General features: G+C 38.7%; 10 protein-coding genes, 1 long non-coding RNA gene and 1 pseudogene across 18 annotated transcripts in view; 6 read left to right on the plus strand and 6 right to left on the minus strand.

Annotated features, from left to right (window-relative positions):
* LOC112174657 (calmodulin-like protein 8) overlaps positions 1 to 2311 on the plus strand; it is a 2511-nt gene extending 200 nt beyond the window's left edge. Inside the window, exons 1-4 of the mRNA XM_024312456.2 lie at positions 1 to 6; positions 383 to 540; positions 634 to 711; positions 809 to 2311. The exon at positions 1 to 6 is cut by the window's left edge and continues 200 nt beyond it. Of these exons, the coding sequence (XP_024168224.1) occupies positions 1 to 6; positions 383 to 540; positions 634 to 711; positions 809 to 940 (374 nt within the window). The 3' untranslated portion in view covers positions 941 to 2311. The remainder of the gene's footprint in view (positions 7 to 382; positions 541 to 633; positions 712 to 808) is intronic.
* LOC112174655 lies at positions 1565 to 2311 on the plus strand. Its single transcript, XM_024312455.2, has one exon. It carries the CDS (start codon positions 1600 to 1602, stop codon positions 2212 to 2214), a length of 615 nt encoding a protein of 204 aa, XP_024168223.1. The 5' UTR covers positions 1565 to 1599; the 3' UTR covers positions 2215 to 2311.
* Positions 2312 to 6059: 3748 nt separating this feature from the next.
* LOC112174777 (calcium-transporting ATPase 12, plasma membrane-type) lies at positions 6060 to 10775 on the plus strand. 2 transcript variants are annotated; one of them, XM_024312588.2, is made up of 2 exons: positions 6060 to 8199; positions 8236 to 10775. In XM_024312588.2, the coding sequence occupies exons 1-2, from the start codon at positions 6576 to 6578 to the stop codon at positions 9867 to 9869; spliced, it is 3258 nt and encodes a 1085-aa protein (XP_024168356.1). In that variant the 5' UTR covers positions 6060 to 6575; the 3' UTR covers positions 9870 to 10775. The 2 variants fall into 2 exon arrangements, with proteins under 2 accessions (XP_024168356.1, XP_024168354.1); XM_024312586.2 differs by having other exon boundaries at positions 6061 to 10775.
* A 19765-nt stretch (positions 10776 to 30540) lies between these two features.
* Positions 30541 to 34278, minus strand: LOC112169078 (pentatricopeptide repeat-containing protein At3g63370, chloroplastic). The gene has a single exon (XM_040507581.1). It carries the CDS (start codon positions 34058 to 34060, stop codon positions 31193 to 31195), a length of 2868 nt encoding a protein of 955 aa, XP_040363515.1. The 5' UTR covers positions 34061 to 34278; the 3' UTR covers positions 30541 to 31192.
* A 182-nt stretch (positions 34279 to 34460) lies between these two features.
* On the minus strand, positions 34461 to 52393 carry LOC112174852 (protein SPIRRIG). 3 transcript variants are annotated; one of them, XM_024312671.2, is made up of 20 exons: positions 52250 to 52393; positions 51653 to 52151; positions 50528 to 50597; positions 49811 to 49896; positions 49106 to 49241; positions 48959 to 49015; positions 48507 to 48683; positions 47979 to 48170; positions 47782 to 47847; positions 47414 to 47528; positions 46070 to 47241; positions 45143 to 45842; positions 44954 to 45056; positions 43643 to 44751; positions 41847 to 43494; positions 38651 to 41701; positions 37961 to 38269; positions 37436 to 37742; positions 36887 to 37033; positions 34461 to 36358 (listed from the first exon to the last, which is right to left on the minus strand). In XM_024312671.2, exons 2-20 carry the CDS (start codon positions 51859 to 51861, stop codon positions 35189 to 35191), a joined length of 10824 nt encoding a protein of 3607 aa, XP_024168439.1. In that variant the 5' UTR covers positions 51862 to 52151; positions 52250 to 52393; the 3' UTR covers positions 34461 to 35188. The 3 variants fall into 3 exon arrangements, with proteins under 3 accessions (XP_024168439.1, XP_024168440.1, XP_024168442.1); XM_024312672.2 differs by having other exon boundaries at positions 51653 to 52167; positions 52250 to 52383; XM_024312674.2 differs by lacking the exons at positions 48959 to 49015; positions 49106 to 49241; positions 49811 to 49896; ... (1 more) ...; positions 51653 to 52151; positions 52250 to 52393 and having other exon boundaries at positions 48490 to 48617.
* A 13301-nt stretch (positions 52394 to 65694) lies between these two features.
* On the minus strand, positions 65695 to 67334 carry LOC112172062 (transmembrane emp24 domain-containing protein p24beta3). Its single transcript, XM_024309231.2, has 4 exons — positions 67031 to 67334; positions 66324 to 66510; positions 66124 to 66231; positions 65695 to 66033 (listed from the first exon to the last, which is right to left on the minus strand). The coding sequence occupies exons 1-4, from the start codon at positions 67253 to 67255 to the stop codon at positions 65900 to 65902; spliced, it is 654 nt and encodes a 217-aa protein (XP_024164999.1). The 5' UTR covers positions 67256 to 67334; the 3' UTR covers positions 65695 to 65899.
* A 115-nt stretch (positions 67335 to 67449) lies between these two features.
* LOC112172060 (bifunctional peptidase and (3S)-lysyl hydroxylase Jmjd7) lies at positions 67450 to 72921 on the plus strand. 2 transcript variants are annotated; one of them, XM_024309228.2, is made up of 15 exons: positions 67450 to 67608; positions 67706 to 67783; positions 68186 to 68269; positions 68368 to 68538; positions 68765 to 68833; positions 68938 to 69064; positions 69240 to 69312; positions 69496 to 69612; positions 69715 to 69834; positions 69953 to 69971; positions 70690 to 70774; positions 70934 to 71262; positions 71942 to 72057; positions 72136 to 72229; positions 72621 to 72921. In XM_024309228.2, the coding sequence occupies exons 1-15, from the start codon at positions 67519 to 67521 to the stop codon at positions 72684 to 72686; spliced, it is 1638 nt and encodes a 545-aa protein (XP_024164996.1). In that variant the 5' UTR covers positions 67450 to 67518; the 3' UTR covers positions 72687 to 72921. The 2 variants fall into 2 exon arrangements, with proteins under 2 accessions (XP_024164996.1, XP_040364728.1); XM_040508794.1 differs by lacking the exons at positions 71942 to 72057; positions 72136 to 72229; positions 72621 to 72921 and adding an exon at positions 71505 to 71920.
* Positions 72922 to 76662: 3741 nt separating this feature from the next.
* On the minus strand, positions 76663 to 80943 carry LOC112172061 (protein indeterminate-domain 12). The gene is made up of 3 exons (XM_024309229.2): positions 79959 to 80943; positions 79472 to 79871; positions 76663 to 77857 (listed from the first exon to the last, which is right to left on the minus strand). Exons 1-3 carry the CDS (start codon positions 80158 to 80160, stop codon positions 77086 to 77088), a joined length of 1374 nt encoding a protein of 457 aa, XP_024164997.1. The 5' UTR covers positions 80161 to 80943; the 3' UTR covers positions 76663 to 77085.
* A 6353-nt stretch (positions 80944 to 87296) lies between these two features.
* On the minus strand, positions 87297 to 94941 carry LOC121050084 (transmembrane emp24 domain-containing protein p24beta3-like). Of its 4 annotated transcripts, none has more exons than XR_005801719.1 (3): positions 94661 to 94941; positions 89543 to 89692; positions 87297 to 89440 (listed from the first exon to the last, which is right to left on the minus strand). XR_005801719.1 is itself a non-coding variant. In XM_040508795.1 (2 exons), the coding sequence occupies exons 1-2, from the start codon at positions 94883 to 94885 to the stop codon at positions 89558 to 89560; spliced, it is 360 nt and encodes a 119-aa protein (XP_040364729.1). In that variant the 5' UTR covers positions 94886 to 94941; the 3' UTR covers positions 87297 to 89557. The 4 variants fall into 4 exon arrangements, 2 of the variants coding, with proteins under 2 accessions (XP_040364729.1, XP_040364730.1); XR_005801720.1 differs by having other exon boundaries at positions 87297 to 89152; positions 89312 to 89692; XM_040508795.1 differs by having other exon boundaries at positions 87297 to 89692.
* Positions 92013 to 93006, plus strand: LOC121048963. The gene is made up of 3 exons (XR_005801721.1): positions 92013 to 92127; positions 92591 to 92752; positions 92849 to 93006. It is a non-coding gene; the product is annotated as an uncharacterized LOC121048963 (long non-coding RNA).
* A 376-nt stretch (positions 94942 to 95317) lies between the features above and the next one.
* On the plus strand, positions 95318 to 113182 carry LOC112171554 (annotated as a pseudogene).
* Positions 113183 to 125427: 12245 nt separating this feature from the next.
* LOC112171556 (protein indeterminate-domain 12) lies at positions 125428 to 133489 on the minus strand. The gene is given in 7 exon segments (XM_040508581.1): positions 125428 to 125739; positions 126453 to 126684; positions 126686 to 126784; positions 129924 to 130323; positions 130411 to 130479; positions 133333 to 133336; positions 133373 to 133489. Coding segments are annotated over 7 exon segments (1233 nt in total).
* Positions 133490 to 143690: the final 10201 nt, after the last annotated feature.

The following is a 143690-nucleotide window of genomic DNA, read 5'->3' on the forward strand; positions in this document are numbered from 1 at the left end:
CAGATGGTGAGTTCTCTCTGCTTTACTCCCCTGTTCATGTAGCCTTGTTCTTATTTTACTTGTATCAATTAGCATTCAACTATTAATTTGATGGATTTAATTGAAATGATTGATGGAAGTCATTCGGCTTTAGCTTGATATGTATTGTTAACGTATCCCCAAAAACTTAAGCCTTTTGGGGTCCGAACATGTTGTCGTGTTATTGTTAATGTCTTTGGTTGACTATTGAGTTTTGCTTCCTGGAAGAACCACGTATTTTGTTAACTAAGATGACATAATATCTTTGGTTGGTATATGATCGAATTAGTGAAAGCTCCGGTGCAGTATTATCATCAGGCCAATTTTATGTTCATTTTCTGAAGTCAGTGGCATTGATTTGTAGGGGTTATAACCTTGGAAGAACTAGCCTCGGTGATCCAATCGCTAGATGAACGTCCGACGAAAGAAGAAGTTCATGACATGATTCGTGAGATTAGTGCTGATGGAAATGGAACAATAGATTTTGAAGAGTTCTTGAATATCATGGCAAGGAAGATGCAGGTATACATTTCAACATCGTATTGTTATAATGAATTGAAATCTGTATGTCTTGAGCTGTTGGTGTAATCTTAGATGCTAAATCTTATGCTATAGGAAAACGTTGCTGAGGAGCTAAAAGAAGCATTCAAAGTATTTGACAGGGATCAAGACGGTTATATTTCAGCTTCTGAGGTTGTATACAAACATGGTCACCGCTGTATTTGGAATCAGCCTTTTTATATGTGTTTGTGCTAAAACATTATCACTGATTCTCTCTCTCTTTTGGCAGTTGAGACAGGTGATGATAAATTTGGGAGAAAGATTGAGCAATGAAGAGGCTGAGCAAATGATCAGAGAGGCTGATTTGGATGGTGACGGTCTAGTTAGCTATGAAGAATTTGCGAGGATGATGCTCAGCTAGCTGTTCTTAATTTTCTCTCCAAGTACTAATAGAAATAGGAAAAAAAAAATTGATAGTCTCTTTAAACCCCCATCATCTTGGAAAGTGCGTGTTTTGCAGAGTTTGTTGTAATATATATAGGGTCTCTCTTCCACATACAAGTTAAAATTTTAAAATTTATACTTACAGACGGTCCATGGTGACTTGTAGCTCTAGTGGTTAAGAGCATTATAATTAAGACTCCGAAAGCACATTTCTTCTCCATTCACTTTCTTTCTTTGTTTTTCAAATAACTTGTATATCTTTACCACATTTCCCTATGTCGGAAGGTTCGTGCCCGATTTAAACCCGAACCATTTCAGGCGAGCGTTAGAACAATCAACAATGGCTTTGCAGTAACACTATCCGGTAGGAAAAATTCCATTTCAAAGCATTAGAAGTTTGGAACAATGACTTTGCAAACTCGAATTGGGCATGAAAAACATGAAGAAGCCCAATATTCATATTTGGCCCAAGAAGCCCATTTTCACTTCGTCGTCTTCTTAAACCCTTAAACCCCAAACCAGCTCGCAGCTCTCAACTGAATCACAACCAATTCCAGAGACCTGGTTAAGCAATTCAATCCAATACTGAAAAACCCAAATCCCAATTCCCCCAGTTTTACCTTAAACCCTTTCAAAATGGTGACCCCGGAACCCAGCAACATCGACGAGGAGGAGCTCTCCGCCGCCTCCACGACCATCTTATTCGACCGCCCCGTCCCCTTGCTCCGCGGGCCGGTCCGGGCCGGCCCGCCCGACGACCCGTCGTCCGGCCCGTACGTGCTGGCATTCCGCGACGCGAAAACCTGGGCCAACGCCTACAGAGCGTGCGAGTCGAAGATCCTACACCAGTGCGAGACCGGGTCGAGAATCGGGTGCGCCCTCAGCGCATCGAGCAAGTGTAAGCCGCCGTGGTGGCGGTTTCTGATTGGGCAGAAAGCGCCGGAGTTGAAACAGAGGGCGGAGTGCGAGGAGAGAGAGACGGAGGGGTGTTTGGCTACGGCGAAGGAGAAGTGCGTTGGGTTTGCGAGAGACAAGTGCTTGGAGCCGTTTAGGGAGGCCAGGGTTTGTGGGGTGAGTAAGAAGCAGGCGGAGAAGATGGTGTGCTGGGCGAGTGTGATCGATAAAAGTAGTACGTGGGTGAGTTTGATTGGGTTGGAGAATTGTGGGTTTGGGGCGACGAATTGTAGGGCGGTTGAGCTGGTTGGGTATGCCGGTGAGGTTGATCGGGTTTTAGGTGGTGGCAGTGAGTGACTTTGAAGTTGTAAATGTATTGCTTTCGGAGTTGAGAATCGTTAAATTGTAAATTGTTTGATTTGCGAGCTAATCCAAAACCATTTCGTATTTTAAAGATTCGACACAATGTAATACTATAGATACTCCAAATTTGTAGATTCATCATGAAAAAGAAGCATTTTTATATGTACTGCAACAACTTTCATAGTATAACAATGGCTTCGATGTTGTTTTTCCAATTGGATAGGCATTTTGCACAGGTTAAGTTCATTACTTCCTGCATTTTATTGTTTTCCATGATTGAGTTATCTCGCTACACTAAGACTCGTGCATGTAGGAGGGCTGTCAATTCCGACACGACCCGATAACACGACTCAAAAGTCAAAACCCGTACTAAATAAAGCGGGTTGAACCAGCACGATTAAAAAGCGGGTCAGCCGTGGGTCAACCAGCCATGACCCATTTAATAAATGGGTCGGTCACGGGTCAACCCGCCAACACGAAGTGAACCCGTATAACCCAATTATGTTGTACTTCTTCTTGAAATTTTGAACGTTGGAAGTATTAATCTTATGTTTCAAAACAATTTGAAATATTTTGTTTTATAATTATTGGATTTAATTATTTATGAATTATATATAATTATTCATATTCTTTGTTTTGTGGAGTTTTAAACAAATTTAATCAATTTATATATATTTTTAGTTAAATGGGTGGCATAGTTAACCTTTAAATTGGTCATTTTGTCTAACACTACATGTCCTATTTATTAAATGAGTTAAGCGAGTTGGAAACGGGTAACCCGTTTAATAAATAGGTTGGGTTTGAGTTTAAATTTTTGACAGGATTATTACATGGGTTGGGTTTGGGTTTGTCTTTTGTGACACGACAAATACCTTAACCCGACACGACCCATTGACAGCTCTACGTGCATATAGAACTGAACAATCTTTATTGCTTTCTCTTGATTGGAGCCTGTGACTTGCAGAACTTTGAAATTTAGTTCACGGAGATTGAATACCCAATGTTGTCTACCCTATTCTGCTTTAAGGACATGGGCCTCGATGGGCCGAACGAGACCGTGAAATCCCCAAATTCTGGTGCAAACTTTGACTTGGGTTGAACATCCATATAAACCAAAGACTTTGGCCCCAAAGTATGAAACAGGAAAAATTCTTGCGTACGTCAGACGTACCAGACACGTGGTACGTTTGATTAATCAGACACCAGAAAATTTTCTCTTTATTGCGAAATTGCCTCTGCTTTTTAAAAGTGCAATATCCAAAATATCCCCCTGATGGACACTGATTGCTCAGCCACACTGCCACGTAGTACGGCTGCCCCTGGCAAGAATCTCTCATGAAACAAATATAGGTATCTTGCACCTCACATGTAATTGCAAGCACGACGGCGGAATGGCCTTGAAAGAATCATTCTTATTTATAAAATACACTCAATACATTATGCTGTATAAGACTTTCTGTTTATCCACTCTATACCTTAGTTTATGCAGATTGTTTCTTGAAAGCATCATTATCATTTATAAAATGATTAAAATCAATTAGCTACATTATGTAAGGAAGCACGTCCGTTGATGGCTCTTGTTTGCATACGTATCTAATCATTTATATATTGTGAGGGTTTTAGAATCTGCAGTCCAAGGATTTAGAATTTGCAGTCCCTATAAATTGAAGTGTTCGGCTTGGATCAGTGTTTATTACGAGCGTTTTAGACTCTCTCTCATCCTTAGGATTCTCAAACGTACCCTGTTGTTAAGGACCCCGGCATGGTGAAGACTTGGGTTGAATAATAGAATTGATCCCGGCTACGTCCTTGTCTGGTATAGTTGAGCAGAAAGTGATGTGATTGAACTTTTGCTGGGAAAAGTAGATTACTTGTACGTTGTACTGACCACCATGTTTGGTGGATATCACACATTCACATGCACCTTGGAAATTTTTGCAAGCTAGAATGAAATTTCTGCATCATTTCATTTCGGCCTCACCGTCTCAGTGATCAAATCAAATGATGTTTGTTGCGTATGGACTATTATACCAACTAAAATTCGATGCTTGCTTGTAGGCCGGTCATTGTTGAGTACGTAGGGCCAGTCGACCATCCACTAACATAATGGATGCTGCAGTCATCGTCCTTGTCAAGCAAGTTGATTTAAGCTAAACGATGAACTCTGGAAATTTCCAGGAAGTTGCATGGATAGCTATGTATTATGCTTAATCAATGTAATTGTGGTGTTTTGTTGACTGGTTGGCAATGTGTCCCACATTGTTTTCTTAGTCAATGAAAAGCTTTTTCAATAGGTTGGGGTTTGATAGGGAAACCACAAGGAAAAAGCATACAAAGTTGTACTGCTAAGAGATTTTCTTGATGGGATACGATGTGGAAATAAGATCAGATTACTGGAGATGGAGGAAAAGCTACAAAACTTCAGGAATCAATTGGCTGCCGCTTTTAAGGCTTTTTCTTTTCTTTCGGTTCGTGGGAAAAAAATAGTGAAAATGAAATTCTGATTGGTTAATGATTCTGGCCTTTGAATTTGCCGCCTGTTCATTTGAATTCTATGTCCAACGATGAAAAACATCCCACAGTTTGTAATATTTTGTATATTTTCGATTGTGGCCTTTGTGCTCACCCTTTAGAAATCATGACTAGCTACAAGACCAATCAAATTGAAAAAAAATTTAGTATTGGAAATGTATCAACAAATAAATTTTCGATCTTTTGGTTGATAAAAAGTGGTTACAAAGAAAAACCAATTTTGGTTGCTTTGATACAAAGAGAATTTTTCACCACATTACTCCATTACAATCCAAACTAGGAAAAAAATTTACATTAGATTATCCGGCCAACAGATTTGTCCGACTCACCAATAGAAAATTGTTATGTCTGAAAATTTTTTTTTTTAAAAAAAGTACAAGGTAATTCGGTGCTTTTGAATGAAAAACATGGAGTATTTGTTGCATAGAATCTTTTTATTTGCATATATGTTAGAACTTCATTAGAAGGTAGTAGATGTTTCGACATCTTCACTAAAGACTTTTCCCGAAACTATTAGCACTCTCATCAGCCACCAAAACAGCACTATAAAAGAACATTCTACTGTCCCAAGTAAAAAATAAACAAAAGCCAAAGACCGCTTGCATTCTGGATGAAGAATGATGTAATGATCGAGAATGTGTAATGTGTTTCGTTTGTTCAACTTCAAAGAATACATTATAGATGAAGGCAAAGAAGGTCCGGCTTGTCGGCACCAAAGACAAAAGATTGATTGTTATGGAGTTGGGGAGCTCGATTGTTACAAACTAGTCACAAACTGCAAAGGCTCGTCTCAAAACGATTAAGCTAAATCTAGCCTAACAAAATGAACTAGGGTTCAAACCATGCGTGCTTGTGGGTCCGCTTCAGGTAAATTAACTAAGCAAAACTGTACGACCTCGTACTAAAATGAAGCAATGAACACGAGAAAATAAGAACAAGAATATGTTTGAATGCATACGTTGGGTTAATGAAGGAAAAGATTGTCAAGATTGTAAAGTCTTGGAGGTAACCACAATGTAACACTGCGTTTGAGTTTGTTGGCCGATGCAGTCACGTAAGATCCGCAAGGATCGGAGGGTTCTGCAGGAGACACATTACGAAACTTTATTAGATCCGCAAGGAGTAGCCGTTTGGTTCTAATGGTTCCCCATCAAACTCAAACAGCCGACTTTGCACATAAAGAAAACAGGTCTTCATTGTCAGCAGAAGTATGAGAAAAGTCGAAGACGCGTTTCCCACATTTTGGGGTTTGGTAATTGGTAGTAAAGAAGTGAGAAATACCCTCCATTACGGACTTGAACCATATCTTCCTCATTTTCAAACAAAAATTGAAGAAAAACAAATCATCTGACCCATAATACTATGTCATTTCTCGACTTTTCTTTCTGAATCTGTCCGGAACAACCCCACAGTTCTTTAATCATATGGAAACATCCCAACAATTTCCCCCCCACCCACCAAGATTAAACAACTCGCCGATATTTCTAGTGAACCGTAGTCATCGTTTAATGGTCACTGTTCCCAGCCGTTTGTTGTTTTTCCTCCATACAGATGTAAAGTTGAATATTCAAAAGAATGCAGCGCTTTCCGTGCAGAAATTTATTGCAATCAAATGCTGGCAAGTATCTGTAAAAAAATTCACTGTAAACCTTGGTATTGACTCAACGAGGCAAATGAGAAAGCACAAAGTGGTTTTTGCAGCTTGGCAAGTCTATATAAGCGCATACAGGTGCACATTAGAATGAAGATCTTTCCTGGAAAAAATACATCTTTTGCTGCGAACTAGCTTTTTCTGAAGTTGAAGCTCTTCCTACCAATAAGACATGGTGAGCAGCAAGAATTCACCTTATGATTGTGGCCAGTTGATAGTTGACATCACCACTACCACTTTTACCAGAGCGAAGAAGAGGTGGCGCATGGCTTATGCAGCCTTGTATGCTGTAAGGGTGATGCTATCACTTCCCAAAGAGCTTATGTACAAGAGGAGCAACTACAAGGAATACTCAGAGATCTCGGAGTATGGATCTTTCGGTGGTTTCCAAGGTCTCAAAGAAAGCCAGCGGGAGAAGGGAGATTCGAACTCTGGTCTCGAGCATGAGGCTAAAAACTCTTCACCACTGGAGCTACAATCCCCTGCACATGATGAGTCTCGTTCTTACACTTCCCTGGAGGTGAAACCAAGCACTTCCCCTGATGAAACTGGTCACTATAGTTCTGTCCCCAACAACATTGACCATGCAGGGCTCGAAAAAATGGTGAAGGAAAAAGACTCGGCTGCTCTTGGAAAGTTTGGAGGAGTTACTGGCATAACCACTTCTCTTAAAACAAATCCTGAGTATGGGCTACCTGGCAACGACGCAGAAATCAACAAACGCCGTGAACTATTCGGCTCAAATACATACCCAAAGCCGCCTTCAAAAGGGCTCCTCTATTTTGTGCTGGACGCTCTGAAAGACATGACGATTCTGATTCTATGTGTCTGTGCAGCACTTTCTCTTGCATTTGGAATCAAAGAGTATGGAGTAGAGGAAGGCTGGTATGAAGGTGGAAGTATCTTTGTAGCTGTAATCATTGTCATTGTTGTCTCAGCTCTCAGTAACTTCAGACAGGAAATCCAATTCGACAAACTGTCTAAAATAAGCAGCAACATCAACGTTGAGGTATTTAGAGACAGACAAAGACGAGAAATCTCCATCTTTGATGTTGTGGTTGGAGATGTCATCTTCCTTAACATTGGAGATCAAATTCCTGCAGACGGGGTGTTCTTAGATGGCTATTCATTTCAAGTGGACGAGTCCAGCATGACCGGGGAGAGCGACTATGTAGAAGTTGATTCCAGAAGGCATCCCTTCCTCTTGTCTGGTGCAAAGGTGGCTGATGGTTATGGTAGAATGCTTGTCACATCAGTTGGGATGAACACTGCTTGGGGCGAAATGATGAGCTCAATTTCGCAGGAATCAAATGTAAGAACTCCATTACAAGCTCGGCTTGACAAACTTACCTCTTCTATTGGAAAGGTAGGCCTTGCAGTTGCTTTCTTAGTTCTTCTAGTTTTGTTGATTCGTTATTTTACTGGCAATACAAAAGATGAGAATGGCAATAAGGAGTATATTGGTAGCAAAACCAAAACAGATGATGTGTTGAATGCAGTAGTACGAATTGTATCTGCTGCAGTCACTATTGTGGTGGTGGCAATTCCTGAAGGCTTGCCACTGGCTGTCACACTAACACTTGCTTACTCTATGAAAAGAATGATGAAAGATCAGGCAATGGTTAGAAAACTATCGGCTTGTGAGACAATGGGGTCAGCAACCGTTATCTGTACTGACAAAACAGGAACTCTGACACTAAACCAAATGAAAGTAACTAAGTTTTGGGTAGGCCAAGAATCTATTGCAGAAGATAATTTATCCATCGCACCAAATGTTCGTGAGTTATTCTATCAAGGAGTTGCACCAAATGTTCGTGAGTTATTCCATCAAGGAGTTGGTTTGAACACAACTGGGAGTGTTTTCATGCCTCTTGCAGGATCCAAACCAGAAATCTCTGGCAGCCCAACAGAAAAAGCAATACTCTATTGGGCTGTTTTAGATTTGGGAATGGACATGCAAGAACTGAAGCCCAGGTATGATATTCTTCATGTTGAAACATTTAATTCAGACAAGAAACGAAGTGGGGTTCTTATAAAGAAAAAAGATGATAACACCATCCATGTGCACTGGAAAGGAGCTGCTGAGATGATAGTTGCAACATGCTCGAGTTATTATGATACCAATGGAACTGTAAAGCCCTTGGATGTAGATACAAGGTCTAAACTTGAGAAAATAATCCAAGGCATGGCAGCTAGTAGCCTCCGATGCATTGCTTTCGCTCATGCCCAAATTTCAGAGGAAGAAGTTGAATACAGTGATGATCACAAGACACACCAAAAGCTCAAAGAAGATGGGCTGATCTTGCTAGGGATAGTTGGCCTCAAAGATCCATGTCGACCAGGGGTCATCAATGCTGTGAGAATTTGCAAGGCTGCAGGTGTGGACATCAAAATGATAACTGGAGACAATATTTTCACAGCAAAAGCTATAGCTACAGAATGTGGAATACTAAAGAAAGAGAACGAGGTACAGGGCGGACAAGTTGTAGAAGGAGTAGAATTTCGAAACTACACTGACGCAGAGAGAAGGCAGAAGGTTGATAACATCCGTGTGATGGCAAGGTCCTCCCCATTTGACAAGCTTTTAATGGTACAGTGTTTGAAGGAGAAAGGTCATGTGGTTGCAGTCACTGGTGATGGTACGAATGATGCACCTGCATTGAAAGAAGCTGATATAGGACTTTCCATGGGCATCCAAGGAACTGAGGTGGCAAAAGAAAGCTCGGATATCATCATCTTGGATGACAACTTCAATTCTGTGGCCACAGTTTTGAGATGGGGGAGATGTGTTTATAACAATATACAGAAATTCATCCAATTTCAACTAACCGTTAATGTTGCAGCTCTAGTAATCAACTTTATTGCAGCAGTTTCAGCTGGTGAAGTTCCCCTAACAGCAGTTCAATTACTTTGGGTGAATCTCATCATGGACACGCTAGGTGCTCTGGCTCTTGCTACGGAGCGGCCAACTAATGAGCTAATGGAGAGGCAGCCTGTGGGTCGGACCGCTCCACTCATAACCAATATTATGTGGAGGAATCTTTTAGCTCAAGCTCTATATCAAATAGCAGTTCTTTTGATCTTGCAGTTCCAGGGTGAGTCTATATTCAATGTCACTGCTGCGGTGAATGATACTCTGATTTTCAACACCTTTGTATTATGCCAAGTTTTCAACGAGTTCAATTCAAGAAGCATGGAGAAGAAGAATGTATTCAAAGGTATCCTCAGGAACAGGCTGTTTATTGGGATTGTGGGGATAACTATTGTTCTTCAGGTTGTGATGGTGGAGTTTCTGAAGAAATTTGCAGATACAGAAAAGTTGAATGTTCAGCAATGGGTAGTTTGTATCGTGATTGCAGCTGTATCATGGCCAATTGGTTGGGTTGTGAAGTTCATACCGGTTTCAGAGGACCCATACTTCAGAATTATCAAAAGGTCACTCCACAGATTCAAAAACATTTTTTGAAGGTTTTGGGTTCAATTTGGGTTAGGGGTTGCAATCCAGAATTTTCTTGTTGATGCCGTGGCTGTCAACACACACACGCCACGATCCTTCCTTTTCGGGAGTAAGCAAGGCAGAGCTCACGGCCCGACCTCAAGGCTTCGGTCCAAATCTGGAATTCTGGGTCCATTGATTGTGGCCCGGGGTTATTTGGCACTCAAAGTCAGGAGATTGAAGCTTGGGGTAGAACCTCTGGTCGGAGTCTGGATCTCATGTCCAGCGTTTAGGGTTTGGGGTCAGTGCCTAGAGTTTGGAATCCTAAGCTTGAAGAATTAAATGCACATTCCATTATGTTGATGGAATGGCCACTAAGAGGTCAAGAGTGCTTATCCCAGCCGTACAAATTCACTGAAGTTTAGGGTTCCAAACTCTAGGCACTGGCCCCAAACCCCAAGCCGCGACAACCAAACACGCGGACCTGGATTTGACTCTTAATATGGCTCTCACATCCAAGTCCGAGTGTCCGGTGTTTGGGGCTCATGGACACCGCCATGAGCTTGAAGTTTTAAGCTTGAGTGAATTTGTAGGATTGGAACAAGTATACCTAACCTCTTACACCTGTTTTTGTTAGTTGGGGAAAGAGATCCAATTTATTGTAATGAACCAGAATAATACCTAGCATATGTATGATTGTAGAAAACAATTTGGTTTGAGAATGGTATTTCATCTGTGATGTAATACCATTATTCTAATTAGTACAGTTGCCTAACTTTGTACCCTTAATTTTTCTTTTAAGAGATGTGAAAGGAGTTCTTACTTCCAATACAATCACTGATCACTATTTTCTTAGTTCTTTCTTTTTCATATGTAAATTTTTATTCGCTGTTTTGAAGCGTATATAGTCAGAAGTAGATACAAAAGCTAATGCCATTCCAACAGACTCAGCTTTCAATTCCTTGATTATACAGTGAAGAAGAACATAACTTCTACTTAAGAATACCACGGGAAAATTGGAAAGGATCTAATATTGCTAAAGAAGAAGACTAGTCAGAGTAGCAAGGATCAAGTATATGAATTCTAATTCCAGAAAATCATCTTCTTCATAATTTCACTATTTAACATAGAAGTGTGATGGGAAGTGGGGAACTGAGGGTACGTTGTCAACCCTATTCAGCAAAATAAAATTCTATGATTCTATCTCTAACAAAGGTGCATGCATGCAGTTATTCAATCTCGACACGCAAAATCTCAATCACGCAGAGGAAATAGAACCCAAATTGTGCACACACAGCTATATACTATTGCAAGCAAACATTTGCATATTCATTGCGGTTTCAAGCATCGGAACGTATAACCTAAAATAGTAAAAGGAACTGGAGTTCACTCACATTGAACTTACGTCGAACACTTTGTGGGCATAAAAACAATCTCTTTCAAAATCCACAGCCGTCACCACATCGATCACTTTCCCTGCAACCAAATTTCCACACAGTTTTTGATACAAACAAAACCAAGGTCGTTCCTTTTCAACGAATAGTTGAGAAGAACAATCCATGGCACAAACCCAAATAAGCAATGAGCCGGGAGATCATGACAATCAACACCATCACCTGTTACAATAAGGAATAATAAAGAATCCGATTAGTGTAATAAACGAAACCCCATTTGCTTTTTTATTTGGGATGAAGAAACCCATCAAAGATGAAACAATAATCTGCATCAGGAAAGTGGTGGTTCTCGTTGAGATAAAATACAAAAATTCCTGTATTAATAGGCAGAAAAGAAAAATTAAAAAAAAAAATTTGGAGGGATTTGACAGTGGTTTTTGAAGAATGGAGGACTCACACGACACGACAGATTTTTATGTTCATACATACGATGGTGTTGCTTCGAGAGTTTGAGAGATCTGGCGCGAAATAAACAGACTGCAGTGGAAAAGGCAGGAGAAAGAAGCAGTCTTGGTTTTACCCTGGAACTTTATTAGGCTGACGTGGTAAAGACGCATACACATGTTTGTTTGTTTGCTTTTTTTTTCTTTTTTTTTGAGTTAAATCTTTTCTTTTCGGACCAAAAAAAAAAAAAACAAGAAGAGTTAAATCTTCTCTTTAAACTCTATTCGAGCAATTCCGTAGTTGGTGTACATAAGAGAAAGAAGAAGACAAACTTTAGTTACACTAACCAACCCTCCAAATCCTGCAACGCGTCAGTTAAGGCTCGCAGAGCCGGCAGAGATTTAACCAGCTAATGTATGATTTTTATAGTTCTTCACAATGATCGTCTAACTAATTAAGCTTCACTAATGACTAGAGGGTTGGCTCTTTTGGTGTTGATGAGAATCAGGGTAGTCCCTTGGGCAAGACAACCAAGGGAATTAGGACCGCCTTAGGCCTCTGACTCCATAGGGTCTCGTATATTTCTAATTCAGCATATATATTAATATGTAGTTCAACCTTAAAAATAAAAAATAAAAAAGAAGAAGAAGAAGAAGAAGAAGAAGGGTAGGGAAGAAAGCATGATAAAAATAAACTTGACAGTATGTATAGTCTTCCTAAGCTTTGCAAACTTATGCAGCAAAGTTTTCATCTATGTTGCTTTAGTTTTTGCCTAAAACTCAATAAATTGATATTAATAAAATCATCATTTGATTCTCTCTTCATACATCATACTCTCAAATTATAATCTCTATTAACTTTAGAAGGCCTCTTCTCGTTTCATATAGGGACAGCCTAATGAGAACCAAACTTGGTTGGCCACGTACAATTGCGGTCAAACCAAGTTATCAAGGCACCAACCCCTTGGGTTTATTTTTATTTTATTTTTTTATAAGTAAATAGATGATTATGCAATATTTATCTCATTCGTGATGGTCATTTAAGGAGGTCAAACGCCCAACCGCCCACTAATTCTTTGGATTATGCTACATATGTTTTATTGGCTTAATTCTATTTGAACCCTAAGTTTGCTGAATAGTTAGATTTACATCCCTCTTAGCCAATTCTAACACATTTTCATCTAAGTTACATTAACGTCTACACGGGGTGGCACTAATAATATATGAATATTTTGGACATTTCTAGTACTCAAGGTCGAACTTGATATAATGCGTAGTGCCTACCACTTTACATTGTCATTTTTTTTTTATCCTGTATGAATTATAATATGTGTATTTTCATCAACTTTAAGCGAGATAAGTATGGTATCGAGTTGGATTCTAACTTTAAATGATGAAATTAGTAATCAGTTAATCACATAATCAGCACGAGGGAACAATTTGAACTGAAAATGTTACAATTAACGAAGATATATGCTCTTGTAACACAAAAATTGATGTACATTAACAAATTAGAAGAATTCGAAGAATCTTTGGTCTCCCACATTGAATCTAATCAATTTGTGTTTCATGTCAAAGAAATATTATGAAATGAAAGAAACTTATCTTATTCATTCATGTGGTACTGCTTTATAGTTTATCTAGCTTATTGGAATAAATATGCATCAGATTCTTTGCACGAAAAGGATCAATGGAGGATTCGGATTCTTGAGACGGTTCGAGTAAGTACATGTTGGGGCATGCATGACCTAAGGATTGATCCAGGACTATTGACCTAGAAAGAGATTCTATATATTAATGGACAACCCTAAACCCTATTGGCTTATATAGAGAAAATTAGAAAAAAAATCCAAAAAATGAAGCTCCTATTAAGAAAAACTCATTCCTATATTTTCTTCTAATCTACACCCATTCACATAATTAAACCTTCCTTATAGGTTTTAAGTCTATAATTAAGTTTTTTCACGTTTATTTAGTTTGACTATTTTACCTTTCTGATTGAATAAGGAAAATATTTCTCAAATATAACCGTTTTTTTTTTTTTGAATTTAAATATGGCATCAGTTATAAACACAAATTAAAATTTAATACAATCAATTTATTTTCCCTTATTTAAAAACGATTAATTGCCTTAATTATTGTATATCTCTTCCTTTCTGATTTGATCTATATATTCGCCATTTTTTAGTAGATATGTTTGTGTAGATATTCTATTATTAGATATCTCAACGTGATTAATTAAGACGATTATAATATATAACTGATGCCATATTTTAGGAGATATGTTTGTGTAGATATTCCTTATTTAAAAAGATTAATTGCCTTCATTATTGTATATCTCTTCCTTTCAGATTTGATATATATATTTGCTATTTTTTAGTAAATATGTTTGTGTAGATATTCCTAGCTATTAGATTTCGTAGATTTCTCAACGTGATTAAACATCCTTTTGTAGAGATAGTCCTATTATTAGATAGCACCTAAACTCTAGGTGGGAGTATTCTTTAGCCATCAAGAACTTGTAGAAACAATAAGAGGAAAAAGAAACATGCAATCAAGAACTTGTAGAGTCTATTATACCTATTCAAAAGCATAAACCCTGAAAAATCACAAAACAAATACCTCTTCGTCAGGAAGACACACACCTATTGAATAGGTTGCAAACACAATGCTCATCAATCGTGCCAATCAGATTAAAGGGATATGCAGTTGAACAAAGGCAACCCACCAACCTCTGGTGGTGCAATCCAATTATATCACAATCACAATTTGAAATCAAAAACATAATCGCATGATTATGGAGAAGGTCACACCTAAGCTCTAGGTGGGAGTATTCTTTAGCCATCAAGAACTTGTAGAATCTATTGAGAAACAATAAGAGGAAAAAGAAACATGCAATCAAGAACTTGTAGAGTCTATTATACCTATGCAATAGCATAAACCCTGAAAAATTCACAAAACAAATACCTCTTCGTCAGGAAGATACACACCTATTGAATAGGTAGCAAACACAATGCTCATCAACCGTGCCAATCGGATTAAAGGGATATGCAGTTGAACAAAGGCAACCCGCCAACCTATGATTGTGCGATTGTGAATCACAATTTGAAATCAAAAACATAATCGCATGATTATGGAGATATTGATACCGGATTTGAATGTAGAAATTAGGCTTTTGAATGTGGAGATTACATAACCTCCAACCCAGAGGAGAGTTTTCAATTGTTGGAATCAAGGGTTGAGTAATTCCGGGCAACATCTATGGGCAGCTGTTTCATGACTTCCATGATTTTAATATTAATCCTATTTAATAGGTGAATGGAGAATTTGATAGTGGCAGCTTAGTAATTCTTAACAACATTGGGTTTTAATATTTATCCTATTTAATATGTTTTTTTATTTTGAATAAACCTAATTAATTGGTTTGGGTGTATATTAAAACACTCTTATGGATGAGTTTATTCTAAAAGGGGTGTATGAATTTGGGTGTAGAATCAAATTCTCCGCTTATATATTGTACAACCAAATCAGGAAGGTGTGGGAGGTCGGCAAAGGCCAGTAGTCTTCATTTGGGTAAATTGGTACAGAGATGTCATGATCCCCTGGTCAGCTACTGACCATGGATCATTTGGTCAGTCACAGTCCGATTTCAATCGGACGGCTGACAGATAAGTGATGAAATCTGGGATGAGTTCTGTCAGCCGTCCGATGAAATCGGACGGTGACTGACCAAATAATTCAATCGGACGGCTGACTGACCAAATAATCCCTGGTCAATAGCTGACCAAGGGAACGGGACTCTGGTACAGAGTTGGCTAAGAGCTTTTACATGAGTATATAAAGTGGCAATGGTGCAATGCTTGGTTAAATTTCATGAACATTGCAATAATTAATGGCGACATGTCAAGACTCATATTGAGGACAATTAGAATTTATAATGATATTTATGATATTTATACTTTTTCAGCGTATATATGATCACCAAACGAAGATAAATATATATTTTTTCTCTTGTGTATGAACTATGAAGGCATTGCCTAATTTGAATACGAAAGGTTTGACATCAATGTTTCTCTAGCTAGGTGAATTGACTTGCTTTAAGCTCTAGGGGATTAAAGATGTCTTCCATCCAAACTTTCTTTTTCTTTTTCTTTTGCTTATAAAAGAAAAGAAACACAACTAGAGGAAATAGTCCACGCCTACAACCATGATCAAGTAATTTGGCCAACGTTTAAAGCCCCAGAAGCCTAGGGCTATCATTATGGACCAAATCTTCGTATCTCATGTGTCATATATAGCATCTGCTATAGCAGTTGCTTCGTCGGAGCACATAATTCACTCTTGCTGCATCAAAATGTCAAGAAGCTTTTCATCCAAGCACAAAACTTAAGCTGATTTTCTGATCACTTACATATTTCGCAGGTATCAAAATCAAACTTTACATTACAAAAATTGCACAAGCACTTTGATTAGTATCCAAGGATCGATTAAACAAAGATATCTGGAGACCTATAAACCCACAACAAGAGACATGGTGGAACCATGGAAGCTAGCTTTATAGTAATGGACTGCATCCATGCACAAAGATTCAAGTACTTTCTCCCCTTGAGATCCATTCTTTAACGACACATGTCACTATTAAAGTGTTGTTTAACAGAACCAATACAATAAGATAAACAAAACTAATATAAATTGCACGACAGGGAATGTAATAATTAAAATTAATACAAAGGCTGTTAGTTATAAATGGGGATATTGAGCGGATAAGATATATAGAATCTGAAAAGAAGTAAACTAACCATGTTACGAGAAACAGAAGAAATTCTGTCACTCAAAACCCTAACACCTATGTATGATTCTTATACTTTAAGCCATGTGTCTTCTTAGCCAGCTAGATTCTCATCAAAGGCCTAGTTATTTTCTGTTAGACTTATCGAGGCTATCTGTATATTATATAAGCTTTGCAAAAATGAGACATGATATATACAGATCGAGTTACAACATCCGGTAAAAAATATTAACTTTAAGGCTAAATTTTACCACATAACTAGACGTCTAAGTGGAATCCTCCATATACAAGAAGCAAAACAATGCGAAAAGGGGAAAAACCGTTGACACTGGAACAGTAATTAATTAGCTGGTTGCTTGGTACCCAGAACTTCAGAAGTGAAAGAAACGAAGTAAAATAACCAAAATGATCGAGAAAACTAACTAATCAGGAGAAATAATGATGAACATAAAGAGTGCATGTAGGAGTACTCGTGAAGCCATCAACAGGTGAAGCTGCCACATGATCTGATCTTTCCTTGACTCGTATATAACCAGCCGGCCGAGAGGGAAGTTTAGATCATGCTGGCAGCTTCAACTGCTAGTGATCCACGACAATTCAGCTCAGAGAGAGAGAGGGAGAGAGAGGTTTCAGCTGTGTTTTCTTTAGCTCTGGGAAGTGTGAGTTGGGGAAGAGAAGAGACGGATATAAATAGAGTAGAGAGATCCCAAAGCTAGCTAGCCAAACTGCCAAAGATGCCTGCCTCCTGTTTCAGACTCTCTCTCTCTCTCTATGTATGTGTTAATGTTTTAGTAGTTAATTTGTTAATTGTTATTAAAATAGAGCATTAAGGGATTGAAAAGCTATGTTTGTGAGTGAATTGAGAAGAGATGACAGTGCATGTGGTCCAGACTAAAGTAAGACAAACTGAATATTATCATATGTGAACTCATGGCTTGATGACACCACCATGCAGACAAAGCTAGCTAGGTTAGTGATCGATTCGATCGCGAGAGAGAGAGAGGGAGCTCTTTTGTATAACAACTTTAATAATTAGGTGGGTTACAAAATATATACATAACCATAAAAGAGTTCAAAACACAATGAGTTTACCCGGGACCATCGGCACGCTTCTTAGCAATTTTAGGAGAAAAGGAAAGGAAGAAGCATCTCAACTCTCTCAACCAATCCAAAACAAATGCATGTGACATTGTGACATACTCAATCTCTCATTATCTTTTCTAATTTTAGCAAGAAGTGAACGGTACACAGTGACATACTCAATCTCTCATTATCTTTTCTAATTTTAGCAAGAAGTGAACGGTACACAGTGACAGGTCCAAAAATTTGATTTTATGAAAACTCAAATATTTCTTCTTAATCTTTAATTTAAAAATACTTTTTTTTAAGAGGATCAAAGGATTTCACTCCTACCCTCATGGTGACTCGAATCCAGAACCTGGATCCTAAGTAATGCACCCACTAATCACTGAGCTAATACTTAAGTAAGTATCCATTTATTTTTAACTAAAAAAAATCTACAAATAAGATTTTTGCATCTCGATGAGCATCACATATGTCAAATAATTAGACAATTTAAATTTTATATTAAAGAATGTTGAAAATATTTTAGTGTACTTAATACGTATGATTTATCCCTAAAACATTCATGATATTCGTTCTAGCTAGCTTAATGCACTCGAATGAATGAGAACAAAATTCACGCAGAAAGCTAAACTAAAAATATTGCTAATAGTATATTACCCTTTCCTCGTTATTAAATAACATCAGAAAAGAGACAACCTTTAACTAAATTGAATGCCCTTTGTCTAAAGGCTTTGATCCTAGCTAATGAACATAATCGGTGTCAGCTGCACATTAAAAGCAATGTTAAAAACGCCATTGCCATGAATTAAGTAATGCCTTGGAGTCTAACCTGTAAAGTGAATAATCTGAAACAAGCAAATAGGAAGAGGATGATCGATACGTATACATACACATATACATATAATGTATAATGATTCTGCTAAAGTTGGTTAGGATTTTGACGTTCTGTTGCTTTCAGTTTTGTTTTGATCCCTTTGGTAGGTTAGAGGCAGATGGAACCAATAGATGCATGCAGAGTCATATCCCCATACCAAAGTATCGAGAACAGGAAAACATATATATTCTAAAGGAAAAGCTCCCCAACTATTGGCTTGATTCGGCTACATAACCCATGATTAACTACTACCTCCAAAATCCAAAAGAAGTGGCTTTTCCATTGGTCTTAAAATTATTGGATATAATTGTTTGCTTTGTCGAAAGAGCTATTGGAACTACTGATTAATTAGTTCAGTCAAAGCTAGTTGAATGTCTTGGTTGGTTTAATAATCTCATTGGTTGTGATGAAAATATAATGCACCCCACTTTTTCTTTTTCCATTTTCCACTCAAAACGGAGAAATTGTTTACATGCATTAATGACTTGCATATAACTAAGGACTAAAGTTGAGAACTCCATTTTTTTTTTTCCGAGATCACGCGGTATCCTCAAATACTTCTTAGGCCTAGACAATATTTGGCGCGCAGGAGGGTCATGTTAAAACGCTTCCTCCTCCCGACCACCAAGAATAGATTGAGATTTAAACTTCAATTAGTGTCAGTGGAATTTGAACCCGAGTGTGGGAGTTCCACACATGCAGGCTCTTACCAACTCGACCCCTATAGTGGTTTGAGAACTCCTTTAAGTCCGACCTTGTGTACAGTACCATAATAATATATTTTCTTATTTATTTCGTGATAATCAATAGATTGTCATTGAAGTAAAACATACTCACACAACAACTTGTACCACAAATATGCATATATTGAGGCCCAAGATCTCTCTTTTTTATTTTTTGTCTGATTTAGATATATGATAACGCGAGAGTTATGTTGTTCTATATGAGATTTCAAAAGTCTGAAGCATGCACTAGCCTGAAAAATAAAACCTTTGGACAAAATGAAAAAATGGGGAACCAATTTGGACCTCTAACAATTTTGGATTTGCAACTACTTTGCTTTTGATAGCTAGCAGCGGCTTTACAAATTTTAGAATCCTATCATTAATGTTATATATAATGGGTTTGGTTTGAGTATGAATATAAAAAGTTGTTTAAGGCTATGATTCGAATTTATGAACCAAAATTTTTATCTTCTATATAACTCCTACGAGGGTTAGACATTGCACAAACTAAATTAGTACTTCTCCAAAATATGATAGGTGAGGTCGTAAATTATTCGAGTCCCAATTCAATAAAAAATAACTTAAATTATGTCCAAACATGTCAGTTAAGTTTCGACAGAGAATAAATATTTTTCTTTTGAACAAACAGTGCACAAATTATACACGTGCTTTCCTCTTCATTTCCAATGATACTATTTTCCACACTGATAAATCATCCTCTAAAAGGAAAACAGTCATATATATACAAATTTATAGTCCCAAATCCACATTTTGTAACAGTGATTGGCAGAAACCCTTATGCAGCGAATCTTGAAGCTACTGATGCTCTCAAAGAAAATCTTCCTCATGTGATAGACACATATATAGTACAATCAAGTTGAAGCTAAGAGGACCCTGCAGCTGCAGCAAAACAGTAATCATTTTAGTTATTTACTGCACAGACTTTTCGATCTGTACATGTCCAGATCTTCACTTAAAGATCATGTTCATTATCTTGTCACATGCATGAATCAAGCATAGAAATATACACAGATTCAACGACGAATAATCACAGGAGATTAAAGAACATATTCAAGTTTGGTTGGTCTGACTTTCATAGATTAATGAGGAGCTTATAATTAGTAAAAGAAAAGCAGTAAAGAGAAAAAAGCTGGGCGCAAAAAGAGAAAGTTAGAACGCATGCCAGGAATGACAAAGTGAAAACCAAGACCCGGGAATATACTATACACTTTATACTTACGGTGATATATCATACTAACTATTCTATATCTGCTTTGTTCTTTTGTTCAAACTTGGATGAGGATGTTATGCTTTACTGTGCTAGCTGAGCGTGGATTGGATAATGCATGGGGTCCCAAATAGGAAGGAGTGAGGCTGTCAGAGCATGACCTAGCTAGCGTTATTAGCGTATTCGATATCGATCTACATAATAACCAAAGCTAGATCATGCTGGCAGCTTCACTTTTTCCCTTGTGATCGATCAACTTGATTAAATCTCTTTCTGGAAGGACTAGGTCAACTCCGGCCCTCTCAAAACGATTGTGAGGACCTGCAAAACATGAATCTAAGAACAAACGGGTCGAGTACTATGACAGCTATACTCAGCTGCTACAAGAAAAAGAGAAAAGTAAAAGAGAGGAACTTAACAATTTTGAATGGATCCTTGCACATGCAATGTTTCCTATGTAAAATCATTAGGAGAAGAAGAAGAAAGAAGAAAAAATCAAAGTGTGAGGAGAGATGAAATGTAGGTTGCTAGGTCATCTAGAGAAAGAAGAGAAGAGTTTTGGTGCATATAAAGACTGGAGAAGAAGAGCATGCGATGGGATTTATATCAAAAGTTGAGGGATTATTGTGTCAATTTATAATAGAAATCTAGACAGATGTTAAAGAGGTAGCTAGAGAGGTTCATAACTCTAACCCCCCACTCTCAACCTCTTTCTCTTGAAATTAAAGAAGCATCATCATGTGGACAGCGCCAAGATCAGAAAAAAGGACAGAATCAAATTCACAATACACAACAGCTAAGCAGTTGAGCAGAGCTGTAGGCAATAGCTATCTGTATAATGTTTTAAGACAGTTGTTTAGGGTTACAGGTGGTGGAAACGTAGGGTGGCATATGCAGTGGCCAGAGCTAGCTAGGGTTACTCTGAGATCCTCAAAGGATTTCTTCTCTCTCTGAAACCCTAAACCCAAAAAGACAATGTAGGGAGGCAGGCCATAGACCACAGGGGTCGTACTATAATTGCCTATAGAGTCTGTGATGCAGTTCAAAAACAGAACTGTTGCTTCTCAGGAACACATGAAAGGGCACTGTAATGCAATTATTGGGTTGACAAAAAAGATTTAAAAAAAAAAAAAAATTGATGTAGAATTTCAATGCATTTTTTATGGGTTTTAGTGACTGAAAGAGCATCCTATAAATAATTTTAAGATGTCTCTCCCTTCGATGACAACTGAGTAGTCACTTCTCATTTCATTATATAAGAAACAGGCCATTTGTTTTGGCTGCAAGCGTGATCAGCCAACACAACATATGCAAATTTGAGTTTCTGTTATGTTTGATAGAACAAGTCACTCTTACATTTATGTACTACTTCTTTCACTACAATATACAAAGGTCATTAGTAGGGTTTTGTCATTTTACTTCCTTCTTGTTTTGGTTGGAAAAATGAAGTCTCTTGTACTCACTAATATCCTCAGGGTTGTGTCTATTCTGATAAATACTAACATCTCATCAGCCCAAATTTAACGGCGTGCAAGTAAAGTTGGTCAGTTCCACTCTCTGAACAAATTTAAATAAATTTTTAAAACTTGATCGAGAGTGCCACGTTGATCGTTTTATTATAGTGTATTTGATCCTAAACCCTAACTTTCTAGACATGCATACAATTTTGCATCACAGTTTAACAAGATTCCTAACAAATCAAACGAATCCAGAGAGTTTACTTCAGAGTAATGCAAAGTTGATTTTCTTGCTTTTGTGACCTTTCCTCAGGTTCAAGAAGAGTGCATTGAAACCATGCGGGTCAAAAGCTCTATGGTTGTTGTAGAGAATTGGATAATTATATTATATTCATCTCATCATGATGTTTATATAGGATTACATCGTGTATACAAAAGGCAATACATAATAGCTATACTAATCAATCGCACATTACAAGTATGTCAATCGCATATATTAAGCAATACCTATTGCATGAATAGTCATTATCATTTACAACACTCCCCCTGGATATTCCATGTCAATAGTGTTGCCTCTGCTATGCGCTTCTAAGTTGCCTCATCAAAAACCTTGCCAAGTAATAAAAACTCTGTGGGAAAAAACAACATTGGTCGAAGGAGAAAAAGAGCACAACGCGCGTGAATGTGGAGTAGTCGACATCCTTCCACACTCCCCCTTGTGCCGCTCAAACTCGGTGATGACGTTTTGATCGTTGCCTCACTAAAAACTTTGTCAGTTAACAAAAACCTTGTGGGACAAAAATAACCCTAGTCGAAGGGCAAAAAGAGCACAACACGTCCTTCACTCTTCGAGATCGAACATGTAGACATTATACCTCCCCCTGATGTCAAGGTCTCCCCCTGATTTCTACAATTATGGAAGTTCTGATAATTTTCTTAATCTGATGCTCTTCACATATTTCTCGAAGGTGGATTTAGGTAACAACTTGGTAAACAAGTCCGCTACATTATCCTCTAAACGGATTTGATTCACTTCAATATTTAGATGTGTTGGTTGTTGCTGATTGTAAAAGAACTTAGGCGATATATGTTTGGTGTTGTCGCCCTTGATGAAACCTAACTTCATTTGCTCAATACAAGCTGCATTATCTTCATAAATGCATGTAGGTTCATCTGTGGTAGAATTCAAACCACAAGTTCCTCGAATGTGTCTAACTACAGACCTTAGCCATAAGCATTCTCGCATGGCTTTATGTAGAGCGATAATCTCTGCATGATTTGAGGAAGTAGTAACAAGGGTCTGCTTTGTAGACCTCCAAGATATCGCAGTGCTTCCCATGGTAAAGACATAATCCGTTTGGGAGCGACCTTTGTGAGGGTCAGAGAGATACCCTGCATCAGCAAAACTCAACAAGACATCGTTGTTATTTTGATGGAAGGGAGGAGGAGCACGGAAGGTGGCGTTTTGCCTTGTGGAGTCCAATCCCACACTTCCGTTATTTCTTCTCTCTGTAGGGATAGAACAAGCTCATATCAATCGTACCTCTCAAGTATCGAAAGATTATCTTTATGCCAATCCAATGGCGGCATGTTGGCGCAGAACTGTGTCGAGCTAACAAGTTCACTGCGAATGAGATGTCCGGTCTTGTGCATTGAGCTAAATACAATAATGCGTCTATTGCACTTAGATAGGGCACTTCAGCCTCTAATAAGTCTTCGTCCTCATCCCTTGGACGAAACAGATCTTTTTCAGGCTCAAGATTACGACCGATCATGGGAGTACTCACAGGCTATGCTTTATCTTCATTAAAGTGCCTTAATAATTTTTTAGTATATGTTGACTGATGGATCATAATCCCATCCCTACGGTGCTCGAGTTCTAGTCCGAGGCAAAACCGTGTTTTCCCAAGATTTTTCATCTCAAATTCGGATTTCAAGTACTTAGCAGTTTCCTTTAACTCATCTAGAGTTCCAATTAGGTTCATGTCATCGACATAAACTGCTACAATTGCAAATCCGAAACTTGTCCTCTTTATAAACACGCATGGGCATATTTCATTGTTGACATATCCCTTCCCAATCAAGTAGTCACTTAGACGGTTATACCACATCCGTCCGGATTGTTTCAATCCATATAGTGAGCGTCTAAATCTTATTGAAAACGCGCTCCGTGGTTTAGAGCCACTTGACTTGGGTAATTGAAGTCCATATGGAACCTTCATATATATCTCTGAATCTAGATCCCCATAGAGATATGCTGTAACCACATCCATAAGCTGCATGTCAAGTTTTTCGGAAACTACCAAACTGACAAGGTAGCGGAACGTTATAACTTCCATTACGGGAGAATATGTCTTCTCGTAGTCGATTCCAGGGTGTTGTGAGAAACCTTGCGCCACAAGGCGGGCTTTGTATCTAACAACCTCATTTTTCTCATTACGCTTTCTAACAACCTCGTTTTTAACTTAAAGTTGATTCTTTTTTTAGCAATGCTAGTAAACTTATCTTCAATGTCTATGGGGGATTTCTTCTTGTTATAGTAACTGGTGATCAATTTCATAGTAGTACTTGTTAAGGTATGTTGCGAATTTCCCTTCTCTCATTATTTCATCAGATATTTTTTTTTTATAAAAATTTCTTAAACATCATTTACGGCGTGCACGAAATGTGTGCCGTAAATGTAACCCTCTTTTACGGAGCACTTTTGACTCATTTACGGCACACATTGTGACTCATTTACGGCATGCCCATTTACGGCCTGCATTTGTGGGCCGTAAAATGTCATTTACGGCGTGCATTATGGGCCGTAAAAGACCTTTTTTCGGGTAGTGTATGGCCAACAAGCTTTATACTTGGGGGTGTCAGCGTTATAGGCCCAAATACCTGTCTCTTTGTTAGTGAATCCAATTCAACTTGAATCGCATCTTTCCATTTAGGCTAGTCTGCTCTTCGTTGACATTCCTCAACGGAGCGAGGTTCGATATCATCGTGTTCTATAATTCCTTGAGCAATAGAATATGCAAACACATCTTCAAGGATAATAGAATCTCGATTCAACGTCTCATGTACACTAGTGTAATTCATGGAGATCTCCCTATTCCCTGGAATTGGTTCTAACATTGGAGCGTCCCCCAATGATGTCTCTTGGACATGACCATAATCTGGAATATCTTCATGAGACGGATTATTTATGTCAATGATTAATGGATCTTTCTGTGCCAAACTCGCTTTCTTTCTCGGGCGAGAATCTATCGAACCTTTGGGCCTCCCACTTTTCCTTGTTGGGAGCCCGGCCTGAGCCACATTGCCATCACTATTAGTGGTAGAGGCACCATGCCCAATACCCCTAGGGGTGGCTCCATGTCCATGATTTTAGGGGACATCAATCCTTGCAGGCACGTTTGCAGCAGGTATATGTGATCTTGTCACTTTAGCGATATCAGAAAACGCATCAGGCATAGAGTCTGCTACATTCTGAAGATCGAGAATTCTCCGCCCTTCAATTTCGGACTGTGCGGTTTGGGGATCAAGATGAGACAGTGGGGACAGACCACGACAATTCCTGTCGTTCTTGTTGAACATTATTGTTCCTATCTCCCCCCCCCTAACTATGGGAAGACTGTCTCATCAAAGTGACAATCCGCAAATCTAGGGGTAAATAGATCACCTGTCAAGGGTTCTAAGTAGCGGATAATGGTTGGAGAGTCATATCCAACATAAATGCCTAATCGTCTTTGAGGACCCATTTTGGTGCGCTGTGGCGGCGCAATTAGCACATAAACTGTACACCCAAATATGCGTAAGTGTGAGACATCAGGCTCATATCCAGTAACCATCTGGGACGCAGAAAAGGGTTGAGTGGCAGTAGGCCTCAGACGAATGAGCACAACTGCATGCAATATTGCATAGCTCCAAGCAGAAATAGGGAGATTGGTGAGCCTAACCAATGCTCTAGCGACCATTTGAAGTCTTTTAATGGCAGCTTCTGCGAGACCATTTTGGGTGTGAACATGAGGAACAGGGTGTTCAACCTCAATCCCAATGGACATGCAATAGTCATCAAACGTTTTTGATGTAAACTCTCCAGCATTGTCAAGATGAATTGACTTAATGGGATGATCAGGGTGGTGAGCCCTTAATTTAATGATTTGTGCTAGGAGTTTAGCAAATGCAGCATTTCTTGTGGATAATAGCATGACATGTGACCATCGTGTCGATGCATCAACCAACACCATAAAATATCTAAATGGTCGCAAGTTGGTTGAATAGGTCCACAAATATCACCTTGGATTCTTTGTAAGAATGGAATATTTTCTTTAGTGTCCTTTGCATAGGATGGTCTCGATCCTAATTTTGCTAAAGAGCAGGCTTTGCAAAATGAAATATGGTCTTTAGAAGCAACCAGGGAAGTATCCGGTTGAGCCATGAAGTCAGAATTGACTTTAGAAGTAGAAAAAGGAACAAAGGAGATATTGGTGGCGTCAATACCACTTTTGGGCCTCAGGGGGTAGGCGGCGCCAGCCCTACCTTGGATCGAATTTTGGTTATGACTTTTTTTCGTTTTGAAAAATGGATGTCCATGTGAAATCTTTAATATACGGATCATCATATCACGACCTGGGTGTCCCAAACGGTCATGCCAAAGCCTATATGTGTCAGAATCCCAAAAGTCATCTCTCATGACATGGTTGGATTCAATAATTTGAATAGTGGTTGCATACAACCCACTAGATCGACACATAAGTTTCTCTAATACTCGTTTATGTCCGTAGTCATTAGAAGTAATGCAAAGGAACTCTTGTCCATTCTCACAATGTGTTTCCACATGAAAACCATTGGCTCTTATATCTTTAAAACTCAATAGGGTCCTTCCAGCCCTAGGAGCATATAGAGCTTCGGTGACATTAATACTTGTGCCATTTGACAACATAAATTGAGCTGGTCCTTGACCATGAATCAATTGTGATGGTCCAGCCATCATAGTCACAGAAGATCGCTAGGCGTCATCCATAGAAATAGTTGCCTATGTCGCAATATAGTATGTGTGGTGTCACTATCAACAAGGCATTCCAACTCTCCAGGAAACATACTGAAAAATAATAAAGTTCGGATTTAAAATATGTCCATGACATCGAATAATAATACGATACTTTATTAATAAAGATAGCCAATGATTACATCAAAGGTCCCAAAAAGTCTAATCCAAAATAAAATCAAACTAAGACACATTGTAGTCACTCTATCTGTTTGGTAACTCCAATCAAATATGACCAGGAAAGTAGAGAGAGATGTTGGTGGAGCGAGGCTCTCTTAAGTACCATTAATCTCAATGACTTTCCTAGACATCATATTTCATTGGGTGCACCACATAAGAAAGAGTTTAATACAATTGTCATTTATTGACTAAGGCATATTGCCATTGCAAAAATTCTTGGAAAATAAAAAGACTAACCTAATCAAAGTCTGCGGCATCCTTGTGCACTTCATCGTCAGCTTTGAAGTCCTCTATGGTGAGATGGATGTCTCCACCATTTCTTCTTCTTCTGCAAGGTACACTTTTTGCTCCCTCAGGTCCCTGTATGCCCTGTATCTTAAAGCTAGTTGCTCGCTTGCCTTGCATTGCTTGAACCAATGCTCACTTGATCCACATCGATGACACATGTCATTGTGGTTGCCTCCGTTTAACTGAGGTGCACGTTGTGGGAGTTCCCTAGGAGGGTTGGTGCCACCACCACGACCCATGACGCCTCCACCACGACCCATGGCGCCACCACCAAGACCAGGGATACCACGACCACCTCTCCCACGTGTGGCATTGCCACCACGTGTATCCGCACCAAACCTGCGGTTTCCTTCCTTGTTAGGGCGGTTATATGGACCCATACGTCCCTCATATCCCTTATTCTTAGGGTTCCGCTCCTTGCGCCCTCTTTTGGGTGCATTATAATTCGCCTCATGAACGCTTTTAGTTCCAATGGGCCTTGAATTATAATTCCTCACGAGTATGTTATCGTGTTTCTCAGATACAGATATGAGATTGATAAGCTGATGAAACCTCGTGATCCGTCCAGCATTGACTTCAGTGCGGTATTGCTTTGATACCACAATGGCTAAAACGGGGAAGGTGGAGAGAGTTTTCTCAATTAGCTCTTGCTCTGTGACAGGTTGTCCACAAAACCTCAACATGGATTGTAGGCGAAGAGCTTCTGAATTATATTCAGCAACAGACTTGAAATCAGTAAAGCGCAGATTGTTCCATTGAACCTTCAAGTAAGGGAGGAAGGAATCTTGGACATTGCCAAAGCGCTCTTCTAGCGCTACCCATAGCTCTCTTGCATCCTTGATCGACATATACTCCAATCTGAGTGCCTTGTCCATATGGCGTTGCATCAAGATAACTGCTTGAGCATGCTTTGTAGGTGTTCGCACGAACACACGATCCGGGTTAGGTGCCTGGATTATGGGTAATATTCTCTTTGAAGTGAGGTGGTTCTCAACATCGGTTACCCAACTGTGGTAATCCGAGCTTGTTGAGTCAAGCATGGGAAAGTCGAGTCTAGGTTCATTCGACATCCTGAAAATAAGAAGAGAAGATATATTAGTTTCGGTGCTAAACTTCCACGAAAACTAAAATAATAAGATTTCCGAGCAATGCTACCAAGAAAACAATTTCCAGGAATTTCTTTTGGATTACACCAAACAATAATGTTTTAATATGGTCACAATTTGATGCTTACGGATGCTCTTAGTCCGAGCATTATGAACACTCTTAGTTCATACGAACACTCTTAGTTCGTTAAGCGTGAATCCCACAATTCCGCTTTATTAAATAATCAAACCCATGTTCGTATATTGAAAATCCTGCAGAAAATAAAGGAATTTAAAAGACAAGAAAGCAGAAACTTTAATCTTTAAAACTTACTTGTTGAAATTCGGAGCATATTCCCTTCTGAATAGCTCCCACTTCGAATGGTGTACAGATCTCAAAACGACTCCAATAGGGCTGAAATTTGAAGGTCAGATAGAAGAGACAGAGACGAACAACTTTTATGAAGGAAGGAGTTTGATCTGAGTTGCCGATAAAGACGTTTTGGGGAGTGAAAACAGGCTGATCTGCACAGGAACGAGCGTGCTGTTGTGCTGCAGGGGCAGCAGGCGTGCGACGATGCTGCAGGGGCAGTAGGAGGCACACGGGTGCTCAAGGGCTGTAGGAGCAGCGCGGGTGCTCAAGGGCTATAGGAGCAGCGCGCGGTATGGCTAGCCAGGGCTAGGAGCTTGCGGCAGTTTTTGGTGAAAGAAATTTCGGGTGTTAGGGTTTTTTTTCTGGCTAGGGCTTGGGTTAGAGTATCGTGCTGATAACGTGTTGTAGAGAATTGGATAATTGTATTGTATTCATCTCACCATGAGGTTTATATAGGGTTACATCATGTATACAAAAGGCAATACATAATAGCTATACTAATCAATCGCACATTACAAGTATGTCAATCGCATACATTACGAGTATGTCAATCGCATACATTAAGCAATACTTATTGCATGAATAGTCATTATCATTTACAACAATGGTAAAAAAATCCTAGCTAGGTGAATATGAGAGTCTGTTGTTACTGGCAAAGATTTATTTACAGCTGTAACATCATGTCGATCGGTTTAATTTTCTGGAGAGTGTTGGGTGGAGGATTAAATTAAGGGCGTGGATATCTATCTAGTAATAGTTGATGGATGAGTGCGTGTTTCGATGGAGACTAAATTAGCAGATGAACAAAGCTGATCCAGCTCTTTGCTTTGCTCAGACTACGGTCTCTCTAGGCATGCAGGAGTAGTCTTTGAAATTACGAGATTTATTATCCCCCAAGAAAATTACAATTTGGGCCAACTAATTAACAACCACGAAATGGTTTAGTCTAAGCCTTTGTATTACCTTATTTGAATATGAAAGTTTTGTAGTATTCTTGATCGGTATGATTGAATTTGGAACAGTTCCGGTACCTGGTATGGCCAGAATGAGGAGGAGTTTGACTGCTGGGATGCAAATCATGCAATTGGATCCTACTAGAAGCAGTCCACGAATAAGAGTCTTCGGGTTGAGGCAATAGAGATCTCTGGAGTTTCAATAGTGCTCTACACTGGAGCCGGGAGCCATTAGATTAATCATTCTTTGGAGTATCACTCACAATATGAGACAAAGAGAAACTAAAAAGAAATAAAAAAATCTCTCTAATTCTGTGCTTTTCAAGCTGAAATATGAAGTAAATGCAAGGGTTGGCTGTAAAGTGTGGGAGGATCTGGTGTAGGTATGGTGGTCCCTGTTAGCTTGCAGTGCAGTGCAGTGCAGTGGTGCAGGAATTGAAGACAGACAGACAGATAGATTTGTTTTTTTCTCTCTTGGTATGCTCAACTTACATTTACATTGCTGAACAAGATAAGCTAACTATCATTCACCATCAGCAGTCTTGAACTAGATCCAATGTTACAAATTAGTCTCAAATACATTAAAGCAAAACCAATTCAATTACTTCCTGCTCTGATATCTACCCTGCATGACAAGCAAGCAACATAATACATGTTGATTTCAATCAATTTGAAATGATCGAAAAGCCAACTCCGAATTCCTGGATTGCTGATTATTTTCAATATGAATCCCGATCAAAAGAATTTGTTTTCACACTGTTACGGAGACAGATGTAATGGGAAAAATTGGATTCATCTGTCAACTGTTGTTTGAATAGTGACTTGTATAGTTGTATGATACATAGAATGATAATGGAATAAGCAGGCTTCACTTGCATGTTTTGTACAAATTATAGTACATGCAATTAATATGAAGAAATTTACCAGCTATTATCATTTGCCAATTCTGTATGGTCCAGTTCAGTTGGCAAGTTGACTGTGCTCCTTAAGCAAGTTGAGGGACTTGAGGCAGAGGTCTCAAGTTCGAGCCTTGTGTATGGAAAAGACTATGCGGGGAGGGCAAGCCCACTTATTTGGTGTACTCGATGCCCGGAGGGGGGGTGTCGCTGCGTCTTTGGCGCGGCACTGTGCTGGATTTCGGGTAAAAAGGCCATTGCGTGCCTCCTTGTGGTCCTTCCCAGTACCTCCTTTTTAAAAAAAAAAAATAATAAAAAAAAAAAAAAGAAGAAAACAATCATATTCTTGATTCAACTGTGATTTATCCGTTTATGTGATGAAAATTTGAGCATTTACTGTTTCACAAACTCATCTCTCGCACTCTTCTGCTTGAATAGCAGCTGAAAAATAAAAACACTTCCAGCAGCTCTTTGGCATGCAATGATAACACCAGCAGGAATGAATCCAAGACCCCGATTGTCAAGACTGAAATATAATGTACAATCGTCACCAGAAATCGCCACAAGAACATTTTCCATCCTCGAAATGATGGAATCTATTAGCATCCCTAACTACAAGCACCCGCCTAAAAACTTTGGAAACTAGTTTAGTAAAAGTATGGCAATCCATACAAACCCGCAGGTTCTTTGTGATTCGAATAGGAGTTCCCTCAGGAATCTTAAGTAGACCATATGCAATGGCTAACCTTTCACTGTGTCCATAAAGCATCTGAACTTTCTCTTCTTCCTCTACATTCTGCAACACACATTTAGTTTGAGCCACATAGCCTGCTTCCCTTTCTAATGTCTCAGTTATTTGAGCTAACTTTTGGTAAATTTCATTGGACTGAGGATGAGACTTATCCCTAGCCGTGAATGTATGAACTTTTTTTCCTGCCTCAATCCAACTACATCCTGGATTTTTCTTCAACCCAATTACCTTCATTTTGATCCTCACTTTTTCTACATGTTCCCATCTTCCCCTAGCAGCAAAGATATTCGACACAAGCACATAATTTCCTGGATTCTTGGTGCCCAACTCTAAGATCTTCTTTGCAGCAATTTCTTCTAATCCTTTGTTAGAATGAACTCGGCAAGCCCCAAGAAGAGCACACCATACTTCAGCAGTAGGTTGACTCTCCATGCTATTGACAAAATGATACGCCTCTTCCAATCGATTGGCACGTCCAAGAAGATCAACCATGCAAGCAAAATGTTCTGGCCAGGGGTCTAATTGATACTCATGTATCATGATTTCAAATAGTCCTTTACCCTCATCAATCAAGCCTGAATGACTACAGGCATATAGAAGAGCCAAAAACGTAATATGATCAGGAACAATCTCTTGGTTTTGCATCCTTCTGAAGAAATCAATGGCTTCCTTGCCATGACCATGCATCCCATAAGCATTGATCATGGTAGTCCATAAAATTAGACTTTTGTTTCTAACACAGTTATATATGTTGTATGCATTCTTCAGATTTCCACAGCGGGCATACATATCAACAAGAGAGCTCGCAACAGATCCCTCCAAGATGAAGCCCTTCCTAGTAAGAAAACCGTGAATTTCTTTCCCTTTCATCAAAGCAGACAAACTAGCGGCAGCAGATAGTATACTTACAAGTGCTATGGCATCAGGTTCAACATTTGTTTCTTTCATGAAGTGACAAAGTTCAAGAGCCTCATTTGCAAGCCCATTATGAACATAACAAGATATCATACTCGTCCAAGACACAACATCTTTAGATTCAATCAACTTGAACATCCGATATGCGTAATCTATGTAACCACACTGGCCATATACATTGACAACTGCATTTTGCAAGACGAGATCAAATAAACCTCTCCTCATAGCGTAACCATGAACTTCTTTTACCAAAGAAACACATTTTAAAGATTCGCAAGCGAGTAAAATGCTTTCTACCATCATCGCATCCACTTCCAGCCCTAACATTTGCACCTTCTGGCACAGTTTTAAGGCCCTTATGTGACAATTGTTCTGAGCATAGCCAGCAATAATTGTTGTCCAAGAAATGAAGTCTTTATCTGGCATCTTGTCAAAAGCACGGCCCATCAAGTTCACACAACAACATTTAGCATACATATCTATCAGTGTGTTCCCAACCTGCAAATCAGAATCGAATCCATTTTTTATCGCATAAGCATGAGCTTCCATTCCTGACAACAAACTTCCTAACCGACCAGATGCTGCAAGGATATTCAACAACGAAACCTGGTCAGGTTTATGACCAATCCTCTGCATATCATGGAACAACAGCAGGGCTTCCTCATATAGTCCATTTTGGACAAAACCAGAGAGTAATGTATTCCATGAGACAATATCCTTGTCATCCAAGTCATTAAAAATCCTTGCAGCCTCATCCATTTTACCACACCTCACATACATTGCAAGCAGAGAATTCGCCACATAAATATCAAAACAATAATTCAGTTTCAACACAGCAGCATGAATCTCCATACCGAGTTTTCCACAAAAAGAATCCTCACACGCTTGAAGGGCAGCCACAAAAGTATACGTGTTCATGGCAAGTCCCACCTGCTGCATTTCTCGAAACAATCCCAACGCTTCAACGGACATCCCCTTTGCTGAATATGCTGAAATAATAGAATTCCATGACACAACATCCTCCTTTTCTTTCATACCATCAAACAATTTCCTCGCCGCACCAAGATCATTGCAGTTTGCATACATTGCAACTAGCGAGTTAACCACAAATGCTACATCATCATACCCACATTTGATAGCCAGGCCATGAATTTCTTCCCCACAACAGAGACTATTAATTGCAACACATGCTTTCAGTACACAAGGGAAAGTAAACGAATCAAGAGGAACCCCGAGAACCCGCATGTCACAGTACATCTCAAGAGCCTTTAGAGGCTCCCCGTTTGACGCACAAGCACCAATCATTGCGTTCCAAGTGAAAATCGTTCTGTGAGACATTTTATCAAACACCTTCTGTGCATTCATAACGGAGCCACATTTCCCGTACATGTAAACAAGCTTGGTACTCAGAAACGCGGAATCCCATACGGCACCGGATTTAATCAAGTGGGCATGGATTTGCTGCCCTTCTGATAGAGCCTTCCTCTTTGCACAGAGCTCAAGGAGCGGCGAGTAAGCTCCATCTAAAGAAAGCTCGAGTGAGTCTTGATGGGTTAGCAAATTGCCGAGTGATGTAAAAGCTTCCCTGAGGCTGCCTTCATCGCAAACCTGCTTCAAGGAAGGTAATAATTTGGTGGGCTTTTCGGAGAATTTGAAGAAATGGAGAGCTGGGTTTAGCTGGGCTTTGTTCAACATGGGTCGGAATTGGACGGCAGGAGTGGTGTAACTGTGTGGAGACGACGTAGCCATTACAGTGCTATAGGGTAGGCTGTGCCATGAACAGCGTCTAACTCTGTTTTGCTAACCAACTTGACCCGGTTGCTTTGTATCGATAACCAACTTGAACCAGTTACTTGTTCAAAATTACATGCAACCTCTTTGCTTTTAAAAGTTTAGTTAGATTTGATTGGAGAGTCGGATAAACTTAATATGGTAGACCACATGATCGAAAATCCACTCCAACCGAGGACCGAGGACAGCATTAGTCCGAAACAAAAGAACACCGTATGAAGCAATGAACAAAAATCGATTATGTGATTCCGCAAATTCATTTAGGAAACTGAGCATTCTCTAAGAGCTAAAAAAAACTTTTATAGATCCATGATAATGCGGATGCAATAATAAACGATGGCTGCATTCAATCTCAAACTGTAAACAAACAAGACCTCCTAAATATTTCTTTGATACAAGAAAAAATACCAAGTTCTTTCATTTCCCAATCAACAAAAGAACCAGCTTCCTTCCTAATAAACCTCGTAGGAATTAGGACAGAGAAGATTGTACAACTCACAAAAAAGAAAAGGCCATTAAGTGCCGCCCAATTGCACTGTTCAAAAAGAATTATAGCCTAAAGGCACATGTTCAACCAATTAATCGTCCCACATTCAAACAGGGGACGGTCATCACCACCCCACATGGTCCCATTCCTGACAAGCTTTTCTGCTATACAACTTCATTACACACTGTTAGTCCTAGTCCATCTATTTACATCAAAACAAAAGACCTGTAGAGACTTGATGTTCATCGGGTGAAACGGCAAACATCCTCCCATTCATGCAAAAGCACAGCCTATCATTCTGCCTTCTCGATCAGATGCTCGACCTGTTGGGGCAAACATCCTGTTGTATACTTGTGTGGCTTCAACATTAACATAAGCTTATGAGAATTCTAGTGTTTTCCTGTCAATCCTGTATAGTTTGGTCCTGCTTCTGTCCAGGCCAGCCCTGCAGTGGCACTTTCCCTCTTTCCATGCATTATGAAGTCACTTCCATTCTTTTCATTCATGAGGATGACTCATAAAACCCTTAAGGTCTCATTTAGAATCAATAGCTGTCCCGTGTAGTGAAGTTATGACACTTAAATGAGAACCTCTGATCATCACCCCTGAATAGCTTTCAAGCTCTCATCTTGCAGTGTCCATGAAAGCAAATGCCCGCCAGAATCACCACTTAGTAACTGCCTTAGGTCAACCGTAAGGTGAAGGGCAGTAACAGGATGCTTATGATACTTCAGTACCTTGTGGAGCACCAACTTGTACTCTGGAGCCTTATCACTGAGATTTAAACCAACCGTTCCATTGCTAGTTGACTTCTGTTGGTAACCCTCACGGTTAGAGTGGTGCACCATTTGCCACACCTTAACAGCCCCACTCTGATGACCCGTTACAAACCAGTTTGTATCCAGCCAATCAGAATATGAACTGCTTGTCACGGAAAGAATTGAATCAGAAGGCAGTTGGGACGTGTTAACCATTGCAAGGCAGTCCCCATTAATGCTCCAAACAGCAAGCAAAATCCCAGCTGCCGTCACAATATCCCCAGTCAAATCATTCACATAAATTGCAGATATCGGTGTTGGGAACTCAGGGAGCTGCCTAACAAAAACCAAGGAGCTGAGATCCCATATAACGACAGTGCAGTCATCTGATCCACTCACAATCAGCATGTAAGGCTGGCTAACATGAAGGCATGTGATTTTGGATGTGTGGGCACAAAGTGCCTTCTCCAGCTGTAAGCGTCTCATGACACGGGGACCATACTTGCTGATTCTCCAAACAGAAACTAGGCCATCATCAGCCCCAGTCACCAGAATCTGACCATCATGGCTCACACCAGTGCACTGAATCTGGTTTCCCCCATGAAGATTCTCATGTGTGGAGACCAGTCGATCTTGATCATAACTCATAATTCTCAAGCTACGATCAGGAAAACCCCATGCGACGTACTTGGTATATGTTCTTGGTTTTAGCAAACAATTTGTTCCTGCCACTAGGATTTTCTCATTGACAGTAACAATCTGAGTTATGGAAGACGTAGTCTTGCGGATCTCATGCGGAACAAGATGGTTCGAGTACTTGAGTGGATGAGGAAGCCTTCTGTCAACCTGCCTTTTGACATGGGGTTTGAGAAATAACTGTTTGGGTGTCTGCCCAAAATGATTAATTTGTGCTAGAATTGAGGCTTTCATGGCAGGATCTGTAACTGAGTCGATGTCCACACTGCCCTCATATGTGTAGTGATAAAAGACATTCACAGCTTCCTCAGCCGCCTGTAAGATAAGAATGAATTAGCACCAAAAGCAGGAATAAAAGGGAAAGAATTTAAGCGAAAGCTGTGGGATAGCAAAAACTGTGGAGTTAATTTGAAAACCAGAACCAAACATATTCTTTAAGGTAGCATTCCATAATGTCCACCTTAGTTTACTAAGTTGAACATTCAATGCCCATTTGACTGCCAAAAGCACATAAGGATTTCATTATACAAATAGTTTAGGTTAAGGCATCTCTTTTAAGATATAAAGGATAAATCATCTTTTCCTCATGATATCTTTCAGCTGGGGCATTCTCTGGATGAGGTTTAATATTGGGTTCAGAAAGATGAACCCAAAACGATGCCACATATTCTTAGAGAACTTCCTGGTACTTGTGCAATCTGCATGCCTTTTATCTGCTTTTTAAATTTATTACTTGGAACTTTAATGGACTCTTTCAAAAGATTGAGAATGAGTTGCAAAGTGCCAAATGCATAAAGGTAATGACTGAGAAACATATAGATCATGATGGATCTTGATACCGACCTTCCCTCTTTGTTTATATCCAAAGATGAGATCTATCCAATGATGCAAGTTTTCTGAAACATAATCAGATTCCAGTGCCTCCCTATGCTTTCTGATGAACTCCCTAACACTGCCTTTAGCCCAAGGAGGTAAACCAACATCACCAACCTGAAATAGAAAACAAAGACGCAATTCATAAACAACATGAAATAGAAAATGAAGACACAAACTGTATTATTCTATAGTATGTGAATGATCCTTGTTTTCAAACAGCAATTGCATGGGAGCACCCACTGGGACAGTAAGGAACACACACAGCAAAACCAGTTCCCCAACCTTGAACATGTACACAACCTCCCTCTACAATGTCCCACCACTTACAGTGTTGCATTTTCAAAATTATATATTCACACTCAAAGTATGAAGAAACATTAAGCATCCAGGGTTGTACAAATATTAAACACTACAATATCAGTATATACTTTGTCCCCTGCAAAAAATTTTGGTTCGGTAATAGACTGTAGAACATGAAACAGAATCAAATATCTAGTAAGCATCAAAAAATCTGACCTTCTCTCCCGACTGTTTCTCTCCCAAATCCAGATTGAAACGATTTTCTAGGAATTCTGGCATGTAGAAAAATTCTGGAATCAACTCTTTCACATCTGATGTGTTTCCCTTTCCAGCTGCACTTAACCAAGTATCTCCAACACTATTGAAAAGACGATCAGCATGATCAAATTGACCTCCCTGTAGCTTCTGATTCTCAGCACTGAATGGTGGTAGGCGGAGAAGATAGAAGAGAACAATCCCAGCACTTGAATAATGTGAACCATAATGAAATTTTGGTACCTCTGGATCATCCCAGCTCTCATATCTAAGTAGAAAAACAGAGAATAGGAAATAGAAATAAGAATCCAATACTAAGTAATAAGTAACATCCATATGAAAAATATAACAATGAAGTGGAAACCATAGAAGGGCAAAATCAATTATATAGAAATGCAACGAGAACTTCAATCAGTGAAAGTAAAAAAACAATAAGAACATAAAATGACTTAAAGAACAACTTCAAGTGTAAATGATGAAGGTGACCTTTTCCGGAATTCTTCTTCACCCTCTGGTGTTTGGCAACCCATCGGTTTTTCAAGTCTACGAAATGTTTTTGGATTCAATAAGTCCAGATTTTCACTCTCATAATCTGACAAAACCCATGGAAACACTGGATATTGGGTAAGATCACTGTATCCACGTCCTGCCAAGGTATTGAGATGCATGAGGTACTGAAAATTGCTTATTTCTCCATTTTGCCACCTTTTTGAAAAGGATTTAGCCACCGTCTTAAATAGACGGCTACCCTCGTTGCTTTCTTGTTTTGATGATCCTGAAATGGTTGTGTCCAACCTAATGCAAGGACGAGAATTACAAAGTCAAAAATTATGCATTTAAAAATTCAGAAGATGAAGAAAAAGTATTGGGCCGACAACTATCAATACTCAAGTTAAACAATAACATAGGTAAACCTGCCATTCATATCTGCCTTGTCTCATGCTATGCAGTGGCATCATAAAATCCCCAACAGACTCAGATAAAGAGAAAGCAGATGCACAAACACATTCAGAACTAACAGAACACACACACACACACGTCTAAAAAACTCAAGATTCATACAATATTTTATTAGAAAATGAAGAAAATGTCCAAAAGTTATGACAGCAACGAAATTTTGGGTTGCTTCTGAAAAAAGAGTGGAAAAAAAAAAAGTAGAGGCAATTGGAGACTTACATGCTATTCCTGGGAAGATTCATGGCCACTAGATTCTTAAAAACCTCCTCCCTCTCCTTTTTGTGGAACACCAGGAGATCATTACATCCATCCATGCTAAATATCTCAACAGCAACAGGACGCAGCTGGTAATCACGCTTCAACATTTCATGAACACTGTCAAGTTTCCACATGTGCCAAGGGTGAGGCAGGTTGCCACCAGTACACACTTTCTCCTTTCCCCATGCACCACCATTATAGGCCCATGCTCTTCCCCCAACCCAGGACTTAACAGCTGTGCCCCAAGATGAAGTTGACTTGGACTGGAAATCCATACTGCCAGTAACATCCTTCTTTACCCCCAGAGCCTGATCAATAATAGAGAGGTCATCTTCGAATTCCTTTTCACAAATGCACCCAGATTCATCAATGAAAAAATTCTCAATCACATACAGAGAGAGCTCGCCTATCAAAAATATGCCATCATGTTTGTCAAGGCCTACAACTCGTTCACAGTTATATCGAAATCGTATCCTTTCGAAAGGTTGCAGATAAGGTCTGATTAGGTATTCTCCATTGTCATGGAGTTCCTTGTCTGGTTTATCATCTGTAACTTTGACATCATCAGTTCTTGCAGAAGAGGATTGCCATGGAGATCCTAGGTCAGATCTTCCTTGTATACTCTCATCTATGGGAAGAGACCCTGAACTAGACTTACCACCAAACTCAAGTGCAGAGTGTAGACTTGCTTCATTTATACTACTAGTTCTATCATCACTCCACTCATTCCTAACAGAAGCAACCTCTTTGACATCATCTGGTTCTTTATAAAATGATTCATCATACAGCTCTCTGTCAAGACCATTCTGTTTGGCATTATCAGGAAAGAGTTGAAAGAACGGTTCAGAATCATTATCAGAAGAGCCTGGATCGTTCTCATTTCTGGCTTTGACAAGCTCTGCTTCAGCTACTTCAAATTGTCCATCAAGAATGTTTTGGATGGTATCAATTTTCAATTTGCACCGATCAAGCTTTTTCCGCATCCTGTATGGACCTTCAATTGGACAAAGTTGCCAGTCCGGATCCTCTGGAACAGAGGATTTTCGCATTGGGAATATTCCGCGCTCATGAACAAGTTGTTGAAGATGGGTTTGCCACTCACTCTCAGCATGCAGAACCCATCCATACTTGTCTTGACGGACAACTCTCAGCTCAGTAGACATTGCATCCCGTACCAATTCCAGAGCATATCTTCGTTCATTCACCTGCTCCCAGTGCTTTGAATCTAACTTTGATGTATCCTTTGATTTTCTCCCCATTTCTCTCTTACGACGACCTTCCATAGCTTTTATTCTCACGCCAGGAAATTTAGCAGATCCAGTAATATACTGTACCCACATAATGGAAGCACACTGCTCTAGTACTTTTTCCACAACCTGTTCAGAGTTTTGAAGCCACTCAAAGAAACCAGATAAACTTCCAGTCAATAACTTGTCAAACCCACCATGTAGTACATCAAGGTGCTGTCCTTGGTTTGGTTTAGAGACAAGCAAATCTTCTAGAGCTGACCTGCGATACACCAGGAGGTACTTGACAATATCAACTGCCATGTTCCGTACGCTCTGTCGTTGGTCTCGAAGAAGAGAGATCAAATTTACACAAAGACAACAGTTTATGTCGGTATCCATATTGCTGGGACAGAACATAATTCGCCTGTGAGCAACTAATAACTGCAGGACTGTGCAGATATCAATCCCTAAATTATCTCCCGAAGAGTTTGGGGATACTCTCTTCTTGGGTTCAATTAGCAAACCTACACTTGAAAGGAGATCATCTTCTCCAATTGCAGCCAAGAATGTTGGCAGAAAGCAATACAATATCATACGATTTGTATTTTTAAGAATTGAATATATATATGCATCAAGTTGCCGACTCCCTCTTCCAATAGATAAGAGACCCTTTCCACTAGGAGTAGCTTCTTCAATTCGGCCATCTTTATTTGCCAATTGTACCATAGACAATAAGAACTCGAGGGTCCTCAGCACAGCAGCTGGTTGAGGAAAAGCACCCATATATGCACGATCCACTATCATCCAGCATAATGAATCCAAATTTGAGGACCAACGACCTTTATCCAGCTTTTTCTCATCTTCTTCGTCATCACGCAAGAGACGTCTTTCCAGAAAGTTCATCAGTCTGCTCAGGCACAAACCCTGGAATACTAATACGGAATCTGCATCAACATATAGGGGGACACTTTCCAAGATGCCCTCTATAATCTGTGATGACTTTATTTGCTCAGTCACAAACTCGGAAAGAACTTCTGCAATAAAATCTAAAACAGCAGTTGCTCCGGCAGAACAAGGACCACCTCCATAACCAGAATCATCCATTTCAAGAAGCAGCTTTGGAGTAACTGCAAAAAAGGTATTTGCAATAGAAATCCCCTGAGAAGTGGTCTTCACCTCCGAAGATTGATCGAATTCAGTACTAGTCACAGAATAATCCACGGAAGGACTGGCGACTAAGGGAGATCTGGATTCATTATTGCCTGCACTTCCTAGCCACGATGTCAATGCTACAACCGGCGAAGGACTGATTGGAACTCTAGAGATGGACTTTTCGGATAAATTTGGAGAATCAAGCATGGTAAAAGAAGCAGAACTCTGCGAATCTGGTGGTTTAATGGGCTCGGGCCTGACTTTCTTGTTAAAGAAGCTAGATTCATCCATGCTGGAAGTAGCAGACATCTGGTCAGCATTGTCGCCATTTAAGCTCTGAACAGCTTGTGCATCATCTTGCACAAATTTGTTCAATTCCTCCTGAGATGTACAAACCTTCATCTCTGCTTTCTCATCAGTCACAGAATTCAGTCGGACAGCTGTATCTTCAGAACTTGTACTTACTTGAGCAGGAGGGAAGCTTCCAGCACTCATGGAGGTTTTGGCAGACTGATCCTGTTCATGAGGTAAGCTAGTGTTCTGTGAAATACAAGTATCATCAAAATCATTTGAGTTCTTCTCTTCTGTCTTTGAAGAAAGTTCCTTTGCCATCTTCACAGCATGAGCCGCTCTGCAAGACACCAGTTGAATGATAAGAAAATATCACAAAAAGTAACATCTTTAGTTGAACAGTACAGATAAGAATCACATGAAATTGGAATAACATGTCATCCTATATTACTATGGCAGAGTAAATTTTCTGTCCCATGACAAACCTGACACAAGAAAAATATAGGTCACCACAGCTTTCAAGAAACTCTGCTCGTTTGCAAATAGCAGTGAAAGGGGGGCACATTTTTGCCAAATCGACCATAAATCTCAAGACTGAAGTAGCAGCTGCAGGAGCTGATGCCTCCCCACCCATTAAGCGTGCCGCGTATGTTTTATGCATCAATGCTTCACCTTGAAGCTCTCCAGCCATGTCTGCATTTCCATTCACAAGTTCTGCCACAATGCCAGCAACCAGGGAAAGATTACCCGTTTGGTGGGCAAGCATTGACTGAAGGCTCAACCTATCAAAAGTAGATTTTGCCATAGTAATCACAGACTCCAACAACTCTATAAATTTCAATTCCACGGAACTTCCATCATTCGGCATAAGGGCATGAAAGTCTAGCATGCGAACTTCTGGCAATCTAGGATAAACAGGCTTGCCAAAAATCAGACAAAATAAAATATAATATATGTCTGGGGAATCATAGAAACTAGGAAGCACCCGGGACAAGCCTTGATAACCTCCACTCGAGCGAAATTTCAGTGCAAATGTAGGAGAGGAAGTAAGACAAACACCAAGCAGAGTCATGATCCATCTCATGCTTGTCGGGTGGACAGCCTCATCTAGAAAATATGTTATCAATTTGGATGAAACAATCTTGTGCCACTGCTCAAGCAACTCTTCTGATTTAATGGTTACTTGCAGATCAATCAGCATCTCCAGCAGCATATTTCGAACGATTACATGCTTCCCCATGGCCTCACGCATTATTGGATGTCTGGGTGTCAGTTCTGGAGGATCAAATGTCATAATGACAAACCTAACCACATGTTCCAGTTCAGAAGACAGAAAACCATCTTCTAGAATTACCCCAAGCAATACAACCAATTTCTCCAAAACAGGAACTTCAACATCACCACGTTGCAGAGTAACAAGTAAATGTTGAACAAGGTCTATACGGCGCAAAACAGTGAGGTTATGGTTTCTGTACCAGTGCATTGACACTAGATGCTCCAGAAAACCGAGGAGAGCAATTTGAATCGAAACTGAAGCTTTTACCCACAATGTCCAATCCAATAGGACATGCTCAACCATGTCTGCATTGGACAACACGATGCAATTTGAGGTCTCAGTTGGAATATCAACATTTTCTAGCTCTGATATATGACTAAATGAATCTTTCTGCGCAGAAAAATCATCCATGTCTCCTTGGGATCCAACTGATGAAAACTCCTCACGAAACCTTGACAGATTAAGTTCCTCAAAACTGGTTTCCTGCACAGTTGAGGCTGGTGACAAATTAGTCCGGGTATACTTCAACTTCCTTGGTTCAGAAAATGAAGCTTCACAGGCAGCAATCTGGAAAAATATCTCAAGAGATTGCATATCAAATAGTGACATTCGTGGACGCAAAAAGAGAGATAGCAGATGGTATCCCCGGCATTTCTGCATGTCTCTCACATTCTGAGGATTCTGATGAAGAGCACATGCCAATAAAGTGAGGGCCATGTGAAGCATGTCCCTAGTCTCAGCAGCCTCAACTAAGGCAAGGACAACAGTAATTCCACCAACTGGACAGATAGTATCACCAACTACACATTGCCTACATAGATAAATATCCCCATGAAGACGTCCAAAACGTGGAATACCTACACAAAACTAGAAATAAGAATACAGGATAAAAATTAAAAAGAAAAAAAATAAAGAAAAAAAGAGTTAATCCAACTGCTCCAGCTTTGTTGATATAAAGTAGCCACATTAAGATGTTATATGTGAGAGGCTTTGACTTAAACATACCCCCAATAGGAGAAGCTGCTGCAGACATTGGATCAACTAGATTGAGCATGTATAAAGCCCCAGATGCTCTATTAGCTTCTGTACAGGTACCATCAAACGCAAATATAAGCTTCCTTCCAGCAAGCTGCAGGGAGAGATTTGCTAGTCTCTCCATATCCCAAACAATTCCACTGCCATCTGCTTTTGTGTCTCCTTGCTTGTTTGCAGTGTCAAGCTTCTGTGAATTAGAGGCCAGGGTCAAGTCAGCATCTAGTGAATCTAAGATAGCCATGCTACCGCCACCACATGCCTGGTTAGGGACAAAACGAAGGAGATCTGTGTCTTGGAAGAGCCCCCTATATCCTCTACCAAGAATGTACATGAAACAGATACAACCTGAGGTGAGCACCTCTTCAAAAAGATAGCACGAGCGGACCTTCCAGGTCAACTCACTAACTTTTGCACAGGTAACAGGGGTCCCTACTGTTACCTGCAAAGGAATTCCAAAAGGTGATGGAGAATATCCTAGTTTCCCTGTGTGTCTCAGCTTTCCATCAAGATACACATAAGCAACACTAGCTTGGAATAGTCCAGCAAGAGCATTTGGTTTGTTATGTACAACTGCAAGGTGATGCCACCTGCCCTCCTCAAATTCCAAGCCTGAAAATGATAGGGAGCAAGAGTTGCTGGTTGCGAGGGTCAGAACACCATCCTCCTGAAGATATAGTTCTGCATAGAATGTAGTTTCATTATTTGCTGCACCCACAGAAAACATTCGTAGAATATGCCGCTCGTGATTTTGCCCACTAGGCCGCCTTTTCGAAGTACCAGCTTTGGAAGACTCTGTTTCCTTAACTTGTGACTTGAAAAGATTTTGAAACTGAAACCAACAAACAAATGAATAACCAGCAGCTGGAGGCCAAGATCTTTCTCCCAGGGAGACCTGAATGGAAGCATGCCCAATTTTGCTCATGTCCATCTCTACAAAGGGTGCAAGAGAAACACTGTCCGAGGCCATATCCTCCATAAGGATTAACCTTTCCATCATTCCAACAAGTATGCTACCTGATTTCATTTGCCTCATTTGCAACACATATCTAATGAGCATTCGAAGTTCTGATGCAGATAGCCTGTCAGCCATACATAATAAACCTTGTTATTCAAGTACACTTTAACCCACACCAACATTCTTAATTTCTGTAGAGATAACTAAATTTCCAAAATCCAAATTTAAATACACACGAAAATGAGATGAAAATAAATTGAAGTCGAACCACAATGCTGACTGGACAGACCAAATAAAATGGTTCCCAGAATTGTACAAAGTTATACCTGTATGCCCCAAGAACTTCTACAATCTCCAAAGCATATTTAAGTAATGGAGATGAGCCCGAAAGGAAAGGGTGGATGGTTTCCAGCAGAAGTTCTACGCAACCTAAATATATTACAGAAAGTAGAAGTGAGAACTGAGAATAGTAGTCATTAATTTAGAAACTAAACATTGAATTATTTGCTTCGCACCTACAGAGGTGAGGTTTTCCTGATTGAAGGGGCCAGCACGAGCAAGACTTTCAATAAGTTTCAGCACTTCAAGCTGCAGCTTAGGAGTAAAGAGCAGTAATGAACGAATGAGAACTCTAACAGCACCAGCATTGTACACCCTTTCCTTATTGGGATGAAATGAGCCTGATGTAGTCGTTAGTGAAAAACTTGACGCCCCACTATCAGGCACATCAGATGGTGTATGACTTTCTGGTGTCAAGAACGGTGGAAGCACAATTTCAAGAGCTAGTTCGAATAGTAACTGTATGACTTGCTTTTCACAGTCCACACAAAGTAAGCCAGACTCGGATATAAGATCGTAGAAAGTTTGGGATGTTATAATTGTGTGCAATTTTGTCCTATTAACTGCATTATCACACACTCCAGCAGTCACAACACGCAACAGGTATGTAAACACCTTAATGTAGACTTCCAAAGAAGATTGATCTGCATGCCCTCCATCACCTTGGAAACTATGCAGTGTGGTAAGCAGAAGAGAAAAGCCAGTAGCTTCACCGAAAACCCTCTGAGCTGAGTTATTAACTCCCAAAATGCGCCACAAAGCTCCCATAGTGTCACATTTTGCATCATTTTCAAGCCTGTATTGAGATCCCGAAACACTTGTAACCATTCCACTTTTTAGGATTTCAACAATTGCACCTAACTCTTCAGGATGTGCCTAGTGAAAATCAGATCAAAAGTTATTTGGATACTAATAGACATAATTAAAGTTTAACTCATGTATTAATGTATTATGGTTTCTGCACAACAGCTTTTATAACATTCAGACGTGCAAAAATTTGATATTTTGAACGTCCAGGATTTGGATTGCTAGTTAAATTGTATTCAAAAATAAATAAAAAATGCAAATGTACTGGAGTAACAATAGAAAATTAATTCACAAACCTGGCTACCATCTTCAATGATCAAACATGACAAGACCCTTAGGACACCCGAGCGATGTATATCAGACACAAGAAATGGGAGAACAGCAGTTACCCCATCAGCCAAACGAAAAGATGACTGATTTGTTTCAGTTTTCTTTAGTAAAGATACCATGCAATCCCATGCAACGGAAATTGTACCATCAACTTCAAATATAGGAAGCTTCCCTGAACCAGATTCCATTAGCCTGGGTGATGAAATAATCACATCCTTATTGTCCAAGTGTGGTTTGAAGCTGCTTGATCCCGATTTTTTCTCCAGCAGATTAGTATTACTATGGTCTGCACCCAAAAGGAACTTGTGCTGCTTGAGGTCATCCAACAAAACCTCCAAGACACCAACTTCTCGGAGGACTTTCTTGTACTGCTGGTCAAATGATAGAAGCTTAACAAAGAAGGAAAGTATAGTGTGCTTTAAATCTGATGCTATTGGTTGCTGCAACAAGCAGCAAAGTGAAAGTAATTCTTGCTCAGGAATGCAATTCACCACAGTGACAGCATACTCGAGAATTTTTAAAATTATCTCGCGCAAGGAAGGAGGAAAACCGTCCATATTTAGGATTAAAAGTGGAACAGTCCGTAACTGTTGGCACAACTTGTAGTTTTCAAGATGACTTGAGAATATTTTAAACATCCGATTAAGAACTTCTGCTTGCAACTCCCTATTATCCGCTTTGAGAAAAATGTCCTGCAACATCTGAACTGCTTCAAGGTCTTTAACTTTATTATTGTCCTTTTCCCACACGTCATCAGCCAAGCGATCGGAAGATGCTGTGAGACTCCTGTTATGACCAGTAGACCTCATATGGGAAGATTTGGAACCTTTGACTCCAGAAGTTCCAGCAGACTCAGTTGGGCCAGTTTGAGCTAGATTAACAAGAACATCAAGCAACCTAGAGAGTGTAGGAGAAAGTTGTTGGGTTAAGGACTCCTTTTCTCCCATGATATCCTGCATGTCTGCAACATTAGATGCATTGGGACCATCTAAAGCAGAACTTTGGTCTGAAGATCTAGAATAAACAGCATGAAACCCCTGATTTTTTGACATGGATGAAAGTGCCAATGCGAACCGAACGAGGAACTGATACCCATGGGCATTATGAATATCCTCCCTGAGCCTAACACCGCCAGCCTCTACAGGCCAAAATAACATCAAATTAGAGCCAACATGTTAATTAAATTGCAGAAAATCACAATGACAGACGTACAGCATAAGGAAAAAATATTTAGATTGATAACAAAAAATCATCCATCTCATCGAGTTAATATGATTCGATCAAAAAAAGAAAATTGATAAGGCAATTACCAGGCCTATATGACAACTCTACACATTCAAGCAACAAATCTACAATTCCCATAGTGTATGCAGAATCACCACAATCAGGATTGAAATCCTTAACTGCCATCAAAAGAACTTTTATCTGCATATGGGAGCAGAATATCAGAATCTGAGAAAATATATAGAATGACAACAAGAAAACCATGACTGTAAGATATGAAAATAATGAACCAAAGTCGGCACAGTATTTTTAGCCAACATCCACCTTGTTAAACTATACATTCATCCCAACCTGATCTAGAGGGGTACATAGAAAGCATACATGAGTGTAGGAAAGCATTTAGTGTATTTAACCATGCACAAACAGTAAGAGTGCATATTTAATTTGACCATACCAGATGATGCTTGCGAATATATCGTGCAGTGCTCCCATTGTCATTGACCAAAAGAAGACCAAGAATCTGGAAAAATAACCATATGTTAACACAAGCAAGATAAAAATTAGCATGTTAGAGAGCTGATTAAATATGGCTAATATTGCTACACAGCTATGTCACTGCAATAATGGAAGGCAATATCTGCTATGATCTACCTGCATAGCATGTCTATGAAGTTGTATGATGTGCAGCAGAACTAGTCCCTCCTTATATCGAGAGAAGACAGTCAACGACCCATTTGCAACCATCTGAAAGAGCAACTGTAGCGAATCATCCTCAATCAAACTCTGCGCTGCCAAAGGATGGTTTGCCAATGCTTTCATAACATGCACAACACTTCCCTCTACCTGCATAATTATAGGTTAGAAAGGCGGTAACAAGATATAGTCAAAATGCACGAGAAATTGTTTGGTTGTTTTATTTATGCTAATTATTAGAGCACTATTCTGCTTGATATGTTCCAACTACGTGAAATTTACGCCTTATAGGAAAACAAGACAGGCCTATTCAAGAATCTTCATGCTTTAAAATGTAAAAGTCTCTAGCAAACAGAGACAAAACAACAATCAAGCCTATACAATTATTTTTCCAACAAAGAGTTTCAGGGGTGTCCGTGCGTATACATGCATTGATTCATAATTCATAAGCATGCATGGTGTTGTGTACCATTAAGCAAAAGCTACCTCAAGCCGACGGACTTGACCAGCTTCACCATTGTAATCTTTCTCAGATATAAATGGTTCTTCATGACCAGCAGCCTTTTGGTGTTGAATGGCTTCATCAGGAACCAGAAGGGCATTAAGAATATGAATGAGACAGCATAATATTCCCGAATCAAGGAGAGATTGCTTATCAATAGGCTGCATACAACAGTAATAAAGAGAAGAAAAGCAGATTAATAAATTCCATAGCTTTGACAGAATCGATGCATATAAGTTTCAAAGATAGTCTCAAGATAGGTTACACCAAAATAATAAAAATAATAATAATAAGAATAAGAGTAATAATAAATATAATAATAATAATTATTATTATTATTATTATATAAAATAAAATAGAAAATCACTCGACAGTCACAACAAAGAAGTATAGCAATATAGAGAAATCAATAAAAAAATAAAATTAAAAAAATTACCCCTGAAACAAGGACTTCTATGGCTGTCAACATATTTGAACCAGGACTGATGCCATCCTGCAAACAATAAGCAAGGATATGACTTTGAATAGCCAATGAAGAGAAAAACAACAATAAGAATCAAGCTGAAATGTCTAAAAGCCCAACCTTTGTGATTTCTGAAAAAAACTTCAATACTTTTGCTATATCCAAACATCTTGTTTTGCTGCTGATTTTTAACTTTTCAATATCTGTTACAAATGCTCTTCCCACCACAAACGAGAATATATGTGTTTCAACTAACCTGTGATTCATCAAAACTTGCAGTGTTAGTCTAAAAGCTCATGATTTGCTTTCTGATTTCCACAAGACTAGGTAGATGCATTACAACTAATTGACAGTTGTTCAGTGGAAAATTTGCCTTGTTTACCAAAATAAGCAAAAGTCCCGTTTAAGTAAAAACGCTTTTGGATTAACACAAAACCATATGTATCTAGTAAATCAAAGTCTAAATCAAATAAAATTGATTGATGATAAATTGTTAGGTATAGAGGAGTAGCCACTTGTCCATTCCCAACTTCTGCAACATAAAGTTGTGATTGCTGGAACTAATCCATTTTGATTTGCAGTGGTACCAGGAATCAATTAAAGTACACACGTAAAGAATAACATATGTGACTGACCAGTAATCAAGAATCCATTCATTAAAAAGCAAAAGCTCAGTATAATTTCCATCTCTATTACACAGGAAAATTGACCAAGAGCAAAGGTATACTTACTGCAACAATCATTATATTACATCATTTTTTTTTTCACTGTAAACAAATAGGTCATAATATTCAGCAGGTAAGATAGGGAGGAGAGTATTCATACATAGTAACTAACTGAGCTACGTTTGCATGCTGCTTCACTAATCTACAGAAAACATCTACAGTTAAATTTAAGGCCGCTTCTTTTTCCTGCATGTACCCCAAAAAAAAAAAAAAAATTAGAAACTGAGAATAGTACGTGACAATAGATTTTAAGAATAAAAATAGCTTCATGCATACTAGCCTAGTGCGTGTCATTTAGCCTTTTGTTTTTGAAAATTTGTGAAAAAAAGAAAGAAAAAAAACTGGAAAATAAAGAAGAAAAGAAATGAATAGTGAGTAGTTATTTTCAGTGGTAGTGGGTAGTTATTTTCAGTTTTATAGCTAATATCAGTTTTACCCTCTGTAAATGTTGTTCTTCTGCATATTAATAAACTATGGGCGTAGCAGGAAGTTCAAAAATTTAACCATACAAAGGAGAATTGGGTTAATTATATAAGATATATATATATATATATGAGAAATCATTAACCCAAGAACAAAACATTCTAGATAGAAATTCTTAATCCCAAGAATGATTTCAGTAGTCTAGGATGTTTATTATGACATTCTGGACTATCCTGGCAAATATATAATACTGCTCTCTAGGGACAGGAATTGACTTAGTTGACTAAGATGTGTGGAATCCAAGACTCGATCTTATTTTTCCTCCTCTCTCCCTATTGGTTCTGCATCACGGTAAGAAAGAAGAGCAAAAAAAAAAAACTAGTTAAGAACAAACCTTTTCAGAGCTGGATGACCGGAACTCTTCCCAAAACCTCTTGAAGTCCAATTCCAATTCATGTTTGTCTCTGATTTCACAGGCATGTATGTTAATAATCCTCCAAAAGAGAACACCACTGAAATATAATCTACAAACACCTGATACCTTGACATATACTTTCTGGTTGAGGTTTAAAAATGTACTTTTACAAGCAACGATTAAAAACCCACCCAAAACAATAATCCAATTATTTCTGGGAGAAGAACCTGGGGAAGTGCTATATTAACTTCCCCACTTTTTGGTTCTTATGCTCTCCAGTCACCAGCCGTGTTTCAAGAGTCAGCCACAAATTAACTCCTCTATGGAATTAGAGAAACTGTATACAGGCACATAGGTATGTATCTGTACATACCTACCTCACTACCATCATCTTCAACAGACAGCACACTACCAGCTGCTTTATTTTACAAGGCTTTTATCACATCGTCAAACATAATCTATTACCCTTTCCTTTATAAGGCCATATATTATGTCATTGGTATGCAAAATTATCAACCAATGACATGCAATCCAAAGCAACAAGAGCTTCAGACATAAAATCTAACTTCAACCACAGTGTGATTGAATCAGAAACTTTTCTGAGGATCAAGAACATTAGCAGATCATGTGTCTAAAACATAACGGAAACCTACAGAGGCAGAGGAATCCATTGCTTAGTGCCATGAATTAGATGTCAACAACTCCAATTCGGCAACAGCTACCAGGGCCTACACTAAAGAACTGAGAAAGAAACTTCCTACAGAAACCACTCCTGCACCACTAAAACTAATCATCATGTCATCTACTAACACCGCAACTATGTCATCAAAATTAAAAAAGTCTCACAATCCAGCACTTGATCAAACACCGGAGTGCCGATGCTCAAGTGAACAAGACCTCATCCTAGTCCATCATGAACTGGTATTCCACCACCTAAAACCCAGTAAACCCCCACCGGAGCAATCCTAACCAAGAAGAAACACACACAAAAAGCCAATGCCGTACTGAAAACGAACCAGTCGAAAAGAGCCGAACAACAAAAAGCCCTAATTGAAAGTCAAAGACGAACAAGAACAGATAAAAGAGAGTAGAGTTAACACAGACCTTGAAGGAGAGTACGAGCCGTGAAGAGCTGTAAGAGCATTGGTAGAGGAAGAAAGAGCATCCAAAGAAGAAGAAGAAGCAGCAGCAGCTGTGGCAGAAGAAGCTGAAGCAGAGGCAGGGGAATTAGTGAGGCCAACCTTCTCTCTCAAGTCCTTAAGCAATGTTCCCCATTTCATCGTTCTCCCACCTCCTTTGGATCCCTGAAACATACGAAGCGTCCTCCTCTCTCATCCGCCGCACCAGATCCAAGCCCTAGGAGGATCTGATCCAGCCAGAAACACCTCTCTCCCCTCCTTCTCTAAATCCTCCCAACCCCGCAAGAAAATGAACCAAAATCCAATCCAATCGACAAGTCCACCGCAATTGGGGATTCGAAAGGCAGCGAGATCCGGTAAAACGACGCCGCTTCGTGCTCCGAGCTCGATCTTCGTCTCTTCCGCGTCGTTTGAATTTTTCGGATTAATTTTTTTTTTTTCTTTTTTTTTTCTTGGAAGTGAGCCTGAAAAGAAGGAAAGCTTAAACGAGAAACGCGGAGGTTTAAGGACTTTGGGCTCAGAGAAACAAAGGCAATATAATATTTATGATTATGATTATTACCAAGATGATGATGAAGAAGAAGGAGAAAGGAAATTAAAACTCTCTCTTTCTCTGTGAGTCTCTGTGTTCTGTTTCGGACGGCCTCTCTCCGCGCCTTGTTCGTTTTTTTTTTTTTTTTTTTTTTTTCTCTTTTCCTCTCTCTTTCTCTATCTCTCTGTGGACGATTCAAAAAGAAATAAAAATTAAAAATGCAGATATCATTTTCATTTCTTTTTTCTAGAGAAATCGCCCTTTTCCTCGACCACGTCAGCGTGGGATCCACGACTCGCAGCCTTCCACGTGGCGTCTCGAGATTGACGGTCAAGACGTGAGAGCCTCTCTATCTAGAATCTAAAATTGCTAAAAATGAAGATTACTTTATTTTATGTTTGTTGTTGGCAGTATTTAATAGTTACATCAAACACCACTTCTTGCCTTAATGGCAAAGGCATAGCACGTAATCAGAATTCACTTTCTCTATCGGTAAGAATTTAGTTTTTTTCTTTTTTCCCCTTTTTTTAATATTATTTTAATTATTTACTTTGACATATCTTAAATTTGAATTACTCATCAAAATTACTGAGTAAGTACAAACCCTAAATTTGAGTTTCGAGAACAACGGATGACGATAATTTTCCTACATTGCTTCCAAACTCGCAACGATTTCGTGAATATTTGGTACTTGACAATTGTAGTTATCGGACTTCCCATATGTGAAGCTAGCATTGTAATGGTGGCTACACTTTTAACTAGCTTGCTAGTTTGTCTGATTTTGCCTATATCAAGCAAAGTCTTGTGTATGGGGTGGATTGTATTGTAGTCATTACTTTTAGTTGAGATGCTTGACACTATACTTGTCACCCTCGCATGTTACTTAGTAGTTCGGATTTTGGGGTGGGGGAGGTATATTTGGCTAGCTTTTCACCTAGTGATAGTTGATTATGATTGCTCTTAGCTTTCTATTATTTCATTTTCCTAGAGGAAAATGATGAAATACCATTAAATAAATAAAAAACTGAATTCACCCTCAATCCCTCTCCCTCTCGCTTGATGAAAATCAAAACAATAGAAGAAGAAAATAGAGCTCGGAAAAAATATACATATTGGGCATATATGAGAATCAATTTTTCTAGTCACAATAGGAATTTCTATATAACTCATATGATTAATACCTATACCCCTACCTCCTTTATGAAATAAGTTTTATCCCCTCCATATGTGTACAATGTTGACTAACTAACCACAAGAAATTATGTAGATAAAATTAGAATAATTTGTTAGATACTTAGGAAATATGTATTTATATGTTCTACAACTGAAATTTAGTAGGAAGTTCAATATGTTATTTAGGGTCGCATGACAAATATTATTCAATAATTTGATGAGCTTGTCGCCAAATTATTTTTTTGTTGAATGCGTGATTGAACCGACAAAAGTGGATAACGTCGCCAAAGCGGATAGCTCGCTGAAGGTGGTATATATCATGGAAAGTTTGAAATATCATGGCATAAACAGTGAATTTGAAGAGTGAAAATTTAGTTGATTCAAGTCTATGCATGTGAACAGTATTTGTGTGAAACTACTATGTAATTTGTATCAAAGTGTTGCTCACTAATTGTGAGCAAGTATGTTCAATCTCTTTTAAGCGTGTTTCAAGATATGCAAATTTCGTTACTGATGCAGTTGCAAATTTAGGCCATATATAATACCTTTGTAAATGCTTCTTGGACCAATAGTGTTCCAATAGAGGCTTCTAAAACCTTATCGTTTGACATTGTAAACTTGGTTGCTCCAGAGGTTTTAGCACTTAATTTAGATAATTTCTTCTTAAAAAAAATTGTGAGCCAGTATGTTTTAATATATTTAATGTCCGAAAAGGTTCTAATTTCAATAAAAACAGTTAAATAGCCAGTGTAGAACCACTTGGATCCAAACATGATCAAAAGAAATTATAACACCTTGTGATTTGGTAGGAAAGTGGCTAAGATCCGACATGCTTCATGCTAACATATGCAGGTGCAGTTGAACATGACGCTTCTAAGATCCAGTGTGCCAGGGAATTAAATTTAATCTTTAAAAGCAGCTTGGCCCTTTCGAGATGGATGCCCTCGCTGTGAAGTAAGAGTGTGAATAGGCTGGGAAAATTGAAGACAACAAAATTATCTTAGTGATTAAGAGTGGTAATATTGCAGGTGAAGTAGATTTTGACATGTGAGCTAATTTTAGGTAAATGCACTTGGGATGGAGAAAGGATTCTTTCGATGGTAACTGATCTCAGCAATTCGGTTCAAACGCCACTTACTCAAAAAAGATATGAATAAAAATAACTAAATTCAGACACACTCAAATGAATATCATATTACGTTTTTACTTATTTTAGACATGATATATGTTGATTCCTTGAAGCTTATAAATACAAATTCTGTATCTAAAATATGTTATCCAAATTCTAATTCACTTTTTCTTTTTTTTTTTGTAAATTACAAAAGTATATGCATCACCAACACTACAAAGTATTCCCCCTTATATTAAGAAACAACTAGCATTTTTTTGAAAATAGAATTCATTGAAACAAATTAACGAGTACACTCGTTTAAAATGGCATCCCTTATAAATTTGGGAGCAGTACCAAACCAAGTTTGGCTAACATTTTTACTTAGCGCTTGCAAGAGTATGTGCTATTCTATTTGCCTCACGAGGTGCAAAGACTACTTTGAAATCACCATGGCTCTGTAATTGATCCTTCAAGTCATCTAGGACAAAACTAAACATGGATAAGTCTCCCTCTGTTTGATTTACTGCTGCTGCCAATACCGAGCAATTAGTCTAAAAAATGACTTGTGAATAGCCTAGTCCTGCTGCCATCTTAACTCCTTCAGCCAAAGCTATGAACTCAGCATGGAAAGGTGACGCAAGAGTATATAAAGGCTGGGTTGATATATCTCTAATTAGGCCCCATCATTTAGCCCTTCGATCCTAAGCCTGCCCTAAACCCGCCCGACCCGGCCCTTACATTATGGCGGGCCAGCCCTACCCTACGGCCTGACCCAATTGAGCCAGTAAGGGCCAAGCCCGGCCTGGCCCTAAAAGCCCTACCTGGCCCAACCCTAAAATTTATATATTATTTTTATTATTTTCTATTACATAGGCTTTGTTTTCTTTAACTATTATTTTCACTGTTACATAACAATTAATATTGAAAGATTTAGAGAGATAGTTAATTGAATATAACCACGTTAACTAAATTAATAAATGTTAGAAGTTAATTTATATATATGTGTGTGTGTGTATTAAATATGATCAACAAAAAATCATGAGTCTTGTATTACTTATATAATCATTGAGCCACATTTTGAGGAAAACAAAAAAAGTTTTTTTTTTTTTGTTATACAAAATAGGGCCCTTTTCAGCCCATTTCGGCCCTATTCGGAAGGCCAGCCCTAGCGAATCAAGCTTTTCGGGCGGGTAAGGGTTAGCGTATTTAAACCCCGGCCCTAAATTTTGTTGACTTTGACTAGGCCCGGACCGGCCTGACCCTAAGCCCTAAAATTTAGGGTAGGGTCGGCCCTAGCTCGGCCCATGATGACCCCTAGCTCTAATCTGTCCTCCATGTTCCCTAAATACCAAACCTGCACCTCCCTTTCCAGATTGTAGATTAAATGCCCCATCCGTGTTGCACTTAATCCAGCCCATTGGTGGCTCTTTCCAGTCTTGTCGCTGCTGTCTCGGTGGAGAAGTGGAGCCGTTTGCCTTCGTACATTCTTCCCACCACCCTACTGTCATCAACATCACATCACATGGGTGCTGTTTAACTCCATCCCATACCTGTGTATTCCTGTTCTTCCAGATGGCCCACATGAGCATCATAATCTTACAAAATTGCTCCTTTGTTACTCTGCTACTTTGTTCTAATAGCCAATCTTTAATAGCCACCGCTCCCAATTGAGGTTGAGGTAGGTGTGCAGCTGTCCACACTTCTTGTGCATATCCACACTGAGCAAAGAGGTGTGTGTTAGTTTCTAATTCACCTGCACACAGAGGGCACATGACATCCCCCATATACCATTTTATGCTCAAACATTGTCTGTTTAGCACAACTAGCATGTGCCTATGTGTGGGTGTTTTTTTTTTTTTGGTAAAAAAGTGGGTAGTTTCTTTTTCTTTTTCTTTTTTTTGAAATTTGAAAAAGTGGGTAGTTTCTTAACTAAAGCAATTTTCTATAAGAGTAAAACCCACCACGAGGGTCAAAACTTTTCTCCACCGGACAAAATGATACCCAACTTTCAAAAGTGATCAAAATGATACCTAAATTTTTAAAAGTGATCAAAATGATACCTAAATTTTTAAAAACAAATTAACTTGATACCCAACTTTCAAAAGTGATCAAAATGATACCTAAAGTTTTAAAAACAAATCAATTTGATACCTCAGTTTATTTTTTTTAGGGCTAAATACTGGTTACTACTCTGTGGTTTAGGTCCAAAATCAATTCAGTCCCTGGACTTCTAATTTCATCAAAAACACCCATGTACTTTCAATTTTGATCTAATAGGTCCAATTCATTAATATTCTGTTATGGGTTCAAGTTATAGTTGGATTATTTGTTGAAAAACTATTTATTTGATAGATTTCTTATAGTGAGACTCAACTATGCAGGCCACCTCAACACCACATTATAAAACATAGGCCATATATAAGTCACGTCAACAAGTTAAATGACTCAATTGTCGGAAGACTAACAAATTGGACCTATTAGATCAAAATTGAAAGTGCAGGGGTGTTCTTGATGAAATTAGAAGTTTAGGGACTGAATTGATTTTAGACCCAAACTACGTAGTAGTCAGTATTTAGCCTTTTTTTTTTTAACTTCTTTGTTAAATCAAATGCAAAATCAAGCACAAAAATTGAAGTGATTTGTGGTCAGAGGGCCATCAATCATCTATAACCCAATCTTCTTCTTCTATAGAATTTAAAAAAAAAAATCTTCCATTCAATTTCAATTCTACCATCGATAATAGATACAAATAAAGTTCGGATGTTTCCCAACTTCTAAAAAAACAAAGAAAAATGGGAAGACAGAGAGAGAGAGGCAGAGATAGAAGAAGAAGAAGAAGAGAATTAACAAAGTAAAATAAAAAATAATTGAAAAATAGTTTTTTTGTGTAAAATATTATTATAACCCCATAAAATACTGCACCGCACGTGATCAATTTTAACAAAAAGTTACAAAAAATTAAACCGAGGTATCAAATTGATTTGTTTTTAAAACTTTAGGTATCATTTTGATCACTTTTGAAAATTGAGTATCAAGTTGATTTGTTTTTTTAAATTTAGGTATCATTTCGATCACTTTTAAAAATTTAGGTATCATTTTGATCACTTTTAAAAGTTGGGTATCATTTTGTCCGGTGGAGAAAAGTTTTGACCCTAGTGGTGGGTTTTACTCTTTCTATAACAATAACTACTATTTATTTCTTTTAAGGAATTTAATTTCTTTTTATTTTTTTTTAAATTAACATTATTGTTATTGTTGGTTATTTCAGTTTCTAAAATTTTTTAATATTAGAGGGTTATATTCGTCAAATTTTTCTAAAAGATTTTTTTGGTTATGCATCACCAACACTACAATATATATATTTTTTGAAATATTAAAAAAAAAGACCTACCAGAGCTCTCTGCTAAGGTTTGTGGAACGGCGGCCCTCTCTCGTTCGCCGTGACATATACCTACTCCATTCATGGAGAAAATTCCAGGCTTTGGCCTCTTCGTCTTCATCTTCATTGTCTTCAGTGGCAGTGGCTCTCCGGCGGGGAGTTTGGGAGCTGCTGGGGCGGGGTCGGTGGGATAACGTTCTGTTGAGATGGCATTGCAGGGTGGCGGTGATTACTGGGAGGAGTGGGGTTCGGATAGAAGTCAAGGTGACCTCAGTCGGTTGCCTCTTTCCAGCGATGTTGTTGACGTGGTGGTCAATCGGTGGTTACGATAGGGAATTTTCCTTCGGCTGGATTGTATGCGGCTGCTGTTGTCCTGTCTGGACTATGGATCGGTGCATGGTGATGTAGGCAGCCTTGATTGGGCAGTCGGTGATCTTCGAGATCTGCGTGGTAAGGTAGATGACGACCCTTTGATTAACGGCATGACAGATACTTGGTGTGTCGCCGGTGGTAAGGTGGATTGCCCAGATGGGGTGGGTACTGGGCGATAACCTAGTGGGTTCTGGGCTCAAGAGGTTTTGGACATGGGCCGGAGCAGCCATGGGTGGACAAGAGGCTTTGGGCCTCCACAGTTTTGGATTTGAATTTGGGATTCGGGTGGTTTTTGCAAATGGATTTGGATCTGGGATCCTGGTGGACGTTGGGTTGGACTGCGACCCATTATCTTTTATGGGTTGTTTGTTTGCAAGAATGGATTGAAGCTCCTGTGCTTTATTGGAATTGGATCTAGGACCCAATTCGTTGGTATCTGTTCGTGAAAGATCGTCTGCCAACATGGCCATGTTTTGACACCCTTGGTCGGCTTCGATTTTTAGGTGGGAGAGTGCCCTCATTCCGGCGCCAAGTTGGATTTTGTCAATTAGGGCGTTGGAGTTGCATGGGTAGTCAAACCACCGACTACTCAATTCACTACACGGTTGCAATCCGTATTGTAAAATCAGTGCTGCATCTAGACGTTGATGCTCTTGCGTTTTAAAATTTTTCCATTTCATTTGTAATTTTCCTTTCATACTGTTTTATTTCCTTTTCGATGTCTTTAGGCATCGTATCACTGTAATCTTTCAATTTCAACAAATGACTTACCTCCTTCGATTAAAAAAAAAAGAAACACTGCAAAGTATTCCCTCATAGACTACCAATTTAGCAAAAGGGAGAATACTCTAAATAAAAAATAAAAACAAAAAACAGGCATCCAACACATCTAATCTACTCAAATTTTTTTTTGTTAGAATGTAATCCACTCAATTTTGCACCTTACGGATTTGATGAATTAGCTCACCATTACATATATTAGCTATTCGAATGTCAATCCGATTCTTTTGAGTCAATTCATCTAAATACACTTTCTATTCATAAACATGTCTTTTAAAAGTGCTGCTAATACCACAATAGATGTATAGTTTTATTGCTAAAATACGATTAGGTCCATTTGCAACAGCCCTCATTGACCTTTCTCTCTTCAAAAGAATGCATGTATGAACATATGATTAATTTATGACCAAAAAAAATGAACATATGATTAATTAAACACAGTATTTTAGTTCGGTGAGAATGAGTCTTCCTTTGTAACCTGCAAGCAATCTAAATAGGACGGTTGCTAGTGGAATAGAATCTGAAAATTTCCAACTTCATTTCACCGCCCAAGTTGCCATTAAGAAATTCAATGGCTTTTAAAATGCAGAGTGAGAGCTCACGTCTCTGTCATTACTCATCATAAAAGAAAAAAAGAAAAAAAAGGGTCACGTCTCAGTGTCCCCTATCTGCAAAATTCTTTGGTTGAAGTCTCTTCCCGCCAATCTCATGATTTTGGTTCTTAGGTATGATCGACTGTCCACTATTTGTTTAAATATTTAGTATCAATGTCCTTTTCTTGTTTAATTAAATAAATGTCCTTTTGATGCCCCGATGCCCCCATCACAATTATTAAAAATTTGGACAGAAATCTCATATGATATTAGAGATAAGAATAACAGTAAATCGAGAGCTAGTTAATTCATTAATATGTTTGAGATTGTTTATAATTTTTTTTTTAATGTCTTTTAAAAGTTTGAAAATATTTTTTTTTATGAGAAAGCAATTGTCAAGTTCTTTTCATGATCATGTACTATTTTTTTACATATATAATTACTTTTTTATTTATTCAATAAGATTTTTGGTTCTCTCATAAACGATCACAAACATGTCATTATCGTAATAACTATTTAACTCGATAAAAATAATGTTGAGATATAATCAATTCAACCTTGAATTATAATTAAGAGTTTACATGCTCATATTACAATCATTTAGATATATTTTTATATCGTTTGCATACAAATTATTTCCTATTTAAAAAAGGATTACACAAATCATCCTATTTACATAGAGAAGATTTGTGCCTGTTCCGGGAATATCTATTTTCAGTGAATATCTCAAATTCAGGCAAATTATTGATAAAAAAAAAGTTCAGGCAAATTAATTGCCAAAAAGAAAAAGTTAGGCAAGTTTTTTAAGTATTCAAATTTTCTGAAATATATATTTACCAAGTCGGATAATATGATGATGGGTTCCCGCTTCGAGCGCGTGAAAGTGGCCCCCACCTTGGATTGGACCAAACGAAAGTCTCTCACTCTCTCCTGCTTTAGCCATGACTTTTGAATTTTCCTTTTTTCAAAAACAGCTTTGATGGCTATTCTCCAAAAAGAAAAAAAGAAAAAAAACTTTGAGTGCTTGAAGCCTTTCTTTGAAGTTTGAACACTTCAAATTTGAATCCTATCTCCATTTTCTCCCATGACCATATTTTATAGGGGTTGTGACCACTTACACAATTTCAGCTTAAAAATTGTCCACTTACTCCACTAAGAATTTTTAACCTCATTTACCCAATATAACATCTGTTGACATTTTTACCCCTATAATTAAATTGAAACTAATCCTTCTCCTCTCAGACTCTGTCTCTCCGATCTCAACCTCCAGTCTCTCTCTCTCTCTCTCTCTCTCTCTCTCTCTCTCTCCGGCCGACTGCATCGCCCAACAGATTTCGCCCCCACCGATCTCAACCTCTAGTCTCTCTCTCTCTCTCTCTCTCTCTCTCTCTCTCTCTCTCTCTCTCTCTCTCTCTCTCTCTCTCTCTCTCTCTCTCTCTCTCTCTCTCTCTCTCTCTCTACCTCCGGCCGACTGCATCGCCCAACAGATTTCGCTAGACCACTTCATCATCCTTCTACCACCGTCGCGCCATGAATCACCACCCCAACTAAACAACGCCTTCTCCAGCTCGGATCCTAGAAAACCAACCCAGATCGGGTTCGTCCTACTGAGATCCAGCAACCGCGCCGCCACTAACCTCGATGAGTTCTTGTTCTCCTCTAGATCTTGCATTAGTATAATATGGGTTGCTTCTTCACTTGCCACATACACCAAGACGCCAGGTGCCTTGTATTTACTTGGGAGGAAGTTGCATCAGAAATAGAGAGCGGCGAAGATGGTGATTGGGTGCCCAGATCTTTTATGGGTGCCCAAATCAACTTCTAGTTTTTTTTTTTTTTTTGCTACCCACAGCATTTCCTTATTTTTTTTATGGTAAACTGTGAACTATGAGAATGGAAGGAAATTTTGCCAGTAGTGATTGTTTTTTTTTATTATGATTTGGTTGGCAATAATAAGATTATTGGAAGGTAATAATAAGATTACTGAGGGGCAATAAAATATTTATTGGGGCAATAATAAGATTATTGGGAAGCAATAATAAGATTATTTATTTGGATAAACCTCCAAAAGCTTTCAAAATTCAAAACACCTTCATTTTTCACTAATTATTGATTCACAATAATCTTGTTATTGAGGAGCAATAATATGTTTATTGGGGGGCAATAACATGATTATTGGGGGGCAATAATATGATTACTGGGTATTATTGGGGGATAATAAAATCAGACGCCGGAATCCGGTCACTGGTCGCCGGATTCCCATCACCAGAGTCGGCGGCCGGCCACTAGTCACCGGAGTCCGGCAAGGTGGAGAATGACTTCTCCCTCTAAGTGAGAAAAAAGGAGAGGGAAAAAAAGTCCCAAAAATAAATAAAAAAGAATTAATTGGGTATTAGGGAAATAATCTCTTGAAGTGTTTTGGGTAAACGGGGTTAAAAAACTGTTAGTGGAGCAAGTGGGCAATTTTTAAACTGAAATTAGGTAAATGATCATTTCCCATATTTTCTAATAGTATAGAGTGTAGTTATTGTCATCCTACCATTTTCTTAGTTTATCTTACAAATATTTAAATTATTGAAAGACTATATTATCCAAGTGCAAAATGACTAATAAGTACACTAATTTTCTAAAATCCAAATCTATAAAGAAAACTATATGGGTGGTCTAGTTAGACCTCCCCATTTGCTATTTAGACCTCTTATAATTTTTGTAAAATTTTATTTCCTATTTTACCTACTGAAAAAATAAGAAGAAGAGAAAGAATTTCCTATTCACAAACCCAGCTATTTGATCTTCCACGCAATGAGACCTGAAAAAACAACAAGAATTGGTCTTTGGGCATGGATCCGGGAAGCCAAACCTCCATTTTCAGCAGCAAAATGAGCAAAGAATTCATCAAATCATGCTTTCATATTCCATATTTTCTTCTTGCACGTAACAAATTTTCTATTTCATTCAAATTTAGAAAAGATCATCACATCATCATCATCAAAACTGCACCTCCCTCCAGAAAGGTTCAATCTTTGCTTCATTAAACATTATTGATGCATCAAAAAACCAAAATAAAGACCAATTATTTGTGCGAAGCAATCTAATTTTGGTACCTCTCGCTTTCTCATACCCAAGAAGTACAGAGCTCACTAAACCCAATTCAATATCATGTTTTTCTCCGATTATCATTTCAACTTATATAAAATTATAAATATGAATTTGGCAAGCCTTCAATTTGAACCTCAACCCAACTACATACTTAGCTGATAAGTCCCAATTCAATCTTAGAATCAAGAACAAGTAGTCAGTAATTATGGAAGCCATTATTGTTTATATAGAGCTTGGGTGGAAAAAGAATGAAAAATAAAACTTGTTGATCAATCTCCATAACCTTATATTAAAAGAATAGAGAACCTTAGGTGGGTTGAACAAATGAAAGAAAGATGATTTGACTTTGTTGAGGAGAGCACACGATTAAAAGAGACAGTTTTTTTTTATTATTATTTTTTATAATTTATAGAATGGGTAAAATAGGAAAAAAGAATTTATAAAAATTAGAAGAGGTCCAAATAGTAAATTGAGAGGTCTGAATCCCAAACTATATATATATAACCAATTAATTAAATATAAAGACTACTTAATTTCTCATTGGATAAATCTAGCAGAACCTTAGGGTTTTGAGGGAAAAGCGGCAGTGACAATCTTCCGTTTTCCTTCTGTTGTTTGGCATCAACGAGGCTTCATCGGGTGTCGTGCAACGTGGGAGCCAAGGCACAGTGTGGTGTAGAGGAGAAGAAAATCGAGACGAGGTGTCTTGACCTATTTTTGTTTTTTTAGCGCACGGATCGACGTCGAAGCAGGTGGTCGACATCGATTGCAGATCAAGCGGTGTGCTTTGATCAGAGTTCCTTGCTGGTAAGGCGTAAGAAGGTGAGGACAGATCGTACAGGTTGAGGAAGCCGGATTCGACTTGGATCACTGATCGACGCGTGATGGAGGGGTGGAACTGCCGGCCACCGGACTTGGCGACGGTAGAGGTGACCCAATATCAGAGGGTTGGGCTTCCCCCTTTTGATTAGGTTTGGGCTTGGGTCATTGGGCTTAGGCTCAAACTTGGACTGAGGAGTGCTTGGGCTTTGGGGCCTAGGCTTGAGTTCAAGCTTGGGTTGTGGGAGTCTACTGCAGTGGAAAAGCAGAGTAAGACCAACCTGATGCCGAGGTTGTTGGCTCCTGAAGAGGCTGAGGATAGTGCTGGCTCCAACCCTACGGGGATGGAGCTAGTCTTAAGTTTCTCTGCTATTAGACATCTGGGTACAAGCCTTCTAAAGTTAGAGTAATCTTTATGAGTTTTTCTAAGATGTTTCTAGTTGTTATTTGTACCATAATTGCGTGATGGCAGATTAGACTAGATGAATGATTTTTCCTTAGGAAAGTGAGGTTGTTCTTACTTGTTTTAGGCTTGCTTTCTAGCGAGCGTCCCTTTAGACTTTAATGAGTTTAGTTTGGCTTAGATAGGTTATCTGGTTTTTTTTTTTTTTTTTTTTTTTTTTTTTTTTTTTTTTTTTTTTTTTCTTTCCGGAGTTTCTTATGTAAGTTATGTTAGACTCTGACTTATTTTCATGGCTTGATTACTAATGAAATCAATTCCTATTAAAAAAAAAAAAATCTCATTGGATAACATTAATCTTCATCTTCTCAATCCAAATGGCGCGCACTTCCACCGCTTGAACAGTCACCACTGTCACCGTACCTGCCCCTATTGCCGCCACACCTATCAGCGTTCAAGCTACCAACACCATCCACATCAAGGGAAGACGGATTCGATACCATCCCCACAGTAGTGCCCGCCACCATCAAATCCACCCAAGAGCCGGGCACACCAAATCTGGTTGCATCGCCCACGACCGCGTTCAAGAACCATGCACATGGAGCACTCAAATCTCTGGGCTCTTTCATCCACTCTGCAATCCAAGCAACCGAGACCCCATCTCGAACAAAGACATCTTGGTTGATCACCGAGCACACCACCCGATTAGTGCCGCTAACCCTGGTCGCAATACTCGCATCTGCAGCAACGGTAGCACTAGAACCCAACACCCTCACAAAACCATCGTTGCCTAACGCAACAAGAAAGAGAATAAGCAGCCTAGAGGCCACCATGGCCACCATTGACAGGCAATAGGGAGATATGAGAAGCCGCCGCGAGAGGTTTCTCAAACCCTAGCAGAGCGCTAGATCACGTCTAGAGAACCTTAGATTAAAACACTTTCTTTTGAGCCTTTTAAGGCCCTAATCATTTATTTCATTTGTTCCTTTAACTCGTAATTGTTTCGTTATCTCTAGCATTCTGTTTTCAGCTGATAGTAATTTTTCTGGTAATTACAACCAAATACAGCAAATTAAAACTTGTAAAATGCTATGTACGGAACTCACAAGTGAGTGACTCTCTAGAAGTTCAACAAATGTAACTGTTAAGCCGAAGGGATCAATATATAATTTACTCCACTGGTATACAAATCTTACATTCTGGTAAAACATGTGATAATTGGCCAGTTGCTAGATCAAGCGGAGAGATCACAATATGGCCAAGAATTTAGAGTTGCGCTTAAATTTTTTAAAAGTTGATGGGGATTCTCATTTGATGTGCCAATGTTCTCCAGAGAATGAAAGCAACGGGAAAATGGCAGAAACAAGAAACCCAGATTCCGCCAAATGCACAAAACAATAACCACAGGACAACTTGGTAGAGAATCCATCAGATTAATAAATCTGAGGCATCATTGTTCTTGTGCATGCTTGCGTATAGTCAATATAGAAACTTAGAAATGATGGCAAGCTATCTATTCCCACATGGCTACGAAGCTAGTACATTCATTTCATTCATAATCATATTGTAGATGGAAGTACTATTTTCTCAAGCATGCCTGGAATGTATATTCTATATGATATGTGGCATTTTCTTCGTGTCCTGAATACTACTAGCGGTAGTTGGACTGATGAGATATAAACATTTACTTGTTCATATGCTTATGTGCTAAGTGTATGTTCGACGAATTATCTAAAAAGAATAGACTAAAGCAAAAATTATCGGGCGGAAAAAAAAAAAGTTGGATTGCAGACTTCTTCATCTAACTACTCAAAAACGAATTCATCATGGACTACGAGATCTCGTGATATGGTATTGGTACAAAAAAATGTAGATGTCAAGCAAAGAATTAATCATAGAGTGCAAGGAAGAACAGTATACTAGAGTTGCCTTATTTGAGAATGGAAATGGAAGTTCAAACTCTGTTGTAGCCAACCGTCTTGCTGAACAGATTGCGGATGTACACCACTTGAAGAGCACTTGCACCGGCAAAGACAATGTACTCTGCTAGTGTGAAGTAGATAACACGTTTTTTGGTGCTTTGATTTGCTGCAACAACACAAGCACAGAAAAAGCCCTATCGATATAAACCCGAAGATAATCAGAATCGAAGTTTCTTAGGCAATGTGGCATACTTACTGTATCGATGCCTTGCATCCCGGGCTTTAAGGTACTTTTGCTCTGCTCTGATAGACTCCAATGCCTCCCTCAGCTCGGCAATCTTAATATTTAGAGGGTCCATATGTTCTGCACCGCCAAAAAATACAAATCTCATGATACCTTGTTTAAAAGCCAAACAACTTAGAGGTACATTGATGTTGAGTGTTGAAGTTACTGACCATCTTGGGCCAAGTCATGCTCAGTTGGAATGTGACCAACATGTATGTAGAAAGACACAGTCTCCGGAGTTTGAGCCGGATTGCGGAAACAGAACTTGTAGATTCCGCCTTGTGGCGCCTTGAGTTCAAACTTGTCGCCCGATGTTCCTTTGAGAGAAAATACTGTACTGCCTCCCGGAGATGTTACCTGTGCAACCATTTGAAAATCAATCACAATCCATGGCATAAGATTTGGTCATTTTCTAAACCGGCATACGATGAGTCATCAGAAGTGATGAATCTCTTGATTTGACATTGGGGTTGCACATTTCTCCCGGCACTCATTCTAATTATATGCACGTAATGCATCAGTTACATACTCTCAGACCTACCAACATGTACACAGTTGTAAATAAGATATAAGATAGTTTGACATGTTATATTATCAAATTGCATAATACGACGTCATATTGAACAGTTCAACAAGTTATGTTACCAAACAGCAAATTAGATCACACACAGTGCCATGATTCAACTAAACCATAAATGGTTATTCAAGTTAATCTAGCAAGATCAAAGATGCATGACACAAACTTGACTCATGTAAGAACATGCAATTTCGATTACAAAACTAAAGAAATGAGTGTGTCAATGCCTATAACAAAATTACTTTCAACGATCACCTAGACAGAAGAAAAATTGTAGGGAATTTGCTAACAGAAGCTTACGGTGAATTCGAGACCGGGATGATCATGGCTCCAGAAGATATCATGATCAATGGCAACAAAATTCCCAGAAATGGTGTCTCCCTCGTACAAAACTAGCTCCGAAACGCATTCCACATCAGTCACAGTGATCGAAAGAGCAGCAACATTCCTATGGCCAATAAGGCACAACATAAAACCGCATGCTACGTATAATTTGGCACACTCAAATCTCTTCCTCGTCTCCATTTTGATCCTAATTTGCTCTCAACATTTCTCACTGGGTTCTCCAAGAGAGACACATGCACAAGACTTTTTCCTAGAATTGGGATACAAACTAGCCTCAAACTTCGGTTAGGTCGTTATGAAAGTCCGTTGGGGTTCCCTCCGAGACTTTTGCCTACTGGGCCTGAAACTTGGGCTTACTTTATTGGGCTTCACTAAAACCCAGAAACTTCTGTAAAGCCGAGGCATTAGCGAGTCGTGGAGTGAAATTGTGAAGCACACAGACAATGGAGGAGTCTCTGCGAATTCGAAGATTGGAGGAAGTTCCTCCGGCCAAAGACTTCACCACTCGGATTGAATCCAGGAATATTCCGGCGGTAAGTTTTCTTATTCCACATAAGCTACAATCATCTTCACTAGCATTTCTTAGTCTCAGATTCTCAATTTTTTTTATTTTTTTTTCTGGTTGAAAAGGTTATCAAGGGCTGCGTTAAAGATTGGGGAGCTGTTTCCAAGTGGAATCCATCGAATGGCGGCCTGGAATATTTGCAGGTTTCTCTTTCTACTCTAGCCTGCTTCGTTCTTTTTGATGATAGAATGATAGATTTTGAATTCAGTGAAGAATTGAGTGTACTAAAACTGCTTTTGCTATGATTATTCTGAAATGCTTGCGTAATGCCGTAATGGTGTTCTTGCTGAAATACAAGTAACGAAGATGAATATATTTGGACCAGGCTTGTTGTGCTTGGCGTATTTGAATTTTGTGGCATATGTGCACCTCGGTGTAGTAATCCGTTTTGGTTCTCCGAAAATTAGCTTTAAGGAGCTAGCTGCTAGTATTTTACTTTCTTGAAGTTTCTAGTTATGAGAGTCTGCTACATAGTTTATAGAGCTCTTTGTTTTTTCTTTTTTAACTAAACTGAAGTTTGTGCTTAATGCCACTTTGATGATTAGGAACGAGTCGGATTGTGTGTTGTGGAGGCTATGCTATCTAGTTTCGCACCTGTCTTCTACGGCGATCTTAGAAGTCATGAGAGGGTAATCACTAAGATTGTTGTTATGATCTAAGCATTGATTTTCTTTCTCTTTAGGATGTTACTGGCCCTAACTAGTTTGCTATGCTTTTTTTTTTTTAGGTACCACTGCCATTTTCTGCCTTCATTCGTCTATGTAGACTACGCATGCATCATGCAGAGGATGGTTCTGGTGCTTATTCTGAATCGGAACGGACTGGGCTGCTAGGGCCTGAATCTGAGCATGACTGTAAGCCCTATGAGGATGCTCCTCAACAAATCTATTTAGCACAGGTTTCACATTAAAGAGTTTTAAGATGATGGTATCCTACTGTGCAATTATAATCTATTATTTTCTCATTACTATTGGTGGTGCAAATGTTTATAATGTTGCATTTAGGATGCAAGCTATATTTGGGCTGCCTTTGGAAGAATTATGTAGAATATAGTTTACTTTGTTAAGTTTCTAGGGTTATAATCTTGCAATGTCGGGATGTAAATTATATTATGTATGAAACAGGTACCGATAATCAGTACTGAAAATGAAGAGAGGGTTCAGTTGGAAACTTTGAGGGAAGATATTCAAATGGTTTGTGAATTCTTGTGCCGGTCCTTGTTTATTCTACAGTCATCCACTAAAAGAATCCCTTTTCTCATTGTTGATTACGAATGTCCACTGGTTGTTTTCTATAGCCTGCATTTTTGGAGGATAAATCACTAATTTCTGTCAACCTCTGGATGAACAATGCTCAAGCTAGATCAAGCACTCACTATGATCCACACCATAACCTTCTCTGCATAGTTTCTGGCTGTAAACAAGGTCAAATAATTTTCTCTGATCCTGTTAAATGTATTGAGCTGCTTCCAACTTCATAGTGATTAATAGGTTTATATAAAGAATAAATTGAATTGAAGAAAGAAGTTTGTTCAATTTTGCACGACTTTTGTCTATTAGAGTTCTCTTTTTTTCTAAAACAAACTTGTATCAACCACAGTGGTTTTATGGCCTCCTTCAGCAACTCCGGTGTTATACCCTATGCCAATATATGGGGAGGCATCAAATCATAGGTATGGTACTTTCTGTAGTAATAATATGAATTCAGAATTTCAGATCAAATCTCTTCTCTTTTCTCTACCTACTTGAAAGTTTATGCTTCTAGTCTATTTTCTATCTTTTCGTTTTCTTTTTTTCTTTTTCTACTTACTTTCTCTGTAGTCTTCCAATAGTTGAATTGGACCCCCTCTTGGCAGTTCTGTTCCTTTAGACAACCTTGACTTTTCAAATTATCCAAGAGCAGAATCTTCAATGGAGTACTCGCAGAAGGTTATTCTTCATGCAGGGGATGCATTATTTATTCCTGAAGGCTGGTAAGGTTTAAAATCCATGAACAGTATTTTGTTAGCCGTGCTCTCTCTCTCTGAACAGATTGCAACTATTTCTTTCCTAATTGCTATTTCTGTTATCTACAGGTTCCACCAGGTGGATAGTGATGATCTGACAATCGCTGTCAACTTTTGGTGGCAATCAAACATAATGTCATGCTTGTCAGAACACATGGATGCATATTATTTGCGCGTACTATTAAGAAGGTACCTGTGGCTGTGGTTAAGTGTCCTTTTTCATGTGTCAGAAGAGCATTTCCGAAATAGCTGACTTGATTCTGTTTCCCTTTCATGCCTCTCTTATGCGTCATATCCTTATTGAAAGAATGACAATTCGAGAAATGGTATCCCCCCTCTCTCTCTATCTCTATCTCTCTCTCTCTCACACACACACACACACCAGATGTGGTGTGTGTGTATTTAGTGAAATCTATGGCAAAGCCAATTCTTATATCTGTCATTGAGCTGAAGTTGGACTGATCTGACTAGTTCCTATACTTTGACCTTTACTTTTTTTTTCCTAACCAGTAAAGAAAACGAGTTATCAAGTATAATATGGCTAAAATATGGAAGAAAAATAAAAAATTGCTTTTGGGAAAATTTTGAATTATTTCATTTTATCAAGTAATAAATTTCTGTAGTTTAAATATTACTCAAGGAAATTGATAGAACTAATAATTCATTTAAAAATTGAAATGTATTGGTCATTGATTGAATACCACAATCAATGATTGTGATCTCTTTAGAATGGTAGATCTATGCTTCAAGAGAATCAAAATAACTGTGATAATTAGAGAACCAATACATAAGTTAGATGTCTTGAAGGCTTTCTCTTCAATTTATTAAGTGGGGAAACTACAAACAGTGGTCTTGAGTCTTAGTTGAAGTTAGTCTACCTCCATTAGATAGATATAGAACGGCTACTTTGATGAAATCTTGGAAGTTGGTATGGGGATGATATCTACTCTGTGTATGTGTGTGGCTTTTTTGTTTTTTTTATTTGAAGCAAAAGTTTATAATCGAGCACTATAAGTTATATTTAATTTCTAAGATTTGGGACAGAACCAAGTGCTACCTAAAGCTTCTTCAGTGGAAATGGCGAACACAAAGAGGCATGCATGTAAGCTGCTTAATAACGGACAAGTAGGTCAGTTTTCTATAAGCTGTCTGACAGATCATCTTATGTTAAGATTACTATGTATTGTTTCCTTAATCATTGGTGAAAAGAAGGGGAAATTTGAAGTGCATGTTTATGCATGCGGCATTTCTCTTTTTGCTGACAGCCATGATTTGATATGTTATCCAGATCAGAATGACAAGGATTTGGATCAGGCGAGTGAGAGGAAGGATCTTGAAGGAAAGGAGCTAAAACAAGAAACTACTTTGCATGAATTGGAACCGGTTGCCGTCCATGCTCTTCATGAACTTGTTTCTTTAGTTCACAGTCATGTCAATGCTGCAGAGCAAAGACAACCGGAGCAATCCACTTCAACAACTGATTCTGCACTCAGTGTCAAGGACAAGGGTAGCAAAGTTGTGAGAGTACATGCATTTAGGTTGGAAGATGACCCAGTCGCTAACATTATTTGGACTCTTCCGCCATGCACCCTTCAACGCATACTTCTTGCCATGGTGGTAAGTTTGTAGGGTTTTACTATCATTGCAAAGTTTGCACTTGTAAATTGTAATAGGTAGCTGGATATCGCTCTGGGTTGAACTCATTGTTGTTCAAAGTGGCTTTGAATTGATTTTTCTGTTCCATGTAATATTGGCGTGTCAAATAGGAATAACGAACACCAAAAGCAGGTCATAATACTAGAATTAGAAGAACTTTGTTATCCCTACAGGATCTTACACTCTTTTAATTTTATGGGCGGGTCTGTAGGCACTGTTTCTGCTTACTATTCTGAACGCCCGAACTCTGCAAGTCCTTGTGCTTTTACCATTAGATCCAGAATTTGAAGCGGCTTGACCCCTCTTTTTCTTTGTTCATATATTCCCTTCTTTCTAGGGTTGTGCAAGATGATTGGACCATTTTTTGTTGGTCTGAAAAAATTTATCTGTGTCTATGTGTGCTTGTGCGTGTTATCTTTATTGAATTTGGGTAAGCAATATGATTTTTTAATTACGCCTTACATCTGGTTTGTAAGTAATAGGAACTGGTAAAGTGTCATGGCAAAGTGGTGAGGCTGCTAATGCTGATGCTTGTATGATTACATAGCAAAAAATCATATTGTATCTTCAGCCACATAAATGCTAACTCTACATTATTTTCTCATCATTAGCATGTAACAATTTATGTCATCTTGCGCAGAAAAGTTTCCCAAGAACTTTGGATGGTTTAATACTGCACATGCTTACACCAGTGGGAGCAGAAGTGCTTACACGTAAATTTGAAGAAATGGATGACCTGAACACCAAGGAAGATCGGTATAGGCTAATTTCTTTTTCATCAATTGTTGAAAAAAGTCAATATATTCCAATGCAATCTGCTTTTTGTCATTTCAGGAACAGATTCTACCAAGTTTTCTATGAATCATTCAACGACCAATTTGCTGCAATGGATGCAATTCTGAATGGAAAGGAATTATTTGCCCTCCAGGTAATGCTGTGATCTTGTTGAACCATGTCTGTCAGTGCTGATGATAACAACATATAAATCCTTTTATAAAAATATGAAGTATGCAAAAATTAGATAATGTAGGAGATTGTCCTCCTATTTGTGTATTAGCTTAAGAGTGAATTGGATAATTGGATAGCGGGTGATTGAGGAGGGAGGACATAAGCTTTTCCATATCCTGACCATCTTTGGTAGGGAAAAAAAAAATTGATTAACCTAAGAAATAGAAAGTTCGTGGGGCAGTGTAATATAAAATCCAACAAAACGCTGAACTGCTTGTTTAGAAAAACAGAATCTCGATCTAGAGTGACCATGATCTCCGTATACACTAGATTGATATAAACTCTCATATACACCGTATTCTTTGTTGCAGGCATACAAGAATGTGTTAGATAAGAACATAGGAGTAGATTGGGGTGGGCCAAGACCAGTTGTGTGATGAAATGCTGTATTGACACACAGTTGTTGAAGAAATTGGTCCCCTTGGCTTGAGGGAGCTAATCGATGCATATTCATTGCAGAAACTTTCTTTTCTTCTTTGAACTCAATCAACTGTACTTTACATACTTTCATCCACAGGCTCTCAGAACATGGGTGTATCATTGAGTTTGTACATTCTATGTGATTTCATCTGACGCTGCAACTTTTAGTTTTCTGATATTCTGTGCCTTCAATTTTTGTGTTTGCCTAATTTGAGATCCCACGTGGTCAAGCAGATAGCTAAATTATTACTGAAAAGATGAAAAGAAGAATTTTTTTTTTTTTTGTCCAAAAATTGTAGTTCATGGGTTAATTGAATTGAAGGGAGAGGGGTTCAATTAAAGTAAATATTAGTCAAGGACCACAAGCGTGCTGGGAGCAAACGGGCCAGGTAAAGGACTGAGAAGAACATATACAGAGGCCAGCTGAAGACTGAAGTTGCTATATGTGCCACCTAAACATATTAGTTCAAAGTGTTCTCCGTACAAATTGTTATGAAATTACTCATAGTTACAATCAGTGTTCTGGTAGTTTAACTAGGACCAGAACATTGCTGGTTTCATGGACGTTATACTTGAAATGGGTAGTGATTCTACTTTGGAATATAAGAGATAGGGAGGCAGTAGAAAGTAGCACAAGGGAAACTTATAACAATCAATTCAAACCTATTGTTCAGTTGAGATTGTGACACGTTATGGAGATAATATTAGAAGAAATACTAGCAACCTTTCACGTGGGCTAATATTCACAACCCATGTCATCTTATCTATACAATCACAAGTCGTAGATGCAAAAAGTTAAAAAAACTAAAGATTGTGTTTACAATAACTACATGACTAAATCGCTTGATTTTGGCAGATACGATCATCAAATACTAATTCAAATGAAATATTTTCGTTGTCAAAAAAAAAAAAAGAAGAATGATTTTGAATCATGGAGTGGCTTTGCGAAATTGGAATGTTGTCCCCCTCCTTAAATACTTACTACTCTATTTTCGTATTGTAATTTATTAATTTCTGCATTCCTACGGGGATTTGCAGCAGAAGGGGAAGGAGAAGAGGATAGCGCGGTACAAATAAAGAAAGGATGGAAAAGGGGTTGGTACATAATCATTAAGTTTTGAAGGACAAAATTTAAAAGAGGGAAAAAGAGGTTTTGCAGAGGAGGTAAGATTCCCTGCCGGAAGATGACATACGCAAATAGGCTATAAAAGCAAAGAAAGAAAGAGAGTAAAGAGGGCGTAAATGGAATAGAAGAGAAGCTTTTTGTTTGTCTGGTTGTGCAGAGGAAGATAGAAAGATGCAGTCCCTTTTTACCAGGCAAATGGTATATAGTGTACCTTAAGCCTGCAACTTATATATAAAACTTTCTAAAAGCTAGGTTGGATATACCATAACCACCCACCCCTGCTTTCAGTAATCCCTAGGCTCTCTTTTTCTTAGTGGATATACTGTGGTGAAGTATCAAGGATCCTGCTCATTCTTTTAATTAGGTCAAACATGATTAAGACCTTGTTTACTTGTGAAACTTCGGTTTGATTGTAGCCTTGACCCTTCAATTTTTTATCCAATAATGTCTACCAATTTGCTTCAGATCGAACCTCAAAGTCCTCTATTGTTCACCGGTGTTATACTTTAGTTAGGAATAGACATTAAGTTAGATTAACTTTCTCTTATTTTAAGTTAATATTGTTTGGTCCATGTCACTAATTCCTTCTCTTAATTTTCATCATCTCATCTCACCGTCTCCTCTTTAAATCCCAACGTAATTAAAAACGCATCAAACCCATCCGTTTTGTTAAAATTTGGATGATTCAGTTTCATTAGCATCCATTTTTCAGCTTATCTGACCATAGAGGAGGATGTACGTACGTAGTTCATGTTTATGCAATTATGCTTTGCCACCATGATTCAGGATTTACAATGATAAATCATAAAGAGCTAGCTGGGCCATGCAAAACAACATCGTCTCAATTATGGGTGCTTATTGTAGGGTGAAGCTACCAATACCAAAGCGAAAAAGGCTGTGCTGTGGGGATTTTCTGCACAGAAATTGATAAAGAGCAACTCCATCAACGAAGAAAAGGAAGAAGAAGACTGAGATTGAACGAAGGAATCTGGTTTTTCAAAGTTTCTATCGAGCTATAGCATCTTTTCCATTACCGTTGACATTCATCAACCTTTCATTTCAAGCATCCTTGTGCTGCTAATTGTCTCTTTTCTTTTCCTCTTTATTAGAGCTAGGTTTAGTACCACTATCTATATCTATATGGTCTAAATTGCATGTCCCGGACCACCATCACACCCAGCACAAATTCATATAACCCATCAGCTTAGTTGTTTGCCTTTCTACTCACGCTTGCAAATACAGCAGGTTTTACAGTCTCCCCGCCCTACAATGGCGGATCTAGGATTTGAAAATAGGGAGGGCTACATATTTATGTGTTTTTTAGTACAATAATGCACAGGTGTGCGAATGCAAGAGTGGGGAGATAAGAACTTGAGAGTTCAAGTGTTCAAAGATTGAATTTAGTCAGTAATTTAGGCATTTTTGCGAAGAAGAAGAATAAGAATTTATGATGGACGGAGAGAATGGAAGAGCCAGAGAGGAGTTTAACTTCGATAATTTGAGAGTTCGGGTGGCTTCGTTAAACAAACATACATATAAACAAAAAATATACATCATATATATGGTTTTTTTTTTCAACCCAAAAGTTTGTTCTGAATATAAAGCCATGGATAGGACGAAATAGTTAGCAAATAAACCCAAGCCCAATCTGCAAAGTTAACTCTATAAACTTGAATTGATTACTCGACATTCGAATGAGGCCAAGCTCTTGGCCGAGATATTGAGATAACACAACAATTGATAAAATGATAAGTATTGAAATCAATTAAACCCACAACAATTGCACAGCAGAAAGAAGACCCATTGATCGACCTTGATAAGTTTTGAAATCAATTAAACCCACTTACCCACGTCAATTAAACATTTAAACCCACATCAATTAAAGTATACATCTAATTTTTTTTTTAAGCCTAAAAATCTCGGACGGGCTCCAGCCCGCCCAGGCTTCTACTTGGATCCGCCCATGCCGCCCTATATAGATAGCTACTACCGTCTTTCTTTACAAAAGGCCATTGTCTCTTTTTAATTTTCCAACTTTATTACTACCCCACAAGAAAGTCATCTAATTAGAAAAGGGCAATTTCCCTAGGGTAGACTAAATTTTTAAGGCTTATGTTCATAACATGTTGGATACTGGCAAATTACAATCTAATATATATATATATATATATATATATATATATAACTATTTCGCATGTATCTCTTTCACTTTGACACTTGGTTTTAGTTGTAAACTAGCAAATCTCAATTTGTTGCAACCACAATTCTGAAATTTGTACCGCTGTCCTTTCGTATGGTGTGAGGAGTCACCTGAGCACACTGTGCACAATTATAAATTTCGGAAGGAAATGTAAGTGTCATAATGTGGTTTCATGTCTATCATTGCACGCTATGTATTAAAGTGAGAAATATAAGAAAATATCAAATTTATGAAAACTAAGTCTTGAAACTAGAAGAATGACCTAATAGATCGTCGTAAAATGTAAATAATCATTTTGGATTACACTAATCCTGCTAGAAAAATTATTCGTCGATATGTAAATATATATATATATATATATGTAAATATATATATATATATATTTATATATATGAAATAGAAATGGTAAAACAAATAAATTAGATAGATGTGGATTTGATAACTGAATAATTTGATGACAATTTTATTTGTATACTTCTTGGTCTCATCACGGACTTAAATATATACTAACTAACTTGCAATCAAGGAATCATATTCGATGTCCATAACGTGAAGGACCACTATCAAGTGCCAACATTAGTGTTCATCAAAGCCTTCAAGGGATCACATTCTATTGATTCTTGCATGCTTCTCTCTCTTTCTCTTTTTGTAGCATTCCGTGCCGTACATGTCCATGCATTCGTATATATTTATATGGACTAGTTTCATTCTGCTTCGGCTTCGGTCATTCACGCTCACCACCTAATTTCTTACAGGGATAAAGTATATAATGTACCGATTCCCTCATAATTTCTCCAAAACTTCAAACCATTGTACTTCTGGTAAATAAATCGAAAACAGAGCAAAAAGAAAAATCATAGTAAAAATGAGATACGAAAACAACTAAAATATCATAATGAACTAATTTATACTATGCAGAAAATTAAGCATACAAAAGGGTCTTAACAGAGATTTTTGATTTTCATCCTCTTTCCTTTCTGTCATTTGAGTCTTTGACCATCGGCCAGCTTACTCTTTTACCCCCTCGCGGTCAAATATCTTGGTCAACAATCCCCCACGTGTCAGAGGCAGTAGTCTCCGCGAACCCAAAACCCTGGGGCTTCAACAGAGCGTGATGGCCACGCAGACGCTGGTCATGATGATAGTGTTGAAACTCGACGGCTCCCCCGGCGTACGTTAACATATCGTTGACGACGTTAACAGCTCCATTCCCATGATCACAGCCGTTGCCGTCCGCGGACGTCAGACCGAGGAAGTCCCTCGTCAGACGGTCAGTCTTCTGCCACGTGGTGAGTTCTCCGGACGTGAACCCTCCTAATGTCCCAAACTCAGCCAAGCCAGCTGACTGAGACTGCTGCTGCCCAGCCGCGGAGGCGCCAATGGTGGCGGCCTTTTGGAGCAGCGCAGTGGCTGACAGGTGAGCTGACGTGGCGACACTTGAGGTTGGCTGTGTGCTGACGTGGAGGTGCTGGAAGGGAGAGGTTATCAGAGTCTTGTGTTGAGGTGATGGGGTCTCTTGGAAGAGAGTTGGGTTTAGGGGGAAGTGGTGGTGAGTTTCTTCAGGCTTGACGTGGTGGTGAAGTGGGTTTTGGGTGGTATTAGGGTTAGGGTTGTGGGGTGGGTCCCAGGGAGAGAGGGTGGTGAATGGTAATGGGGGTGGGTTTGTGAAGTGAGAGTGGTTTGGGAAAGGGAAGAGAGAGATTTGAGGTGTGGTGGCAATAGCTAATTGGCTTGCTGAGAGCCTTGCACTTTCTTCAGCCAGAGCATCACAGAAGGCTCTGTGAGTTATGAAGCTATCCTTCCTGCATGTCCAGAAATATTTACAAAGCTATATCAATCTCAGTAGGGGAATAACAAACATGAGTAAAATTATCAGAAAATGCCATGAACTTATGAGATTAATTAGTATAGGTTGTTTTGAAACACATAAAATTGACTTCTTTTGAGAAAGTTTAATCAAGCAAGAAATATTACAAAAAATGAGCTCCCCACTAAGTGAGACGACAAAAGAGATTTCAAATGAGTACAACCTGATTGTTAATCACTGATCGGACTAAAGCAAAACACAAAAATATATAGTTCAAGTAGCAATGCACTTGGTCTCAAAATATAATAATATAAAAAGAAGTCTAGGCAGGCATGGATATTCCGCAATCCAAATTTCAGCTAAAATGTAGATGCCGTCCGAGCGGTGTTGTTATACCGTTGGAAGAGTACAACTATTTTGGCGAAATTGCTTCTGATCATCTCCGTATATGTACATGTATATGTGCCATGCATGTGTACACAAATATACTGGTAAGTTTGACGATGATGCAAATGTACGCATTTTACTTTGGTCGATCATCTGTCATCACTACAGATTGACTGGAAGACATATGAATGAAAGTCGGGCCAAGTATTCATGCATGTGGAAATATTGGAGATGGACTAAAACGTCAAAAAGGTAAATTAAAAGATAATAAAACAACAAATTAGATACTTACATTAATATAGATATGCATTGATAAGTGGAAATATTACTTGATGGCCAAAAAGTTAATTGAAAAAAGGACTCGTGCATGAAACCAGGATAGGATATGCAAACTCGGGAGATCAGACAATACATTGATGAGTACAAGGGAAAGCAACTGAGGATACCACCAGATATTCTGGCAGATTTTTCAGTTTTCATAATTATTACCAAAGTTCAGAGGTTCTCTGCCCTCTCTGCAAGTAATCAATGTCATCTATGCTTCATGGACCCAAAATAAATAAATTGGAAAAGAAAAAAACAAGCTAGCTAGTCACGGGTTGGTTTTCTCTCCAATTCAACCATGAAATGAAATCACAAAAGTACTCGAACAATCTTTTACTTTTTTCTTATATAAGAACAGTTCACCATCATTGTCTTCAAGAATGGAGAGAAAAGAAGAAGAAACCATATATAGCTAGCTAGGCTCCAGCTAAAGACCAAAGAAAACAATTGGAATTGTGAGAATTTAAAGCATTCACTACAAGGACCTGAGGACTTAAAATTGAACCGCTTTTAAATCAGGACTTATAAAACAAGAGAGAGATTATATTCGTGTATAAGAACATGAAAATGATATGCTTCCAAAAACAGTTACTTTTCATTAATTAAGGGTGTCCATTTTGGTGCAATCTCCCTCTGAAATATTAGAACTGTCCGGCCAGATATATATTCCATGCCAGAAAGAGTTTACCATTCTTGTGTAAGAACAACCTCACAACAAAACCCAACGGATACATTCAAACACTGATATATACATTGATTCTCTTAATGACATGACTCATGAAATTTCCCACTTTAAACAAAAGACCAATGTACTTCTGTATGAATCTCATTTGGGTCCAAACTCATGAAAAAACTTCAATTAATTCTTTTGAGGCTAGCTGAAATGTTTATGACTCACCTGGAGAAAAGGGTTCCACAGTCACATCTATATTCTCTTGTACCACAGGTTTTGGAGTGAGCTTTCCAATCAGATTGAACAGCATAGATCTTCGAGCACTTGTCACACTTCCACTTCTTCTCCCCATGCTTTCTGCAAAAGTGCTTCTTGATCCCTGTGAGATCCCCAAGTGCTCTTGAAGGGTGGTGATGAACACAAGAGGGCTCAGGGCACACATAGGCTCTCTTTTTGATCAAGTCTTTGCTGCTCCTTTGCTTCAGCTTCCATGGCAGGTTGTGGCCTCTCCTGTGAAGCTGGAGGTTCTGGTCCCTCTGGAACCCCTTGTTGCAAATCTCGCACACGAATCTGTTCGTGGCCAGGAGCGTTTTAGGGGATAATGCTATCACTTCGGCATCAGGGTCTAAATAATCGAACAACAACAACGAATCACAATCAATCAGTCAATATTGCTTAAGATAATATTAAAACGTATTGAGTAATTGGTTACCTGGGTTTCCAGGGAGGCTTCTCTTCTTTTTAATCTTCTGCGGCGGCTGCTGATGGTCGAGAGGAGAAGAGATAATGGTTGAAACTGAAAGAGGGTTTAAGCAAGCAAAGTGATCTGGGAGTCTGGAACCAGAAGAAACACTAGCTGCTTCTTCAGTGGACAAAGAAGTTGAATTGGACATGGCTGCTACCGAAGGAAACATTTTCTTTTGGCCTTGTTGGAGGAAAGGAAAACTCCAAAGAGAGAAAAACAAATTAAAGGGATGAGAAAACCCACCACACCCAGATGAGATCTCTTTAGATACTTGGGTTTTTCTCCCAAAGACTCAAACTTTAACCCCACTTTTGCACTCTGAAAAATTTGGACTAACAAGGGCACTCTCCTTTTGTACACAACTAAGCATGAGTGTGAGCTGAACTAGAGCTTGTTCATGTACAACAGGTGGCAGCTAGCACAGACTAATAATGATAATTCATATACTGGAAAAAAGAAATAAAAAGTAAAATTTGGGTATTCAAAAATCCCGTGAAGGTGATGATGATGATGATGATGAATAGAGGATGGTGATGACGATGGGTTATTCGATCTAGCTAGCTCCAAGTCGTTGTCCAGTGTACTCTATCTAGGCCATGGATTACTTGTCTGAGCAACTCTGCAACCGCAATACCAACAGATCTCCACAATACCAACAGATCTCTCTCTCTCTCTCTCTCTCTTTCAAACCATGCAATCCAACATGGACAATAATATGATGTTGTTTACACCTTTCTCTTGTGTTTGAAATTTTTCTCACTATCCAATGACCCTCTCCTTTTGTGTATATTTGTTTTGCAGTTAGAGAGCGACAGGAGAAATGAAGAGGATATTTCAGAGTAGCAGCAGCTGCTTATTTTGTAGCTAGCTTAAGCGAAGCTTATAGTCTGTACAGAGAGAGGTAGAGAGAGAAAGTCATGATTGTAGTGGCAGACTAAGGTAGAGTACAGATGGTGGCAAGTTGGAAATATTTATTTATGGAATAAAAATACATAGAAAAACACGAGCAGTATAGGTATTAGGGAAAAGGCTAGTAGGGAAACCAAGGAAAAGCTACAAATTCTGAGATGAGGAGGAGGCTAAAGGTCAGCTAAAGCAAAACTAGGAAGAAGGCCAAATGATCCAAATCCACTCAATTTCAGTAATTTTTTGCTCTCTTTATTAATTAAGTAGTTTTGTTTTCAAATGTGACGTTGGCACTTTCTGTCTTTTCCTTTGTTCTTCTGTAATAAAACACCCAAACCCTAAAAGGACCTCGATTTGATTTGAATATGGAATGGTATTAAAAGAAGGGATTGCTTTGCTTATGGACTTACCGGAAGACTTAGGAGAATGAGAAGCTTAAAAAGCTTTGTCAAGGGAGGGTGGTAAAAAGGCAAAGTAGATTATAACATATATCATGGACCGACGCAATTGAGGTCTCTACTTTTTTTCTAATACCCCACTAGAATATATGATTGATCCATTGATTGACCACCAACATTTGTATACAATATTATACTTAAAATTCGAAATGAATAATTAGGCTATGATCCAAGAATTTTGAGCAATGCTTATCGTCAAAACTTGTGTATTTTGACTATTGCTATTTTTCCCTGACTACATTACTGATCACGTACATTATATTATATATCAATTTGGACAATTCTCCAGCATTGTCTCTTTGATGCAATAGTGATTTGATGTCGTGACATTACTCTCTCAGCTTTTTCTCTCGAACAAAACTTATGATCACTTTTTTCATGGCATTGCATTGGTGTTTTGCAGTGGTAATGTTAGTTAAGATGTTTTTTTCCCTGAAATTCATAGGAGCATTTTAAAGCTCCATCTCATCTCATAATATCAGTGAGATACTGAGATTTAAACATATGATCTCTACGGTATCGGTAAAAATTCTTCTATGCAGTAACTGTGCAAGTAACCCAGCGCTTAGTAAATGATCTCAACCATTGATATTTATAGTTAACATTTTTTTTTAATAACAAAAAAGTCAACTTGATGTTATCTAGCCATCTATTCATGTTGGTGCAAGTGCTCTAAATTCTCCCCTATTATCGATTGTTTCAACTTTCATATAACTACAAACCACAACTCACCGACAATAAATATAAAATTTCTAATAAGTTCTCAACTAATGTAACTAGTTTTTGTTTTTAGAACTAATGTAACTAATTATTATTATTATTTTTAATTATTTTTTTTGGAGTAAAAGCATCATAGAGATTTTCATTAATATAAAGGTAAGGCCAGAATGACCATTACATATCCTTCCGCTACCATCTACAGATAGACAAGAAGCAGTTGTCGTGAAGAAACACCATGGTGATACATAGGATATGACCATTCATTCAACAAGTCATGCTCACTTATTCAAAACAAGCCTACACACTATGAAGTAACATAGTAAATAAGCAACCCTAAAGGTAAAATTCATAACTGCATAAAAGAGTGCCTAGCTACCTAAAAACAATAGGAAATAGTAAGAAAGTAAAAAAAAACTAACAAATAGGAGCCCTAAAGGACAACCCAATCCAAGGCCTAACAGATAGGCCGAAACCCATCCAAATCTCCACAGCCTGCCTCCACGTCACACACCCACAAGATATGCTGCCACGAATCGTCGGAGACGTCACCACCATCCAACTTCAAGAAAAACAAAACCTCCATTGAGCACCACTAGAGGACGAAGACGTACTGCTCTACAACCGAAACAGGAACAAGTCTCAGCGTCCATTCCGCCCTCAAGAAAGGTTTCCGCATAGCCACTGTCGCCGCTGCCCATGCCTTTCCTGAAAAGAGCGCATATGACTAGCCATAGAGCTGCCTCAATCTGAATAGGTCTAAACCACCACTGTTAAAACCTCAAGGAGAGCAATTCCGTAAGTCCAATCATCGCCCGTCCGCAGCATCACAACGACGACGAGGCAACGCCTGAGTGCCGTCAGACGTGAGCTGAGGATGCCGCGCCGCCGCAAGCTTGGTTTGAGAGAGAGAGAGAGAGAGAGAGAGAGAGAGAGAGAGAGAGAGAGAGAGAGAGAGAGAGAGAGAGAGAGAGAGAGAGAGAGAGAGAGAGAGAGATTTTAGGGTAATGTAACTAATTAATTAGTTGTGTGCAAATAGCATTTTTCATATATTCTCATAAAATCATGTTATTTATTGTTGAACCTATAATAATTGAAACCATACAATGATTTTTGGGTGACTAACCTAATTAATAATTTAGCTTCTCTATCTGCATGCAATTATTCTATCGAGTTGGCATGCCTTGATGAATTATTTGGAGCTAGAATGTTGATTTATCAATTCTTGCGTGCCATAATATAGTTGAGGATTTCTTCTCCCTTTCTGTCTCTCTTTCTTTGGTTATTATTATTATTCTCGCCAGTTCCTATCTAGTATATAGTGAAAGTGCCCAACCCAAAACCCCACCAAGAGGGAATTTTGGAAGGCCCTCAATTCCTCTCTTTTCTCTCTTTCTTAACCATCTTTATTCCAAACCCAAATCTAAAGTCACAAGCAAATTGTCCATTATGTCCCCTTCCTTACACAAATCGGCGAATACCGTTTGCTTCTAATTATGTAATATACATGGTTAAAAATGTCATTGTGAAGGATTCTCTTCCTTTTGAAGCCATGCGTGGCCTGAACCTGCATATGGCAGATTGGCAGCAACCATGCAATCCAGATCAATCTCTTAAGCTGTAGGCATGTAGGACATGTATAGGACCCTTGATGGTGAGCTACATGGTCATCTTAATTTGGTTTTGCTCTTCTAAATCATCGATCTTTTTTGGAATCCTATGTGGGTTTCTTTTGATCTAAATCTTTTTAATGCGGGGCTTTCTAGCGAGATTCATCTTTCTTTTTCTTTTGTGATAAGATGAGATTTATGCTTCGTTGATCATTTTGCTTTAAAGCAAACAAGTGCAATGTACATTGACATATGGCTCAAGAAAGCAATGTTGGGTAGAATCAAGAAGGCAATATTCTTGGTAAAGTCAGTAGTTCCCAATATTGGCGGACGACCAAGTTAACTTCAAATTGTTTTAGACAATGTTTACACGTATGTACCAACTTTTTATATCTCAAATAGCATATTTCATCTTGTTCTTGGGGACCTCATTTATTTATAGGAAGTGTTCAACAAATCTTGAACAAACTAGTAAGCATGCAGACCTCTTAATCCGTTTAGAATATGTGGCTCTTTTATCGTTTATTTTTAACAACAGAGGAAAAATTTCTAGATTGTCCATTGAATTAGTAGGGCAAAATAGAAGCCTGGAGTTCATCTATGTCTTTGTCAGTTTCAATGCTTTGTATTTTGATCTTTTAATTAGCTAGGTTTGAGTTGTTGTAGGGGTGGCTCTTTGTATGTAGCCTCTTGTTTGTATTCTACCATAAAAACCTAAAAATAATAGGGCAAAATGTCCTGTTTTGCTTTAGTTGATATTTAATTAAAGAGAAATTATTTAGTTGTTTCTTGTTTTGTTCCATAAGCTTAGATAAGATATTTGAATAGAGAGATTCTCTAGGGACATATTAGCTTAGATATCATCTGATCGACAGAGTTGAGTGACCCCAATTTGGCAAGTTGAGAAACCCAAGTGACTCGTATCAAGAAAAGAAAATATTACTCTTTCAAGTTACTCGATCATAAGCTTATTGTATCTGCATATGGGATTCACCAGCTCCATGTATTGGTCTCTTTGCTAATTTTGGAGTTTGATGCTTTAGCTGTCGTTAATGATTTAGCTAAAGATGATTTAGATTGGTATGTAGAGAGCATGCTATTAGAAGAGGTGAAATCATTGTTTCATCTCGTCACCTTAGTTGTTTGTACTTATTGCCCACGAAAATATAATCAGGCAGCGCACTTGTTAGCTAAAAATGCACTTTTGTTTCCTGCATTTGTGTTTGGTTTGAGGACGTGCCACAACGGCTGTCCCATATACTTATAATTGATGTACTTATCTAAATTGCTTATCAATGCAATTCCTTCTTTCTTCTAAAAAAGAAAAATATATCAAGGACACGTCTGATGGAAGCTTATCATTATAACTCTGTTCGTGTTCTGTTGTACATGCATAGAGAAAGAGAGAGAGAGAGAGAGAGAGAGAGAGAGAGAGAGAGAGAGAGAGAGAGAGAGAGAGAGAGAGAGAGAGAGAGAGGTAAGCAAGAATATTGATCAATGGTAATGACAGAAACCAGCATGCGGGCCATGGGTCTTATTCACGGGTTCTTCTATTCCCATATTCTTATATTATATTCACAATTTCTCCCCAATTTCACATGTAAGTTTTGGCTGTGAGGGCACAAGCAAAAGGAAGGCATGCATATAGTTTAGAAATACAGACGAGGAAGACCTATATGTCTATCTTGTTCCTCTCCATTTCCTTCATTTCCTGTTAATGGTACAATCCAGTTCAAGCTTAAAGAAAGCCTAAACCTTATTTCCCTATAACCAACCCAGTCAAGACCTTACTACAATTTACAATTTTTCCTATAACCAACCCAACCTTACCAACCTTATTTAGCGGACTATATAGTTAATAGTAAGAAGGGATACTTACTGCCAACAAAAAGAGAGAGAGAGAGAGAGGACACAATATATAGTTCATGCTCTGCCTCTAATATCACCAGAAAAAAAAAATTGTTGTAAAAGGAGGCTCACAAGCTGTGTGGTGGGCTTCAAAACTATGGGCTAGTCTCTTTGGTAACCGTGGGCTTTAATGCAAGTCTCTCTCAAATTTGTTAGGAAGAACCATGTATGGTGCTGGCGAAGAAAGAAAGCCTAGAGACGAAGAAGGGATGTTCTTGGTGGATTGCTCACATACCCTTTCAATTTTCCTTTTTCTTTTACTCAATTGGCCTTTGATTCAAGTCTTATGAATTTTTCATATGGAAAGCATGGAATATGAATTTGATGATGTTGTAAGAAATTTGTTTGGTGAACTGCGGATGCAAAGCAGAAAAAATTAGTAATTTGACGATGGGCATTTTTTCTGGGTCAGTTCAGTTTGGTAATGTTGAATGTGCAATAATGTACATTGCCCTATGCTGATTTCGAATACCAAATAATATGAAATTGAGGAATATCTCATGCCCTTTTAGCAATGTGATCACCTTTTAAGTGGTTAAGTTTACAAGTTATGGTTTGAGTCTTATGATGAAAATATGTCTTCTTCAGGCCGATATATATCCTATTTGTTGAGAGATTCCAAAGCGTCTTATCAGATGACTGGTTAACTCTTTAGAATGTTTACTTTGCTCCATGATTGTCGTAGCAGGGAATGCCCTGAGGAATGTATACTACACCAAAATTGGTCTTTTACGGCCCACCATGTGCGCAGTAAAAGCCAATTTACGGCCCACAAAAACACGCTGTAAAAGCTCGCGCCATAAAAGACCCTATCTCTTTTACGGCGTGCAAAAATGCGTCATAAAAGAACAAAAAACACGCCATAAAAGTGGTTCCACAAATGTCATTTAGGTCATTTACTGCCCACATTGCACGCCGTAAAAGACCTCCTATTAAAGGCACACACAGCACGCCGTAAAAGAGTGGCTAAACTCCTAGTTAAGGCACACACTGCGCGCCGTAAATGAGGTGTGTTCAAACAAAAAAAAAATTCTTTTTGCTTATATCATAGTCATATTACCCTCATTATCATTAATTTCATTTACAAAGTAACAATGAGAAATGTATTAGTAGAACTCATGACATCAATCAATTAAACCCATATCCCTAAACCCTAAACATATTTGAAGGTACCTAACTACAACAGAGAAATCTGGGCTCATCACTCAACTGATAGCTAGCATTGAGCTTTCATCTAACCTGTCAACTAGAAACAAGCAGCTTCTATCAACATACTTTAAATCACCACTCGAATCACATATAAATGAACTGAAGCTTTTAGTTGCAAGGTGTACAATCTTTTGAATTTGATCACATATAAATTTATGTGTTAACAGTCTATGAATACCTCCACACGTACTTTCTCAGCAGCATGGTCAACTTAGAAAATTCACCAAAAATTCATTGCAAATCCAAATGACAAGGAATCAGTTTTCAAACAAGCATTGGGATGTCTAGTTCAATATAAAGAAAAACCAGAACTTCAATGATTCAAGTAGAAGTTCAAATCTCAACAGAAAATCAGAGGAACATTTAAAATTCTGGAACTTTCTCAATTACAGACCAAACTTGGAAAATTCACAGAACATTCACTTTATGTCGAAATACGATGAAACTTTCCAGATCCTTTTATAACTAACAGAAGTAAAACATATAAAAAATTCAGGTCATTTGGAGTTCAATAAGTCAGGAAAAAGAAATACCAAAGAAGGCTGTACTGCAGAACAGTTTCTGCAGATTTCTTTCAAAATACCAGAGTTCTTGGTATCATAATCCTTAAACTGATGGAAGGAAAATGATTATAATTTCACAATGAGACCTATAGTTAACAATACCAGAGTTCTTGGCGTCCTCTTGCCTCATCCACTTCTTCTGGGCATTGAGAATCCGAATCAAGCCCCAGAATTATGCGACGGCAGCTCCTTACAAAGCCAAGCCAGCTTGAACCTCCGCCACTGCTCCGGGAGCTCATCCAGCTCATGAACCTCTAGATTGGGCGATGTTGTGATCATCACCAAGTAGACCACTCCTATATATATGTAATGCCCTGCGTCGCCTAAGTAAAACCAAAGAGAAAAGGTAACTTCATCAGACTACATGCATAGCGGAGTCAGGTTTTTCGATTTGGACAAAGACTTTTCCCTAGCATCAATCACTCACAAGCATGCCTGCAAGAGTGATCAACTACAAGCTTGGCTCTGCGTTCATTGGGGTGACTGATACCCTTTAATTGGCAAGGATCACACTCCAAATCAAACTAAAAGTAAATGATAATTGAAGGAAAGACTCTAAATTTATATGTTCAGAGGAGAAACTTAAAGTGTCAGACAACTAATTCAGATTTTTTTGTTTTGTTTTGTTATATTATCAACAAAACTCTCAAAGACAGTCCTAGTAGAAGTTTGGCAAAATCTCATAACTGTGAAATCTCAGCTCTCCCAAATGAGATTGGCAGAACTCAGTCCCTCCCACAAGTAGGCTCTAAATCTCCAGATCCATATATTAGAGGTGCAAAATTTAGAATACTACTATACATGGTTTCTAACCTCAATAGCATATCAAAGCAAAACAAAAATTTCATGATTGCAATCGGGCGACAATGTGTAGCCATGTATAACTATTACAATTAATTATACATGCATGCATAATCCATACAATCAATTATACATCAATTATATCTACCAATGGTTTGTATGGAGATTACAACCATTGGTAGATACATGCATAAATGCACACAGTTGTTTATGTACAACAAAAGTGAAAAGAAGAAATAAACAAGGAAGTGAAGCTTATAACGAAGATGGCAATAAGACTAAGGAAACTAATCGATACACCATAGCAAGTTTAAAGATAGCAAGAAGGATATACTATGCATAATATCTTTAATTCAGTACAATCAAGGCTGAAAACCTGAATCTCCACCAAAGTGAACTTGCAATGAATCTGATTGCTTAAGTCAAAGAAGAAGAGTGTCAATCCTTATATGAAAAGAAGGAAAACTGAACTAAACTACAGCATTGAACTAAGACACATGGTATGCAATCAAATACAAATCCAAAAAGATATCATGTCGAAAAGAATGATAAACCAGTCCATGACTCCTCAATAGATCAACATGCCACAGAGAAAGAAGAGTTTATTTTATGTTAGATATGCCTGCTCAACAAAGTACATTTAATGGGTAGTATATCTTTTGAAGTATAAATTTTCATTTTTTAATAAGGAACTCTATGAGCTGCTTTCAATCATTATGCAGTGACACCACACAAATACACAGATTCGTAGATTCAATGAAAGTAAGGTCTCCAAAGTTATTATCAGGATACAAGAATCACATGAAGGCATGGCAGCATTAACAGACCTCAAGCCCCTCATCCTGCTCCCAAGTAAGGCCAGGACCATTGTACATGTTCTTGATAAGCAGTGTGGATGATTTATCTGGGTAGAAAGGACTCTACTGCAATGCCGACCAAACCGACAAGCTTCGACCAGTTTTCAAATGGAAAGGACAATGATCTTTATCCTGACATGCACATAAGCTCAAAGATTAAAGACTATAACCCTCACTGATGAATAAAATTACAGCATCAAATCACAAAATATAAGATAAATTGGCAGAGATATAACAATTACTAAGATAAAATTGGATAGTATTAACAGACAGAGGAGGAAAGAAGCAAACCTGTTCAGTTCCAAAATGCAGTACTTGTTCAGTCTCAATCAGCTGCTGCGCTGATAAAGATGCATTTTTGTAATCATCAGAAGCTTCGGATTGTGGAGGGAGAGGATTTGATGTAGGTCGATCAGAATCCTGTGGAAAAAATGACAACATCTGTCCTTAAAACTTTATGGACAAACCCAAAGACCATAAAGTATTGTGTATTTAATCCATGTTCCAATTGATGTTACACACCTCCTTTATACTTTTCTAGTCTTTATTCCTCTTTGGAACCTTGACTCTTTTCTTCTTGACAATTACTTCATTTTCCTTCCAGATGATTTCAGCAGGTCCCTCTTCTACATACTCCCAGTCATCATCACCATCATCATTTGCATTTTTGATCTACCACAAATATCACAAGGAAACATAAAAAACCATCCCATCCTCCAAACAATGTGGTTCCACCCAAAGTATTCGAATCGAAATTCCGTATGAATACGATTCTCTCTTACTCCTACCTAGCAAATTAATAATGCTTATCTCAAACATGATAGAGTTCTGATGAAACAGTAATTAAGCATCAAACAACTGAATATTTGTGCTTCCAAATTAAAGTTATGCCTACCACAATCATATGTATTTCAACACAAAACCAGCACTAAATCGAAAACGACCTGTTGCTTACAAAATAGTTCTTCGTCTTCCAGATCCTTAATTCTATGCTCCTCGTCTTCTTGTTCGATTCGTTTCCTCTTTCGAATCTCCATGGCTTCAATCCAATCTCTCTCTCGCTCCTCGAACAAGATCCTCACACTCTCGGACCTCTTGGCCTCCTCTTGCTCCATGTTGATAAGCTCTTGAGGATCTTGGGGCCTCGCCTCTTCTTCCTGACGCTCTTTGAGAGCGATTTCCTTCCGCGTCTGCTTCCGCTTCATCTTCTTCATGGCTTTCCACTTCTCCTTCCGGCTCATCCCTGCCTCCGTTTTAGGCTGAACGCCTCCGTCTGCTGAGGTTTCTGACTCTTCCATAATTCCCAAGCGCTCTTGGTTTCAGGCGTGAAATTAATAAACCCAATCGAAATAAAAAAGAAACTGAAGTTATCGTTAAGGAGACACGGTGGTGGAGATCACAGCCGTCTGAATCATGGTGGTTGTGGTGACGGCGAGCATCACAGTGGAGGCGGGAGGGCGTGATGGCAGCAGAGATGATGGGTGGGGAGAATCGGTGGTGGGGAGTGGGGGAGAGAGTGAGGGAGCTGAAGAGGGAGATGAGAGAAGAAAAGGACTGACACGAATTAAGAAGATGACTGAAAAGGAGCGTGAGACTAAGGAGGGTGTATTGTATATGGAATTAGTGGAACTTTTAAAGAAATCTATGGAATTTAAAAATCTGGGTGTCTTTTCTCTAATCTTTTATGATATCAACCTTTTTTGATACCCAACATATTCATTGTAGTTGTTGAATGTGATTTTTGTTTTTTTGTTTTTTTTTTCAATTGTGATACTTCGAATCCTAATAGCAATAAAAATGATTTATGAAACCCTAAAACTCAAATATTGTGGTCTAACCCTAAGACCTTGAACTATACTAATTAATTAATTTGAATTTATATTATGGTTCAAAAAAAGGTTGAACAATTGAATTTCAATTGATTGATTATAGATCAAGACATTGACCAATATTGTTAGAATATATGTTAATCGGCGAAAACAAAATTGATGAGAATAATTAACCATAAACATCAAGTGATCTATATTGTATATTTATGTTGTTGGGAGATTAGGAATGAGAACAAACTCACTAGACAGACTAACAATCATTTATTTGAGTCAATTTCTATTAGAAGATACTGGAGCATTGAAGAGACAACAAGTTATTATTTTGTTTAGTGTTTGGGTTGCATTTGTTTTATTTATTTATTTATTTTTGTTATTTTTGTTTTTTTTATATTTTGTACATGCTAGGAAATCTGTAGAAGTCATTCATAATAAAATATATAGATTTTCATGAATCAATAAAAGTCTGTTGCTAAAATCAATGGTTTTAAGAAATCCATAACAGTCTATCAACTTTTTAAAGAGTCTGTGGACTTTTCAAAAAGTCTGTCATTTAAAAAAAGTCTACACAAATCCAAATACAATACACCCCCCTAATAAAATGTTTGGGGGAGGGAAACTCAACTTTTAGCCAATAAAATGGGCGGGCTATCGCATTTACGGCATGCTTCAAAAGCATGCCGTAAAAGACTAAATATGTATGCCTTTTACGGCGTGCAAAAAATGAGCACCATAAATGTGTATATATATTTACGGCATATAAGATATGTGGGCCGTAATTGTATTGTAACATTTACGGCGAGCAAAAAATGTGAGCCGTAAAAGACTAAACACACATGACTTTTACGGCGTGCAATACATGTGCGCCGTAAATGTATATACATTTACGGCGCACATCAATTGCGTGCCGTAAATGTATGTCATTTACGGCGTGCTTTTTTGTGCGCCGTAAATTTTGCGCAGTAAAAGCCTACTTTTGTTGTAGTGTAAGGAAGCTGTTGCATCATTGATGGTTGTTGCAGCTAGATTTTTTGATTTACCAGACGTGTGATATTAGGCAACCATTTCAGGAGAGATATGCGAACTCTCTGGCTTATTGTGTGGATCAAAAGGTAATTATTTATGGACCTTCATATGAGACATTTTCAAAGCTCCAACTCTGCATTCATATGGCTTATTGTATCTGCATATGAGATTCACCAGCTCCATGTATTTGTCTCTTTGCTAGCAGTTTTTCATGTGCTCTACTGCATCACAACCTTGGCTTTGGGAAGACACAAGGTAGAGTGGCAAGTACAATTTTGGAATCTCTCTCTCTCTCTCTCTCTCTCTCTCTCTCTCTCTCTCTCTCTCTCTCGTAACAATTCATTGTTTTTGTTTTTCTAGACTACAAATGAGAAGTATTGGGAGAATGAGACAAAAATAGTTGAATACCAGTTTAGTAATGGTTCAATCTCTTAACAAATTGGTTCAATCTCTTCACTTAAAAGCTAAATGCATCCATTTCTTCAACACGATGATTCCTTTAAGTATGCAAATCAATTAGTTAGTCTGCAGGTTGACTTTCTTAACATATCAAGTGTTCCTACAAATTAAGCTTCTGTGGCGTATTCTTTTTTCCTTTTTGCAATCTGTAATGTCATCTCAGACACCAGTTGACAAACTTTAAGCTTTCTTAATCACCAGTTGACATTAAGCTTTCTTAATGTCATCTTGAATCATCTAACATGAAATGTATATGCAGGGGCTTATGATGAAGAAGAATCTGCAGCAAGAGCATATGATTTGGCAGGACTCAAGTAGTGGGGAACATCAACTTTTACAAATTTTCCGGTGTCTGCGTATGAGAATGAAATTGATGTATTGAACACTAACAAAAAGAAGAGTACTTGGTCTCTCTAAGAAGGTATTTATTCATCTTCAAATTAATTAGTTGAGCAGCCTACCTTAACTGTTGTAAAAATTTAAAGTCAGTGACTCTTTAATTTTTGTGTATTTGCAGGAGAAGCAGTGGCTTTTCAAGAGGTGTATCCAAGTATAGAGGAGTTGCAACTTGCAAGCTAAGCTTCATAACTAATTAATGCTTTTGTTGGGTCTGTATGTACTATTCCCTAACTTCAGTTCAACAATGCAAACTCTCTCTATTCCCACTGAATCTTAGTACTGCCCTGTTAATTTATTTGATATATCTATTTACTAATTATTTGATAGCTTTTTGTTCAAACTTGCACTGCGGTCCATAGTAGAATTTCCGCAAATTCATACTAAATTGCACTCTATAAATGAGTGGATTCAAAAGGACACATCTTTAATTCTCCAGTTGTGTTTGATTAAGTATTTACTAGAAATATATATCTCTGTGTGTGCCCTTTCGAATTCTAAGGCAGTTGCAATTTTGCAGGAATTGGAAACGAAAACACATAAATGTTTGAAAAAAGAAAAGGTCATGTCAAAAACCAAGTAGTGGAACAAGAAGAAGAAGCTGCATATATACAGAGAGAAAATGGTAGCGAAATGGGCCTTCACTCACCCGTAGCAAAGCGCAGACTGTCTCACTAGTACTTACAATAGGTAGAACCTTTAGAAAAATAAGCAGCTTAGTTGATACTCCAAATCTAGTCCTGCATATATAGTATGCTTTAAAATTCCATCACTTAATCTCATGTAAGTGAGAAAGGTGCGGCTGGTGCGCCAATGTTGACATTTGATTCTTTATGAAGCTGATGGAAAAATTAATAGTAAACAAATTAGATTTTTTTTTTTAAGTAACTGTAGGGACTTATTTCGAGTTGGATGACGACCAGCCTGAAATGGTGATCGAGACTTGGATATTTAGTTGACGTCCTGTTACTTTTTTTTTTCCTTCAAAATTTTGGACGGAACACACTAAAATAAACATGTAGCAAAAACTAGATTTGTTACTATGAATCTCCTCATGTTTTCTTCTTTGCTCACAGGGTTCTTCTATGTTGCATGCATTTTGTGGCCTGTAGGATAATTGAATGGCTTGCTAACAATATCCATCGCATTTAAAAGAAGTCTATCATAAAATCGAATTGATACCTATTTTCCTGATAAATCTGAATGCTTGCAATCTTAATGCACCCGCCCACCATTTAATGTGACATGACCATATAATGTTACATAACCTTCATGCTTACTGGTTTATGCAAATTCTACTCTAATCAAAGTTGCCAATATTCTTTATATATGGCTGCAGCGAGAGAATGAGCTAGGGAGGGGGAAGGAGGGTGAAGTGAAGGTGTAGAATTTATTTCATCTATTTCATTTTGTTCACTTTTTTAGAGGGCAAATTTGAATTTAAAAACTTTCAAAAAATATAGGAGGTTCAAATAACATTTTAGGAGATAGGTATGAATAGAACTCTCCATCTTCATTTCTTTTCAAAGAAAGAAAGAAGATTTAGGCCAGTTAGGTTTTATTTTGATTATTATTTTTTGTTTTTAAAAATTAAAAATCTTATTTTGATTGGAAAAATTAAAAGAAAAATAGTTTGACATGTTATATTATCAAATTACATAATACGACGTCATATTAAACAGTTCAACAAGTTATGTTACCAAACCGCAAATTAGATCACACACAGTGCCATGATTCAACTAAACTATAAATGGTTATTCAAGTTAATCTAGCAAGATCCAAGATGCATGACACAAACTCGACTCATGTAAGAACATGCAATTTCGAGTACAAAACTATAAGAAATGAGTGTGTCAATGCCTATAACAAAATTACTTTCAACGATCACCTAGATAGAAGAAAAATTGTAGGGAGTTTGCTAACAGAAGCTTACGGTGAATTCGAGACCGGGATGATCATGGCTCCAGAAGATATCATGATCAATGGCAACAAAATTCCCAGAAATGGTGTCTCCCTCGTACAAAACTAGCTCCGAAACGCATTCCACATCAGTCACAGTGATCGAAAGAGCAGCAACATTCTTATGGCCAATAAGCCACAACATAAAACTGCATGCTACGTAAAATTTGGCACACTCAAATCTCTTCCTCGTCTCCATTTTGATCCTAATTTGCTCTCAACATTTCTCACTGGGTTCTCCAAGAGAGACACAGGCACAAGACTTTTTCCTAGAATTGGGATACAAACTAGCCTCAAACTTCGGTTAGGTCGTTATGAAAGTCCGTTGGGGTTTCCCTCCAAGACTTTTGCCTACTGGGCCTGAAACTTGGGCTTACTTTATTGGGCTTCACTAAAACCCAGAAACTTCTGTAAAGCCAAAGCATTAGCGAGTCGTTCTTTTTGAATGGCGGCCTGGAATATTTGTAGGTTTCTCTTTCTACTCTAGCCTGCTTCGTTCTTTTTGATAATAGAATGATAGATTGTGAATTCAGTGAAGAATTGAGTGTACTAAAACTGCTTTTGCTATGATTATTCTGAAATGCTTGCGTAATGCCGTAATGGTGTTCTTGCTGAAATACAAGTAACGAAGATGAATATATTGGACCAGGCTTGTTGTGCTTGGCGTATTTGAATTTTGTGGCATATGTGCACCTCGGCGTAGTAATCCGTTTTGGTTTTCCGAAATAATGCTTTAAGGAGCTAGCTGCTAGTATTTTACTTCGTGAAGTTTCTAGTTATGAGAGTCTGCTACATAGTTTATAAAGCTCTTTGTTTTTTCTTTTTTAACTAAACTGAAGTTTGTGCTTAATGCCACTTTGATGATTAGGAATGAGTCGGATTGTGTGTTGTGGATGCTATGCTATCTAGTTTCTCACCTGTCTTCTAAGGCGATCTTAGAAGTCATGAGAGGGTAATCACTAAGATTGTTGTTATGATCTAGAGCATTGATTTTCTTTCTCTTTATGATGTTACTAGCCCTAACTAGTTTGCTATGCCTTCTTTTTTCTTTTCTTTTTTTATAGGTACCACTGCCATTTTCTGCCTTCATTCGTCTATGTAGACTACGCATGCATCATGCAGAGGATGGTTCTGGTGCTTATTCTGAATCGGAACGGACTGGGCTGCTAGGGCCTGAATCTGAGCATGACTGTAAGCCCTATGAGTCTATGAGGATGCTTCTCAACAAATCTATTTAGCACAGCTGCACAGGTTTCACATTAAAGAGTTTTAAGATGGATATCCTACTGTGCAAATATAATCTATTATTTTCTGATTACCATTGGTGGTGCAAATGTTTATAATGTTGCATTTGATAAAGTAATCTAAGGTTCACATCCAAAACCAATTGGCAATGGATGAATTGGCCCAAACCCTTATAAACTCATAGGCAAGGTCCCATTTTTCCCATGTGGGATGTATATATTCTTAACACGCCCCCGCACGTGTGGCGAATTTTCAAGCCATACACGTGGACAACTTTAGGTGACGTGGAGCCCGTGTGGCCGTTAGACATGCACACGTGGGTAACCCACTCTGATACCATGATAAAGTAATTTGAGGTTCACATCCAAAACCAATTGGCAATGGATGGAGTGGCCCAAACCCTTATAAAGCGTGGTGGACCCATAACCCACATGTCCCAGGATCGGAACCTGGCTCTGATACCATGAGAGCTATTATAAAGAAATATACTAGAAGAGAGAAAAGAAACTTTTTATTAATCTCAAGCTCTGATACAAACGGTGGAGGAGAACGTCTACCCTATTTATACTAGAGAGAGAGAGTAGCATGAAGATAGGCCACGTGTATTACAGCTGTAGGTCACTAATTAAGCTCATGCAGATAAGCACCTAATTGAGGGTTCATTAGAGCAACTAATTAATCAACTAACTAGAAGCCTAATTAACAGAAATAAAAGGAGTGTGATATTATAATGCTAACAGCATTTAGGATGCAATCTATTTTTGGGCTGCCTTTGGAAGAATTATGTAGGATATGGTTTACTTTGTTAAGTTTCTAGGGTTATAATCTTGCAATGTCGGGATGTAAATTATATTATGTACGAAACAGGTACCGATAATCAGTACTGAAAATGAAGAGAGGGTTCAGTTGGAAACTTTGAGGGAAGATATTCAAATGGTTTGTGAATTCTTGTGCCGGTCCTTGTTTATTCTACAGTCATCCACTAAAAGAATCCTTTTTCTCATTGTTGATTACGAATGTCCACTGGTTGTTTTCTATAGCCTGCATTTTTGGAGGATAAATCACTAATTTCTGTCAACCTCTGGATGAACAATGCTCAAGCTAGATCAAGCACTCACTATGATCCACACCATAACCTTCTCTGCATAGTTTTTGGCTGTAAACAAGGTCAAATAATTTTCTCTGATCTTCTAAATGTATTGAGCTGCTTCCAACTTCATAGTGATTAATATGTTTATATAAAGAATAACTTGAAGTGAAGAAAGAAGTTTGTTCAATTTTGCACGACTTTTGTCTATTAGAGTTCTCTTTTTTTCTAAAACAAACTTGTATGCTCCACAGTGGTTTTGTGGCCTCCTTCAGCAACTCCGGTGTTATACTCTATTGGCAGTTGCAGTATGGCTGCAGCATGGCTTTGTTTACTGTTTCTGACTTAGTTTTCTGGTTTACTGGTTTGTACATTAACTACCACTGTTCATACCTTACTTTTAGTTGGTAAAGTAGAGTTGTTAAGCATAGGTATGGGTTGAGTTGAGGTTAAAAGCATCGTTGCTTGTTTTCCTCCTTGTATATATTTGCATCCTTGTAATCAGTTGAAGTAATACAAGAAAACTTTCCACAATTCTCTTGCTTGTTTTCTTCATGGTATCAGAGCAGGCATTCAAGGCCTGAGTTTGTGTTTTTTTTTTCTTTTTCGTTTAGTTCCTGAGTTCACCAGCTTAAGATGGCTGGGAAATCTGGTTCTAAAGATGATGATTCTCTTACAAATTCTTCCGATGTGGAGTCTAATCCAAACCAATGTCTTAGCTCTGTTTTGTTGAATGAATTCAACTATTTTTCTTGGGCTAGAGCTGTTACTCTTGCTCTTGGAGGAAGGTCCAAGCTTGGCTATGTCAATGGAGTTATACAGAAGCCTAAAGCTGACTCTCCTACACTTGATTCTTGGCTGTGCAAGGATCAACTCGTCATGTCTTGGCTAATCAACTCCATGGAGAGCAGAATAGCAGAGATTTTCTGTTTTTCTGAGTCATCTATGCATCTCTGGAATAATGTCAAGGAGATGTATGGAAATCAGAATAATGCTGCTCGAGTTTTTCAACTCAAACGAGATATTGCCGATCTTCAACAAGAAGGTAAGCACTTTGTTTAGCATCTTGGTAGTCTTACAAGTATGTGGAATGAGCTAGATGTTTATAGACCTCATACTGCTGAGGCTAGTGTTTTGTTAAAAAGAGCTGAGGAGGATAAGATCTTTCAGCTTCTTGCAAGTTTAAGCTCAGAATATGAAGATTTGAGAAGTCATATTCTTATGAATACTGAGCTACCATCTTTCAACAATGTGTGTGCCACCATTCAAAGAGAAGAAGTTCGAAAAAGGGTGATGAATATGGAGACCAAGACAAGTGCATCTGAAACCAGAGCTTATGCTTCTAATCACAGGCAAGCTGAAGCCAAAGTGTACAAAGGCAAGAGGCCTGACTTGAAATGCAGCTACTGTGAGGGGGTTGGACATGTGAGGGAAAGATGTTGGGTTCTCTATCCTGAGCAGAAGCCAAAGTTTCTAAAGGAAGCCAAAGTTTCTAAAGGAAGGCAAAAGCTCTCAAAAGAGTTGGAATCCACCAAAAGCAAACCTGACAGCAACTTCTTCTTCTTCTTCTTCTGAGGATAGGCTCAACTTCACCTCCAATCCCACTACTTTAATCAATGAATTTGCTGCTTATCTCAGCAAGAAGCAGATGCATAATGGAGGTGAAGAAACAGCCATGCCTGGGATTGAAGGTCACACTGCACTCCTTGGAAGGTTTGCTGGCTTCCTTGCAGGAGCTGATTATGTTCCACATGAAGAAGCTTCAGGTACTCTAAAATCCTTTTCTACTGCGCTCAATGATTGTGCTATGGATGATTATTGGATTATAGACTCAGGGGCTACAGATCACATGACAAATAAAATCACAAATTTGCATGAGTTTGAAAAAATGTCTATCCCTTCTAAAGTGTCTGTAGCAAATGGCAAAGGTGTCTCAGTTTTAGGAAAGGGAAAAATCAAATTACTCTCCAACCTTGTTGAGTCAATTGCTCTCTATGTTCCTTCTTTCCCTTTTCAGCTTCTATCTGTTGGAAGAATTATAAACACATTAAAATGTCTTGTCATCTTCTCTCCTTATAATGTCATATTTCAGGATCTCATCACCAAGAAGACGATTGGTGAGGGTTTCTTTTTGAATGGTCTCTATTATCTGTCCAAGAACTCTTTTAATTCTAAAGCCTTCCAAGTCAGTTCAAGATCAACACAAGAGCATCATCTGTGGCATCAACGCTTGGCTCATCCTTCAGAGAAAGTGTTGTCTTTTTTGTTTCCAAATTTGTGCAAAGCAGACAATCAATGTGATGTCTGTCATCTGTCAAAATCCTCTAGGTTGCCTTTTACTTCCTCTCTTTCTAGAGCTAGTAATCCTTTTGAAATCGTTCATTCAGACATTTGGGGTCCAGTTCTTGAATCCTATGATGGATTTAAGTATTTTGTAACATTTGTAGATGATTTTACGAGGATTACTTGGTTGTATCTATTGAAATTCAAAAGTGAAGTTGAGGATGTTTTTAAGGATTTTCATAAACTTGTCATCACTCAATTTTCTTCATCCATTCATGTGTTAAGATCCGATAATGGCTCTGAGTATATGTCCAATAATATGTCAAGTTACTTGAGCATACAAGGCATTGTGCACCAAACTAGCTGTGTTGGTACTCCTCAACAGAACGGGATTGCTGAGAGAAAGAATCGAGATCTTCTTGAAAAAACAAGAGCACTTATGTTTCAAATGAATGTTCCAAAATTTTTTTGGTCTCAAGGTGTTCTTACTGCCACATATCTCATCAACAGACTCTCTAGTAGAGTGCTTGGTTTCAAATCACCTCTTGAAGTGTTGAAAGGTAGAAAGATTGATTTGTCTCACTTAAAAGTCTTTGGCTGCACATGCTTTGTTCATATTCAAGCTCATCAACGTGATAAACTTGATCCCAGAGCTGATAAGTGTGTTTTCCTAGGATATTCATCTACTCAAAAGGGTTATAAATGTTATAACTATGTTACCAGAAAACTAATTATCTCCAGGGATGTGAGATTTGATGAAGCTACTCCCTATTTCACTAGAAAATCATGTGATTTTGGTCAGGGGGAGTTTCTCTCTGATTTGTTTCCAAGTCCTAATCTTCCTGTTGATGAGGATTGCAGTTCGTTTTTAAATCCTGACACTTTAGTTCAAGAAGTTCCAGTAGTAGTCACTGATGCAGAAACTGGTATGCAAGAAGATCAGGAAGTTCCAGCAGTATCCTCTGATATAGAAATTGATACTCAACCTGTTGATGAACCTACCTTTCCACCTGCAGTTGTTCTTCATAGAAATCCCTTGGTATCACCCCCTGCAGTTGTTCTTCAAAGGAATCCTCCACGAGATCGAGGTCCTCCATCCAAGCTAAATGACTACAAAACTTATACTGCAAGGTATCCAATGACACACTTCATATCCTATAAGAAATTCTCTTTGGCTCATTCTGCTTTTCTAAATGTTCTTGATGGTACTCATGAACCTCAAAGCTTTGAGGAAGCTAATCATGTTGATGTATGGAAGAAAGCTATGGCAGATGAACTTCAAGCTCTCCATGACAATAATACATGGAGTGTTGTTAGAATTCCTAAAGGAAAGAAAGTTGTTGGCTGTCGTTGGGTTTACAAAACAAAACTTCATTCTGATGGTTCTGTGGAGAGATATAAGGCTCGTTTAGTAGCTCGTGGTTTTACTCAAACATATGGAGTAGACTACAAGGAGACTTTTGCTCCTGTTGCTAAAATGAGTACAGTAAGAGTTTTGTTATCAGTTGTAGTTAACCATTCTTGGCCACTATACCAGATGGATGTGAAAAACGCCTTCTTACATGGTGATCTTGAAGAGGAGGTCTATATGAAATTACCTCCTGGTCATCCTCAATCTCATGACCCTGAAATAGTATGCAAGCTGCACAAGTCCATTTATGGTTTAAAGCAATCCCCTCGTGCCTGGTATGCTAAGCTCAGTTCAGTACTTGAGGAAGTTGGTTTTCACAGAAGCAATGCAAATTCTTCTTTGTTTGTTCGAATTGGTTCAACCAGTAAGCTTGTGGTGCTCATCTATGTTGATGATTTGATAGTGACTGGTGACAATATTGAGGAGATTCAGACTCTCAAGCAATCTCTTCGAAACAAGTTTGCTATTAAAGATTTGGGAATTCTTAAGTAGTTTCTTGGCATAGAAATGGCTACTTCTCATAAAGGTCTCTTTCTCAATCAAAGAAAGTACACACTTGATCTACTGCAAGATGCAGATATGGAGGATTGCAAACCTGCTCGCACTCCTCTTGACAGCAAGCTGCAACTTAATGTATTAAGTGAGCCTTTCTTGAATTTAACCTCCTATCAACGATTAGTGGGTAAGCTTATCTATCTCACAATCACTCGACCTGATATTTCTTATGCTGTAAGCATTGTCAGTCAATTCATGCATGCTCCAACTTTAGCTCATCTTCACATTGTGAAGAGAATTCTTCGTTATCTCAAAGGTTCTGTTGGAAGAGGTATTTTGATGAAAAACAATGGAAACACTCACATAATGGGATACACTGATGCTGATTGGGCAGGCAATTCTCTTTATCGAAAATCAACAACTGGCTTCTGTACATTTGTTGGTGGAAATCTGGTTACTTGGAAGAGCAAAAAGCAAACTGTTGTTGCTCGTTCTAGTGCAGAGGCTGAGTATAGAGCTATGGCTTCCACTGCTTGTGAGCTTATTTGGTTAAAGGGTCTCCTATCTGATTTGGGATTTCCTAGTTGTCAGCCAATGTCTCTTTTATGTGATAATCAAGCTGCAATGCATATTGCTTCTAATCCGGTTTTTCATGAAAGAACCAAACACATAGAAGTTGATTGTCACTACATTCGAGCTCAAGTTCAGTCCAAGATCATTGATACTCACTTCACTCGAAGCCATGATCAATTGGCTGACATTTTCACCAAATCTCTTCCCACTGCTCAGTTTCTCAGGATTTTGGGCAAGCTTGGATCAATGAATCCTCTTGATCCCGCTTGAGGGGGAGTATTGGCAGTTGCAGTATGGCTGCAGCATGGGGCAGTAGCAGTATGGTTGCAGCATGGCTTTGTTTACTGTTTCTGACTTAGTTTTCTGGTTTACTGGTTTGTACATTAACTACCACTGTTCATACCTTACTTTTAGTTGGTAAAGTAGAGTTGTTAAGCATAGGTATGGGTTGAGTTGAGGTTAAAAGCATCGTTGCTTGTTTTCCTCCGTTGCTTGTTTTCCTCCTTGTATATATTTGCATCCTTGTAATCAGTTCTTTTATGAAGTAATACAAGAAAACTTTCCACAATTCTCTTGCTTGTTTTCTTCATACCCTATGCCAATATATGGGGAGGCATCAAATCATAGGTATGGTACTTTCTGTAGTAATAATATGAATTCAGATCAAATCTCTTCTCTTTTCTCTACCTACTTGAAAGTTTATGCTTCTAGTCTATTTTCTATCTTTTCTTTTTCTACTTACTTTCTGTGCAGTCTTCCAATAGTTGAATTGTACCCCCTCTTGGCAGTTCTGTTCCTTTAGACAACCTTGACTTTTCAAATTATCCAAGAGCAGAATCTTCAATGGAGTACTCGCAGAAGGTTATTCTTCATGCAGGGGATGCACTATTTATTCCTGAAGGCTGGTAAGGTTTAAAATCCATGAACAGTATTTTGTTAGGCGTGCTCTCTCTTTGAACAGATTGCAACTATTTCTTTCCTAATTGCTATTTCTGTTCTCTACAGGTTCCACCAGGTGGATAGTGATGATCTGACAATCGCTGTCAACTTTTGGTGGCAATCAAACATAATGTCAAGCATGTCAGAACACATGGATGCATATTATTTGCGCATACTATTAAGAAGGTACCTGTGGATGTGGTTAAGTGTCCTTTTTCATATGTCAGAAGAGCATTTCCAAAATAGTTGACTTGATTCTGTTTCCCTTTCATGCCTCTCTTATGCGTAATATCCTTATTGAAAGAATGACAGTTCGAGAAATGGTATCCCCTCTCTCTCTCTCTCTCTCTCTCTCTCTCTCTCTCACACACACACACACACACATCTGGTGTGTGTCTATTTAGTGAAATCTATGGCAAAGCCAATTCTTATATCTGTCATTGAGCTGAAGTTGGACTGATCTGACTAGTTCTTTTACATTGACCTTTACTTTTTTAATCTCTCTCTCTCTCTCTCTCTCTCTCTTTTCTAACCAGTAAAGAAAACGAGTTATGAAGTATAATGTGGCTAAAATATGGAAGAAAAATAAAAAATTGCTATTGGCCAAATTTTGAATTATTTCATTTTATCAAGTAATAAATTTCTGTAGTTTAAATATTACTCAAGGAAATTGATAGAACTAATAATTCATTTAAAAATTGAAATGTATTGGTCATTGATTGAATACCACAATCAATGATTGTGATCTCTTTAGAATGGTAGATCTATGCTTCAAGAGAATCAAAATAACTGTGATAATTAGAGAATAGAGAACCAATACATAAGTTAGATGGCTTGAAGGCTTTCTTTTCAATTTATTAAGTGGGGAAACTACAAACAGTGGTCTTGAGTCTTAGTTGAAGTTAGTCTACCTCCATTAGATAGAAATAGAACTGCCACTTTGATGAAATCTTGGAAGTTGGTATGGGGATGATATCTACTCTGTGTATGTGTGTGGCTTTTTTATTTTTTTTTATTTGAAGCAGAAGTTTATAATCGACCACTATAAGTTATATTTAATTTCTAAGATTTGGGACAGAACCAAGTGCTACCTAAAGCGTCTTTAGTGGAAATGGAGAACACAAAGAGGCATGCATGTAAGCTGCTTAATAACGGACAAGTAGGTCAGTTTTCTATAAGCTGTCTGACAGATCATCTTATATTAAGATTACTTTGTATTGTTTCCTTAATCATTGGTGAAAAGAAGGGGAAATTTGAAGTGCATGTTTATCCATGCGGCATTTCTCTTTTTGCTGACAGCCATGATTTGATATGTTACCCAGATAAGAATGACAAGGATTTGGATCAGGCAAGTGAGAGGAAGGATCTTGAAGGAAAGGAGCTAAAGCAAGAAACTACTTTGCTCACTGGAACCGGTTGCCGTCCATGCTCTTCATGAACCTGTTTCTTTAGTTCACAATCATGTCAATGCTGCAGAGCAAAGACAACAGGAGCAATCCACTTCAAGAACTGATTCTGCACTCAATGTCAAGGACAAGGGTAACAAAGTTGTGAGAGTGCATGCATTTAGGTTGGAAGATGACCCAGTTGCTAACATTATTTGGACTCTTCCACCATGCACTCTTCAACGCGTACTTCTTGCCATGGTGGTAAATGTGTAGGGTTTTACTATCATTGAAGTTTGCACTTGTAAATTGTAATAGGTAGCTGGATATTGCATCCGCTCTGGGTTGAACTCATTGTTGTTCAAAGTGGCTTTGAATTGATTTGTCTGTTCCATGTAATATTGGCGTGTCAAATAGGAATAACCGACACCAAAAGCAGGTCATAATACTAGAATTAGAAGAACTTTGTTATCCCTACAGGACCTTACACTCTTTTAATTTTATGGGTGGGTCTGTAGGCACTGTTTCTGCTTACTATTCTGAACGCCCGAACTCTGCAAGTCCTTATGCTTTTACCATTAGATCCATAATTTGAAGCGGCTTGACCCCTCTTTTTCTTTGTTCATATATTCCCTTCTTTCTAGGGTTGTGCAAGATGATTGGACCATTGTTTGTTGGTCTGAAAAAATTTATCTGTGTCTATGTGACCTTGTGCATGTTATGTGTATTGAATTTGGGTAAGCAATATGATTTTTTAATTATGCCTTACATCTAGTTTGTAAGTAATAGGATCTGGTAATGCGTCATGGCAAATTGGTGAGGCTGCTAATGCTGATGCTTGTATGATTACATAGCAAAAAATCATATTGTATCTTCAGCCACATAAATGCTAACTCTACATTATTTTCTCATCGTTAGCATGTAACAATTTATGTCATCTTGTGCAGAAAAGTTTTCCAAGAACTTTGGAGGCTTTAATATTGCACATGCTTATACCAGTGGAGACAAGCTAGTGTACTGGTGGGTATGAGATACCCTCATTTACAACTATTTGAACAAAAATTTACAAGTATTTGAACAAAAATTACAACATTGAGAACAAAAGTTACCATATTCATTTACACCATTTACATATAGTTAAACAAAAATTACAACATTGACAACGAATTTGTTCAAAAGCTTGTAAAAATGTCGTAAGAGGTGTAATTACCATTATTAGAACTAAGATTACAACATTGACAACGAATTTATTCAAAAACTTGTAAAATGTCGTAAGAGGTGTAATTACCATTATTAGAACTAAGATTACACAAAGTAGGACTCAAATTATAACTTTGACAACAAAATTTGTTCTAACTTTTGTAAACGTAGGTATGAGATACCCACCACTACACTAGAATTTCCCATACCAGTGGGAGCAGAAGTGCTTACACGTAAATTTGAAGAAATGGATGACCTGAACACCAAGGAAGATCGGTATAGGCTAATTTCTTTTCATCAATTGTTAAAAAAAGTTAATATATAGATATATATATATATATATATATATATATATATATATATATATATGAAAGCTGAGCTAGGGAGAGAGAGAACTGAGAAAATATCTGGATGCTATTTCTGTTATATTTTGACTTAATCAATTTATTACAACAGTTTACGTATATATAGTAGTTGATAACCCTAATCTAATGTACAAGAACATGACACTTGTCACTCATCTGTGAAGAAGCTAACAACCCTTCTAACTAACTATTCTTTACTGCTTAAGCTACCTAACTTACACTAATTAACACCCCCTCTCAGCTGGATGGGTGGTGAAACAACCATCAAGCTGCTACATAGATATGAATGTTGTGGGGAGCAGAGTCCTTTAGTAAACAGGTCTGCAGGTTGTTCGTGAGTGGAGACAAACTGAAGAGTAATGGATCCATCTTTAACTTTGTCTCTAGTGAAATGTACATCGACTTCAACATGCTTCATCTTTGAGTGATGTACAGGATTAGCAGCTAGTGCCAAGGCAGAGATATTGTCACAGTGCAAGGTAGGAACCTGAACAAGTTGGATTTGTAAATCAGTGAGTAAATGCTTGAGCCATTGTAGTTCTGAAGTTGTGTCAGCCATACTTCTGTACTCTGCTTCTGTAGACAACCTTGAAACTGCAGTTTGCTTCTTGCTGCACCATGAAATTGGGGAATGATTAAGCAATATGACAAACCCAGTTGTAGATTTCCTATCATTGGGATCACCTGCCCAATCAGCATCACAATAAGCTTGCAAACTCAAAGGCACTTTAGATGATTGTTTCCGAAAGAGAATACCATGTTTCAATCTTGATGAATCATTCTAGGACTCTCCTTCATATTTGGAGCAGCAATAACCTTCCAAAAATGCCCTGGAAATCCGTCCAAAGAAGAATCTCGGCCAAAATACCCTGTTTTGACTAGGATTCAATTTCTGTCTCTGAAGCTTCTTTCTTGGACAAGGAACAACTTTTTCTTGACAAGTTTCTGGATGGATCTTGATTCAAACGTGCTCTATGACATCACAGCATCTAGAATGATCAATAACCTTCTGGAAAAACTCCAAGAAAATCACCGGAAAAGATCTCCCAAAAAGCTTCGTGAAAAGCTGACAGTTTCTGCCTTATCGGGAAGCTTACTTTGCGCTTGGTTTCCTACTGCCTCGTTGACATTTCTGACCAGTTCTTTGGCTCTCGTTGAAGTATAACATCATGTATTCAAGGATCGCTGGCTCTTTCTGCAAAGTTACAGCTGGAATGATGCAAGAATTTCTCCTCAAAACCGTTCCCAGAAAGCTGATTCTGAAACAGCAGTTTTCTGCTTTGCAGCAACTGTTTTGCACAACTTTTGCCGTAGACTTCCCTTGTAATTTCTGGTTAAAAGGTTGATCAAAATTAGTCCTCTGCATCAGTACTTCATGATCCATGGCTTCTTTTTTCCCTTTCAGCTCCTATTTCTCTTGAATCACTCCACGAACTACCTAAAGAGAAAACAAAGTTAAAACTGACTTTTTAAAGGAAATAGCTAAGAAAAGTGTAAAGGATTCCACGCTATATTTGTCGCATTTATGCTCCTATCAAAACTGCCTTTAACATATCTAAGTATACGTTTTGCAGCATTTAGATGAGCATCTGTGGGACTGTGTAAGAACTGACACACAGTATTGACACTGTAGGCAATGTCAGGTCTTCTGAAGGTTAGCTATTGTAAGCATCCAACTAGGCTTCTGAAAAGAGGAACATCAATAGAAGATAAAGGTGTACCACTATCTTTGAGTAGTTTAGCTCCGGATTGACAGGGTGTAAGATGAGTGTGACATGCATCCATTCCAGCCTTGTGTAACAAATCTTTAGCATATTTATGTTGAGATAGAAAGAGACCTTCTGGAACATAATGAATTTCTAGGCCAAGAAAGAAGTGGAGAGCACCCAAGTCTTTCATATCAAATTCTTTTTGTAATTCTGCTTTTACTTCTGAGATCAAGCTTTCATTATCTCCTGTAATTATAATATCATCAACATAGAGCAGCAGGTATACCTTTGAGGTGACTGATGTTTTGATGAACAAGGATGGATCTGCATGAGATGATTTAAATCCAATGGTAGGCAAGAAGGAAGTGAACCGGTCATTCCATGCTCTTGGAGCTTGTTTTAATCCATAGAGTGACCTTTGCAATTTGCAAACATATGATGGAAATGCTGAATCTTCAAAACCACCAGGCTGAGACATATAAACTTCTTCATTAAGTTGACCATTTAGGAAGATATTTTTAACATCCATTTGATGTAGTTTCCAACCATAATGAGCAGCAACACTAAGAATTAGTCTAACAGTTGTGTGTCTAACCACAGGAGAAAAAGTCTCCTCATAATCTACACCATATTCTTGACTAAACCCCCCCTGCAACTAGTCTAGCTTTGTGCCTAGCAACAGAGCCATCAACATTCCTTTTAATCTTGAAGATCCACTTGCATGAGACTAGGTTCTTGTAAGGAGGTAAAGGTACAAGGGTCCAAGTTTGTTGTTGTTGTAAGGCATCATATTCCTCTTGCATGGCTTGTTTCCATTGAGGTATTTGCAGTGCCATTTTGTAGCTAATTGGCTCAGTTTGAGTAGGATCTGCAGAATCAGATGACATGATAGACAAAAAACATTTCTTCATAGAGATACCCCTTTTCCCCCTTGTGAGCATATGATAATCATTATGCACAGAATCAGTGAGACCTTCAACTGGATGTAAGACATTGGCTTCTGAGATTTGAGATCTAGTTCTAGTAGGACTGCACTCTAGCACAACAAATATGTTACCGGCACCAGGTTGAGTATTGATGGCAAGAGATCCATCATCTTCACCAAAATGAATGGATGTAGTGGAATTTGGACTGAAGGCAGGAGAAGATTGTGGTAGAATATTGGTGTGAGCTTGTGAGGCACTAGATGAAGTAGTTGCTGAAGCATTGTGATAATTGTCCTGAACTTGTAACTCATTTTGGGAATTGAAGACAGTAATGTTTTGAGATTGAGGGATAGAAGGCTGACCTGAATTAGCTGATGGATGTAAGACAGATGCAGGCATTTGATACTGTGAGATGGACTAAGTGCGAGTAAAGCAAGGTGTTGAAACAGGTCTATGATCTGAATAAGGTGACACAGGAGTAGTATTAGTGGTCACACAGGTTGTGGCATATGGGAAACTCTCTTCATCAAATAGTACATGTCGAGATATGATATACTTCTTAGTTTGAAGATTATAACAAATGTAGCCCTTGTAACCGGTTGCAAATCCCAGAAAAATGCACTTGGCTGTCTTAGGTTGCAACTTATCTGTTCTAGTAGTAAGCAAGGGATAGCAGGCACAACCAAATATCCTGAGTCTGTCTAAGGAGGGCTGAGACTTGTAGAGTTTTTCAAAGGGAGACTGCATATTCAGCACTGGTGTAGGCATTCTATTAATAAGATATGCACTCAAGGCACAGGCATGATACCAAAACTGATTGGGGACTGAAGCAGTTTGAAGTAAAGTGACTGCCGTTTCTCTTAGATGCCTATTCTTCCTTTCTGACACCCCATTTTGTTCAGGAGTATAAGGACATGAAAGCTGATGATTTATACCTTTTTGATGGAGAAAGCTCTTGAAAGCATTATTAACATACTCACCACCACTATCTGATCTCAAGGTCTTAATTTGTACAGAAAATTGAGTATTCACAAAGGCACACAGAGATTGAAAATAAGAGAACACTTCATTCTTATTCTTCATTGGAAACATCCAAGTATACCTAGTACAATCATCAATGAAGAGTACAAAATACCTATATCCATCAATTGATAGACAAGGAGAAGGCCCCCATACATCTGAATGAACAAGTTCAAATGGAACTGAACTTCTGTTTTGTGATTCTGAAAAGGTAATTTCTTAAACTTGCCTAAAAGACATCCTTCACAAACTGAGGTTCCTGACTCAGACTTGAATGGAATGTTACATTTATTCAACATTTTATTCACTATATCAGTAGCTGGATGCCCAAACCTTTGATGCCAAATGGATTGTTTGATGTATTTGCCCAGAAGAGCTGTAGCAGAAGCAGTAGATACATTTCCAGAAACTTTAGGTGATTTGAGTGATGGCAGATCAAATGGAATGGGATACAACCCTTGCTTACTCAGTCTTTTGTACAATATCTTGCCCAACACCTTGTCCTGAATCACACACATAAACTCATCAAACCATACTGAGCAGTTATTGTCTTTGCATAATTGATAAATGGACAAAAGATGAGCAGCTAACTCAGGTATGAATAACACATTTTGCAACTTTAAGAAACCAAGCATAGCATTACCAATGTGAGTAATATTCATTTGTTTACCATTACCAACTTGAACAGTGTCAGCAAGAGGATATGGAGCAATGTTGTTGAGTAGCTGAACTTCATTTGTCATGTGGTTAGTGGCACCTGTATCAGCTAACCAATACTGAGGAGCTTGAGTAGCAGCAGCCATCATAGCATTCATTGCATTACCTGCATTCATTCCATTGCCACCATTGGCCTGAAACAGAGTTTGTTGCTGTTGTTGGTTTGGCAAGCCAGCTGGAGCTTGTTGTTGTTGCTGATTTGGGAAGCCAATGATGTAATAACATCTCTCAGCTGTGTGATTAAATCTGCCACAGACTTGGCATCCTCCATAGTTCTGAGCCATGTTATTCTGCTGTTGATTCATCAAATTTGGTAGTGACCTGCAAGTTCTGGCCCCATGACCATTTTTGCCACATATTTGACACAAGATTCCACCATTGTTTCTATTGTTGTTGAAGCCAGGATTGTTGTTCATTCCACCATTATTGAAGCCATTATTAAGGCCAGTATTGAATCCATTATTGCCTGCATTTCCCCTTGGGCCAAAGTTGTTTCTGCCATTGCTGAACCTTGGTGGTCTTCTACCAGCATAGAAGCCTCCCATATTGATGTTAGGATCAAAGGCATTGAAGAGATTGAATGAGTTGAAGCCATATGGCATAGCTGGAATTGGAATGTATTGTGTCTAAGTTGAAGCAGGTGCAAAACCAGGAGGAGCAACTGGAGCTGGTGGAATAATAGAGTTGCCTTACATAGTGGTTGTTGTACTTGGAGTCATTGAATAGCTGGTGCCTACAGAAGAGCTAGAGCTGGCTTGAGATTGTTTCATTGCAGATGAGTGAGCAGCAGCCATCATGGCAGAAATAGGAGCTGACTGAAGAGCAGTGGACTCATTTTCTATGTCAATTTCAGCAGCCTTGAGAAAGGTCTTTAGTTCGCCCACAGAACAGCTAACGAACTGAGCTCGGATAACTGTTTTAATTGCTGCATACTCGGATGGAAGACCCCTTAAAACAGTGACAACTATATCTTCATCATCAAGAAATACACCAACCGTCTCCAAAGCATCTCTAGCAGCTTTAATCTTGTCAAGACATGACTTAATACTGTCATTTCCTTTCTTCAAGTTCTGTAGATTGGACTTAAGTTGCAAAATATTCTGTTTATTTGGAGCTGCAAACTTATTTTTCAGGTTTGTCCACATTTCTTGAACAGAACGACTGCCTACAGCACAGGACATGGCAATAGGACTCAAGGTCTGACCAATCATGTTGACTATGCTTTGATCCTGAGTTTTCCAAGCTACATATTCACTTGATACAGATCTAGTAGTGCCATCAGCAGACGTGATATACTGAGCAGGACAAGGTGTTGTGCCATCAACAAATCCATACAAATTTTGGCCTTTCAAGAATGACTCAAGTCGAAACAGCCACGTAGGGTAATTAGACTCGTCAAGTAGAACATTTGGTAGGTAAACTGTGGTCTGAGTAACAGTAGTAGACGCCATGAATAGATCTAAAGTATATGACTCTTGAGCTTGCAAATAGAGTAACAATAAGCTTCTGAGTAGAAAAATCTTCAAGAACTAAATCCGATAGTACTATTGCAGTAATCTGAGGTAAGAACGAAGCAAACAGTAGCTAGATCTGAGCTAAATCTTCAATTTCTTGAGCTAAAACTTCAATTTCCCAATACCTAGGGTTTCTGAGCATGAATCAACTAATTTTTCTGAACACTGAGTATGTCAAACACATCAACAATCACTGTATATGTAAATCCAAGTCTTCGATGAAGGAGAACAACAACAAATTTCAACTATTTTTCACTGCTAGATCTGAAAAATTTGATGAACAACTTCACTTATCTTGTGTAATTTGCAGAACCGAGCTTGAAATTAGTACTGGAGAAGCTTCAAGAACGAAGAATAGAGCTGATGAAGAAGATGAGTGAGCTTTAGGTCACCGATCGACCTGGGCTTTGGATACCATGAAAGCTGAGCTAGGGAGAGAGAGAACTGAGAAAATATCTGGATGCTATTTCCGTTATATTTTGACTTAATCAGTTTATTACAACAGTTTACATATATATAGTAGTTGATAACCCTAATCTAATGTACAGGAACGTGATACTTGTCACTCATATGTGAAGAAGCTAACAACCCTTCTAACTAACTATTCTTTACTGCTTAAGCTACCTAACTTACACTAACAATATATATATATTCCAATGCAATCTGCTTTTCGTCATTTCAGGAACAGATTTTACCAAGTTTTCTATGAATCATTCAACGACCAATTTGCTGCAATGGATGCAATTCTGAATGGAAAGGAATTATTTGCCCTCCAGGTAATGCTGTGATCTTGTTGAACCATGTCTTTCAGTGCTCATAAATCCTTTTATCAAAATATGAAGTATGCAAAAATAGATAATGTTGGAGAGGAAAGATCCCACATTGGAAAAGTGACAAAATATAATATAACTTATAAGTGGGTGGCTCTTACCTAATTGTACCGATGCCTTTTGTGATTAAAACCCAACACCTATCGGGTGGTTAAGTTGGGACAGTATCGGTACAATGGTGGGTCAGGGGCCACGCTTGTCGTTGTTTAACAGATTATGTAGGAGATTGTCCTCCTATTCGTGTATTAGCTTAAGAGTGAATTGGATAATTGGATAGCGGGTGATTGAGGAGGGTGGACATAAGCTTTTCCATATCCTGACCATCTTTGGTAGGGAAAAAAAAATTGATTAACCTAAGAAATAGAAAGGTTGTGGTGCAGTGTAATATAAAATCCAACAAAACGCTGAACTGCTTGTTTAGAAAAACAGAATCTCGATCTAGAGTGACCATGATCTCCGTATACACTAGATTGATATAAACTCTCATATACACCGTATTCTTTGTTGCAGGCATACAAGAATGTGTTAGATAAGAACATAGGAGTAGATTGGGGTGGGCCAAAACCAGTTGTGTGATGAAATGCTGTATTGACACACAGTTCTTAAAGAAATTGGTCCCCTTGGCTTGAGGGAGCTAATCGATGCATATTCATTGCAGAAACTTCCTTTTCTTCTTTGAACTCAATCAACTGTACTTTACATACTTTCATCCACAGGCTCTCAGAACATGGGTGTATCATTGAGTTTGTACATTCTATGTGATTTCATCTGACGCTGCAACTTTTAGTTTTCTGATATTCTGTGCCTTTAATTTTTGTGTTTGCGTAATTTGAGATCCCACGTGGTCAAGCAGATAGCTACTGAAAAGATGAAAAGAAGAAACTTTTTTTTGTTGTAAATATTAATGTGGCTATTCATGTAATAGCAATTATTGTTGCGTGATATACGCCAATTAAGATTGATTGGTGATTAACAGAATATAATTAGCGATTGATTGATTGTAATCAGACGAGTAATTGATGTAATCGTTAAATAGTTACCTTTTGTAAACCTGAAGTACTCCTATATAAACCTCATTGTGAGATGAATAGAATCACTCCATTTTCTCATACTTCATTCTCTATGTCTAAACTCTCCCTCTCTCGAATTCTTTTACTATCGTTTTACAACACGTTATCAGCACGACAAGCTCTAGGATTCAGATTGCGAGTCGCAGAGAAGAGGTGGTTCATCATTCAATCAAGAAAAGAGGCGAATAACTCCTGAGTTATTGGATTGGCTGAGAAGACAACCTTCTCAGTTCTGCACATATAAACTGAAGATTCGTCTGTTTCATCAAGTATTTTTCTTTCCAAAATCCAATTTTATATTCATGCTTATTAAGCCTATTGATTGAATATGAACAATCACCATGATGCATGAACCCCCAAATTTACTTTATTAATTTATTTGGTTGATACATATATATCTGTCGTATCTATTTGTTCATGTTTTTGGATTTGATTGACATATATCATGACACATTGACGTATGATTCCTATTTAATATTACTACAATGCCAAAAGCATTTACCCAATTTATTACCTATACGAAATGCCAGAAGCATTAATGGGATTTGAACCCATTTCCTTAGGTACATAACCGCTGTATTAATTTATTTACGTTATGATTTAATAACATATATTGAATTTGATTATGTTATAATTGTGAATATTAAATGAGGTTGAGTCAGAAGCTCAAAATCAAGTCCAAAGTCACAACAACAAATCCGAGCCAGAAGCTTAAGCCCAAGTTGCAAGGCTAGAACAGAAGCTCGCCACGTGTTGCCATAACAAAGGTTATGAATCTTCTCAAAGTAGGCTCATCCATTTGGATGCGATGTCTAGGTAAGGTTCAGATGAGGCTGTGTACTTAAGTGAGCCTCGCTCCACCTTAACCTCATCTTTCCTTACCTGGTCGTATTCAATTGGAGTTACCGAAAGGGTTGAGTAATAACTTTTCATTCCTTGGCAGACCAGTTTGAGCCCAGCAGGCCCACTCTCCCTCAGCAGGACCTAGCAGCCCAGCAGGTCTCACACACCATTTGACTTACGCATGAAAGCCTGGGTCACAAGCCCGCAGACTAAGCCCGATAGGCTTCACTATCAAGCCCACTCCTTCTTTGGTCCAGCAGAATCAAAAATAAAAGGAAAAATGATTTCATATTGTAAATAGATTCACCATATCTAATATGTGTAATTAATTGCCAGAAGCATTTATTCACATAATTGTGTGATAATTAATCTGTTATATTACTAGCATGCGATTAATATCTCAATTGATTTGTGATTTTTATTTATCCAATTTGTGAGATTATTTCAATTTGCTCAATTCAATATTATTGTGTTACTTGTCTAAATGAATAGGCATATTCTGTGATCAAATGACCATTTTCTTGCCTGAAGCAAGACATGATTAGCAAGATATTGAACAAGCCCATATGCCCAAAACAATACAAGGAGAGGCACTTTACTAATTCTCAGAATTGATCACTATCTTGTTGCTCACTGAAATGAACAACAACCTCCTGTTGAGGAATGATCAAGCCAAGCCCATCGGTACCTAAGCAACTCTTTTGCTTAAAGCAAATGATGTTACTCATCGCAAACATAATCGCGAAAGGAGAAATTGTGGCCGTGGAAGGGACAAAAAGTCCGATCTTTCGAGACAAGGAAAGAGAGGTGGGCCCATATAACTGGCCCAAAACATGGCCCCATGTTATAGTGCCCCTGCTCAACAAGTCAAAGTGGAAAGGAACACTGGTTCGGCCCGCAGCCACCAAAATCAGCATGATCTTTGTTATCAATGTGGAGGAATTGACTGCTAATCCCGCACCTGTTGTGCGATAGCCTAAGCAGTAGATGAGTATTACGCCGGTCGCGGAACTCGAAATACCAACTTTATTTAAGGGTCATTTTCTATTGATTCCACATTAGAGATCATGGATTTTCAAGCAGTTACTGAACATACCGAGGATTAGGACTCGAAGACATGAGTATAATTGGCCCCTTGTGCTATATCTATTTCATCTTAATGAATAAAATATCTTCGGATTTTGGTGATTTATGTTTTCAATTATTTTGGATTATAGAATGTGGTTATGTTCGAATATATTTAATTCAATAAACTTATTCATACATGTGATCCATTGAATTAAATTTATGAATAGGTATGTCTTGTGGGGAAGTTTGTTGTCTGGTTAAAAGTGCTATTACGCACACCATACTCCCAGATCGGAGATATTTTTCAAACTTAAATCCAAGATCAGACCCAATTAGGCTATCAGTAGAAGACCCAATTACAATTGCTAGCCATCACCGTCACTAGATCCCAAACATAGCCCTGTTTCAACTCAAAACCCGACCCATACCCTCTTGCCTCTCTTACCCGACTAATTCGCCGTCGACGACAAGACCTTCAAAACCCCTGGTCGCCGGATTCGTATCCACCCCTTGTTATTTGAGGACCTGATGATCAATAGTCTTCATGCCCAGGAATTCCTCCTCGATCCGGTGCGATCCCAACGAGGTCCCCCGATGCGCAGCCTGCTGAGCCTAAATCCGTCGTGTTGGTTTAATTCCAGTTCTTACTCTGGTTTACCCTTTTAATAAATTTTACTTCCTTGACTAGTTTATTTTTTTTGTTCTATCTCTTCAAAATAGACGTTGACTGTTAATGAAAAGTTAGCATATATAGATGGCTTAGACTACATAGATGACTGATCCCACATTTTAATGGCTGAGATTGTTTCTTAGTATTATAATATTTGTCAGTGCAAGTGCACTGTCGGTGCATAGAATCCGTTCCCAAAAGCAAGGAAAGAAAGAGAGTAAAGAGGGTGTAAATGGAATAGAAGAGAAGCTTTTTGTTTGTCTGGTTGTGCAGAGGAAGATAGAAAGATGCGGTCCCTTTTTACCAGGCAAATGGTATATAGTGTACCTTAAGCCTGCAACTTATATATAAAACTTTCTAAAAGCTAGGTTGGATATACCATAACCACCCAACCCTGCTTTCAGTAATCCCTAGGCTCTCTTTTTCTTAGTGGATATACTGTGGTGAAGTATCAAGGATCCTGCTCATTCTTTTAATTTGGTCAAACATGGTTAAGACCTTGTTTACTTGTGAAACTTCGGTTTGATTGTAGCCTTGACCCTTCAACTCTTTATCCAATAATGTCTACCGCCAATTTGCTTCAGATCGAACCTCAAAGTCCTCTATTGTTCACCGGTGTTATACTCTAGTTAGGAATAGACATCAAGTTAGATTAACTTTCTCTTATTTTAAGTTAATATTGTTTGGTCCATGTCACTAATTCCTTCTCTTAATTTTCATCCTCTCATCTCACCGTCTCCTGTCTAAATCCCAACGTAAAAACGCATCAAACCCATCCGTTTTGTTAAAATTTGGATGATTCAGTTTCATTAGCATCCATTTTTCAGCTTATCTAACCATAGAGGAGGACGTACGTACGTAGTTCATGTTTATGCAATTATGCTTTGCCACCATGATTCAGGATTTACAACGATAAATCATAAAGAGCTAGCTGGGCCATGCAAAACAACATCGTCTCAATTATGGGTGCGTTATTGTAGGGTGAAGCTGCCAATACCAAAGCGAAAAAGGCTGTGCTGTGGGGATTTTCTGCACAGAAATTGATAAAGAGCAACTCCATCAACGAAGAAAAGGAAGAAGAAGACTGAGATTGAACGAAGGAATCTGGTTTTTCAAAGTTTGTATCGAGCTATAGCATCTTTTCCATTACCGTTGACATTCATCAACCTTTCATTTCATGCATCCTTGTGCTGCTAATTGTCTCTTTTCTTTTCCTCTTTATTAGAGCTAGGTTTAGTACCACTATCTATATCTATATGGTCTAAATTGCATGTCCCGGACCACCATCACACCCAGCACAAATTCACATAACCCATCAACTTAGTTGTTTGCCTTTCTACTCACGCTTGCAAATACAGCAGGTTTTACAGTCTCCCTGCCCTATATAGATAGCCACTACTGTCTTTCTTTACAAAAGGCCATTGTCTCTTTTTAATTTTCCAATTTTATTACTACCCCACAAGAAAGTCATCTAATTAGAAAAGGGCAATTTCCCTAGGGTAGACTAAATTTTTAAGGCTTATGTTCATAACATGTCGGATACTGGCAAATTACAATCTAATATATATATATATATATATATATAAAACTATTTCGCATGTATCTCTTTCACTTTGACACTTGGTTTTAGTTGTAAACTAGCAAATCTCAATTTGTTGCAACCACAATTATGAAATTGGGTTCTTGACCCAAAGCACCAAAATAAGGGAAAGTTATCTCACTTACCCCAGTAAGAGATTTTTATTCCCATTAACACAATTTAAAAGAAAATGACAAATATGCCCTCAGCTTAATTAATATACTACAACACTGCCATCCGATTCTCTCTCTCTCTCTCTCTCTCTCTCTCTCTCTCTCTCTCTCTCTCTCTCTCTCTCTCTCTTTCTGCCGGATTACGAACCCGACGTCTCCAACACCAGCTCGCTCCACTACGGAGGCTCCGGTGAGCTAGCGACGGCGTGTTCGTCTGGGCTGAGCGAGGCAAGTCTTCCTCCTGGAGCGGCGGAACCCTAAGAAGGACGACGGCGTCATCGCTAGGATCTCCCAGTCACCTCCGACGCCGGCTAAGTTGCCAAGAAGCTGCTGAAGAGCACCGGTAAGGGCGCCTGGATCTTCGGCACCACCTTCCTCATCCTCGTCGACCCTCTCATCATCGAGATGGACCGCAAGCAACAGCTCACCGAGCTCAAGTTCCAGCAGGCCAACATCCTCGACACCTCCGCCGGCTCGCTCATTCGGCGATCAAGTCAAATCGGGCCGGGTTCGAGCAATCGGGTACCTTACCGTTTCATTTACTAGAGAGTAGTGGCTGGGCTTGCAATCAAGTCGCCGGCAGATCTCGATGATGAGCTCCTCGAGGAGACACATTGATTCGATCATGGCCTCCGCCTCATCTCCTCTCTCCTCTCCTTTTTTTTTTTTTTTTGAGTATGGTGGCAGAAGGCCTATAAGGAGAGAAAAAAGAAATGTTCTATTGAGAGGTAATAAAGGGTTATTTAAGAGCAATAGACGTCTATTAAGGGGCAATAGACGTTTTAAATTGATGTAATCTCCTCGTTTTTTTCTTTTAATCAAAGTCCTATTGGGGGCAATAGACATCTATTGGGGGGCAATATATGGCTGATAGTTGTCTATTGGGGGGCAATACATGGCTGATAGTCGTCTATTGGGAGGGCAATACATGGTTAATAGACGTCTATTGGGGACAATACATGGTTGATAGACGTCTATTGCCCCCCAATAGACGTCTATTGGGGGGCAATACATGACTGATAGTCGTCTATTGGGGGCAATACATGGCTGATAGTCGTCTATTGAGGGGCAATAGACGTCTATTAGGGGGCAATAGACGTCTATTGGGGGCAAAAAAACTTTCCGGTGGGTGGTAGCCGGTGATCGGAATCCGGCGGCCGGTGATCGGATTCCGGCGACCGGATTCCGGCGGCCGGTGATCGGAATCCTGCGGCCGGTGACCGGATTCCGGCGGCCGGTGACGGGCTCCGGCGAAGTCTCCCATGGTTTCTCTCTCTTCTATTTTCTCTCTCTCTCTCTCTAAGTAACAAGGGGGTGAGGGTAAAATGGTATTAAAAAAAAATTAAAAACAAAAAAAAAGGTATTAGGGAAGACTCCCTTAGAGTGTATTGGGTAAGAGAGAATTAAAAAAACTTAATGGGGTAAGTGGGAAAAAAATCCCTAGAAATGGGGTAAATGGACAAAAGCCCTATGAAATTTGTACCGCTGTCCTTTGGTATGGTGTGAGGAGTCACCTGAGCACGCTATACACAATTATAAATTTTGGAAGGAAATGTACGTGTCACAATGTGGTTTCACGTCTATCATTGCACGCTATGTATTAAAGTGAGAAATATAAGAAAATATCAAATTTATGAAACACTAAGTCTTGAAACTAGAAGAATGACCTAATAGGTCGTCGTAAAATGTAAAAAATCATTTTGGACTACACTAATCCCGCTAGAAAAATTATTCGTCGATATGTAAATATATACATACATATATATATATATATAAAATAGAAATGGTAAAACAAATAAATTAGATAGATGTGGATTTGATAACTGAATAATTTGATGACAATTTTATTTGTATACTTCTTAGTCTCATCACGGACTTAAATATATACTAACTAACTTGCAATCAAGGAATCATATTCGATGTCCATAACGTGAAGGACCACTATCAAGTGCCAACATTAGTGTTCATTAAAGCCTTCAAGGGATCACATTCTATTGATTCTTGCATGCTTCTCTCTCTTTCTCTTTTTGTAGCATTCCGTGCCGTACATGTTCATGCATTCGTATATATTTATATGGACTAGTTTCATTCTGCTTCGGCTTCGGTCATTCACGCTCACCACCTAATTTCTTACAGGGATAAAGTATATAATGTACCGATTCCCTCATAATTTCTCCAAAACTTCAAACCATTGTACTTCTGGTAAATAAATCGAAAACAGAGCAAAAAGAAAAATCATAGTAAAAATGAGATACGAAAACAACTAAAATATCATAATGAACTAATTTATACTATGCAGAAAATTAAGCATACAAATTAACAGAGATTTTTGATTTTCATCCTCTTTCCTTTCCGTCATTTGACCATCGGCCAGCTTACTCTTTTACCCCCTTGCGGTCAAATATCTTGGTCAACAATCCCCCCACGTGTCAGAGGCAGTAGTCTCCACAGTCAAAGAGAGTAAGAACTTGGGAAATATTGAGAGAATGAATTGTTTGATATTCTATTACACCCATTCTGTGGTGTATATAAACAGATTACAATTGTACTACAACGTACTACAACTACTGTACTACACAACATATACAAGGTAAGTAATTATAACAATATATTCCCTTGTAGTCTATTCCTAATAGAGGATAATGACTCACACTAACACTCCCCCTCAAGTTGGCGCATATACATCAACCATGCCCAACTTGCTTAGTGAGTCATAAAACGCCTTCCTGGAAACTCCTTTGGTAAGTACATCTGCAAGTTGCTCTTCAGTTGGAACAAAAGGAAAGCTAATAATTTTGGCATCTACCTTCTCTTTTATAAAGTGACGATCAACCTCCACATGCTTAGTACGATCATGCTGTACTGGATTCTGTGATATGTCAATAGCTGCCTTGTTGTCACAATACAATTGCATGGAACTTTTGAGTTTGAAACCTAGATCACGTAACAGATTTCTCAGCCACAACAATTCACACACTCCGTGAGCCATACCTCTATACTCGGCCTCTGCACTAGAACGTGCCACAACTTTCTGTTTCTTACTCTTCCATGTAACCAAATTACCTCCCACAAAGGTAAAGTAACCTGATGTCGACCTCCTGTCTGTGATATTTCCAGCCCAATCTGCATCTGTGAAGCCACAAACCTCAAGGATGTTGTTGTGTTTAGAAAACAGCACTCCCCTTCCTGAAGCTGATTTCAAGTACTTCAGAATTCGCATAACAGCATCCATGTGACTCTCACTCGGATTATGCATGAACTGACTCACCACACTCACTGCATATGCAACGTCTGGTCTAGTATGAGCCAAATAAATCAAGCGCCCAACTAACCTCTGATAGCGAGCTCGATCAGTAGGTACCTGATCTGGATACTCAGCTAAACAATGGTTCTGCTCAATAGGAGTGTCAATAGGTCTGCAATCCAACAAACCTGTCTCTGTCAGCAAGTCAAGAACATACTTCCTCTGGCACAGATAGAATCCTTCTCTCCCCCTGGCTACCTCAATTCCTAAGAAGTACTTAAGCTCACCCAAGTCCTTCATCTCAAACTCAGACGCTAGCTGTCTCTGCAGTCTATCCATCTCATCAGTATCATTACCAGTGATTACCATATCATCCACATAGATAATTAGAGCTGTTACCTTCCCTTGTTGATGCTTGAGAAACAAGGTATGGTCAGAGTTGCTCTGCCTGTAACCAACCTTTCGCATGAACTGTGAAAATCTTCCAAACCAAGCACGAGGTGACTGTTTGAGACCATACAGAGATTTTCTCAATTTGCATACAAACTCTCCAGGAGAAGCAACTACATACCCTGGTGGAAGGCTCATGTATACTTCCTCGGCTAACTCTCCATGAAGAAATGCATTCTTGACATCAAACTGTCGGAGTGGCCAGTTTAAACTAGCAGCGAACGAGAGCAGAACCCGAATAGTATTCATCTTGGCAACAGGAGCAAAAGTTTCATCATAGTCTATACCATACGTTTGAGTAAATCCCTTTGCTACAAGACGTGCTTTGTATCGATTCACTAATCCATCTGCATTATGCTTCACGGTAAACACCCAACGACAACCTACAGCCTTCTTGCCTTGTGGTGGAGGCACGAGTTGCCAAGTGTTGTTCTTCTGCAATGCCTCCATCTCTTCATCCGTAGCCTTCCTCCACTTTGGATCCCCAAATGCATCCTGCACTTTGTTAGGTACTGATACAGTAGATATTTGATTCACAAAAGATTCATATGACTTAGATAACCTCCTAGTAGACATATAGTTGGCTACTGGGTATTTTGATTTGGCAGTAAGAGTAGGTTCATATCTTTTGGCTGATTGACCTCGAGTGGTCCTATGTGGTAACACATATTGCTCAACATTAGACTCACTACTACTAGTATCAGTGGGTGGACATACCTCAAATGGGTGATCTTCAGCACCAGGAAGCTGTGGGTCAGGGGTAGAAGCAATGGCAGGAGGAGCAGGTGTTGTGTCTTCAACCTCATTCTGAGGGATAGAACTGGAAACTGGTGCTTCTGGTGCTTCTGCTGCTGGAGGCGGCGAGTTAATATTCTCAACCGGATCCGTCAAAATACCTCCTGGATGTTTGGTTTCTCCTTCTCCTTCTGATTCCTCCCCCTCTCCATGATATAGCTCTTCAAAATATGAATTCTCCCCCTGAAGAGCTGTAGCTGAAGATGAGAAATAACTCATGTCTTCAAAGAAAGTAACATCCATAGTGACATAATACTTTCTAGTTGGTGGATGATAGCACTTGTACCCCTTCTGAGAACCTCCGTAGCTAACAAACACACACTTAAGGGCCCGGGCATCCAACTTAGACCTCTGATTTTTTGGTACATGGACAAAAGCAACACAACCAAAAACACGAGCGGGAAGATTATGAAATGAGGGTAAGGAGACATGAGAGGAAAGAACCTCAAAAGGAATTCTGCCCTGAAGGACACTGGATGGAAGACGATTGATAAGATGAGAGGAAGCATGTATGGCATCGCCCCAAAGATACTTAGGCATATGAGCACTAAAAAGAAGAGCACGAGCCATATCAAGTAAATGACGGTTTTTCCTTTCAGACACTCCATTCTGTTCTGGTGTTTGTGGACACGTGGTTTGGTGAACAATCCTATGGGTTTTAAAAAAACTCTTGAAACACATGATTAACATACTCCCCCCCATTGTCAGAACGAAGGACTTTAATGGTGCTATGATATTGTGTTTGAACAAGAGTACGAAATGTTTGAAAAGCAGGAAAGACTTCATCTTTGGTTTTAAGAAGAGCAACCCATGACAATCTCGTACAATCATCAATAAATAACACAAAGTATCTCATACCCGATACAGTGGGCTCTCTAGAAGGTCCCCAAACATCAGAATGAATCAACTCAAAAGGAATAACACTTTTATTAGAAATACTAGGAGAATAAGTAGCACGATGACTCTTGGCCAAAACACATGTTTCACAATGTAAAACAGACTCATCCACACCAATAAACAGAGTAGGCATGGTTTTTTTCATAAGACTAAAAGAAGGATGCCCTAAGCGGCGATGCCACAACCAAATTTCACTCAACTTATTAGAATTCGAAGTCAAAGCGGCTCGGGACTGTGCTCCTGGTTTCTCTCCTGCGTATGTCTGATCCAGATGGAACAACCTGCCCCTCAGATACCCCCGACCGACTATCTCCCTGGTGAGAAGATTCTGAAAAATCACATACATAGGATAGAAGGTTACAGAGCATTTAGACTCAGTGTTCAACTGTGGGACAGATATCAAGTGATGAGATAAGTCAGGCACATATAACACATTATGAAGTTCTAAAGTGGGAGTAAGACGCACTGACCCTGACCCTAACACAGGAAAAGCCTCACCATTGACATTAGTGACATAGGATACTGGTGGGGAAGACAATTCAATAAAATACGATTTGTCATAAGTCATATGATCGGAAGCACCAGAATCAATAATCCATGTATCAGAACCAACAAAGTGAGAAACCTTTAAAGCCATACCAATCTTACCACGACCAGCTATAGAGGCTGTAGGAGTAACTCCACCTGCTGTATAATGATCTTGTCCAGTCACGCCATAGAAATCTGGTTCTTGGACCAATTGAACAGCAGCTGCTTTCGCCTCAGGACGATAACCTTGCTTTTTAGGTTTGAGGTGCGGATTCAGCTTCCAGCAAGTCTCCCGAACATGCCCAAGGTCGGTGCAATAAGAACACTGAGGACGAGAACGATTGGTGAAGCCTGGTGGAGGTCCTTGCTGATGAACTGGTACTGATTTCTGCTGCTGAAGAAAAGGTGCTGGTGCTTGAATAGCTAGGCTAGATACTTCAACTTGCGCCTGTTTGAGACTTTCCTGCTGAGACTCATCCTTACGAATGTATGTGAAAGCTGTGGTCAAGCTAGGAGGATCTGGCATTCTAAGCAACTCTCCCTTGGCACTGCTATGCTTCTCATCAAGCCCTCTCAAGAATACATGAAGCCTTTCTAGCTCCTTCTCCTTCTGGTACCACACAAGATCTTCCTGATTCTTGATCTTGCAAGGACACTTCTGATCAATTTCAGCCCATATATTCTTCAGCTTGGTGAAATACACAGCCACTGGTTGCCCATGCTGTTGCATACTGGCTGCTTTACCCATCAATTCATGAACCTGTATAAAATCGGACTCGTTGGTATACAAATCCCCCAATGTCTTCCATATTGTTTCAGCAGTCTCACATTCTTCCACCAACTGTAGCACATCTTCAGTCATGGCTTTGAATAAGAGAGCCATCACAGATCCATCATCATCCTCCCACTTAGCATAAGTGGCCGCATCTTCCTCACTAGGAGCTTTGATTGTCCCAGTCACGTGCCCCATCTTGTGTATGCCACGAAGATGGACAGACATAATCTTCTTCCATGTTCGAAAATTGGTACCATTGAGTTTTGGACCTCCAAAAGAACCCCCGTCTGAATTTCGGACAGAAACCTCAATCTTTTGGACCTCATTGATCTTAGAACCCTGTCCTTCACTTTCATCACCACCCATCGCAACACTATAGTAGCAGTAATCACACAATCACAGAATATGCAGCGGAAAAGACAAAAGACTCAAAGAAAAAGATTATAATAGAACGTGCAATAGGTTTGTTGGATTGACACAAGGTCGGTCTCTAAAGAGACGAAGACCTGTCTTGATTAATAGTAGAAGACGAAAAAAATAAACCCAAACAAAGGGGTTTAGCTATATATCAATTCCTCGGATCGAGGAAAAGAAAAGAAACTAAGGAGACAAAGTCCTTTCGGATCTTTGCTCTGATACCAAGTCAAAGAGAGTAAGAACTTGGGAAATATTGAGAGAATGAATTGTTTGATATTCCATTACACCCATTCTGTGGTGTATATAAACAGATTACAATTGTACTACAACGTACTACAACTACTGTACTACACAACATATACAAGGTAAGTAATTATAACAATATATTCCCTTATAGTCTATTCCTAATAGAGGATGATGACTCACACTAACATCCACGAACCCAAAACCCTGGGGCTTCAACAGAGCGTGATGGCCACGCAGACGCTGGTCATGATGATATTGTTGAAACTCGACGGCTCCCCCGGCACAAGTTAACATATCGTTGACGACGTTAACATATCGTTGACGACGTTAACAGCTCCATTCCCATGATCACAGCCGTTGCCGTCCGCGGACGTCAGACCGAGGAAGTCCCTCGTCAGACGGTCAGTCTTCTGCCACGTGGTGAGTTCTCCGGACGTGAACCCTCCTAATGTCCCAAACTCAGCCAAGCCAGCTGACTGAGACTGCTGCTGCCCAGCCTCGGAGGCGCCAATGGTGGCGGCCTTTTGGAGCAGCGCAGTGGCTGACAGGTGAGCTGACGTGGCGACTCTTGAGGTTGGCTGTGTGCTGACGTGGAGGTGCTGGATGGGAGAGGTTATTGTTGAGAATATATACATCCCACATGGGAAAAATGGGACCTTGCCTATGGGTTTATAAGGGTTTGTGCCACTCCATCCATTGCCAATTGGTTTTGGATGTGAACCCCAGATTACTTTATCATGGTATCAGAGCAGGTTACCCACGTGTGCATGCTTTACTGCCACACGGGCTCCACGTCACCCAAAGTTGTCCACATGTATGGCTTGAAAATTCGCCACACGTGAGGGGGCGTGTTGAGAATATATACATCCCACATGGGAAAAATGAGACCTTGCCTATGGGTTTATAAGGGTTTGGGCCACTCCATCCATTGCCAATTGATTTTGGATGTGAACCCCAGATTACTTTGTTGAGAATATATACATCCGACATGGGAAAAATGGGACCTTGCCTATGGGTTTATAAGGGTTTGGGCCACTCCATCCATTGCCAATTGGTTTTGGATGTGAACCCCAGATTACTTTATCATGGTATCAGAGCGGGTTACCCACGTGTGCATGCCTAATGGCCAAATGGGCTCCACGTCACCCAAAAGTTGTCCACGTGAATGGCTTGAAAACTCGCCACACGTGCGGGGGCGTGTTGAGAATATATACATCCCACATGGGAAAAATGGGACATTGCCTATGAGTTTATAAGGGTTTGGGCCACTCCATCCATTGCCAATTGGTTTTGGATGTGAACCCCAGATTACTTTATCAGTTATCAGAGGCTTGTGTTGAGGTGATGGGGTCTCTTGGAAGAGAATTGGGTTTAGGGGGAAGTGGTGGTGAGTTTCTTCAGGCTTGACGTGGTGGTGAAGTGGGTTTTGGGTGGTATTAGGGTTAGGGTTGTGGGGTGGGTCCCAGGGAGAGAGGGTGGTGAATGGTAATGGGGGTGGGTTTGTGAAGTGAGAGTGGTTTGGGAAAGGGAAGAGAGAGAGAGATTTGAGGTGTGGTGGCAATAGCTAATTGGCTTGCTGAGAGCCTTGCACTTTCTTCAGCCAGAGCATCACAAAAGGCTCTGTGAGTTATGAAGCTATCCTTCCTGCATGTCCAGAAATATTTACAAATCTATATCAATCTCAGTAGGGGAATAACAAACATGAGTAAAATTATCAGAAAATGCCATGAACTTATGAGATTAATTAGTATAGGGTGTTTTGAAACACATAAAATTGACTTCTTTTGAGAAGGTTTAATCAAGCAAGAAATATTACAAAAAATGAGCTCCCCACTAAGTGAGACGACAAAAGAGATTTCAAATGAGTACAACCTGATTGTTAATCACTGATCGGACTAAAGCAATACACAAAAATATATAGTTCAAGTAGCAATGCACTTCGTCTCAAAATATAACAATATAAAAAGAAGGCTAGGCAGGCATGGATATTCCGCAATCCAAATTTCAGCTAAAATGTAGATGCCGTCCGAGCGGTGTTGTTATACCGTTGGAAGAGTACAACTATTTTGGCGAAATTGCTTCTGATCATCTCCGTATATGTACATGTATATGTGCCATGCATGTGTACACAAATATACTGGTAAGTTTGATGATGATGCAAATGTACGCATTTTACTTTGGTCGATCATCTGTCATCACTACAGATTGACTGACATATGAATGAAAGTCAGGCCAAGTACTCATGCATGTGGAAATATTGGAGATGGACTAAAACGTCAAAAAGGTAAATTAAAAGATAATAAAACAACAAATTAGATACTTACATTAATATAGATATGCATTGATAAGTGGAAATATTACTTGATGGCCAAAAAGTTAATTGAAAAAAGGACTCGCGTGCATGAAACCAGGATAGGATATGCAAACTCGGGAGATCAGATAATACATTGATGAGTACAAGGGAAAGCAACTGAGGATACCACCAGATATTCTGGCAGATTTTTCAGTTTTCATAATTATTACCAAAGTTCAGAGGTTCTCTGCCCTCTCTGCAAGTAATCAATGTCATCTATGCTTCATGGACCCAAAATAAATAAATTGGAAAAGAAAAAAACAAGCTAGCTAGTCATGGGTTGGTTTTCTCTCCAATTCAACCATGAAATGAAATCACAAAAGTACTCGAACAATCTTTTACTTTTTTCTTATATAAGAACAGTTCACCATCATTGTCTTCAAGAACGGAGAAAAAAGAAGAAGAAACCATATATAGCTAGCTAGGCTCCAGCTAAAGACCAAAGAAAACAATTGGAATTGTGAGAATTTAAAGCATTCACTACAAGGACCTGAGGACTTAAAATTGAACTGCTTTTAAATCAGGACTTATAAAACAAGAGAGAGATTATATTCGTGTATAAGAACATGAAAATGATATGCTTCCAAAAACAGTTACTTTTCATTAATTAAGGGTATCCATTTTGGTGCAATCTCCCTCTGAAATATTAGAACTGTCCGGCCAGATATATATTCTAGGATTAATTTCAGTTTACCTACTCCAAGTTTAGGGCAATCTTCATGTTAGTCCCTATTATTTTAATTTCATCAAGATTACCCCTGTACTCTCAATTTTAATCAGCCGTGTCCAATCCATCCAAATCTTTCGTCAAGTGATGACGTGGCAGAAGATAGAGTTGAGAAATTCCAATAGTGCCCCTCGTCAAACCTAAACGAAAAAAAAAAAAAATTCTCTTATTTTCTCAGTTCTTCAGTTCTTTAGTTTTTGACCTGGTCTCTCAGAGTCAATCCCAGTCTGTTTACAAGGCTGGGTTTCATTTCTTTCCATTTCTGCAGTTGAAAATGGAATTGAGAAACTGCGAGTTTTCCACCCAGTGAGATTGACTACTTCACCGTCTTCAAGTCGCTGTAAATCTTCAACGCCTTGGATTTCGTCTTCACGAACCCGTTTTCTTGCATCGGCTTCCGATGGGTTTCAGGTCAAGTCGATAAGACACTGGTCGGGATGGGTTTGGGCCTCGGCATGTTGTAGCACGAAGACGACGACCTCGATCTCGACCCGTACATGGAGTCTGACTCCAATGAAGAAAACCCACTTCCACAACTCAAATCTGAAGAGCTGGAGCTCGAATTCAAGAACCGTATGTCGAAATCAGCAGTTGAATTTCTTCGAACCACGACTTTCTCTGCAGACGCAGCTTTCTTCTCCATCCATCTCTATCAAGCAGGCTCGCCGGAGACTCATGATTTCCTCCTCTGCTTTGACGGGCATTAATATAAACAATACTGCAAATGGGCTGAGGGTTTGTTGTCTAAGGAAATGTCTTCCTTTGCTTCTTTATCTACAATTTATTTCTGTGATTCAAATCTCATTGCTCCTGGCTATGGGGGTTCACAATTTAGGTAAAGATTTTAGATTTTTTCTCCTGGGTTTTGTTCATTTTCAAGTTTGTTTGTTTTCTTATTCTCCAGTTTCATGCTTTGTGGGTTTGAATATGGGATTTTGGACATTGGGTTTTGTCTATGTTCAATCTATTTAGGTTCAATGAAGTTTTGGATATTTGATAATTAAGAGTTGGTTAGATTCATTATATTCTTGCTTCATCTAAATCAGTTGGCCGGGGTTCGTGTTCCTGTTAATTTCTGCAAAAAGTTAGGATTTTGGGTTGATTGGTAATTGGGTATTTAGGACTAAGTTTTGTTAAAGTGAAATGGAGGGGATTACCTCTGATGTTGTATATATTGTTATGACTTATGCTGTTTTTGCTTCTGCAGATTCTCAAAAAGATAATAGATGCAGATTGAAGAACTAAGAAAATAAGGGAATTTTTTTTTCCCGTTTAGGTTTGACGAGGGGCACTATTGGAATTTCACAACTCTATCTTCTGCCACATCATCACTTGACGGATGATTTGGATGGATTGGACACGGCTGATTAAAATTGAGAGTACATGGGTAATCTTGATGAAATTAAAAGAATAGGGACTAGCATGAAGATTGCCCTAAACTTGGAGTAGGTAAACTGAAATTAATCCTATATTCCATGCCAGAAAGAGTTTACCATTCTTGTGTAAGAACAACCTCACAACAAAACCCAACGGATACATTCAAACACTGATATATACATTGATTCTCTTAATGACATGACTCATGAAATTTCCCACTTTAAACAAAAGACCAATGTACTTCTGTATGAATCTCATTTGGGTCCAAACTCATGAAAAAACTTCAATTAATTCTTTTAAGGCTAGCTGAAATGTTTATGACTCACCTGGAGAAAAGGGTTCCACAGCCACATCTATATTCTCTTGTACCACAGGTTTTGGAGTGAGCTTTCCAATCAGATTGAACAGCATAGATCTTCGAGCACTTGTCATACTTCCACTTCTTCTCCCCATGCTTTCTGCAAAAGTGCTTCTTGATCCCTGTGAGATCCCCAAGTGCTCTTGAAGGGTGGTGATGAACACAAGAGGGCTCAGGGCACACATAGGCTCTCTTTTTGATCAAGTCCTTGCTGCTCCTTTGCTTCAGCTTCCATGGCAGGTTGTGGCCTCTCCTGTGAAGCTGGAGGTTCTGGTCCCTCTGGAACCCCTTGTTGCAATTCTCGGCCATGAATTTGTTCGTGGCCAGGAGCGTTTTAGGGGATAATGCTATCACTTCGGCATCAGGGTCTAAATAATCTAACAACAACAACGAACCACAATCAATCAGTCAATATTGCTTAAGATAATATTAAAGGGTATTGAGTAATTGATTACCTAGGTTTCCAGGGAGGCTTCTCTTCTTTTTAATCTTCTGCGGCAGTTGCTGATGGTCGAGAGTGAAAGCTTGAATCCATGAACACAGAAAAGAGAGGAAGCAGAGAAAACAGAGAGAGTTTTGTTATAACAATCAGGCAAATCTGTTGCAATCGAAAATGAGGGAAGTGCAGCAGCTTTATACTTGCCCAGATTACATAAGAAATTGACACGTGTACAATAGCTGTAGGTCACTAACCACTTGAGCAAGTAAGCTGCAGTAATAAGGTAAAATAGTAAATTTTACCACTCGGTTAACACCCTTCCTCAGCTTGATGGGAGGGCCCTGACATCAAGCTGGCACACAGGGACAAGTATTGAGTTGAGCATAAACCCTTAGTGATAAATCTGCAAGCTTTCAGGCCAGATGTGTGCTTCAGCCAGGAGGAAAGAGGGGCAGTAAGTGAGAAGCATTAAACAAGGGATGACAAAGACTTGGTTGAGCATCAATGACAACTGGCATTGGATGAGATGGAAAAGAAGCAGCTATAGATTGAGGTATTGCAGAAGTTGGTGGTTGGAAAGCATAGTGATGCCTATGAAAGCATTCAGCTGCACTGTGACCTGTTTTCAAACAAATTTGACATTTCAATGAAGCGCCAGAGGTAACAATTTGTCGAGGAGCAGATCTTTGGGAGCATGACGAAGCAGTATGGCCAAAACAATAGCAAATTTGGCATTTAACATTGAAAGAGCTGCTGGAGAGTGTGTTTTGAGATTGCGAATTTCTATGATAGCACCTAGATGCATAATGACCGGTCTTTTTACATAGCTGACACATGATTGAACTTAAGTAGCCTTGCTGTGAGAGACCTTCACTTTTATGTGAGCCACCATCTTGTTGCATGAGACCTTCATTTTGCTCAGTAGCACCAGAATTGAATGCTTCATTGTATTGATTTTCACTAGTATTGTAAGCATATCCAGAATTTCCTTGTGGTTGAACATACCATTGATTGAATACGGGATCATGGGTTGGCAAAGGTTGCATTATGGAGTTCTTATTCTGTAGAACAGTATTTGCAGCATATGTAGAAGTCATTGTAGGAACAGATGCAGTGACATATGGAGCATTCATGTACCTTGAATTAGGCATAAACTGTGCAGTATATTCAATAGAATGGGCAACACTACTTAGAGGCATCAAAGCAGTAACGTCGTGTTTGGAATCTGTAACATGAGTTGGTGCATGAGTAGACCCTTTGACATTATCACCTTGTGCTACGATTTCAGTACTGGAAGGTAAGGAAATAGACTTGTCAACCTCTTCAATTTCAGCTTCAGCAATGATCAAAAGAGACCTTAACTCTTGCATTGAAATGGGGTTATGCTTAGCCCTGATTATAGTTTTCATGGTAGTATAGTCTGATGGCAAACCAAGAAGAACAGAGACAATTATGTCTTCATTTGTCATATGAATACCTACATTAGCCAACTGATCACAAGCAATCTTCACCCGATCCAAGTATTTGTCAATAGAATCTGAACCTTTTTGGAGACTGTAGAAGTTGGTCTTTAGTTTCTCTTTGTTAAACCATGAAGTAGAAGCAAACCTCTCCTTAAGCAAACACCAAAGCTCTCTAGAAGTGTTACTGCCAACAACAAAGGAGAGAACACCACTGGATAAAGTAGCAGCAAGAAAAGTCATAACAGCAGAATCATTTTGTTTCCAAGTAAGGTACTCTGCTGTCATTTCATATGAGACACCTCCTGCTTCTGTGATCATGTATTGCGCAGGACAAGGAAATGACCCATCGACATATTTCATTAGGCCACAACCTCTTAACATTGTCTCTAACATAAATTTCCATGTGACATAGTTCGAGTAGCTTAAGTCAATTGCAGAAATTGGACAGCAGACAATTGCTTAAGTCATTCATGATGGTAAGCAATTATCTTTTAATATCTTGATTGAGGATGACCAAAAATCAACACTCAACAATCACCACTAGTGAGCTCCAATGACAATCTGATGCCCCAAACCAAGTTTTAACAAAACCAAGCTCTAACAATGTCCAGATGAATAAAACCAAATTCTAACAACTTCCGGCTTCTGCAAAGTGTAGCATAACCATTCTATATACTAGCAATACATTTCTATGAGGAAACTGTAGTATGACCATCTCGTAACGGTTGTCCTTAGGAGGAACTATATAGACCTTGTAACTAGTAACCAATCTTCACAGCTAGATGCAAATAATTCCAGCAAAAATTCAACTATATGGAACTTGAACAATTTCAAATGAGAGACATGAGTTTTAAGCTTCCAATATCACATAGTATTTCTACAATCTTCAATTTCTAGGAAATCACTATGAGATGTGCAATTCTAGTACTGAATCTTCGATTAACAGAAATTAGGGTTTCAACAAACTTCAATCTCAAACAAATCTCAATTTCCAACTGAATCTTGTACTAAAAATAGTAGCAGGCAACTTCAATCATATAATCAAGGCTTCGAAAGCAGAAAGCAGTAACTAATCTCAGTTTTTCAGAACAATCACAATTCCAGATCAAGAAAAATGAACTTATCTTCAAGCTTGAATTCTTCCAGAAAATCAACACGAGAATGATAGAGATGAACTACAGCTTTATAATCTTCAAGCAGCAAGTAAACGCAGCAAGATTTTGATCCCGATTGAACCTGGCTCTTGATACCATGAAAGCTTGAATCCATGAACACAGAAAAGAGAGGAAGCAGAGAAAACAGAGAGAGTTTTGTTATAACAATCAGGCAAATCTGTTACAACGGAAAATGAGGGAAGTGCAGCAGCTTTATACTTGCCCAGATTACATAAGAAATTGACACGTGTACAATAGCTGTAGGTCACTAACCACTTGAGCAAGTAAGCTGCAGTAATAAGGTAAAACAGTAATTTTTACTACTCTGTTAACAGAGAGGAGAAGAGGTAATGGTTGAAACTGAAAGAGGGTTTAGGCAAGCAAAGTGATCTGGGAGTCTGGGACCAGAAGAAACACTAGCTGCTTCTTCAGTGGACAAAGAAGTTGAATTGGACATGGCTGCTACAGAAGGAAACATTTTCTTTTGGCCTTGTTGGAGGAAAGGAAAACTCCAAAGAGAGAAAAACAAATTAAAGGGATGAGAAAACCCACCACATCCAGATGAGATCTCTTTAGATACTTGGGTTTTTCTCCCAAAGACTCAAACTTTAACCCCACTTTTGCACTCTGAAAAATTTGGACTAACAAGGGCACTCTCCTTTTGTACACAACTAAGCATGAGAGTGAGCTGAACTAGAGCTTGTTCATGTACAATAGGTGGCAGCTAGCACAGACTAATAATGATAATTCATATACTGGAAAAAATAAATAAAAAGTAAAATTTGGGCATTCAAAAATCCCGTGAAGGTGATGATGATGAATAGAGGATGGTGATGACGATGGGTTATTCGATCTAGCTAGCTCCAAGTCGTTGTCTAGTGTACTCTATCTAGGCCATGGATTGCTTGTCTGAGCAACTCTGCAACCGCAATACCAACAGATATCTCTCTCTCTCTCTCTCTCTCTCTCAAACCATGCAATCCAACATGGACAATAATATGATGTTGTTTACACCTTTCTCTTGTGAAAATACCAGACAGAACAATATTGTACTATAATCAATAGAACTGCTTAACAATAAAATCACTCTATCAAGGAGGACACAGAAATTGCTAACGCAGTGTAAACCTCTCCACTGAGGAAACTTCACTGCGTGGCTTTTGACGTAGCCAACACCAAAAATCAATCCAATATGAAGCAAATGAGTTTACAGTATACAAGTAGTGTTGTTCATAACAAACACATTCATTTAGCAACAAATGCTAACTTGATTTATAACTGATCTAACTTTTTACTTAATCATCAATCTATCAACACGAGCCAATTAAACAATCTTCCTTGATCTCAACATCTCCTTGATCTTGAGTATGAATTCTGAACGTGAGAGATTATGCAATAGAATGTATGAAACAAGCATAGAGAGTTTTTCAGAAACTAATTTGAACAAAAAACGAGTAGTTCAAGAGAGGACAATTTTATGCATAAAAACTCTACTTCTAACTACAGTTTCAAAACCTTTTATAAGGGAGGAAGACTCCCCCTCAATCAAATCTCTTTTTGCACCACAGAATAAGATCTGTAAGTAAGGTTTTAAAATTGAATTCAATTCTTTCTATCTCTGTGTAAATCCGATCTCTACTTGATATGCATGCCGAAAACCTTTTAATGAGGATAAGCATATCAGATCAATTTATCCAATAGGCAAATCAATTTAATTCATGCACAATGATATGAAATGAATCCTACCATTAACTCAAGATCAGTGATAGTGATTCTCCTTGATTTTCTCTTGGTGATCCGATCTTGCAGTCTTCTTTGATTTTTCTTCAAGCCTCTGAACAGGTAGGAGAGATACTCTCCTAGTGTTTTGCATCTTCTGATTTCCTTGTGGCTTTGGGAAAGTCATGTGTTGAATAAGGATAGTCCAATGTACTTACAATCTCCCCCTTTGGGCATTCCCATTCAACACATGACTTTTTCAAGTTTGAAACCCTGCATGTTAGATTTTACAGAAAACGACAGATAGCAAAGAAGTGCTTCTTGGATCAGGAATCAGTTTCCATCCTTTTCCAGATCCAAGTTGCCAAAAAATAAATTTCACATGATATAGTAATAATAAGCATCCCAAATAGTTTGTGCTTATGCACTTACAACCCAAAAAGCAAAAATAAATATTGTCCAACAGAAATTAAAATGCAGAAACATAAATAACAAAAAAAAGAAAAAGTTGTTCACTTCTCCCCCTTTGAATGGGAAGGCCCAACGAACTCCTCCATAAGCTTGGTTACATTGTCCTGAAACTCCTCGCTGTCCATTGAATCCGAGATCTCCTCCTGTGCGACTTCCTCCGGGACTGCGGTGGATGGACCGGGAGCGTCAAACCCGGGAGGGTGTTGCTGCATGGTCCGGATCTCCTAAGTGAGGTTGGTCAGGGCATGATGAGTACGAACCAGAAGAAAGTGCATGTCGTCCATGTCGGTAGTGAGGCATGCAATCTGCCAGTCAGCCACAAGAATCGAGTCACGAAGGCTGTCCAGAGAGACAGGAGGAGGAGGAGGAGGAGGTGCACCAGAAGGAGATGAGCGAAGAGGAGGACTCCTGCTGCGTTCACGGTGCATGCCAGGATGGAGGATGCCGGCTCGGTTAGCGGCCTGGCGACCCTCCTCGGGAGGAGGAAGACGCCGGTGTCCACCAATGCGAGAGGTGATCTTTGAGCGAACCATGATGAGAGAGTTTGGAAAAACCTGCACACTTAGACAAACCAGAGTGAAATTCGAGAGAGACTGGAGAGGCTTTATATATTGAACCAGTAGGGTTAGAGAAAATCAAGGGACACGCCGGTTGGGCTAGCGTCTCCAAGGGGTAGAGAAATTATGACAAGTTATTCGTCCAATAAATACGCATGCAAATAAAATCTCCCCCTCAAGTTAGGCTTAATCAGTAAGGAAAGGATGTGAAACCAGATGGCAATCAAAGAAGAAAACGAAGAGACAAATAGATTCCCATAATCAGCAATTATATCACACAATCGTTTACTTTGCTAAGTATCAAGGCAATGAATGCAGTTGTCATATCGAAAAGAGAAAATATAGCATAGTTGAAACACAAAGAGCACTAATCAATTAATGAAAGGAACATATGTCAAGGTATCAACCACGATGTATTCCATCAACAATTAGAATTAGTACTCATTATTAGACATGAAAGAGTAAACCGGTGAAGAAAGTGAGTATGAGCAGTACATGGGGCTTAGAAGCATGTTCAGTGAAAGAGAGAATAAGTGAAGAAGAAGAACTTCACACATAAACTGAGCTCAGGAGATCTCCTAGGAGAAGTAGGAAACATTGTTCCCAGATACTTATTTTAGTTGAGTCATAGACTTCTTTATTTTGTAAACAAGAACTCATGTAACAAGACCCGTCTTAGAAACTCCCAGATCAGATGATCTTAGGGTACTAAGCATAACAAGGATGCTCCAAGAAGAGAGTCTCGAGTTGTTGTTTGAATTTTCACAATTTACGTACAAAAGTCACCTACCAACTCGTTTCTTGCAAACCTTGGAAAGTTCACCACAACCAAGGCCTGATTACTTTGAGTGAAGGGATACATATATCCATTCTCGTTTCTTACAAATCCTTGAAAGTTCACCACAACAAGGACCTGATTACTTTGAGAAGAGGGAATGAACCATCTGAGCATATTAGGCATGCCGCCTACTTCACCTATTCTCCCTTGACAAAGAACACGAAACATGCCACCACATAAAGCTATAAGTGAAGTGCATAGCAGAGTTACGTGATTCAGTGACTAAACATGAGTACACAATTTATTTGTCCAGAATAAGGCATGGCAATAAAGGATACATAGCTGTATATATGTGCATTTCACTAGTGATAGTGGTCAAAGGATACTAAGATCACAATTTTCTCAATCAACAGTGGACAGACATTCTTGTGCCTTAATGCTTAGAGCATATCCCTAGTGCATTTCTCAACATCTCAAACCTAGCAGTGTCAAGAGGCTTAGTGAACAGATCAGCAAGTTGACTTTCAGTGGGCACAAAACTTAATTCGAGTAAATCTTGTTCAACTAAATCCCGAATGAAATGATATCGAAGATCTATGTGCTTAGTTCTAGAGTGTTGAACATGATTTTTGGTGATGTTAATAGCACTTGTGTTATCACAAAAGATGGACAACTTACCTTGAGGAATGCCGTAATCCTTGAGCATTTGTTTCATCCAGAGCATTTGAGTGCAGCAGCGACATATTCAGCTTCAGCACTAGATAGAGAAATGCAATTTTGTTTCTTGCTGTGCCAAGCAACAAGATTGTTCCCAATGAAGAAACAGCCTCCAGAAGTGCTTTTTCTATCCTTTAAGTTTCCTCCCCAGTCAGCATCAGAATACCCTGCAATTTCCACGTTAGTGTCAAAGGTGTAGAAAATGCCACAGTTAACTGTACCTGAAATATATCAGATGATTCTTTTGACAGCTTCCAAGTGTGATTCTTTGGGATTTGCTTGAAATCGAGCACACACTCCCACACTGTATGAAATATCAGGTCGACTGGCAGTGAGATACAACAAGCTTCCAATCATGCTTCTATAAAGAGTGGAATCGATTGATTTTCCATTTAGATCCTCGCTCAGCTTTGTAGTGGTGCTCATGGGATTGTTAACCACTTTCTTGGATTCAAGACCAAATTTCTTGATGAGATTCTCAGCATATTTGGTTTGAGAGAGAAAAATACCTGCATCAAGTTACTTTACTTGCAGTCCAAGGAAAAAGGTTAGCTCACCACACATGCTCATTTCAAATTCACTTTCCATGACAGATTGAAATTCATTGACAAGATATTTAGATGTAGAGCCAAAGACAATGTCATCAACATACACCTGAGCTATGATAAGATCATTTTTCACATGTTTTACAAATAATGTTTTATCAATTGATCCTCTTGTGTACCCTTTTCCCACCAGATGAGAGGAAAGCCTTTCATACCAGGCTCGTGGAGCCTGCTTCAATCCATACAAGGCTTTCTTGAGTCTATAAACATGATTTAGATTATGTGGATCTTTGAAACCTTGAGGTTGTTCCACATAGACTTCTTCCTGCAACACCCCATTCAGAAAGGCAGTTTTGACATCCATTTGAAACAGTTTGAACCTTAGGTGACACGCAACAGACAAAAGTACTCTTACTGATTCTAATCTTGCAACAGGGGCAAAGGTTTCATCAAAATCAAGACCTTCAACCTGTGAATAACCCTGTGCCACTAACCTAGCTTTGTTTCTGATTACATTCCCTTTTTCATCACTTTTATTTCTGAAGATCCACTTAGTGCCTATTACATTACAGTTTCTAGGTCTTGGTACCAAGTACCACACATCATTCCTAGTGAATTGATTTAATTCTTCCTGCATAGCATTAATCCAGTCATCATCTAGTAGGGCTTCCTTGATATTCTTTGGTTCAATTAGGGAAACAAACCCACACTGAGATATGACATTCATTGTGATTTGATTTTCTGTGATAAAACAAAGTAAGGCGTTACCTCGACTTACCTCATCTACACTTACCTGTGGAGCAACTTGGCGGCTTCTTGTTTTGAGACCATCTGAGATTTGTCCAATAATATCTTAACGAGAGTGATCTTTTTGGACTTGCTTGAACCCTCTTTTCATTTGAGGAGCTGGCTCGAAGATGTTTTCAGCATTCTCTTCCTGTTCATCAGTAGCTGATGTGTCTTCTGAGTTCTCGATCTCTCAATATATAGCAAGGGCTTCCAAACACACGAAGGTGGCTTATGTTTGGTTTCTTACCTTTCCACAGCTCATAAGCTATTTGGTCAGTTCCATGTCTCAAAAAGACTCTATTGATGGTGTAACAAGCAGTACTGATTGCCTCAGCCCAGAAATTCGAGCTTAGACCAGCAAAATGCAGCATTACTCTTGCCATGTCTAACAACACTCTATTTTTGCGCTCAACTATTCCATTTTGCTGTGGAGTGATAGGGGCTGAAAATTCATGGGAAACACCTAACTCATGGAAGTAGTTAGCAAAAGCAGCATTTTTAAATTCAGTTCCATTATCAGACCTTACTCTTACCAAGCACATATTTGTGGACTGTTTTTCAATTATCATTCTCTGGTTTAAACCCTTAAATGATTCAAAAGTTTCAGCTTTGTCTTTTAGGAAATTAGCCCAAGTGTACCTGGAGAAGTCATCAACTATCACAAGCATCTATTTCTTACCTCCAATGCTCTCTGTTTGAGATGGTCCCATAAGGTCCATATGCAGCAGTTCCAATACTCTTGTGGTAGTAGCAGAGTTTATTGTTTTATGAGGAGATCTGGTTTGCTTTCCAGTTTTGCATCCTCCACATATCTTGTCGGTCTTACCACTTAGTGCTGGTAGACCTCTGACACACTGCTTGGTGGATAATTTGAGTAGATCCTGATAGTTTACATGTCCCAATCTTCTGTGCCAAATTTCGAAGGTCTCTTTGGCAGATCTTACAGACAAGCAAGCCTGTACATTTAGAGGTTCATTAGATTGAATGTGATAACAATTATCTAATGATCTCTTACCTCCCATAATATTTTCACCCTTTTTATCAAGGACCACACATCTTTGCTTGTTGAACCAAACATCCTCATAATCATCAGCCAAATGACTGACACTTATTAGATTGGCAGTTAAACCGTCAACATACAAAACATTTTTTAGATTAGGAATTCCAGGAGTATTGACTGTTCCTCGTGCAAGAATTTTGGCTTTCCTTCCATCACCAAAGGTAACTGAACCAGTAGTGCTTTCATCTTCGAACGAGGTGAACCAAGCTTTATCCCCAGTCATGTGTCTGGAGCAACCACTGTCCACATACCAGAAATCCTTTCGCTTATCTGCCAATGTAGTGAGTGCTACCAGGCAGGTTGCCTCAATATGTGTTGGAGGATTATCTGTACTTACATTTTCCATGAGACATATATCATTAATAGAGTTAGTAGAATCAGTGTGATTAGACTGATGATTATTCAAATTCTTTCTAATCCAGACAGGTTTATCTCTAGTTTGCATGTTTGCCTTAGTGATCAAGCTAGCCAATTTATTGATAAGCTCTTTCTGCTCTTTAAGTTCACAATGCAAAGATTTTACAGACAACTCTTCCTCACCAGATGGGATTGATTTATGTCTCTCATTACATCTAGGTCTAATATGTCCCAGTTTACCACAGAAATGACATGTAGGAATAAAAGGCTTAAAAGTTGAGTACCTGTTATGATAAGTTGGAATCCTCTGATTCATCCTTACCTGAGTGATATTCTGAGAAGGTTTTGGTTCCTTGTCAACCCTTGTGATAGTGTCCTTGATGACCTTGGTGATTGGATCACTTTTCTCTACTTCTGGATTGGATTCTCTTACAAAGCGTGTACCTTTGGAGCTTTCTCCAGAATATCCAAGTCCGAATGTATCATGGTAGGCTTTTCCAGAGCTGAATAACCTAGATGCACTTCCATAACTTATCTCAAACTTTGTGAACTTCTCTTGAGTGGACTTCAGTTCTTCCTACAATGATTCATTTTCATTTAGCAGGTTTAAGTTTAAAGCATGTTGTCCTTTTACCTCAAGTTCAAGAATCTTGATTTTGTTTTTCAGTTCAACACATTCTATCTTCCAAGTCTGGGGACTTTTGTCACTCTGTGAGTTATGTAGCTCGTCTGTGAGCTTGTTTCTTTCTTGTTGCCAAGTGTTTTGAGAAGTCCTCCACATAAGCTCCAACTTCTCATTCTTAGCCTTTAGCATCGCAATTTCATCTTCCAAACCTGCCATTTTGAGTAATGTGGTTTTTGATGCTTTATAGAGTTGTTTGCAGCGGACCGTAGTCTCGTCATCTGAGAATCCTTCATCACTTTCAGACTCGAGTGAAAGAGATGACACGAAGGCTACATTTTCGACTTCTTGATGTTCATCATCACTCCATATCGAGAGAAGGGATTTGTTGTTGCTATTTCCATGCTTCCTGTTACCACAATCAGTAGAAATATGGCCATAGCCACCACATTCATAGCATTTTATTTTTCCAGACTTATTTGCTCTAAAATTCCCTTTAACGTTGTTATCATTGTTGACAAAATTTTTCTTGGGAGCATTGAAATTTTGAGAAGAGGACTTATTTCTAAGGAACTTTTTGAACTCTTTAGTCAGCAGAGCAAGATCAAGTGATTCATCTTCCTCTTCTGTTCCTTTCACAGCCTTGAAGGCCACACCTTTGGATTTCTTTTCAGGTTTTAGCCTTAGTTCATAAGTTTTTAGATTTCCAATGAGTTCATCCAAAGGGTATTCATCAATGTCAAAAGAATCCTCAATACTAGTGACTTTAGAGTGAAACTTTTCGGGTAAGGCTCTAAGAATTTTCTTGACAACCTTATCTTCATCAAAAGGGGCACCTAGACTACGACATTGACCTATAATCTTTAGAATTCTACCATGGAAGTCATCCACAGTTTCATCATCTCCCATGGTCATAGTTTCAAATTCATAGATCAGACCTTATAGTTTTTGTGCACGTACCTTTTTGTTTCCTTCATATGTAGTCTGTAGCAGATCCCAAGCTTGTTTTGCAGTGTCGCAGTGACTAATCCTCAGCTTTTCACGTTCAGAGAGAGCAGTGAAAATGCTATTTTTTGCTTTGAAATCAGCTTGAAGATCGCATATCTCCACATCAGTCCAGTCCTTTCGTGGCTTAGGAATGGAGACTGATGAACCCTCACCTTTAGCTGGAATTATAGGTGTCTTCCAGCCATTTTCCACAATGTTCCATACATGTTCATCTTGCGCATACAAGTATGATTTCATGTATATCTTCCATTGAGTGTACTTTTCACATCCTCCATCAAACCATGGAGGACTATTAACAGATCCACCCGCAGCCCTATCTCGATATTGTTCCATCGTCCCTGCGATCTACTAGAAAAATCTAGAACCTGCTCTGATGCCAAATGAAAATACCAGACAGAACAATATTGTACTATAATCAATAGAACTGCTTAACAATAAAATCACTCTATCAAGGAGGACACAGAAATTGCTAACGCAGTGTAAACCTCTCCACTGAGGAAACTTCACTGCGTGGCTTTTGACGTAGCCAACACAAAAAATCAATCCAATATGAAACAAATGAGTTTACAGTATACAAGTAGTGTTGTTCATAACAAACACATTCATTTAGCAACAAATGCTAACTTGATTTATAACTTATCTAACTTTTTACTTAATCATCAATCTATCAACACGAGCCAATTAAACAATCTTCCTTGATCTCAACGTCTCCTTGATCTTGAGTATGAATTCTGAACGTGAGAGATTATGCAATAGAATGTATGAAACGAGCCGAGAGAGTTTTTCAGAAACTGATTTGAACAAAAAACGAGTAGTTCAAGAGAGGACAATTTTATGCATAAAACTCTACTTCTAACTGCAGTTTCAAAACCTTTTATAAGGGAGGAAGACTCCCCCTCAATCAAATCTCTTTTTGCACCACAGAATAAGATCTGTAAGTAAGGTTTTAAAACTGAATTCAATTCTTTCTATCTCTGTGTAAATCCGATCTCTACTTGATATGCATGCCGAAAACCTTTTAATGAGGATAAGCATATCAGATCAATTTATCCAATAGGCAAATCAATTTAATTCATGCACAATGATATGAAATGAATCCTACCATTAACTCAAGATCAGTGATAGTGATTCTCCTTGATTTTCTCTTGGTGATCTGATCTTGCAGTCTTCTTTGATTTTTCTTCAAGCCTCCGAACAGGTAGGAGAGATACTCTCCTACTGTTTTGCATCTTCTAATTTCCTTGTGGGTTTGGGAAAGTCATGTGTTGAATAGGGATAGTCCAATGTACTTACATCTTGTGTTTGAAATTTTCCTCACTATCCAATGACCCTCTCCTTTTGTGTATATTTGTTTTGCAGTTAGAGAGCGACAGGAGAAATGAAGAGGATATTTCAGAGCTGCTTATTTTGTAGCTAGCTTAAGCGAAGCTTATAGTCTGTACAGAGAGAGGTAGAGAGAGAAAGTCATGATTGTAGTGGCAGACTAAGGTAGAGTACAGATGGTGGCAAGTTGGAAATATTTATTTATGGAATAAAAATACATAGAAAAACGCAAGCAGTATAGGTAATAAGGAAAAGGCTAGTAGGGAAACCAAGGAAAAGCTACAAATTCTGAGATGAGGAGGAAGCTAAGGGTCAGCTAAAGCAAAGACTAGGAAGAAGGCCAAATGATCCAAATCCACTCAATTTCAGTAATTTTTTGCTCTCTTTTTTAATTAAGTACTTTTCTTTTCAAATGTGACGTTGGCACTTTCTGTCTTTTCCTTTGTTCTACTGTAATAAAACACCCAAACCCTAAAAGGACCTCGATTTGATTTGAATATGGAATGGTATTAAAAGGAGGGATTGCTTTGCTTATGGACTTACCGGAAGACTTAGGAGAATGAGAAGCTTAAAAAGCTTTGTCAAGGGTGGTAAAAAGGCAAAGTAGATTATAACATATATCATGGACCGACGCAATTGAGGTCTCTACTTTTTTTCTAATACCCCACTAGAATATATGATTGATCCATTGATTGACCACCAACATTTGTATACAATATTATACTTAAAATTA

The sequence above is a fragment of the Rosa chinensis genome, chromosome 6 (assembly GCF_002994745.2).
Source record: "Rosa chinensis cultivar Old Blush chromosome 6, RchiOBHm-V2, whole genome shotgun sequence".
Classification (NCBI taxonomy): Eukaryota; Viridiplantae; Streptophyta; class Magnoliopsida; order Rosales; family Rosaceae; genus Rosa; species Rosa chinensis.

What these genes read in the sequence shown, in the direction of transcription:
- LOC112174777 (XM_024312586.2), top strand. Translation starts at nt 6,576, where the DNA reads ATGGTGAGCAGCAAGAATTCACCTTATGATTGTGGCCAGTTGATAGTT.
- LOC112172062 (XM_024309231.2), bottom strand. Translation starts at nt 67,255, where the DNA reads ATGGAGACGAGGAAGAGATTTGAGTGTGCCAAATTATACGTAGCATGC. An exon ending in ATCCCGGTCTCGAATTCACC is followed by an intron (nt 66,511 to 67,030) that starts GTAAGCTTCTGT and finishes ATGGTTGCACAG; the next exon opens with GTAACATCTCCGGGAGGCAG. An exon ending in GGATGCAAGGCATCGATACA is followed by an intron (nt 66,034 to 66,123) that starts GTAAGTATGCCA and finishes GTGTTGTTGCAG; the next exon opens with CAAATCAAAGCACCAAAAAA.
- LOC112172061 (XM_024309229.2), bottom strand. Translation starts at nt 80,160, where the DNA reads ATGTTTCCTTCGGTAGCAGCCATGTCCAATTCAACTTCTTTGTCCACT. An exon ending in AAGCCTCCCTGGAAACCCAG is followed by an intron (nt 79,872 to 79,958) that starts GTAACCAATTAC and finishes TCGATTATTTAG; the next exon opens with ACCCTGATGCCGAAGTGATA. An exon ending in TGTGGAACCCTTTTCTCCAG is followed by an intron (nt 77,858 to 79,471) that starts GTGAGTCATAAA and finishes CTGGACATGCAG; the next exon opens with GAAGGATAGCTTCATAACTC.
- LOC121050084 (XM_040508795.1), bottom strand. Translation starts at nt 94,885, where the DNA reads ATGGAGACGAGGAAGAGATTTGAGTGTGCCAAATTTTACGTAGCATGC. An exon ending in ATCCCGGTCTCGAATTCACC is followed by an intron (nt 89,693 to 94,660) that starts GTAAGCTTCTGT and finishes TATTTGTGGTAG; the next exon opens with ATCAAAAATGCAAATGATGA.
- LOC112172060 (XM_024309228.2), top strand. Translation starts at nt 67,519, where the DNA reads ATGGAGGAGTCTCTGCGAATTCGAAGATTGGAGGAAGTTCCTCCGGCC. An exon ending in AACAAATCTATTTAGCACAG is followed by an intron (nt 68,539 to 68,764) that starts GTTTCACATTAA and finishes TGTATGAAACAG; the next exon opens with GTACCGATAATCAGTACTGA. An exon ending in GCTTAATAACGGACAAGTAG is followed by an intron (nt 70,775 to 70,933) that starts GTCAGTTTTCTA and finishes TATGTTATCCAG; the next exon opens with ATCAGAATGACAAGGATTTG.
- LOC112169078 (XM_040507581.1), bottom strand. Translation starts at nt 34,060, where the DNA reads ATGGCTACGTCGTCTCCACACAGTTACACCACTCCTGCCGTCCAATTC.
- LOC112174655 (XM_024312455.2), top strand. Translation starts at nt 1,600, where the DNA reads ATGGTGACCCCGGAACCCAGCAACATCGACGAGGAGGAGCTCTCCGCC.
- LOC112174852 (XM_024312671.2), bottom strand. Translation starts at nt 51,861, where the DNA reads ATGTTTCAGGGATCCAAAGGAGGTGGGAGAACGATGAAATGGGGAACA. An exon ending in ATATTCGCAAGCATCATCTG is followed by an intron (nt 47,529 to 47,781) that starts GTATGGTCAAAT and finishes TCCCATATGCAG; the next exon opens with ATAAAAGTTCTTTTGATGGC. An exon ending in AGAGTTGTCATATAGGCCTG is followed by an intron (nt 47,242 to 47,413) that starts GTAATTGCCTTA and finishes TTTGGCCTGTAG; the next exon opens with AGGCTGGCGGTGTTAGGCTC.